Genomic DNA, 144,179 nt, shown 5'->3' with positions numbered 1-144,179 from the left:
ACACAACGTAAGGGTTGTGGGTTTTGGTTTCGTTCAGGAACCTTACTGAGGACTATAGCCTGGGAAACAATCTCTGAGTAGCTCTGAGGAGACTGCCCCAAGAGGTAAGGGGAAGAAACCAGTATATATATGCTTTTTAGCTTGGGAGTATATGCAGGCAAGCACACATCTGGGTAAACGATTACTGTTAGGGGGCTTCCCTGGTGGCGCAGCGGTTGAGAATCTGTCTGCCAATGCAGGGGACACGGGTTCGAGCCCTGGTCTGGGAAGATCCCACATGCCGCGGAGCAACTGAGCCTGTGAGCCACAACTACTGAGCTTGCGCGTCTGGAGCTTGTGCTCCGCAACAAAGAGAGGCCGCGACAGTGAGAGGCCCGCGCACCGCGATGAAGAGTGGCCCCCGCTTGCCGCAACTAGAGAAAGCCCTCGCACAGAAACGAAGACCCAACACAGCCAAAAATAAATATAAATAAAATAAAAATTAAGAGCTTTGAGATATAATTTTTAAAAAAAAGATTACTGCTAGTCACAAAGATGTCTCAGTTAATGACTTTAGAGTGTTTGTATGTGTGGGAAGATGTAAGAATCTGAGTTCATTAAAATTCTTCACGAGATATACATCTATCCATCTAAGGGGCCTATTCTTACAAATCACAGAGTGCCTCACCCTGTTTTTTGTCCTGAATTCCTTTCAGGGTGTATTGTCGTTCTGGAACTGCAGTGGCTAATGACTTAATCTTTGTAGAACAGGATGATGGGCAACATTCTTTATTTTACAGTCCTCCCTTTTGGTCATAAATTCGACCAAGGTGTGGGAAGCATTTCATGACCAATTTGTCTCACAGTGCTGTGAAGGCTAATTCCTAAATCAGGTGAGGATTTCTTTGACAGGCCACTCAGTGTGCTATGACTGGACTGGACCTTGTTAATGGCAGCCATAAGAGTCTCTGGACCACCGGCCTTACCAGTCTGTTATGGTCCAGGAAATGATTCTCCCTTGTTGCTTCTTCCCACATCTAGAGTTACACTATTACCATAATTTTAATCTTATATGGAACTATATATTTGACCAACCATTTTGAGTCTCTTAGTCATCATTATTTTTGTCAGAGACTCAGTTATGCATTAGGTAATACAAGAAACAACAATCTTATAAAATAGGCAGAATACAGTATATAACATAGCTAGTAGCATAAATTAGGTCATAAGTAAGAATTTACGCCAAGAATTTCCATTAGATGCAGCCAAGTATATCCTCAGTTGTCTGATCCAGTCTGTTCCATACGCATTGCTATTTTTAAGGGTAATGATATACTGGAATTGTTCATAAGGGATCTAGCCCAATTTCCTAGTGTTATCAGGCTGATTATCCTTAGTATGATCTAATTGCCCTAACATAAGGGGGCCTTTAAACTTAAATGACTGTAGCCTGTATGTATCCATCCCATAACTGAGGGAGAGTCCCTCATAATAAATGGGTGGTTATGATTTTTGACTGAAACTTAGCTTATCGCTCTGATTTAGCTTGAGTAACTTTTAAAGAAAATTCATATTTATGGCCAGAGTCATAGCAAGTATGATTGACTGGCCAAATGAGGGGATCTCATCTGATAATATCAGTAGTGTCCTGAATAGAACTATAACTTCTTTCTTCGAAACTAATTTTCTAAGGACCATCTAATCAGAGCCTTGGAGAGGAGAAATCCACCAAGGTAAACCAGAAGTACTAGATGTAGGTAATTGACCATAATCCCAACAACTGGATTAATTTTTATGCTCTGCATAGTGTCGTGCCCATGATAGAAAAGCATTTGATTCATAGGCAAAATGTCCGAGAAATCAAGAAAGTACTATAAATAATCATATGGGTCAGGTCCAGCACCTTGGGATAGCTGTCTACTTCTGGTGTCATCTTCTGGTCCTGGCATGGGTGTCATTTCTCCTCTGTGTGAGCATTATTTTAAGGTGAATTTGAGGTCAGCTGTCCTCTCTATAGACCAGTCCAGTGCTGGGTCCCCTTTAATGTGGGAAATATGAATCCAAGAGCCAATTTCCTTCTTTTTTTTTTTTTTTTTTTTCCACTGCACATGAGCTAGTTAAGAGTACATGATAAGGGCCCTTCCATCTAGGTCGATAGGAGTCCTTTAAATGATGTCTTTTCCAATACACATAATCTCCTGGTTGCAGGTCATAGGGCATCTAATCTTCATCCAAAGATAAATTACCTTAAATAAAAGATAGATAAGCTTCAAACACAAGCTGAGAATGTGTTTTTCCTGATTCAATTCAGCTTTACAGTAATGCAACGTAGTTACAAGGAGCCACCTAGGAAGTGAGTTTAGGCAGTAAACACCAAAATGCAAAGACAATTACCGACACTAGAACTTAATATCCGCTGAAACATTTTTTTTCTCTAAAATTAACCCTCATTTTTATCAAATAGAGCTGAATTAAGACAAATTTTTCTGCAAAATAAGCCTGGTTTCAATAAACTTGGTTTGACTATTTACATAAGTGTAATTGATCATAGGCTCTTTTAAATTGTCTTTACTGGAACTTTTCATAAGGAATCTCAGATTGAACTTTAAAAGGCCTCTCAAGGCAAAGAAAGCCACGCCAAATACTTGACATCAGATTTTGCCTGCAGTACCTACAGATTTGGGTGAATTCCCCTCTTCTTGAGGTCCCCAACATATTTTGAGGTTCTTGCATTTGCCAGGAAGTAACTTCCTTTATTCACCTTGTAAGGATGCTGGGAACCCTGTGAGCAAGGTACCAGGTCATTTTTCCAAGGGGCTTTATGGCTCCATAAAGTCCACCTTAGTTCTTGAAAGCTGTCTGGTCATATTTGACTTTGTGTATATTCTCAAATATATCATTCCAATCAAAGCCACGGTGACATAACCAATGTTCCCAATTATGTCTAAGAAGAACAGATTCTTATTGAACTTAAGCAAATAACTATATTACCATGAAAATAAGAATGCTCACTAAGAGTTTCCAATTCTGGAGGGATCAGGTAGGGAGAAAAAGATAAAGGTTTCAATTCTGTTTACAAAAGTATAATTTACCAAATTGTTGTAAGCTATAATTAGTTTAAGGGGAAATGTTTCCTTATGTCTGGAAAACAAAGATTAAAAGCCAGTAATATTTTAGACAAAAAGTCATAAAATTATCGTTCAGCCTTACATAACTAATTCTTGTTGACCTTCTGATAACAGTTTTATGAAGCCATCAGAGTTTTCATTATAACTCTGTAATTTCTTATCCAGTTCAGTGGTATGATCTGAAAGTTATCAGAAATCTGTACTTGTCAAAAAGTCCTTTTTGTGAATCTTCTAGAAGAGAGGTATTTTTATTAAAATAATAACTGCCTATAAATGACCAAAGACTTTCTCAGTGTCCTTCAAATACGTCAAGTACCTCTTTATCCACCACAGAATAAAACTCAGGATCGTCAACCAAAATGGGAGATCTGAGAACAAGAGAGACTTACTGAGTCGTCTGGACTTGCTGAGGAGGCAGATGGGCATAAGGGGCCCTTAGCGGTAGTATGGCTTCGGATCCTCATAGAGTTCAGGAGAAGGAGAGAAGTCTGCTCTGGTCCCTTTGTGGTCATCAAAAGCTGTCCACTGAAAAGAAAACGCACAATGTAAGAGCTGTGGGTTTGGGTTTTATTTAGGGATCTTACTGAGGACTACAGCCTGAAAAACAGCCTCTCAATAGCTCTGAGGGAACTGCCCCCAACAGGTAGGGGAGAAGCCAGTATATATATGATTTTTGACTAAGAAATACATGTAGTCAAGCATGAATCTCGGTAAAATATTACTGCTAGTCACAAGGAACAGATATCTCAGTTAATGATTTTAGAGTGTTTCTATGTTTCTATGGAAGATGCAAGAATCTGGGTTCATTAAAATTCTTCCTGAGATATACATCAACTCTCTAAGGGGCCTGTTTTTCCAAAGCACAGAGTACCTCATCCTGTTTTTTGTCCTGAGTTCCTTTCAGGGTGAACTGTTGGTCCACGACTGCAGTGGCTAATGATTTGTTACTTGTATAACTGGATGGTGAGCAACATGTTTTGTTTTACAGATGTTTTAACTTTTGTCCTAAAATGGCCTGTGTTGGTCAGAGGTGCCACTCTTATTCCAGCTCTAATTCTCCAACATTATTTAGAATCTCAGTCTTAGTTTTGGATTCCCATGAAGAGGTGAGCATTTCCTCATTTTCCCAGAAAATTCCACACTCTGTTTAGCTTCTGTGCTGAAGCCTGTGGCTTTCTAGTTTCACCTCTCTACTTTGTATTTTTCTTCCCAAGAAAATTCAATTCTGACTGGTATTTGATATACTTTAAATACATACTTTAGTCTTGGTTTAGTGACATTAGCTTTGAGAATAGAGATTAACATGACAGGATCTTTCCCATCAAATCAGAATTCAACTGAATGTTAACCATTCAGTTACATAATGGGCCCGTGGATTTATATTTAGGTTAAATTTTAAAGAGGGATGGCGTTTGTCATCACATTATGGAAGCATTTTTCACAACATGTTCTGTTAAAACACCAGTCCTCTCTGTTGACCAGCAGGAAGAAAAGAGTTCCAAAGCCAAATAAATGTAGGAAACAGTGACTATTAAATTCTTCCTCTTGGAGTCTCACATTGCAAACATTATAGTGTAATGGTCAAATATGCAAGTTCTGTAGCTAGATGGCCTGTGTTTGAAACTCAGCTACCACTTAGGAGCTCTGTCCCTCTGTTTCTTCATTTGTAAAATGGAGAATTGTATTAGTGCCTGCTCATAGGACGACTGCTAGGACTAAATATATCAATGTAAGTAAAGCACTTCGCACAGTGCCAGGCACAACGTGAACATGCCCTGGTGTTGACTTTGTACCACGAAAGTATCTTAAAGTTTCTGAGAGGTCTTGCAGGGAAGACACCTTTTAACTTTACTTAAGCAGAGTTACCTAAACTTATTTGACTATGGAACCCTTTCTTAAAGGATAATTCTTCAGACTGAATATTTATTGGGTCAGTCATTTGGGAAACACTTCTTGAAAGGCTTGTGTTTGAAAGCCTGGAGCTCAGAAAGCCAGTCGTTTCCTTCAAGGTGCTTTTCTATGTAAGGATATGCTGCCCCCAGGTGGACAGAAAGGTCTTGGTCAGAAACTTGGGAGTTGAAAGAGCCAAGCTCTCCACCGGTGCAGTTAAGAGAAAGTGAAACACACAAACAAATTTTTTTTTATAAGACATATCTTAAAATAATTTGAAAAAGAGCTCTTTATTAAAATACTGAGAGTAAAATAGATAATACCAGGCAGAGGGAACACTAAGGGCTAAGGCTCTAAGTCACCTCCCATGAAAAGATATTGTTTTCATTTTTATATGCCCTGATTGGACCACTCCAGGCAGGCACAACATAGGTGATCAACAAATGTCTGCAGAATAAATGATTGCCTGGTTGATTTCTCTCAACGAGGGGCAGAAAATCCAACTGAGTTGTGTCTCTCCAATCTGCTCTTTAGGGATCTTAAGCAACTGCTGCAGATCTATATAAAATGTCAGATAATATGGCTTGGAATCTTTTTCTCTGGGATGATTCACTACACACTAATGAAGGGAAGTAAGCTAATAGCATTTAAACAAAGGTATCAACTAGAATTAAAATTCAAAGGTGCTGAACAGTTAACTAGCAAATTCAACTAACCAGAAGAGCCAGCTCTAAAAAATTACAACCCTGTAATTAAGTTTTTCCTGAAAGAGCTATATGAGAAAGTGGATGATGGGACCAGTGGTTCTCAACAGGATCACATCGAAGAAGTTCCTACTTTCCAAGTTCTTAAAATCATTCTTGTTCTCTTTCTCCTCCTCTTCCCACCCTTCCTCCTCCTTCCCTTCTCCTCCTTTTCCCTCTCCTCCTTTTCCCTCCCCCCCCTCCTTCCCCCTCTCCTTCCTCCTCCTCCTCTTCTTCCTCTTCTTCTACATAAGTTATTTTCTTGAGCACAGTTGGGAATATAGACATAAATGCAGTGATCTAAATGCCAACACTAGAGAGGGCTAGGATGACTGAGAGAAAACTTGGGCATTGTTTCATTAGGGACCTTTTGTTACAAGCCACGCTAAATGACTGTGATTGGGTTAAGCAGAAATAAGAGACTTGTCAGAAACATCCTGGATTGCTGAGCAACCAGTGTGTAGAAGGAATGGAAGCAGCAAAGCTCAAGATTCTCCAGCAGCAGAAATTCACGGACATTCTGTCATGAACCATTAACAGTATTCACTTTTTTTTTTTTTTTTAATATGAATATGGGTATAAGAATCTGTCTCTTTAATCTTTTTTTTTTTTTTTAATTTTATAGCTGCTTTATTTATTTATTTATTTTTGGCTGTGTTGGGTCTTCGGTTCGTGCGAGGGCTTTCTCTGGTTACGGCAAGTGGGGGCCACTCTTCATCGCGGTGCGGGGACCGCTCTTCATCGCGATGCGCGGGCCTTTCACTGTCGCGGCCCCTCCCGTTGCGGGGCACAGGCTCCAGACGCGCAGGCTCAGTAGTTGTGGCTCACGGGCCCAGCCGCTCCGCGGCATGTGGGATCTTCCCAGACCAGGGCTCGAACCCGTGTCCCCTGCATTAGCAGGCAGATTCTCAACCACTGCGCCACCAGGGAAGCCCAACAGTATTCACTTTTAAGGACAGTTTCTGTGTCTGTTTCCAATCTCAAATTCTAGAAAGAGAAGAGCTAATTATCCAAACTGAGATCACATGTGCACTGAATATTTTCTGTTTTCTCCTCCAGATCCATTCTCTAATCTTCTCCATCCTGTCTTGTGCCCCAGGGAAGTCAACCTGTATGGACTGAATCAAGGATCTCTTGTCTTCTGACTTCCATTTGGGTTCAGCTGATGGAAAGCACTGCAGGAGACTGGAGGGAGGTAGGCGGGAGGAGAGTAATTGGGGGTATTTGTTCTCCCAGCTCCCTCCATGCTGGGCCATGAGGCCTGGCTACTTCTCCCCACTCAAAGTCATAGCTCCTGGCAGATGTCTTTCCTTTTATGCCTAGGGCCAAGGTACTGCCTATCCTTTTTCAATTTCCTTATACCTTGCCCACACTATCTAGTGTATCTAGTCCCAATATTAAACTCTTCCCCATTTACCCAATTTGAGTATCTCTTCTGTTTCCTGCTGGGACCTGATAGATACCAGAGACCTACCACAGAATCCACCAGGCAATTACTTAACCTCTCTGGGCTTCAGTCTCATCAGCTGAAAGACTGGATCAGTACCTCACAGGGCGTTGGGTTAATTAATCCGTTAATTATTAACCCTTCAATGGGTTAATAATACATGTAAAGCTTGGCACATAAAAACTCTCAATAAAACTAGGCTATTATTATTATTTTGTCTTTGCAGTGTGGTTATTTAAAAAATATATACATATGTAAATGTGATTAAAAATGTTACCTTTTTTGAGAGGCCCGCGCACCGCGATGAAGAGTGGCCCCTGCTTGCCACAACTAGAGAAAGCCCTCGCACAGAAACGAAGACCCAACACAGCCAAAAATGAATAAATAAAAATTTAAAAAAAAAAAAAAAAATGTTACCTTTTTGAGAACTTTCACACAAGCACTTTTCAAAATTAGGAAAAACGTATGTGTTGCCAAGTGTCTATACTTGGGGCAGGGGAAAGTGGGATCACAATGGCTTGGAGCCCTGCCCAGTGGTAGGTAAGTAGCAGGTTCTCAGCGGTTATGCATTGATTCATATTCATATCTTAGAGATGGGCTGCAAGCAGCTAACCCACCCACTAATCATCCTCCACTGCTGAATGCCATGAGAGTGGGTCTTCAGAAGATCACCACCAGCAGACACTGCCCCCTCTTCTCCATGGAGCAGACTACGTGCTGGCCTATCCTACAAGATAAAAAATATTCCCGTGAGGAAAATAATTCTCTTTCCAGGAAAAGCTCTGGACCCAGGAACACTGCCTGGGTGGTTTGCTTACTCTCTGTAGCCCAAAGCCTTAATGTATGCTCTTAGCTTCTGTACTCCAGATCTGTGTTATCCTAGAAAGGAAGAGACTAGCTGAGAAAGCTCCATCCTTGGGACATGGTTCCATTCGTTCTAGAAGAAGAAGTTACAGCAGTCCTAGTGTTGAGGAGTGTCATTCAAGAGAGGCAGCATGGCCCAGTTGACAAAGGATGAGCTACAAAGCCAGAAAGACCTGAGTTCAAATCCTAATTCAGTCGATTCGTAGCTGTATAATCTTGGGAAAGTTATTCACCCTCTCTGGGCCAAAGGATCCTCACCAGCAAAGTGGGGGATACTTTCTATTTTTGTAGGATTCTTGTGAGGATTAAGTGAGAAAAGATGTAAAGTGCCTAACATGGTTCCTGGCACGTTAAATAAATAGTGACTACCATTGGCTGGAATAATAGTCGTTTTCTACTTGTTAATTGTTAATGTCCTTGCCTTTCATGCAAAGTGACCCCCCAAAGCAACTCATAGACCCTTAGACTTTGAGTTGGAAGGGTCAACTACTTTAACATCCCCACCTTCCCAAGCCCATTCCATAGAGAACTCCAGAAAGCCAATTGGGCAGAATGTGGGGATACTTCTGAGACATCCAGTTGGTTTAAATCTAGGCACATTAATAATAGTTTGCATTTACTGAGAGTCACTCTGTGCCAGGCACTGCACTAAAACTTTCATAAACATGAAGTTATTTCTAAGTTAATCCTCAAAACAGTCTATGTTGTAATTCCTACCATTGTCCCTCCCCTATTTTACAGATTATGAAACTAAGGTTCAAAAGGGTTAAATGACTTTCCCAAAGTCACATAAGCCCATGAGTGGACTCAGAATTTGACCCAGGCAGCCTGATCTCAGAGCCCCTGCTCCTAACCCTTATATTCTAAGGCCTTAATACCTGGCTGCAAGACACAGCAAAGCACAACCACATTCCAGGATAGCTATTTGGATTGAACTGATGAATTAACCAGCAAAGCAAGTGATCTGATTGATTTGGGTATGCTGCATCTACCAGATATATAAGTATAATCACTCAGAGAGCTTTTCAAAAAGTACCAATTCGTGGACCTCACTGAAAGTTCTTATTTAATTGCTCTAGGGAAGAGTCTGGGTGTAGAAAACAATCAAAGCTCCCCAAGTAGTTTTAATGTGTAGCTAGTGTTGAGAACCACTGGTGTAGACTCTCCTTGCCCTTGATGGGCACTTGATGTTGTCACTTAGTCTTGGAGTCCCTTAGGGATGGTCTGTTTATCTTGACATTTAGTTCTGAATTAATCCTCATACATTAGGCAATAATACATTGTGTAAATTCTGACTTATGATACCGCTTTGCCTAGAAACATGAGAATTTCCAAGGAGAATATTTTTCTCTATTACTAAGTGTAGTCAAGTTTTCTTTGGAAAATGGCAACATCCAAATCTTTTCCTACTAATCATGTATTACAAAAAAATTGCTTTGAAACATTGCAAGGCAGCCAACACCATTCAGTAAATTACAGCATGTAACTGGCTTAGGCCTCATTAGGCTTGCCCTCTTTGGCTTTATCAAGGGAACAGCCACTTCTCTTTGCAATCCCTTATGGGAATGGATTTCTTCACTTTTCTTTGAAAGGTCAGTACATCCCCCTTTCCTGTATCCCTCATCAAGTAGTGGCAGCTCAGTCTTTTGTTATCTTCTTGTGCAGCTCCCTTGGGGATGCATTTTACTTACAAATAAGAGATGTTTGCAATTTTAGATAATCTATATTTGAAAAAGAAAGAGAACAATGTTATTTTTTTAAGATTTTTTTTGATATTGACCATTTTTAACATCTTTATTGAACTTGTTACAATATTGCTTCTGTTTTACAGAAACAATAAACCAAAACATAAAACAGAAGCAATATTGTAACAAATTGTTACAATATTTTTGTTTTTGTAACAAATTGTTACAATATTTTTGTTTTTTACAAAACAAAAAACCAAAACAGAAGCAATATTGTAACAAATTGTTACAATATTGCTTCTGTTTTATGTTTTGGTTTTTTGGCCATGAGGTATGTGGAATCTTAGCTCCCCTACCAGGGATTGAACCTGCACCCCCGGCATTGAAAGACACAGTCTTAACCACTGGACCACCAGGGAAGTCCCCAGAACAATGTTATTTTGAACAAGGTACTTCTAGTGAATCCTGTTAGTTATCTATTCAGCATTTCCTTTCTTCTTTCCTACCAGGACATGGTTTTGTTTAGGTATCATTCCCCTCCCTCGAGCAGTGTGAGTGTGCTCAGTATTCCTTTGTGCTCACTATTCCAATTGCTCCTCCAACTGCATTTTATCCTTCTCCACTCTGACCTAGGGCCTGGGTGCCTGACCTGGTGATGGGCATGCACTGATGGCATTAATGGCTCCTGGCACTGTGGCTTTCAGCAACTGGAAGACGAGTAAGGTTGGGGTATTTACTCTGTTGGCTTCATCCGTGGCTAAGTAGTTGCAGGTAGACAGCATTCCTTTATAAACAGACAAAGATCCTCTTGGATAGCCCTCTCCATCCACTTCTCTGTGTGTATGCTCTAATAAGAGCTCCCTACTCCTCAGGCTGAGGGGCAGTAGTGGCTCTCTGTAGTTGCTAGCCCCTGGGCACTGCAGCATCCCTTGCTGAGTTCCTTCAACTTTGCCCACAACTTCATAAACAGTCACTTTATTAAATTTTCCTCATTTACCTAGTTTTAATATGTCATCTGCTTCCTGCTGGGACCCTGACTAAGACATCACGTGACTCACATCTCCAGTTTCAGGGGCTGGATCCTGATTAGTCTAATCTAGTCACAGTATCCCATTTGCCAGCAATCAGTTCAGACAACCAGGATTAAGGCAGTCAGTGCATGGTACTCCCTTAACAAATGTTTTTGAGCCAGAGATGGGCACCTATCTTACGTAGGCCAATTAGACGGAAGGTGTTTCTTATACTGTCCAGGCTGCTGTAAGGAAACACCACAGACTGGGTAGCTTATAAACAACAGAAGTGTATTTCTCACAGTTCTGGAGGCTGGGAAGTCCAAGGTCAAGGCACCAGAGTTCTGGTGAGAGGGTTCTGTGCAAACCCTCTTTCTGGTTCATAGCTGTCATTTTCTAGCTGTTTCCTCACATAGTGGAAGGGGAGATGGATCTCTGTGAGGTCTCTTTTATAGGAACACTAGTCCCATTCACGAGGGCTCCACCCTTATGACCCAAGCACCTCCCAAGGGCCCCATCTCCTCATACTGTCATCTCTGGGGGTGAGGGTTTCAACATACGAGTTTTGGGGGGACACAAACATTCAGACCATTGCGGAAGGGAAGAACAAGTCTTCAGCTTCTTTCAGTAACCATCCTGTGAGCATGAAGGATGTCATTGTAAAGACAAAGCACACTCACAGGGCAAAGCCAAAGTAATGTCACTGGAGCCCCAATTGTCACATCTGTGGACTTACTGTTATGGGAAATTATAAATCCTCTTATAGGTTAAGCCAGTTTTAGTCAGTTTTGCTTTGTAATTTGCTGCTGAAAGCACCACAACCAATATAGTTTTATCAGTATTTATTTTATTTGTGTAGCAGCCATAGGGCCCATTTGATTTTACATGTCAATAAACATGTGAATGATTATAATAATAGTAATAACTAAGGTAATATGTACTAATAATAGCTATGTGCCACGGTTATTCAAAGCACTCTATCTATAAATATTAATTTGGTTAATCATCACAGCAACTCTATTTGGTAGGTACTATTGTTGATCCTATTATGCTTTTTATTAGATGACAGACAGAAGGCATAGATGTATAAAATACATACTTCAAGTCACCCAGCTGGTAAGCGGCAAAGCTGGATTTGAACTCAGGCAGTCAGATCCTAGGGTCTGTGTTCTTTATCACTATATTCCAGCACACTGTGGATTAGGGACAGTAGGTTTTATGCCCATATTTCAAATGGGGAAATTATGGTTCAGAGAGCCAAAGAGCTAGTTACAAAAAGACTCAAGACTCACATTAGATCTAGTGCTATTTCCACTATGTGGCCTTTCCCTCCCAGTGAATTTTCCATCCAGGGTCTTTCTAATAACTGATGGAACAATCAAGGCAAGTAAGAGTTCTCTACCCTTCTAAACTGTCCTCAAGTGGAACTGGGAAGGGACTCCCTCTAGGGGCCACTAAATATAAGGCAGCCTATGGATAACACACACAGTCTTTATTCAAACTTTTATCTCACACACTCCCTAAAAGAATTCTTTAAAACCATATACCCCTTATATATTTTGAAGTTATTATTTTATCATATGTTGCAAAGAATATAATTCCTGGTGTATTAAAATATTGACCTTTAAAATAAAACTGTAGACCATACTTCTATAGGTATCCAATGAAATCTGAATTCCACTGCAATTTGGTACTCATCATAATCCATTCAAAATATGTGAATAAACACTTTGCTCATAGTTAGAAAATTTATATCTTTCTTTTTTTTTAAAAAAAAGTCATATTTCCATTCTATATTGCATGCAGAATTTTATCCCAATGCAGTATACTTCATTTCTTAAAGCATTTCATTGATCTTTGCAATAAAAATATGAATATAAATTAAAAGTAAGTATGTTTTTAAAAAAATTTCCTGCAACTATAAGATCCTAAGGGTTAAAATATTTCTTTTGGATTGAGTAAAATGTACAAATATTATTAATACACAATTTATAAATAGTTAAAATCTACAAAAGTTCACTTTAATTGGAAATGCATTTATTAATTAGATAAATGAGGGTTTTTTTCCTACCTCCATTAGTTCATATAGAGCTAGTTTACTTATTGCTAGAATGAGTCAGGAACCAGTATTGATTCTATTTGTGTGTTTTAAAAAATTTTATAGTTGTAGGTACTGAGAAACCTTATTGATGTAAGTAGGCAAATGAGAATATAAGGTTTATTATAGTAATGTCCCTCAATTATCTGAACACCTTCAGATTATTTACCAAAAGTATAGAGTGATCTATCATCAGAAATGATTTTAACGAACAATCAGATGTTGATTTTCTTCATAGCCCTTATCACACAAAATATTGGGTTGGCCAAAAGGTTCATTCAGGTTTTTTCCATAAGATGGTACGGAAAAACTTGAACGAATTTTTTGGCCAACCCAATAATTACATTCTTTGTTTTATGTCTCCCCTCCTGCCTCCTTACCCATATATCAGGATGCAGACGCCACAAAAGCAGGAAACTTGTTTGCATTCTTTGGAATCATGTCTGGCACATAATAGGTAATTAACAAATAGTTTTTGAACAAATGACTGAGGCAACCTGATCCCTAAGGGGAGGCAATCCTAGTGATTCTGTTAGGACAGGGGATGAGGGAAGACTGGATGTATAGGTGACTGGGTTCTCCATGAGCTCAGCTGCTGAAGCTTCCTTCTTCTCCACAAGTAACCTCTTTGAAGTACACTGTTGTTTCAGTACAACAGAGATCCTCTTCCCATCCTCAAATGGGAAGCAGGGGCAGCTCTCCGATTCTCCTATACCTCTGGCCTCAGGTACCTTGGCAGCCCTCCCCTGTCCGCTCCTCAGTAGGTCTTCTTGATAGATCTCCCAGTAGACTGAATGGCCATCTATGGTGTCCTTGGGTAATTTTAGGGTGTCTGGTATGTCCACCAAACTTTGTTCATTTCCCTACTGTGTGCCACAGCTTCTAGAAGGCTCCAATGGTACCTTAACTTACATTCCCTTGCCGTTTGAAGGGCTACAAGTTGCATTGTCATATTTGAGTTTTATTCTTACCCTGGCTTTGTGAGGTGGACAGGACTGGTTTTATCATCCTTAATTTAAAGATGAGGAAACTGAAGCCCAGGGAGGTAGAGAAACATACTCAATCTCACATCATTAAAAGATGGCTGAGTATGGGTTTGAATGCCTAGTCTAGAAGTAGTATAGATTTAAATTTAAATCCAGCCTGCTTTAGCAATATACTAATGTGACTACAGTACTAGGAAAGTAACTTAGCTTCTCTGGACTTCAGTTGAGGAAATTAATGTATTTACAGCTTTACCACTCACAAGTACATTGCCTTTCCTACCATGAGGAGGTATTATATTTATCCCCATTTTAAAGATGAAAAACTGAGGCATAGCATAGAAGAGTAGTATAGCCTCAAATAGTATGGGCTTTGGAGTCAAGCCACCTGAGCTCAAGTCCTGTGTTTGTCACTAACTAGCTAAGTCACCTTGGGCAAGTTACTTAAAACCTGCCTGGCACAAGGTAAAAGTCAATATATGTCAAATAATATTATTAGGCAACTTGTCCAAGGCCACAAACAAACAATGGCAGTGCTAGGGTTCAAAGCTAGTCAGTCTGATTCCAGAGATTATGCTTTGAACCATGATACTATGTTATCTTTAGAGCCAGAAATTTGGAAGGAGATAGTAAGGTAAATACAAGAGAGAGAAAGAAAAGTTTCACGAGGTGTGTGTTTGAGAGATATTAAGTACAGGAGAGAGAAAGGAGAGAAATTTGTAGAGTATCAGGGTATTTTGCTGTAAGGAGAGAAATAGTTTCCTTTAGATGCCCTTTCCAAAGATTCCAGTAAGGAATTAAATTGCTCAACAGTGCTTCTTTACCACCAGTATGATGTTTCTTTAGAAAGCAATACTGTGATAAGATAGGCCATAAGGCAGTGCAGCTTTATTTGGGTTAAAATTGCTGAAAGAATTCCAGCAGTTCACTCTGAATAGGGCCTCCAGTGTGGGGCTTTGGAGATAAGGGGCAGAAATTACTAGGGCAGAGTCCAGGGTGTGTTCCACCAGCAGCAATGGGACCTGCATATTACGGATACTCATTCTATCCTGGGAAATGATCAACCAGCCAATCAAGATTTGTACCCGGTAAGTGTGTCGAGGCAGAAGCCATTCTCCTTCTCTGTTCCTGTGTACTTCTATCTCAGTGCCACACTAATGAAACCCACTCTTCCCTCTGGCAAACTGCACCCAGGGAGCCCTGCCTCCCCTTCCAAGGTAGCTAGGTCCCTGCCCACATTCTTAGCCTGGAGAAGAGAGATGGTCTCCTTTTTTCAGCTGGTGTTAGGTGTTACCTATGGCCACTTGCTGGGTGAAAATGAATAAGCTCTGCACTGGCCTGTAGCCTTAATACCTTCCATCAACTAGCTCTACCTTTCGCCTGTAGTTCCAACAACACCAGCACCAGCACCAACAATCATATCTAACACGTGCTGAACAAATGACTACATTTGCTTGCTGAAGCCAAATATGTGTGCTGTAGAGTGTTACCTCCCTTTATCTCAGAGGAATGCTGTGCTGCAGGATGTCTATGGTCTCCTTCCAGTGTCCAGATTCTGTAAATTCATTGTATACTATATGGTCCTTTATGGTTCTTACAAGATGTTGTTGTTATTATTATTAATAGTTAAAACGAGGGCTAACATTTCTTAGACACTATATGTCGTTAAGTACTTAATATGTATTAGCATATTTAATTGCTAAAAAAACCCTGTGAGGTATGTATGTATGTATGATTATCCTCAATTTGCAAATGAGGAAAACCAAAGTTTAGCAAGATTAAATACATTTCTCAAGGTTACACAGCTAGTTGTGAAAGAGCCAGGATGAAATCTCAGCCTGTCTGACTTCAGGCTACCAACTCTACTGTGTGGAATTTTTCCTTCCCAGGTACTCATGAACAAGAGAGTTCAATTTCCCTTTATCTGTATGTCTGGGGTTAGAGTTTGTGCAGTACATATACATTGGCCTAAATCCATGTTCCCATCTCCAGCCTTATTATTAGGAAAGATAGGGGTCTGCCTACATGACAGATTCCTGCATGACAGGGACAATGATTGTATTTATTCTCAGTGCAGATGAGAAGCCTGCCTGGAGCCCCATTTTAGAACTTTGGACAGTGTAAATTGTAAGCTCTGGAATGAATTTCAGACAAACAGGGTGATAGTGGTCCAAACTGTGTCCATGCTTGGTTGCCAGATGGTGGCGGTTGTCGAGAGCTTATATTTTCCTTGGAATCCAAGCAAATTTAAGAAAGAGAAATGAAGACATCTGAGTAAAGCGAGAGCAATTATGTCATAGAATAAGGTTTAAGGATGGTGATTGTGGACGAAAATATAGAAGCTCGTGTTACAGTGGAGGATTACTGGACTGAATGTCAATATTATGACATAGTATGAGTGTGTTTCATGTTTGGTAATTGCAATCATTGTTGCTTTTGTTGTGGTCATCCATGTACAATGCTTGGTGTCAGTCTATTTATCTCTTGTAAAAATAAAATACAGTGTGTGTGTGTGTGGGAAAAAAAAAAGAATCCTATGGAGTTTACAAATTAAAAAAGAAAAAAAAGAAAAAGAAAATACAGAAGCTCGTATGAGCAACACATGGTACCGCCATAGTCATCACTGAGACACTATGTTCCTCTCTTACTTTGGGTTCTCCCAGAAGAAGAACCCGAGAAAAGGATTCTAGTGCAAATAGTTTATTTAGGAACTGAAGACAGAAAATTAGGAAAGAGAGATGGGGAAGGAAAGGCAATAATTAAAGGGAGTGTTATCAAGCAGCTCGTACTGTGGGCAACTGAGCTTAACCTCACTGAAGAAACTCTGAGAGCCAGTGTTTATATACATTTTAAAAAATCCTCTACCAACTCTTATTGGTCATTGGTAGAAGACTGATGGAGGGTTATTAATTTCTAGGCATTTTTGTTCTACCATAGGGCAGGCAAAGTGCCTTAGAATCCAGTTAAAACTTTCAGGAAAAGAAATGCAGGAGCTGGCAGCTGGGAGTCAGCCTTCCTGCACTGAAGTGGATAGGGCACAGGGATATGGGTGGGTCACCAACAGAGTCTAAGCAATTTTGCTTTTAGAGGGCAAGAGAAACATAGTAGCTAACACTTCTTAATGATTAGCCTCAATTATCACAGGCACTGTATAAAGTGGGCACTATTATTGTTTTCATTTTGTAATTAACGAAAGGTACAGAGAGGTAACATAATTGCTCGTATGCAAATAGCTGATAAATGGTAAAGCCAGGAGTTGAATCCAGGGGGTCTGACTCTAAAACCCATTATCTTATTGCATCTAAGTAGGCAGACTGTAGCTTCAGGCTCCTTAATCAATTCCCATTTCTCTAGCTCCATCCCTCTTGGTTATGCTGGGTATTTTTATCCAGAAAAAAAAAATCTAAGTTGCTGCTAACAGTTTTCTATTGCCCCTTGATTAGCATTTTTCTAGGCAGGGTTATTGATAATTAATGCTGCCACTTAGCACTCTCCTAAACTCTTTAAAGGTTTACCCATGAGGCATTTCCTATTGTATTCCCATCTTACTGATGAGGAAACAGAAGCACAAGGTGGTAATAATTTGCTTGAGGCCATATATTCAGTGAATGGGAAAACCCAAGTTTCAATCTAACTTGACTCCCTTGCTTAATCACTATGTTCTGCTGTCTTCTTAGTCAGAAAGATTTACAAGAACAAAGTTTTGAGTAGAATGTGGCACTTGGCAATTCCAGGAACTACCTTTAAAAAGAGACAAAGTTAGTGAGTGTAGCCAATCCAAGGAAATGGTATCTCTACTCAGTTTTGATTCAGAAAGTATGAACAAGGAAATACAATGATATGCCTCTGGGCGAACGTGTGTATTTCTGAGCTCTTGTTTTAAAGCATCAATAGATAGGCTGATACTGAACTTAGAAATGTCATATTCATGTAAATTTCCAGCTGGGACAAAGCACCCTTAGCCTTGGGAGCAGGTTTGGATTCTAGACAGCGGATCTCTGTTTCCAAGGACTAAAAGGGAGAGATGTATCAGTAATTGACATCTTCATGTACTTGTTTTTTCTCATTTCAGTGGTATTTGTTTTTACAGAAAATATTGAAATAAAGAAAATAAAATCAACCGAAAAAGTTGAAATTTTGTCTTTAATTGCACCATTTTTTTTTTCTTTTCTTAAAACCACTATATAAGGTAAAGAATGAGAGCAGTCTCTGACCCCCTAACCCAGCCTCAGAAGTAACCACTGTCAACATTCTGGGGCTCACGAGTCTTTTTTTTTTTCCTCTGTGATCACAAAAATATACCTGTAAACTAAGTACATACATGTACACCATTGACAGCTTTTTTTTAAAAAAAAAGAAAATGTGATCATGCTTTTTTTTTTTCACTTAACCATACCTCCTAGACTTCCCTGATAGTCAGTATTTACAGATTTACCTCACTTTATTTTGAGCCCCTGCACAATGCTCCAGTATATAGATTATAACTTATCTAAACAATCTGTTATTGATGGACATTTGGCTTGTTTCAAAATATTTATTAATACAAAAAGTGCTACAGAAATCATCTTGGTGTATTTTTTTACATTGCCCAATTCATGTTTTTTTAGAGCATTTAGCACTTGCCTGAAGGTGTCAGATGGTTGGGATTTCCACCCACCTTGAACCAACCCAGATAAAGCTTAACTGAATATTTTCTTTTCAGAGTCCTAGACTCCCTTCCACAAATACTTCCTGCTTCTGATTCTAGTTTAGATGCCCACAACCAGTAGCAATAATTTAAATTATAAACCCCTAAAGGCAAGAGTGTGTCTGCATTCCCATTCTGACACCCAACCGGGAAGAAAACCCAGTGGGCATCTTCCCTCCTCCCTCCTCCCTTGTCTCTCCCCGCCCTCCTCAACCTCATCATAGGTCCAGCCTTCCACCCTGACCACTGTCTCCTGGGCCAGCCCTGAGTACTTTTGGGGTTCGCAGAGATCAAAACCTTAGAAGATGCTGCTCAGTTGAATTGAAATATGCCTCCCATACTTCCTGCCACCCACCAACCCACCCCACACAAAGAAAGCTCCAGCTCCTTGAACAAAGGTTATATCTGTGGAAAGCATCTTCAGTCTTGGATGAACAGGAAGCCTTTTTCTCCTTGAGCTCTGCCTCTACACTTAGAATGGAAGCCAGCAGAGAAGGCCAGTCTGAAGCAGAAGGGTCTCACGTTCTCTTCCCACCTTCCAACAAAAGGCAAGAACCCCCAGACCTCAAGCCCCAGCTGGGCCCTGGTAACCACACCTCCCTCTCAGTTCTTTCTACAGGACCTGGGAATCCTGGGATCTGGAAAGAGAGGAGGTGGGCGTGAGGCAATCACCCAGTGGTTGGGGAAATGGGGACACTGGGACGAAAGACTAATACGGGTGAGGGAATTCCACACCTGGCCACCCCTCCCCACAAAGAGCCGTGTTAAGAGGGATGGGGTGTGGAGGGGAAAACGGAGGCACTGAGCTTACTGTCCTGGGAGATCTCAGCTCCACTGCACAGAGAGGCTTCCAGCACATCTCTCTCCCTTCCCTCACTTTGAAGGGAAGGGGTACCTTGATGACTGGGGCAGCCTTTGACAAGCCAGCCCCCCTGGGGGAGAAAAGCAAGGTCACCTCCGCCCTGTCGTCTCCTGGGTCCTGCGGCCGCCTTTTCCCCTCTGTCATCTCCCTGGGAGCTGCCTCTTGGGTGCGGAAGCTGAGCTCCCAGCGCTGCAGACCTCGGTACTCATGGGGCGCCCCCTTCTTGGCTCTCTGGCTCTGACCCTTCATAGGGCGCTTAGCTCAAGGCGGGACTCCAGGCTCCCAGAAGTCACCCGGCGGTGGTGGGGAGAGCAGAGCAAGAGAGGGCCGGTTCCGGCAGCCACAGTGCTGGTCCCGCCGGCTGGAACCGGAGACTCCCCCGGGCTGGGAGGACAGAAGGACCTGGAGGCGGCAGCTCTCCGTGGTCCTGCCCGACGTCAACGCGCGGATACTGAAGGCCAACAGCAGCCCGCCCATCTTCCGCTAAATCGGATGAAGGAGTCCGGGGCTGTGGTACCGGAAATGGTTTTAATTAACCCGCTTGCAGGCGGGCTAATTGAAGTCTGCGTGCCGCGTTTCCGCACCCTCCCAACCGCGTGTCAGTTGCCAGGGCGAATCTGCAAGTTTCTTTTCACTTCCCCCTCAGTGCCATCTCCCCTTGTGAACCAAAACAATGTGGGTGCTTCCCACCCTCTCAGCCTGCTTCCTCCTCGAAGCAATTCCGCCTCCCGGCACCCTTACCTGCCCTGCCTCTCGGTCCAGGCGGAAAAGCGGAAGGTGAGGGCTGCGTAGCCACGTGGTCGTTTCCTGCTTTACCCGCGATCCCCAAGCCGCCAGCCTGGTCCTGGAAGCTGCAGGGTGGAATGAGTCTGGGATTGGCTTAAAACCCACTGCCCTGGCCACTGCCCTGGTCCGTGTGTCGGGGGATGCAACTTTAATTTCACCAAATAGAAACTGGATCTTTGGATCGGTGAGGTTTGAACCCCTTAAAAATGGAGCGTGTGTTTCGGTTCCGTCCGAGCTGAATCCGAGCCAGGACTAAAACATGGGAAGTGCCGCCTTTTAGTTCGGCGAGCTCCTGGGAGGGAAGAGGAAAGGAGGTGTGGAAATGGGGTGGTGCAGAGGTGGAAACATACCAGCTAAACCAACTTCCGCGTTGCCCTCGCAGTGATCGTTTTAAGGCGCCTGGTCCCGGGCTGAGCAGGAAGTAGACAGGCAAATAAATACTTGTTGAATAAAACCCGAAAAGTGTAATAAACTGCGTTTTAAAGCTTTGTATATTGGTTGATTCTTTCTTCCCTCTGTCAAAGTATACAGCCGATGGCAGATTTTGGAGACATTTATTCTACGATCCTTTTATGAGGATACTTTCTTACCACGTCCGCATCTTTGAGGGACTAATTCATTCTATTCTATTTTGCAAGAATTGTTATTTCCATTTGGCCCTCTACATTGGCTATTTCTTGGGTCGGCTTTGGAGCAAAATGTTCAGAGTGGGAGATGGCTTGACCATAGTACCAACTACTTTTATTTTAAAAATTGATCTCTACTTCCTGCCCCTGGAAAGACAAAAAGCCTGCCAACTCTCATGTCCCAAGGCGACCTTAAAATTGGGCAGCAAAGTGAAGGTAGGTTTTCTTGTGTTGGTTCCTCAGTAAAACAATATATCTAGAGAATGATGATTTTCAAGACAATTTCGTTTATGTTAAACATTTCACAGAATGAGCACAACATGATATTCCCAGCAGAAAAGAGTGGCATTAGCAGCAGAGTGAATGCTGGCTTTTTGGAGGTTATGGTTTAAAAGAGTGCTGGTAATGCCATAGGTCCAGAAGGAAAAAGAGAACACACAATGGTGTGGGAATGTCAGAAATGGGATTAAAGGAGTGAAGGTCTATTGTGAGCTTTAAACAGGAAATTTCCATCTCAATCTCCAAAGTTATCTTTTTCAAGATATAGTTTTAGCTTCAAGTTGATGCACATTTCATTATTTTATTGCTCACAGCTTTAATGCATATAGTATATACAGCTGGACTGTGTTGAAAGGTTTAAATTCTGCTTTAGTTAAACTCCTTTCTCAAGTGTAAGCCAAAGAGTCTTTATGTAGGGCACCTCCACAATCATCCATCTCTTTGGAATGATGGGTCAATTGGGATCATGTTGCTGGACCCAAACAACCATAATAATAATAACCAGTTCTTATGGGAGTTCATTTGTGCTTTATGCCAGCATAATAAACATTTAAAATTGTTAGAATGTTACTGAAAGTGGTGGAGAGGCATCTATAAACAAAATATGTTATTTGATTTTTGTGACCATCTTATAAGGTAGGCATTTCTCTTCCCCATTTTACAGAGGAGGAAATTGAGACTCAGGGAGATTAAGAGTCTGTCCAAGTAGGTTCAGCTTGATGGAAAAACTGGCACTTGAATTGGGGTCGCCAGAGCAGTACTACTGAAAGATGCTACATCTTCCCATCTCAAACAGTATCATGTGGGAGTGCACCACTAACGAAAACAAGATACCCAACTTTCATTTGTATAAAGTGCAAAACACTGGACGTTGTCACTAAGGGGACCACGTCACACTTGTCCACTTTGCCTTTCCAATAGTCAGACAAAATTTCTTCAGAGTCTGTAGTGAGAAAGACTGTCATCAGAGTCATGCCTCTTGACCTTTGTCCTTACTCCTTCTAGACTCTTTACCCCTCCTCACTTTTGCTCAGTAAAAGGATAGACTTCGGGCTTTCCCATCCTCTTCCAGGCCAGTAATTTCCATGCTGGGTGTGGGTACTGTCGCGGTGCTGAGAAACGCGGCTTAGGGAGGCGCGGATAGTATGTTCCTCTCCCTCCGCTCCAGCCTCAGGCACCTTCTAGCTCTCTTACCTGGCAGTTCGCTGTCATAAAACCGCTCTTTTATAATCCCAGCCTGCCCTTTGCGCTGGGAGGTGATTTTTTCTCCCTTTCCCCAGGACATTCTGGGAATGGAAAGTTTGGGAAAGGTTCTGTTTCCTCCTTCCTCACTCGGAAATTTGATTTTTTTTTTTTGTGCCAATTTTAGATAGTTAATTTTTATTCTGTTTAAGGGGCAAAATTCTTGTCCATAATTATAGTTCCACAAAGATCACCTATTTCTTTTTTTAAAAACATCTTTATTGGAGTATAATTGCTTTACAATGGTGTGTTAGTTTCTGCTGGAAATTTGATTTTTTGTTAGGCCAAAGAAACAGAGCTCATTGGGCTCCACAGCTTTAGGGCTGGCGGCGTGAGGAGTATTTGGACACTGGAGGAGATTGAAAGCCTTCCTAGGCCAACAGTTACCCTTTGCAAGTAATGCTGTTCTTCCAGGCTGATTCTCTACTTCTGGGTGGTACCAATGGCTGGAGGCTCTCTAAGAAACAGATTTAAAACATGTTCTCCTCCAAATATGTTCTCTGTGCCTTCGTTGGCAGAGACCTTAACTCAGCCCCAACTCATCTTTTATAAAATCTCTTAGAGGTCAAAGGAATGGTGTATGTGTGTGTGTGTGTGTGTGTGTGTGTGTGACAGGATGAGTGACTTTTCAAAGAAACCCAAGGGCCACAATTTTGAAAACAGAGACATAAGGGAGAAACTCAAAAACACAAAGGAATATACATTCCTGATCACTTCTTTCGAAGTCCAAACTCCACTCACCCCTGACAGCTCACAAGGAATAGTGGAAATCAGCCTTTTGCCAGCACTCTCTCCATTTGAAATGTGATTGCAGAAAAGGACAGGATGCAGCTGACATTTCTTTGGGAACCTTTAGGAATAAAGAGGCCTCGGAGAAGACTAAGTTTATTTCTTCTTTAATAGATATTCCTTAATTTGCTTCTGGGAAGAATAAACCATAGGCATCCAAAGTATGCACTAATTTTAATAACCTCCATGAAAGAGACTGATCCACTTACTCTCGTTGGGCATCACCCACCTCCTAAGAATGATCTGGGAAAAATACAGACTGCAGTTCAAGCGAATCACCATTCACCTTTCATCCATTTCGACAAACCTGAAAGTGAGCAGGTATTATGCTTCCTGCAGTATCATCTGCTTCTTCTGGAGGACTTAAGTCCATCTCTCAGAGAACCACATCTTCTTGTCTCTTTATTTTTCATAAATGTTCTATTATTTAGAGATTGTTGTCATAGAAAAAACAATGTGCAAGAAATATACAAAACAAATATTGTTAAAGAGTACCCTGAACAATTATGAATAATGTTATAGAGGAGAGTTGTATATACCCTGGAGGGCTAGAATCCATCTTCTCTGCAATTGCTTATCACTCTGAGCTTATTGTTTAAAGCAGCGGTCCCCAACCTTTTTGGCACCGGGACCGGTTTCGTGGAAGACAATTTTTCCATGGATGGGGGCGGGGAGCGGGCGGGGGAGGATTCAGGCGGTAATGCAAGTGATGGGGAGCAATGGGGAGCGACAGATGAAGCTTCGCTGGCTCGCCCACCGCTCACCTCCTGCTGTGAGGCCTGGTTCCTAACAGGCTGAGCACTGGTATCGGTCGACAGCCCGGGGTTGGGGACCCCTGCTTTAAAGGAATTGTGCTTACTACAGGTGAGAAGGTAAATTGTGCCTTGAGCTAGCAAAGTTGCAAGATTATAAATGAGGAGAAAATTCAAGGCACAGAAACTACTAGGTTCATTTATAGCATGTATCAAACCTACTACTGTTTATAGTTTTTGAAACTGAACGGGAAAGCTATTAAAAAGCAGTGATTGTGTGTGTAGGTGCAGACTCCAGTGAGAAGAGAAAGGTTTGATCACACTTCTTTTTCTTTTGAAAAGTCCATTTTTTACTAAGCTTTCTTCTTTTGTCTCCTCTGTGCTTTTTTGCAATTATTAGGCAAGTCACTCATTGCTTTCTGACCATTTCAGCCCCACTGTGGATAACTAAGAAGTTTCACTGATGCAATTTTGTCCCCTTTATTAATTGACATTTATTAAGCACTACCATGTGTCAGTTGGTGGAGCAGTATAAATACAAACTATCTAGCCATAACCTAGCCTATACAAGGGATAATATCTTTCTTTTAAAAAAAAATCATAGCTTAGACTAAGATGCAAAACTTTCAATAGATTCAAAAGGGAAAATTGCAAGTTTAGTTGTTTCTCAATTTTTTCTTGCAAAATAGTTTATTTGTGAGAGACAATCTTCACTACACTCCTGTGATTCAACTTAGAAAAATTTTTTAAAGATTTTGAGCACCTACCATGTGCTACATGCTAAGGCTTTCAGAGGTGAAGAAGATAATCAACGTTGTTGTTTTTATGAAGCTGATATTTTAGTGGTAGATTCTTTGAAGCACAACTAAATGATATAACTTAGAAATCTAGAATTAAAATTTAGTTTCCTCCTTTCAAAAACTCATTGAACACTAATGCTATGCAGTTTTAATATTCCTCCATATACTTCTTTTGTTTGGACACACCAAGATTAGCTGTCAGTAAAACATTGTTTCTTTTAAAACTGCTCGTTTACTATATATTAAATAGATAGTAATACTAACACATGGAAATATATTGAATTCCATCACTATAGCTTTTATACCCAGATAAAAAGTACTGAGTAACACATGAAAATTTCGGAGACTATATCTTCCATTCAGTGTGTAATTTCTTCCTGCCAAAATTGCAACCTAAACCTAAGCTTTGACTTAGAACACACTAAATTATCTTCAGTAGGACTAAAAATCACTATAAAATAAAATATCCAGTCTAAAATACTATATAATATTTCAGTTCCAGAGTCAAGAAATTTTCTAATTTGCATTTAATGTAAAGAAACATTTATCAAAATAGTCCCTTTGCAGAGTATTTGGGCACTAAAGGAACACCAGAGAAAAAGTCCGCTTCCACTTTTAGAATCAGTGCTTGTCAATGGGTTCTTCAAAGACATGAGGAAATACATACAGACAAGAAAATCCCAGCTTCAAAGCAATGAAACCTCAGACACATTCAGACCAAATTGCTCTTTCCACCCTGCTGGCATACTTAGGCAGGTATTATTACACCCTATTAATACATTAGGGACAGCTGTTTAAAGACACATGTTAGCATGTGAAATGTATTTCAAGGCTGGAAGGGATCTTGAGTCATCCAGTTTAATGCCTCATTGTTAGAGTTAAACTGAGGTCCAAAGAGGGGAAGTGACTTATGCAAGGTGACATAATTGGCAAGTGGCAGAACTGACCACCAGAAGTCAGGTTTTCTCAAACTTGATGTACCCAGTAGATTTGACTGAGCATAAAAGAATCGCTTGGGGTACTTAAAAACACAGGTCTCTGTGTCCCATCCCCAGATATTCTATTTGGGTAAGCTGGGATGGCACCTAAGGTTTACTGTTGATGATGATACAACTGGTCTGAGAATCGCACTTGAAGAAGTACTACAAAAATCCTTTAACTATTTCCAAAATAATACGGTAGAGTGGTGTGAAAATTTAAAGCAAAGCTTTTAAGGCATTGCTACTCTCCCCACTGTTTCTCATATTTGTGTGTTCATGTAAAATGCACAACCAATAAAAGTAAAAATCTGTTGACTTGACTTGGATTATCACAATGAGCCCCTGAGATGGGTCGGAAATCTGAGAATCTGATCATTCTTTCAACACAAGTTTATCCAGATAATATATTTCTAAGGGCAATGAGAGGACTATTTCGTTCCAAGAAATATTTGAAACTACAAAATTGTGTAACCCCTAAAGTTTTTAAAAACATAATTAAAATTCTCACATTTGTTGAAGATTTGATGTTTAATAATGCATTCCTCTATTCATTCAATGAATAGTTACTGAATATCTACCAGCCAGGCTTTTAATTAACATCTATTGCATCTTAAGAGTCTTCAAAATGTCTCCAAAAACAGACTTGACAATCAACTGGAGAATGACACTGCACGTTGCAGGAGTTAGATGGGGAGTTCTACTGTTCTCCACAGCAGCATTTATGATTACAATAAAGCATACAGAAATATTTTGATTTTACACTTTAAACTTTAATATTTATAACTATTTTAATAGGCTCCTGAATTAAAGAAGATCTCCACAGGCAAAATAACAAAGCAGTAATTAGAATCATAGTTCCCTGAAATAGAAAATGACTTTTGCAACAGGAATAAAGACGCAGACATAGAGAATGGACCTGAGGACATGGGGAAGGGGAAGGGGAAGCTGGGATGAAGTGAGAGAGTGGCATGGACATATATACACTACCAAATGTAAAATAGATAGCTAGTGGGAAGCAGCCGCATAGCACAGGGAGGTCAGCTCAGTGCTTTGTGACCACCTAGAGGGGTGAGATAGGGAGGGTGGGAGGGAGGCTCAAGAGGGAGGGGATATGGGGATATATGTATACGTATAGCTGATTCACTTTGTTACACAGCAGCAACTAACACAACATTGTAAAGCAATTATACTCCAATAAAGGTGTTAATTCAATTCTGACAGACTTGTGTTTCACAACGAGTGATATATACTCCTTTAGGAATTCTCTAGAGCAAATAACAAAAGTATTTAGGAAGGTTGAATGAAGCAGGTCCCGAATTTTCATTAACTCTGATGAAATGTGACAGGTTATTGATTTTTAACTCAACTGAGAGTATGGGATTATCATCTCTAAATCAAAGATGACTCCAAAAGATCTACCATTATGCTTTTGGGTATGTATTAACATGCTGTCATTTCAGATTATTTTGATTTATTTGTTGATGCTCTATCTTGTTCTAGAAAGGATTCAAGGCTGTTATTTTGAATTAAGGTTTGCTTTTCAGACTTTTTCAGATGAAAGAAGTAGTTGGATTTCCATCAACAGATTCTCAAGTTGACGGATCAGGTTCAGTGCATGGCATCACTTTAATTTCTGGAGGGCACTGCAAAGGATTCCAACTTCACCTACAAAGAAAAACAAAGGAGCCACTCATACCATGAACAAACACGCTTCAAGTGTCCACTGTGTGTAAAACACTAGGGGATCAGTGGGGTGTGTGGATATACTAGGTACCACCGCAACCTTCAAGGAGCTGGCAGCTTAGTTAGGGTGATAGGATTTGGGCTGTTATAGGCGATTCCAAGTTGTAGGAAGCACTAGAGCTATTAATGTAATTAGTTTCCCTTTTCCATAGGCTGTTTCTCAGGGAAGGAGTTAATCGTTTTCTCCCCAGGAAATCACTAGCTGTTCTGTTTCTCTTTTACATGACCAACCATAGATGCTTGCAAGGAGCTAAGCCACAGAACCTAAGCCACACAAACCCGCTGTGTCAGAATCACCTGGGGCCTTATTACAAACACAAACTCCTGAGTCATGTCACACATTCAGTGAATTTAGTCTGGGGATATGACTCAGGACTATTAATTTCTAACTAGCTCTCCAAGTGATTCTAAGAGACACTAGGTTTGAGAAGGCGTGGTCTAAGCAGGTAAGTCAGCCTAGATTCCCAGACCACTGGACTAAGGAAGGTACAATGGAGTTGCTTCCATTCATGACATGTTCTCACATGCCAAGGGGCCACAGGGACATAGACTCTTCATAGAAGTGGAAGGGACCTTGGAGACAGACCAGTCTCACTCCTTCCTAGATCCTGAGGAAAGTATAGAGCAGTGATGAGGCCTTATATTAGGTCACATAGCTCTAAGAATCCTTCAGTTCCTAAATTTGTTATTCTGTGATTTAAAAAATTTCCTTATAAACAATAGCCTATGGAGTTATTTTTGCTTCTTCAGGGGAAATGAGAAAGAGAGAGAAAACAGCTATGGCCTGACCCTCGTATCTCACACCCCAGCCTCCAGAGCCCTTGGCTGGCCTCTTTGGTGAGCAGACCTATTCCAGCTGAGTGTCCAAACGGTGTCTATGGGGGAGAATCAGACTTGGGCTTTTTCAAGATGGCTGATTGCAGGGGGCCATACCTAAGGAGGAATGACTATAATGGGCTAGCTCTACGTATTAGAAGTAGCCTCAGGCAACTTAAGAGGGGTACGAGAGGGATACTTCAAGCCCACCTGCCCTTTTGGTCTTTGTTAGCATTGTTTGAGATAGAAACCTCCACTTGGCCTAGAGCTCCTCCCTTTAGGCTTGATCCTTTGGTGGTTTTAGCCATTTATTCAATAGCTCTTGAGTACCTAATATGATTTTTAGGAATAGGGCTAACTGCTAGGGGTTTGACAGCAAACCTGACATGGCCCTCTGCTCAGGTCTAGCTGGGGAGACAAGTAAACAATTACCAAATTATAAAAAATATAATGATAAATGCTCTGAGAGAGGGATCTGTGGGAATGCCAAGATGTAGGAGGGACACCCAAACCAGTCTTCCTATCAGAAGAGATATCTATGAACGATTAAAAGATGAACTGGGGTTGGGACAGCTAAATGAGAGTGGTAAGGAGACTATTTTAAACAAGAACTGTACGGGCGAAGGCCAGGGCCCAGGGGAAAGCATGGTGGATGTTGCTGGAGGGGAGTTTGAAGGCGAGAAAAAAATCGGGCGGTGAACAAATAACATTGTGATTTTTTAAGAGCAACTATGATAACATCCTCATTGTCCAGGAAGAATAAAAGGTCAGTAGATGCGCTACTTTATGGTTGATAAAGTAGATAGAACCTATTCCTTAGGGGTTGGTATTCCAGGCAGAGCAAAATCCAGTGGGCACTTAGAGGGAAAGGGGTCAAGATGCAAAGGAGAAAGAGGAACGTGGCAGCGACAAGCCAGAGTGGAAAGGTGGTGTGATGCTAGGAGGTGGGGTGGAATCTAGGAAGGTCAAAGGAGAGAGGACACGCAAGGCAATTCTGGCCTTTTGGCCAAGTTTTTCTCTTTCAGTAAATCAGTGGCTTCCCTGGAGATGCTTTTCTTCTTAATTAAATATTTAATACATCTCTTATTGTTCCTATGGTGAAGGTAAGAAGACACAATCCTCTATTTATGGGAGAATGGCCTCAAAGGGTGTAAATTACTTACTATTGATGGAGTCAGCCAAAATCTTAAGTTGTTGGGTATTGTCCAAGACCTCAATCCTCTGGGCGTATGGGTCATAACAAACTGAGAAGGGCCGTGGGATTATAGCAGCAAAGTTCCTGAAACCAAACCCATAGATCTAAGTGAAGGGTACCGTTTGGGGAAAAATAATTTTAAAAGATTTTTCCGTTGCATTTCATTTGGCTCTTGGTAGCACTGAAACCTCACTAGAACAGGGGCTTTAGAACCAGGCTGAGAAGTGAAATGGAACTTTAGTGAGGTCCTCTTGGGAAGCCTTTGTGTGCAGTAGGTGTGTCTTATGTGTATATACGAACACACTTTCACACCTACCTCCAAAAAGTCAGAAGTAGCCTACCATAAAAGCACACAATATAATAAGGTCAAAATTCTTACATGAAATAAAATAAGAAGAATAAGTAAAATCCAACCAAAAAATGTTATAGAAAAAAAATGGATCAAGAGCCTCCTATGTCCCAAGAACTATAGCAAGTCCTAACTGTGCTATACTCTTCACAACTAATATCACTAACTTAGTCTTCATAAAAACCTTAGGAGGTGGGCTTCCCTGGTGGCGCAGTGGTTGAGAATCTGCCTGCCAATGCAGGGGACATGGGTTCGAGCCCTGGCCTGGGAAGATCCCACATGCCGCGGAGCAACTAGGCCCGTGAGCCACAATTACTGAGCTTGCGCGTCTGGAGCCTGTGCTCCGCAACAAGGGAGGCCGTGATAGTGAGAGGCCCGCGCACCACGATGAAGAGTGGCCCCCGCTTGCCACAACTAGAGAAAGCCCTCGCACAGAAACGAAGACCCAACACAGCCATAAATAAAAATAAATTAATTAATTAAAAAAAAAAAACAAAAAACCTTAGGAGGAAGGTACCATTACTATTCCCATTTTACAGATGAGGAAACTGAGGCTTGGGGAAGCTAAGTGACTACCAAGGTCATGCAGGCAATACATTAGAAGCTGGGAAAGGACACAGGTAGTCTGACTCTGGCCTGGGCCCTTCACGTCCATGCCTCCCCGATGCATCATTCCTGGGTCTAGGAGGAATGCACCATGAGGGCTTTATGAAACATAGGAAGCAACATCATTAAGAAGATATTCCCAGATGGCTTATAAAATGCAAAAAAACCATCACAAATGATATTTCTAATTGGCTTCCGGTGAGAATAGAAGCTGCCGTACTGAGAAGACAGTTATAAGGGAGACTAGTAGGGTTCTCCAAGTTTGGCAAGAGCGGTGCGGCATAGTGGCCGGAAACCCAAGTTCCAGAGCCAGACTGCTGGGCTCCAATCCTGCCTTTGCCAATCGCAGCCCTTGTGGCACAGGCAAGGGGATCCTCTGCACCTCGGTTTCTTTATTCTTCCATAAAATTGGAACCAGAGCACTATGTGAGTGTTAGCTATTATCTTTTAATAGTGACTGGGGATGCATAAAGAATAAATGGGTAAGTACCCCTCTCCCTCTCTTCTTTGAAAAGAGCTTTCTCAGCCCAGACGGTGACGCGAACCAGGTAGTACATACCTGTGAATTTCCTGCTCTTCACCTCTCCCCTCTTATTCCCATAGCGCACCTCGTTTTTGCTTTGGAGAATCTACCTCTCCTCCACTGGAGCTACATCAACTGGGCTGCCAGTCTCAGGCCCAGTCCTCGCCTGGCCAAGGAGTGTGTGTGTGACCAAACTCAGCCTCATCTCTGCTAGAACTAAATCTTGAAACTGAAAATGGTTGGCATTGGTTTCTTTTAGCTGGGATGATCTGAGGGTATCCCGGAGATGCTCAGATCCCTTCCTTTTTTGAACCTTGTTCTTTAGAACTCTCGTTGGCTCTTCGAGCCACCTCTCAGCAGATGGGAGCTTTTGTGGGTGTCTCCTCTGGGTCCTGGACACTAGCAGGTGGGATTTCAAAGACCTGAGAGGCCCATGTGCTGGCAAGGCCTTCCCTGCTGGCCTGGGGCTGATCACTTCCTGGGTTATGGAGTCGTCTCCAGAAGGGCCTGTACACGTGGGATCCCGGTGTGACACAGCGGTTAAGAGTACTGGCTCTAAGCCCCACTGCCTGGGTCCAAACCCTGGGCCAGCCACTTACTAGCTGTATGACCTTGGGTGAGTTGCTTACCTTTTCTATGTTTCTGCACCCTCATCTGCAAACTTTGTAGTCTTATTTTATGATTAAAGGAATTAATACCTGAAAAGCACTTAGAACAGCGTTTGGTACAAAATAGGTGCCAGGCATCTTACCTCTTACTATAATTACCTAGATGGAATCATTCATGAATCCACTAAAATCCATAACCCTAAAGGGGTCCCAGGAATGGCAGAGTGGAGCCTTTAGGGATAGAGGAAGACTAGCCTCCCAGTAAGGGTAGAAGTTTAGGACAAAACTGGAAAAGAATGGCAGGAAGGACTTGAGGGCCCTGGAGAAAGTGGGTAGAGGGAGTCATCTGGGGCCAAACAAAGCACATTTGTGGGCTAGCATTTTGCCTTTGCTTACCTAAGCCCAGTGCATTGAAAGCTGACGTGCCCAGCTTCATAGGATCCCAGAGGCCTATATGCCTTAAGTTTATTATCCATCACTGATAAGGTATAAAAAAAGTGGTAAAAAATGGTATCATGGTTGCCCTGTGCTGGTAGACCCTCTGCCTGGCCTACCTCCTGCTGGGAGCAGAGTGGCTCAAGCAGGTTGACGGCAGGGCCATCATCGCGGAGGGCTGAGAGTCTTAGAGTCCTGGTACCACTCCATCAGCCTCTTGCTAAACTGCCTCTGAGACTGGCACATTCGCTAATTCCTTACTGAGGGCCTACTATGTGTCAGGCACTGTGCTAGGGTCAGGGAAAGAGCAGGAAACAGAGAGGACAAACATCCCTATCCTGGTGGACCTTAAATCATACAAGAGTTTAGACATTAGTAAGTGCTAAGGAGAAAAATAAATCACAGAAGGGGATAAGGAGTGCTGGCGGGAAAGGGCTGGGTCGTGACTGTAAATAAGCTGGTTAGAGAAAGACACACAGAGAAGGTTAAATGCCGGTGAAGATTGGAAGGAGGGGAGGGAGCGCGTTATGCAAGTATCTGGGAGAATAAAGTGACAGGGACTTCCCCAGGTTAGAAGACTTCTAGCGCTGCTCAGTGGGGGGACCTCTGTGGCCGCCCTGTACACAGGAGACTTCAAGTGTGGATGGGTGGCCGCAGTGAGCAAGGATCGGGTGGCAGGCTTGTCTGCAGGGGTCGGCACAGCTCAGCCAGTAAGCTATGAAACAGAGTCCCGCAAAGGAAAGAACTTCTCTCAACAGACAGCGGAAAGAGACGAAGGTGGGGAGGCTGGGGAGATAACGCGGTCTGATGCACGCCCTTGCTGTAGGCATTGGAGTCCCCTCTCCAGGCCACCCACACATCAGTGGCACTAGGGCAAATCAGGAGGTCCCAAGAGCTGTTGACCCACCTTGGTCGCCACCTCACCTCACTTTCTCCTTGGCATCGTTAAAACTCTCAGCCACGTAATACAGGGGCTGGAACTCTGTGATTGTGTACTGCTGGAGAGCGGTCTTCTCCAGTTCCAGAGGAAGGAGCTTCGGCTTGCCTGACAAGCAATACTGCAGGTCCCAGATGGAAAGTTTTCATGGTTAAATCAGGGCTGGTGGTCCCTGCCGCATCCCAGAGGCCATTTGTGCATCCCCTCCCATCTCATCCTGATTCCTTCCACACCCCAGCCCAAATGCAGTAAACTAAATTATTTTGCATATACTAGATAACCTTTATAACTCATTGAAAGCCAGCAGTCAAGATAGAAAGGAGTATTTTACCCCACCCATTTTCAAGTAAGGTGATCAATAGACAGTGTGGGAGCCAACCACATTTTCTGGCATGTGTTTGCATATATCCCAATGTACAGTTCAACCTTGGGCTCAGGAGGCCCCTCTGCACTGGAGACCTGTGTACTACCTCTAACACCCACAGTCATGACCAAATCATAGCCGCTAAGAGATCAATCACTTGAGGAGAAGCCCCCAGGTTGAATTTCAAAGTGAATACAAATGGGTTTCAACAGCAAGAGAAAAAGAATGGTCTGCTGTACCCACCACTTTCAGATCCATCCTTGGTTTCTGTTAGGGTCATACCTGTAATTCACCAAAGGATGACAGGAGCCCAGCACCATATGCCTTTATGGAATCTCCTTGCTTGCAGAGCCCAAACTCCACAGTAAACCAGTAAATCTGAAATGGAACGTCAAGTTGAGAGCATACCCCAAGGAAGGGGAAGGCAGCAGATGACCCAGGGCCAAGGACAGGACTGCCCAGGTGGGAGTTTGTGCAGGTCTGTTCTCTGAATCAGCATGACCTGGGGTCATGGTTTTGTGTCCTATGTCTTACCCTATCCAGTCACCTGTTGAATCAAGAGTTGGCTGAATGCAAGATGTGATGGGAAGCAGTGGAGGAGTACTGAGGAAGCCCCCAGAGGATACTCCCAACAAGCACCTCTCTCTATGACAGGAACTCCTCCACCCCTTTTGCCTTCTTCTCCATGGCATCAGCTAGAGTGAGATGCTCCCCTAAGTTGGTTGGAGTTACCAGACAATCCCATCAGGCTCCACAGGGGGAGGTAAGGGATTGGGTCATGATAAAATCAGTGAGGGGGCATCTTATCATCTGTGTGGCTGAACCACACTGACTCCATTTTGTCAGCTCCATCTAAGCCTGCAGTCCTAACCCCTCCCCTTTCTGCAAGACTGAGCTTTAGCCTATTCACAAGGAATGCGCCAGACAAGTTCCTCATCTACTTTTACCCTTGCCTTCATCTGATATAAAAACTTCACCTGATATAAAAAATTTTGCTGATGCAGATGGTTAATGGCTCACGGGGAATAATGGTCATGAGACCCCCCTGGGGGGATGAAAAAACCCTGGCTCCTGACGGAGCAGACATGCTTCTCCCTTAGTAGTCAGAGTCTATCTTTAGCTTTGGCCCCTTTAAATCCCCCTGCACCCTTCTCGTGGAGCAAAGAGCGGCTGCAAATGCCTTTGGATCGTTGTCCGCCTGGCCCTGCCTGTGTGTAAGTTACCCACAATAAACTTCATTGTTGCATTTTATGGAGTTTCCTGCTTCCTTTTTTTGGCCTCAAAGTTCCTTCTCAGTTCGGAGGTTATTATTTAATACCCCCACCATCCAACAATCTGTGTTAAAACCCTGTCAGTCACTGCACTTACCCTCCCAAATAACCAAATCCTTTTCTTTCAGTAGCTCCCAGTGCAACGTGCCCTAGATAAATGGCCTGGGCAATAAGGTCCTGGAATTCTGGCACAACCCTACTGAATAGGACCAAGAGAAAGCCAAGGCCCAGCTAGTGCTAGAGATCGCCACAGTCTTGGAGAATTAGGCGTGGGTTTCTAGTTAAGTCTGTTTATTGCACTAGAGAATGCTAAACCTGGGAAGGCTATCAGAATTTAGTCTGACCTCTGCACATACAGATGAGAAGTCTTTAGCCCAGAGAGGTCAAGCTACATGCATACAGTGGCACAGCACCTCAAGGGCAGAGCAAGGACCCCAAGACTGCTTCCAGCTCAGTATATCAATAACAAGATTTTTTTTTGAGAAGCTGTGTTGGTAATGAGTACTTTTATCATTGTTACAGCAAGTAACATGATGCTCTGCATTTGAGTTTCTTTTTTTCTTATAAGTGAGAGATTCTATCAAGCTCTGCAGTTTTCTTTGAAAGTTGCTTTTTGTATCACTACAGCATCTGGCATTTAAAAACTCACATTCACACAAATTTAACTCTTCAGACCCTCAAGATTCTCATGATATACTTTTGAGATGGGCAGAATATAAACGATTGTATCTATTTTTAGAGATGAGGAAGCAAAAGCCACTTGCCCAGGGTCTCAGAGCAGCTGGTCAGTGAGAAAGAATCTGGGAGTTTTTGGCCTTCTGATAAACTGAATTCATAAACTTCTAAACTGATACATCTTCATGATATATTTGCATTCATTTGCGGTCCCTAATTCCATTATAAAGTTTTATTTCTCATCTTCCCAGCTGAGCACATTATAAGAAATGTGGCTTAGAGGCTGGGGAGGGATGCACGCAAGTTGGAAAGGGGTCTGTAGGAAGGAAAGCCCTGCTGTGCTGAGTCACTGCCTCCATGGCTTCAATGGATGAGTCATCACATCCACTGGGGAAGGAAGTGTTCAGTTAGAAGGGGAAAGCCCACCCCCTTTTCTACCTTGTGTCTGAGAAAGGAAAGATCCTAATGCTGGCTCCAGTGTAAAGGTAGGGTAAATATTCCCTCTTCAAAGCTGTGAATCCAGACTACTTCCCACCCACTTAAGGGGGTTCTCAAGGACTATCATTATAGCCTGTTGGTGTTTTCAAGACACTGTTTAAAATTAAATGTCTGCATGCAGTTGATTTCACAATCGAACCATTAAGAAGTCAAAATGTGAAATGTCACTTGTGAAAATGTAACCCAGGGCATTCTGATTTTTTTTCCGCAAATGACCTGGCTTTCAGGGAAGGAGCAAAGCTTCAAAGACCTGAGGCACTGCCACCATCCACCAGGAAGAGAGAGAACTTACTGTTGCGAGTTTCTCAATGTACTCGTCAGGGGCACCCAGAGAGGCGAGGCCGATTTCCTGTAATTGTGGAGAAACAAAGTCACTCGCATGGCTGGGATCTGCCAATCTTCAACCTTTACCCTCGGGTCCAACCTCGTACTTGACCACAGGAAAGGGATGGGTGGCTAGATGCCTTCAGAAGGGCCCAGATAGACTCTCATTGTTCTGTCAAATCTTCCTTGACCTCATTTCATAAAATCACAGATCTCTAGAATGGGGGAAGCCTTTATCCATCACTTGGTCCTTTGTATTCACTTTGCAAAAGAGAAAACAGAGGCACAGAGAAGGGAGATGACCTGCTCAAGGTCACACGGTAGGTGGCATCTAAAGTTTCATGTCCTGATTATTCTTCCATAGTACAAGTGGAACATTCCTGGAGCACTAGATGAGACTTAATCATGTACCCTGAAGACACCACAGGAGACTTGCAGAGAAGTGCTTGACATCTGTCCAGGTATATACATAGCTGGAGAGTCTGAGATGTCATGGACCACCTGTCATCACAGCTCCAAATCCAGGATCCCCTAGTGGTCTCTGTCTCTTTTACAGCATTTGCTCCAGCCTACCTTGTATCAGACATAGCATATATATACAAATATATATGTTTCTTTCCTACTATATGCATTTATTCATTCCAAAAATATTTATCAAATGCCTTCTATGTGGCAGGCAGTATACCAAATGATAAAGATCCTTGACCTTGTAAATAGTGTCTAAGTGGATAGCAAAAGACAGTAATAATGAGCATATACATAGGTATGTTACAAGGTGGTAAGTTCTTTGGAAAGAAAAAACAAAAGGAGGAAGGAACAAGGGGGATCCGGAGTACCAGGAAAGCAGGGGTGGGATGGGGAGGCTGGGATTTTAAATAAGCTTCCCGGGTAAGCATCATTGGGAAGGTGATATCTGAGCAAAGGCTTGATGGAAGAGAGGTTGTTGGCATGGCTGATATTTGAGGGAAGAGCATTGTGCAGGCCAAGTGTACAGCCCGTGAAAAAGCTCGTTAAGGAGGGGCAGTGTCGGTTGGTTCAAATAACGGGGAAGGACCACTGTGGCTAGAGCAGAGTAAGGGGCAGGGGTGGCAGGTGATAGCAAAGAGGGATCTGCAGCTCAATCACGTAGGAATTTCTTGGCTATTTTAGGGCTTAGGATTCTCCTCTCAACAAAATGGGGAGGCAAGGCAGGGTTTTGAACAGAAGGGTGGCAAGATCTGATTTGTGCCATCAAAGATTCACTCTGACTGCTGTGTGAGAATTGACTGTAGGGGGTCAAGTGTAGAGGCATAAAGACCAGTTAGGAGGCTACTGCAGTCACCAGCATGAGAAGTGATAGGGCTGAGATGAAATTGGCAGCAGTGGATGTGATGGGCAATGGTCAGATTCTACATATTTTGGAGGTAAAACACAATTTTATGCAAGATTGATTGTGGGGTATATCCGAGAGGAGTCAATAATGCTTTAGGTTTGAGCAACTGGAAGGATGGAGTTGCCATGAACTAATATAGGGAGAGCTGTGGGTGGAGAAGGTTTGAGTGGGAAAATCAGGAATTCCATTTTGGACAGGATGAATAGAGGTGTCCATCGGACATCCAAGCAGAGATATTGAGTAGATGGTTGGATATGTAAGTCTCAGTTTGGGGACTGAATTCTGGGCTAGATATATAAATGTGTTCATCATCAGAGTGGAGATGGTACTTAAAGCCATGAGATTGGATGGTACTTAAAGCAGACAGAGAGAAGGACCAAGGACCGGGCCCACTTGGAAGCAAGAGGCTACATGGTCTTCGTCTCTGTATCCCTCCCTGGCCAAGCCCATTACATGCAAAGAAAATGCTGTCTGATTTAGAGTGAATCAAATTCAGACACTGACTTAGCCTGGCTCCGCTCTCCTGCCCCTTCCCCATCTGTGTTCCATCCACCCAGCCCAGACATGCCGCAGTCCTGAATCAAACAGAAGTCATAGACAAATGCAAGGTTGAAAGAGTGCCCTGTTCTCATAGTCACCATTCTTGGTGAGCCCAGATCTTGCCTAAAACAAGGGGCCCAAAGTGTTTCATCCCCACCCCATCCTGCACTCCAGTGTCCTGCTTTTAGATCAAAAAGGAATATGCTCAGGGAACTCAAAATGACTCCCTACCTTGGAACTGTCCGGGTCAAAGTTGGAACCATGAACACTGATGACCCAGTAGCTTCTGTCTGCTGACTCAGGTAATTGTCCTGTCTTCTGTGGGAAGTCCCCAAAATGGAAACAGGTTGGGGAGAACGGCCACTTGGCCTCTGATTGGGCAGAATAACCTCTGGTGATGAGAATTAAAAGTTCCTATTCCCCGAGGAAAAAAACTGATCTTCTTTTGGCCATATTAACAAATCCTGGTTTGAAAGCTATCCCAAGCAATCAATGACATCTCAGCAGCAGGAACCGCACTTCTGAAAGTCAGCTGGTCGGCAAATAGCCTCAGTCCCATGGTGACACTTCCACAGTTAAAGTTCACCTGATTTCTAAACACTCCCACTTCTAAAAGTCCAACAATCTCTGAACTTCACAATCCCCCAAAACCCACATAAAAGCAATCATTGTCTTTGTTTAGAGAGGCAGTGTCTAACAAGTGCAGTTTTCCCTAGGTTAGCAAGCAGTTAATTCTGCTTTCTGTTCGTTAGTTTGTTTCAGCCACTCAGTGGTAGCCTCTTCATTCAAGAGTGCAAATAGTTATTTCTTTCTGCTGAGGGGAAATGCTTGTGAAATTCACACACACGTGGCCCAGCCTTTGCCCATGGGTCATTCCATTTGATCCTTATTCTTCCTTGTGAGGAAGAAGACTGTCAGGAAGGGCTTTTATTGACCCATATCTCTGTGACCCAGGCACAGGGTTGCCTGGCAACATGCCCCCCAGCAGCACCATTCAACTCTCCCATGATCGCAGCTACCCAGTCATGGTTTAGGGCCGCCTCTCAGTGCCAGGGGAGAATTACTAGGATCCTTTCACTCGTCCAAAAAGCATTTTCGAGACTGCTCACCACTGTACTAGAGGAATCAAAGCCTAGCCTGCTGCTTTGACGATGGTGACGAGGCAACTGGCTCTTTATTCTTTATCAGCTATGAGTCAGTCTATTGGCATTGGATTCTTGTCAAATGCCATCTTACTTAATTAAAGCATATACAAAACCGACTGCCTGACAGGGTAGAAAGTGGCAAAGGTCCTAAAGAGGACGGGAAAAAATGCCCGGAGAACTTGGAAGATGGTAAGGTTACTTCTGCATGGGGATCAGGGAGGATTTCACAGATGAAAAGTCTCTTAAACTTCACCTGGTAGGACAAGTGAGATTAGCTAAGTCAATAACACACAATTCAGAGGATGACTGAGTCACCAATTCCATGCTGTGGTCCCTGGGATTGGCAATTGGCCAGCTCCGTGGGACCACATACCCATCTGTGATGGGATCACAGAACTGTACCTGGTTTCTACCCTTGCAGAGGACATGAAGGCCCCTCCATGGATTCAATTTATCTTGAGCAGTCCAGCTCTCACCCCTGTAAGTAGAAGGCTAGAGAGATCAGTTCCTCACCTGCGAAAACTGGGCAAAGCTGCGATCGGAAAACAAGGGTACATGTCCCAACAGCTCATGGCAGATGTCACTGAAAAACAGAAAGCACAGAGCTTGGAGGGGAGGAGGGATATAAGCCATGACAGACTCAGTCTTTCTACGTGAGGAATGGGTGGGAAGAAAGGAAGCAACTCATTCAGTCTTACAAACTCATTCCTAAGAATAAGTGGTGTGTAAAGCTTGGGATCAGTTGAGACAAGGTACAAGAGAAAAGGGAGAAGGGGAAAGAAAAGTAAGGGACAGGGCAGGGCACGGCAGCCAGGGGGTCTTAGGTGTACACCCAGTGGGATGCAGAACAAAAGAGGCAATATTCCTATGAGCACCTCCCATACACCTGAGCGAGCTGTGGATCACAAACACTTCCCATCCCAAGTCTTCTTGTCGGTATTGACATCCCTGGGCAGATACAATATGCTCAGTTAGTTATTCCTCACGGGAACTAAATAATAATAGTAATAATAATAATAATAACAGTCCTCTCTTATTCTGGAGAGGGCAGCCGTTGGTCAGAGAAGAAAACTTAACATTTATTTAACACTTTCGGCACCAGGTTTATTAGGAACAGGTCTTTTCTGATTTATAGTAATGAACTTGGCGGGCTGGGAAAGATCATTTGGGGCATCCTGCTGACTTTTCCTATCAATTGCTTAAGTTCTATCTGACTAAGAAGATGGCTAAAAGCACGGTGGCCAGTCATTCACTACCTCTAGCCAAGACACAATCCAGGCAAAGGGAGACTAGAATCATCTAGGTGTGATTCAGGAATGAGGAGGTATTGAGACAGCCTGGCCATCACTTGTTCCCGTTCCCCTTGGGCACGTCACAGCTCTGACTTCTACCGTCCCTTTGGAATTTGAATGTGAGCTCTCATTCTCTCATTTAGAGGAGGTCTGAACCTTTGAGTCACAAGATACCTAAATCTCCAATCAGTACAATCTATTCAGACAGAGAAAATCCCCAGAAGAGATGAGTTTCCCTTGTCGTCCTGTCGTCATCCAGGCAACTGGTCCCGTGGACCAGCCCACAGTGTACCTAGAGCAGGGAGAGATGGCGCTCGCCGTGGCTGGCAGCTGGTAGCGGAAGCACGATACTCACGGTTCAGGTGTGTACATGGGCTTGGACCCATGTCTGATGTACTGAGTGCAGTGGAAGACTCGAAAGGCCAGGCCACCCAAGAAATCCCGAGAGGAAAGCAGGCCAGCCACAGGTCGGAGGCGGAAACCAGTACAAGCTGGGAAGCAAAGGAGAAAGAAAACTGAAAGCCCATCACAGGGAGCCAAAAGGGCCTGAAGACCTTTAGGCAGGGAACCAGTCCACTCAACTGTCCAGGAGCATGGGTGTTGATGCCAAGCGGACATGGCTTCAAATCTATGCCCCAGGACTTTCTAGCTGGGTGATCTGAGTCAAGTAGTTTCACTGCTCTGAGCCTCAGTTTTCTCATCTGCAAAATGGGGGTAGATACTTCTTAGGGTTGTTCTGAGAATCAGAAGAGCTAATAAGTATAAAATACTTAGAGCCTAGCACATTGGAAACATCCAATAAATTTAGCTTTCATTATTGTTTGTTAGGGTGGAATGCTTATTCTCTACTTCTCATGTTTCCAGAGTGGGGAGGGAATTTTCACTGTACTTCCCAAGACGGAAGAGTATGAAAGGAGCACTTCTAGCTTTTCTGTATGTGCTTCACACAGGACACCCCATGAGGAACAGTGACTTCTCTGATTGAAGGATTTGAGAAGAGGAAATGAATATTCTCCATTTAACCCTCTCTGCCCTTTCTCTCTTCACTCTCCACACAGGAGCTCATTCTGGTCTGCTCTTGGCCAGGCAATGGACTACACACTGCACCAATGAATTGGCAAGTAAGTTTACCTAATCCAGGGGTGAAATATTAGGAAATCCATTTTGGCTGCACATCTATACCACATTCTCTAAGTAGCTTCTATCAGTACTACAGCTGACATTTTGATCACCCATCTCTCTGGTGCCTATATCTGTCCCTCAATTTGTTCCAAACCTGGAAGGAGAATAGTAATGGCAGTGATCATGCTAATAATAGTTAACACTATGTAATACCTACCACATGTCAGACACAGTTCTAAGCACTTTATATATACTAATTAATCCTCATCCTAACTCTAGGAGGTAGATGCTCTTATTATCTCCACTTTATAGATGGGGAAGCTGAGGCATACAGAGGTTAAGGCTCCTGCCCAAGGTCATAGCTACCAGCAGTCTGGCTTCAGAGTCTGTTTCCTTAATTGCTACTCTATACCTCCCCAACTGCTAGTATTACTGCTGTATTCTTCGTGTTATTGGTCATAGCAACGTGGGTAATTAGTCAAAGAATGTCTTTAAGACCCCTTTGTCCCTCCGCTTATGTGCCTTAGACCCTCAGGCTGAAGTTCATTCTGCTTGGGCCCCCGCTCCTCTCTTTATCTGAGAAGTAAAGACTCTAAACAGAAGGGATTCAAAAGGTCATCTAGCTGCCCTCTCTCTCAATCTATCCTAGCTACCACTTCCCTCCCTGCCACGTAGCTTCCCTGGCTTTTTGCCCCAGAGCTGGCCATAGCATCTCTGCATAGTTCAGAGGCAAGGAAAACTCTTTCTATAACCCTGTGGTCTGTATCCCCACTTTCCCTCATTTTACCTGGCACATAATAGGCGTTTAATATGTTTTGTCTGTTTATTTTGATTTTGCTGAGTCAACACCACCTGGCAGAAAGGAAAACACTTATCTCTCCTGGAAAAGATGGGCAGGTCAATTTACCCACTGAGTTACTCAGATTCCAATGAAGCCCAAATTCAATGAGCACCTACTGTAACACTAGGTAACGCTATGCTTTCACACTCAATATCTTATTTCATTCTCACAACTTCCCTAGGAGAAAGGCTAAAAGGCTGACAGTCTCCATTTGACAGATGACTAAACTGAGGAAGTTTCTCCCAACTAGAGAGGATCAAAGCAAGATTCCAGATACCAGACGCATAGACTTAGAGCTCAGGTATCTGTGCACAAATCTCATTTTCTTACACAAACGCATGCTGCAGCCAGCTCGTAACGTAGCAGGAGCTGCAGGAAGAACCTTGACGAGGCACCTTGGGCTTTGAGTATTAAAAAAATCCTTTCAGGAATATGGATATGGCAAAATCCACACCTTTTCTTGGATGACAGTGGACTGACAGTGGGGGCTGGAGGGGAGGCAGAGGCCAGCAGTGAAATCCCAGTTTTCCGGGGAGAATCAACCTGCCTGAATCAGCACACTCACCTCAATTTACTTTCCTTCCCCTCCCCATCCTCCCCACACCAACCTTTTGACCCTGATGTGGACTTACTCTGCAGAAATTGAGAAACCTCTTCGAGCTGGGGAATGTTATCTTCGCGGAAGCCACAGTACTTTTCCAGAAGTGGGAAAATGTGGTTGTGCTCGTAGCAAGCGTGGGTTTTGTACAAGGACTTCAGGGTCCTGAACACTATCCCCCATGTTTTCTTTTCTTCCTCCGTGTATTCCACTCGAGGGATGGGCTGCCCACTAGGATACAGACATGAAATATTTGTCTGCAGCAGGGCAGGTGCAAGAGTAGAGGATGAAGGAGCCTTAGCAGAGGGAGACGGGTTCAGAGTGGGTGAGCTGCCGCCCCCGACGACAGCGGATTTCATATTTCATAAGTTATTTGAAAGAGGAAAATTCCATTTCTTGATATAGCAAACATTCATGTGACTTGGTTAAGCAAGGATACAAGCTCTCACCTCGTCCACTGCACCAAGGATTTCCTCTCACTTTGGGAAACCACTTGGCTTTTCTGCTCTCCTATCTCCTATTCTTTACCCAGTGTGGAAATTCACTTACCTGCAGGAGCCTGTAATATAAATGCGTGAAATAGCAGGTATAGATAATAGGAGGGTGAAGGCTGAGTCAAGTGAAGAATACATCCTCTTTCTAAACAAAGGCATCCAAGTTCAAGCAAACTAAAGCAATTCTACCTGTTGGCTAAAGTGGATTTAATATGTGTACCATGAGTTTGAGATCCCTTGTTTAATGGGCATGTACTTGCTGGATTTGATATTTCTGCACCTAGGCCAGAACCTGTGGGGCATCTGGATTCCAATAAGCTCCCAGGTGACACACTATAATTTGAGAGTCATTAGTTCGATAGGTCCTTTTGAAAACCATCTAAGAGTGAGCTGTGTTCTGAACAGTGAAAACAAATAAAAACCAAACAAAGCCTGACTTCAAAGACCCGTGACTGTTCTCTGGGCTACAGGCCTGTTTCCTAACAGGGTACACGGTGTCTGGGACAAGGCGAGACTGTTTACCTTAGATTTACGGATCGTCTTCAGGCTTCAGACTAGGTCCCTCCCGCCCTTTCAGAGTTGTCGCTCTTCCAAGGACATTAAAGCAAAGTCATTGTTATGTTCCACGGAAAGATGGGCAGGGATTAGGGAAAAAAGACCGACTGTTGCTTAAGAATTGAAAGCAAGACAAGCCCAGAGGGTTCTATGATGGTGTAGGGACTGTGAAAAGAACATCAGGAAAGCCCCTGCCTATGGATGCACCATTGTTTCAGGGCTAAGTGCTGATGCAGGGAAAGAACAGGCTTTGGAAACTGACAGAGATGGGTTCATTGCTTCGCTCCGCTCCGCCATTGCCTAGCTGAATGACCTCAAGCAATTTAGTAAACCTCTCTGAGCCTAGTCTGCACAGCCGTTAGGCGGGCTAATACCAGCTAACTCTTTGGAGGGTATGGAGGAGAGTTAACTGAAATGCTATGTATACAATACAGATGTTAAAAAATTTAAAAAAAAAAGAAATGCTATGTATAAAGTACGTAACACTGGTGCTGACAATAATACCATTGGATAGTTGGTAATTATCATAATAATGGATTCTCATTTAGAAAAAAAGGTATCTGCTATTTCTGCAACAAATTTTCAAGAGTTAGTAACATCCTAGGCACCGAGCTGTCCCCCTGGTTGACATTTACCGTGCCAGGGGTTCAATATCCATTCCCATTCTTCCAGTAAAGCACCCTTCTCCCATCTCAGTCTGCAGGTTCAGGTAAGAGGAGACTCCACCGCTCCTACCTTCAGAGGTGGGCATGTGACCAGGCCCGGTCAATTAGGGTGTCTCATTTCCCTGGCCACAGTGACTGGCTGAGAGATGGGCCCATGTCCTGATGAGAGCCAATGAGACTCAATGAGAGAACTTTTGTTGATTCTGTTGAAAAGAGACAGAATCTCTGGTTGGGCTGTGATGTCAGCCTGGCGGTGCTGGGGTCCACCTCCAAGAGACATGAGGCCAGTGCCTCCGAGCAAGGCCACTACAGAGGACACCAGAGTCAGGGGGAGGGAGAGAGAATGAGACGCTGAGTCCCAGACCCATCTGTGCCTCCACTACTTTCCTTAAACTTTTCACTTATAGGAGCCAAGAAAAGCCTCCTTTTTGTTTGAGTTGACTTGCAGCTGAAAGATATAAATCCCTAAGTCCATTTACTGTATTCTTATGTAAAATTTGAAAGCCTAACCCCCACCCCAGTAACATAATCCAAACCTGCTGCAGCTGCCTTCTAGGTGGTTCTAGACACAATTCCCAGCTCCATCTCTGACTTACCGCTTTGAATCTTTACTATCATATGGTCTCTTAGGTTCATGCATTCATTTATTCATTCAACAAATATTTATTGAACACTCATGATGCTCTGGGAATACAGCAGTGAACAAAACAATCAAAAATCCCTACCACTTACAATGGAATGTTACTCAGCATTAAAAATAAGGAAATCTTGCCGCATGCAAGCACATGGATGAACTTTGAGGATATTATGCTAAGTGAAATAAGCCAGTCACTAAAGGACAGATACTGCGTGATTCCACTTACACGAGGTACATAAAAGAGTCAAACACACAGAAGCAGAGAGTTGAATGGAGGTTGCCAGAGGCTGTGGGGAGGGAAAAACAGAAGGTTGTGGTTCAATGGGTATTAAATTTCAGTTATGTAAGACGATTAATTTCTAGAGATTTGCTGTACAATATTGTCTATAGTTAATATTATTGTATTGTAAGCTTAAATTTTTGTTAAGAAACTAGATCTCATGTTAAATATTTTTACCACAACAAAAAAGAAACATCCCTGCCTTGTGGAGCCCACATTTCTAGTGGGAGGGGAGACAGAAAATCCACACAATTCTGTTAGATGGTGAAAAGTGTAAGGGAGAAAAAGAAGAGCAAAGGTCCCTATGGGGAGTGTTAGGGAGGGGTTTCAGTCTTACCTGGGACATTGGAGAAGACCTGGCTGAGAAGGTGTCATTTGAATAAAGACCCAAGGAGGTGAGGGTTCACTCTGGAGCCCTCTTTTCATCTGCACTTGCCTGTTTGAGGTTCTGACTCAGCCTTCCTGCAGATTCAGCCTGACAGCACCCATCCTTACAGTCTGGGGCAGTGACAGCTCTGTGCTCTTTACTTGCCTCCTGGGGCAGCTCATCCCAACCTAGACGTGAGTGGCCCAGGAGCCCCTGCTTTCCTGGGAAGAGGCAGGAGAATCTGAGCTGTAACTCTGCAGCTTCCCAGCTGTGTCAGACCTTGGGCAAGTTATTGCCGCTCTCATATCTATATCTATATCTATATCTATATCTATATCTATATCTATATCTGTATCTATATTTTTTTTTTCAAAATAAGGATAATCAAACCTACCTAGTAACATTGTAGTGATAATCAAGTAAGCAATGTGTGAAATGCTGCCTGGATATAGTAAATACTTCAGAATTTAGTTTTATACACATACACACACACACACACACACACACACACACACACACCCCAGCTTCCATGGTCTACTTAGGAATTGAACTCAGCACCTTTTTTCCATCTTCTCCTTCTACCAAGAGACCTGAGGTTCTACAAGATCCTCAGTCTTTGAATATATCGTCAATTATTTTTATAAAACCATGATCTCATTAAGTAAAATAAACTAAGATATTTTGGGAAGAGTATCAATTTGGCTTGAAATAAAAGGATTTCTAGTTCAGCCAATTAGGATCCCTCTTCCAAAAAAAAAAAAAATGTTTTAAGGAGAAGACATTGCTTTTGAATTATTCCACCAACCAAAGATGGCATTCATGGTACTCCAGCACCTGGCATAGCCTTCCTCACTCAGTCTTATTTTACACCAAGTCCCCACAAATGGAATTATTACCAGGACAAATAATTTGGTGCCCCCAAAACACAACAGTAATCAGTGCCTCTTCAAAGTGATGTTTTAAGACTTTTGTTAAATATTCTTCTGGAGGAGAGTCAAAGCATCACATGGATGGGCCTAGAAGAGGGTGGCAAACAGGAGCAGGGTTTAGCTGCTTCCTTACTGTCTCCAGTAATTCAGCTCTGGACCCAAATATATACTGATACATCTACTAATAAAACAAAAGCCCTGTTTCTAACCAGACCGGCCCTCTCATTCACTACCCTCATTTTCTTCAACTGATAAACTCCTACTCAGTCTTCAATTCTCAGTCTAAATATCACTTCCTCTAACCAATTCCCCTGGTCTACATTAAAGTTCCTAATTATGTGACCTCATGACACTTGTGTTTTGGCTTTAGTCATACCTATTGCATTTATTGTTCTTTTTGTTATTGTCTGTCTTTCTCAATGATCCCCCAGAAGACACAAGAGTCTGTTGGTCTTGCTCTTGGCATGGGTCCTGGAACACAGTAAACACATTGTATCAACTGATCCTGTGATTCTAGGACTCAAGGGGCAGGAGTTTGAGCCCCATGTGGGAGGATGACGGGGAAGGTGCTAGAGACCAGAATGCGGGGCTGTTGGCATGGAGGGTGGCAGAGCCCAAGGAAGACGGTCAAAGCTGAGTCCTGAAAGGCATGACAATTTCTGGGGTGGGAGGAGGAGGCCAGAGGAGACTGAGAAGAAGCCTCAAAGAGGAAGGAGGGAGACCAGCAGAGAGCAGAGTAGAGCTGATTCTCCTTATTGGCAGCAGTTCTGTTCCATAAAGTCACCATGAACTCTGAGTGAGTACCGAACCATAGCTCCTGCGGGAAATGCAGGACACAACTGATAATCCCTTCCTTGTCTTGTGTGTGCTTCTGCTTAAAGACACCTTGGTTAATGTATATGTTGATAGATTCACACTGAACTCACAGCCAACAGCACTACAACAACTCAGGCCTGAAGGAAGCGTATCTAACACATTCTCCTCATTAAGCACGTCAGAGTCGTCCTGTACTTAGGAACACTAGCCAGCACTTCAGCACTACGCTGGAGGCCCATTTTAAACAGCAAAATTACTGACAAAAAGAACAAAAATTCAACAAATGTGGCTCTAAAGAGACCTCAAAAAAGAACACTTGTTTACAATAGAAGAGCTGAAACAAGAGGCAATGTTGCCTTATTTGACCTCAGCTGGGAACTTGTGCATCAGGGGACTCGCATTTTTCCCTGCTCTGCACATGTCTGGGAATGAGTGTGAAAGTGCCCCAAGTTTGGGGGTCTCAAATAAATTTAAGCGAGTAATCTTGAAAGAATGAGAATCAGTTGTACCAGATACAGAGATAAAAGACAATTGCAAAGAAGGAAGGGGTAGTAAATAGCATCAAAAGTTCAAAAGAGATGAGCTGAGATGAGGCTGGAAATAGGCTTTGAATTGGAGGACAAGTTCAGTCCCTAATGAGATATATGACCTTGAGTACATCACTTAACCACTTGGGATTCATCTATACAAGGTGGAAAATTGACTGGAAGATCTCTGGTATTCCTCTGAGTACCAGCCATCTATGAATAGTTTTCAAAAACCAGTTTAACTTATCTGATGACCACCCAGAATCATGAGGCATTCAACCAATTCCATACTTCTTCATCAGGTGTAACATTTTTATGGAAAGGAGGTGGATTTGAGTTTTTCCCTTCAAATCCCAACAGCCAAGAAGGAGTGAATGTATCTCATAAGCAGCTCCTGGATTATGTGGAGAAGTGTGGTCTCCTGACTCAGAGATCCCCAGACAGGGAAGTGGTTGAGAACAGCTTTGCAGTTAAACAAGCCTGCGTTCAAAACCAGACTATGCCGCCTACTAGTTCTATAACTTTGGCAAGTTACTTAATCTTTTTTAAGCTTTAGTTTTTCCGCCTGAAAAATGGGGAGTTATTATTAAAACTAAATGAAATAATGTAAACTAAGCATTTAGCAAAGCCCCAGACATAGCAAGGAGATGATAAATATGACCTATTATTACTGACTATCTCAAGAAGGACTCTTGTCTGTACATGATTTGATGGTGTCTACCTGTCCGTGCTGGGGCCATGGTGGGGACAGGGGAGAGAGGTCACCATGTTCTGTGATTCCTGCTTGCCACAAGGCAAGGTCCAGCTGGGTCTAGATGTGACCAAGGTCTGCACTATTCTGGATCTTTCTACTACCAGGACTCATTCAGAGAAAGAAAATTTCTCATTTTCTCTGGAAGTCTTTCCCTTTGGAAGGTAGGCTTTTACTCAGTATACAGAGCCCTAGCATCTCCTTTATCTCCCTCATGTTCTAGCAAAGCTGTTAAAATACCATCACGTCAGTGTTCTGAACAACCTGTTCCTTTCTTCTTGGGCATGTCTTTTCTCACACTCTTAACTCAGGAATGGAGCTCAGGTCCCAAAACACTGAGTTTCTCATGGGAGCATTTCTGTAGTTTCTGAGGACTCAAAATAGCAAAGTGGTTCTCTTCCCAAATAACATATTTGATATTTGCATTTTCCTTTGACTGAAATCTGGTAGAGGAGGAGCACAGAACCCCAGATAGAAAAAAATAAACTCATCCTAAAATTGCCCTTCACATCTGGGTCAGATCAGATAAAAGTAGAACCCTGAGGCTTGGCTCTCCTGAAACCTCCAATGATTCACTATTTCAGTAAAGCAGCCAACTCCTTCTTGAATGTAAATGATTGTCTTTTGCCAGCTTCTGGTTCAATGTGGAGAATACCAGAGGCTGTTTTATTCAGGACTGAGGCCTTTTATAATTACTTCAGACATCCCTGAGTAATTACACAACAAAGCCTGGGAGAGAGCTGGGCCCTGGCACAGAGGGTAATTTTGTTTTGTCTTGCGGTCAATTTTTTAAAATGTGTGTTATTCAAGGGAGGGTTTAAACATACACACACACACACACACACACACACACACACACACAGAGGGGAGGATTCTCTACACCGATAGTTTCCCTTTGGGTGAGGGAGAGGCAGGCTAGGAGTTGTTCTTCTCACGCCCCCCACCCACTGCTCCACCTCCCACCATGAAGAGCAGACTTACTGTCGATAGTTGTAGGCAATGTCAGCAAATTGCTTCCGTCTTGCTCGGTACACAGGATCTTTAAAGCCCTAGGAAGAAAGGAGATACTTGATTTCTCCAGGCTTTCGTGGGAGAGACCTGGCATATCTATGCATGTTTTGAATGGGGGTCCTTGAGCTCTGACAGTGCATCTCTCCTTCCCCTGATTATACTCTGAAAATAAAGTCTCAGTTAAACTGAGGGTAAGCTCTCCCACTAAATATCGTGAGTGACGCATTACTAGCAATGCTTTCAACTCAGTGTGAGCCTCTGCCTTGGGATTCCAAAGTGCAAACAGTGTCCAGGTTTTAAAGATATCTCATTAACAGCATTCTAACTTGTAAACTTGCTAAACTCGGCAGTTATTAGGATGAATGTCTATGAAGAAGATATACAATAGCCGTTAAATTCCTGACCAGTGGTATGTGTCTAGCACTGCCTCCTAACTTCTTGAGAGACAAACAGGTACATTCTTACTGCTATTGCAATTTAGAAAAAAATGCCATTTATTGAGTGTCTATTATGTGCTAGTCTATGCCTGCTACAAACTTAGTTTATTTATAACTCTCACAACAAATGTGTAAGGTAGACCAGTATGATTATCCCTTTCTTTCCAGAATAAACACTGGCTCAGAGAAGTGCAGTCCGGTGAAGTTGAAGCCAGGATTTGAATCACCCAGTTCTTGCTCTTTTCACTTCACTTCAGTAAATGTCAACCTTTACAACTTGGCAGGGGCTCAGCTCACTGAGATTCTGCCTCAGTACATAGAAAGGATGATAATAATTTCTCCTCTGAGGCTGACCTGCAGGCAGCCTTTCCTCAGCAATTTGCAAGCAGCACACTTGTGAGTGAAAAGAGGCCAAGTGTGTCTTTCAGTGTTGGGGGTGTGGGGGGAGGTCACATCCCTGAGATGGACATGATCCCAATTGGTTAAAAGGACATTTTCCTTATATTTTCTTCTTGGAGTTTTATTGCTTCAGGTCTTACATTTAAGTCTTTAATGCATTTCAAATTCATTTTTGTGAGTGGTATAAGATAGAGGTCTAATTTCATTCTTTTGCATGTTAATATCCAGTTTTCCCAACATCATTTACTGAAGAGACTATTCTTTTCCCCATTGAGTATTCTTGGCTCCCTTGTCAAATATTAGTTGACTGTATGTGCATGAGTTCATATCTAGGCTCTTGATCCTGTTCCATTAGTCTGTCTGCTTTTATGCCAGTACCATGCTGTTTTGATTACTATAGCTTTGTAATATAGTTTGAAATCAGGACATGTGATTCCTCCAGCTTTGTTCTTCTTTCTCTAGATTGCTCCTTGACATTGGTCTAGGGAATGAATTTTTGGATATGACACCAAAAGCACAAGCAACAAAAGCAAAAGTAAATAAGTGGGACTACATCAAACAAAAAAGCTTCTGCACAACAAAAGAAACAACTAACAAAATGAAAAGGCAACTTATAAAATGGGAGAAAATATTTGCAAACCATACATCAGATAAGGAGTTAATATCCAAAGTATATAAGGAACTCATACAACTCAATAGAAAAAAAAATCAAATAATCTGATTTAGAAATAGGCAGAGGAGACATACAAATGGCCAACAGGTACATGAAAAGATGCTCAACATCACTAATCATCAGTAAAATGCAAATCAAAATCACAATGAGCTATCATCTCATACTTGTTAGAATACCTATTATCGAAAAGACGAGAGATAAGTGTTGGCAAGAATGTGGAGAAAAGGAAACCTTTGTGCACTATTGGTGGGTATGTAAACTGGTACAGCTACTTTGGAAAACAATATGAAGGTTCCTCAAAAAATTAAAAATAGAACTCCCATATGATCTGGCAATATCACTTCTAGGTATATATCCAAAGGAAATAAAATCACTTCCTTGGAGAGATATCTGCACCTCCATGTTCACTGCAGCTTCATTCAAATAGTCAAGACATAATAAACAACCTAAGTGTTCACTGACAGATAAATGGATAAAGAAAATGTGCTATATACAAACAATGGGATATTATTCATCCATAAAAAAGAAGGGAAACCTTCTGACAACACAGATGGAACTTGAGGACATTTTACTAAGTGAAATAAGTCAGACAGAGAAAGACAAATACTGTATGATCTCACTTATATGTGGAATCCAAAAAAGCCAAATTCATAGACAGAGAGTAGATTGGTGGTTGCCAGAGGATGGAGAGAGGGATAAACAGCGAGATGTTGGTTAAGGGGTCAAACCTCCAGTTATGAAGAATAAGTGCTGGATCTGATGTACAGCACGACAATTATAGTTAACAATAGTGTTTTATATACTTGAAAATTGCTAAGAGAGTAAATCTTAAATGTTTTCACCACAGGAAAAAAATGGTAATTATGAGAAGTGATAGAGTTGTTAACTGACCTTATTATGGTAATCATTTCACAATATATACATGTATTAAATCAGCATCAAGCTTACACTATGTTGTGTCAATTATATTTCAATAAAGCTAGAAAAAAGGTCATTTTCCCCCCAAAATTGATTGTGATCTGAGTTTTTGTAAGACAAGACACTGGTGTCACCACTGTAGAACTTTGCTTTGTTCCCTCCAAGCATTTACCAATAAACCATGCCGCCCATCACTTTAGCTTGAAATTTCTCTGTCCCGCCATCCCTCCAAACCAAGACATTAGTGAATCAAAAACAAAGGCTAATGTCGCGGAGAGTAATATGTAAAGACTTTTGTTAAAGGATAAGTACTCCCTGACTTTCAGATATTGTTTTTTGTTTTGTTTGATTGGTTGGTTAGTTATTTTTTTGTTTTTTTAAAATCCAGCTCTACCAGTAATTCCAAAAAACCAGGGGTTCATGTATATAATGTAGTTTCACCTGAGAATCCATGGCATAGAGTCTGGCATACAGAAAGAACTACAAACACTTGCTGAAAGAGGAAAGGAAGAAAATCATAAGGGGGAGGGAGGGATAAACAAAGGGAAGGAGGGAGGGAAGAAAGGAGTTCCCTATTTTGTTTCCCAGGATATATTTGGAGAAACAGAGAAATCTAAATGTTTCACACTGGAAAAGTAAAGTAAAATTACCACACTGTTTAGTTTTTTGTTCTAAAACTAAATCCCAGATAAATTAAGTGATTATTCAATTTAGAAAAGATTCCAACACATGGTCATTACAAAGTATAACTATAGTGTTTTCTCTTAAGCACTGAATGGTTTTGAATAAACAGGAAAGCTTAGGAATCTGAAAACTTAAAACTATGTTGGGCCCAGTTCTACTGGGTGAAGGTAAGTTGCTGTGGGATGATATAGTAAGAAGACTGGACACTATCATTTGATTTCCAAGCAGCTCTAACACACCCTTTTAGGAACCTGTCTACTGGGCTAAATGAAGAACACATCTCCATACTTAGGACTCAAAATATAACGTTAATGTTTGTCAATCATTAATGCTTGACCTTTACAGTCATCCTCGCCTACAAGTCTTATTTAACAGTCATGGCCTTCTCTAGTCCCTAAGTACAAAGCATAGACTTTTGCGCTTGTGAGGTGCCTTGGAGAATATCTATATTTGCATTCTGATCTAGATATGAAGAAAGTGAAGCCCGTAGAGCCAATTGCCCAGGGGCCCTAAACTGCAGAACCTGTACCTCCCTCCACTTGGGTTTTCTGGTCCTAGCCAGGCGGTAAGTTGAGGTTTGAGGGTTGAGACAGGTAATCAGGGAGACAAGCGAAGAATTCCCTTAACCAGTGGATTTCCACTTCATTGTACTGTCTCCAGAACGGGATGCCCATGACAATTTCTCTTCCCATTTATCTTTAATCTTCAATGTACTTTGTCTAGGCAGTTTAAAGACTTTTCCATCAGTGAAAAAAAAAAGCTTAATATAAAATTATATATACAGTAGGTATCAACTATGTCAGAGGGATTATATAAATAGTATAAAAATGAAATGATGGAATAAATACAACCAAATCCAACAAAAGGTATGAAAATGGGAACTGTTTTGTTCTTCTTTAGGCTTTTGAATTTTTCTACTGTGAGTGTGGATTTCTTTTTCTTTTTTACAGTTTGACTTTATTTTATTGTTTCACTTTTATTTATTTATTTGAAGTATAATTGATTTGTAATATCATGTTAGTTTCAGGTATACAGCACAGTGATTGTTATACATACATATACATATATATATTTTTCAGTCTTTTCCCTTATAGGTTACTACAAAATGTTGATTATAGTTCCCTGTGCTATACAGTAGGTCCTTGTTGGTTATCTATTCTATATATAGTAGTGTGTAGATGTTAATCCCAACCTCCTAATTTATCCCTACTCCTTTTATAATTAGAAAAAAAGTAAAATAATATTAAAAATCCATCTCAAATTATTATGGGAGGTGACAGCAGATTCATACGTTGAGCTACATCAACACATCCAAATATAATACAAGGATTTTCCATATGGGAAGGTTTCTAACCATGGTCCTTTGCCAGCTCAAGTTTCTAAGAAGTTCATTATCAGCCTGAGAAAGGACCCTGCCAATTAGGCGGCACAGACTTTTGCTCTCTCAGTTACCAGCAAAAGTCTGGAGTCCATCTCTCAGGGACTTGGTCTTGCATCCTCTGGGTTGCCAGGTGACCACAGGGCTCCGCAGACATGTGGAATACACTCTGAATTAAGCTACAGTTGGTGATGACTAATCATCCTGTCTCAAATTAGACTAATAGCAGCAATTTCAGTAGCACTGCATGTAATTTATTTATAATCACCCTGTCTCAATTAAGCTAATAGCAGCAATTTTGGTTGCACTGCATGTAACCAAGTGTGTTTTGACAGGAAAATATATTGTTGGTGAAGGAGTGGTGAGGGGGAGGGGGAAGAGAGGAGGAGTGGATCGGAGAAAGGGGAGAGAATTCTACAGGGTGCGAAGTTGTAACATCACCTGTGGTCCACATGCAATCACTTTCCTTAATCTCAGCATTTTTGTTACTTGTGGTGTTGAAGTCTGTGATTTTGCTTCAGCGGGGATTTTGGGGAGACGGTAACCATATGGAAAAGTCTTCTGAGTGAGTACTCTTCTAGACTGAGATCCTTATCATTTCTTGATATCATGGCGGAGATTAAACCTCAGAAATGCCATCTTTAGACTACTGAAGTTGAACACGCTGGGTTGGATTACTCACTCATTCAATCCCTAGGAGCACGGCCTGACGTTGGTTAGTTCACCTCTCAGAGCCCTAGTTTCTTCATCAGTAAAATAAAACTAGTAATGGTAGTTACCTCACAGTGTCGGGTGGATTAGATTAGGTAATGTAAACAGGGTATCAAGTAAAATTCCTAGTACAAAGGAGACAGTGAAAAAATGATGCATTTGTGCAAAATGGTGGGAAATCCAAAAGCTGAGAAGTCTGGCTCAGAATATGAAAAGGATGTACTCTGGAATGTTTCACTCAGTCCCGTCACCCATCCCTGGGCTTTTAAAAGAGCATCTGCCGAATTCTTACCTTGCTATTTATATTTCATCTAGGGCAATAGTGAGAGGTTTTCTGCATTCTATCAGTCCCACACCAACTGGAGGAAGGATGGTACACAGGAGATAAGAAGCTCAAAGTCGTATTTTTTAAGTACCTGCCATCGCCATGCTGTAGACACTCACCAAAGACTTGCAAGTCAATAGACAAGGACAGTACTGACCACAGCCCCTCCTCTTGCCCACTCTGCATTGCTGGCCATGGTCACCACCCATAAGGCCAAGAAGACTGTTCTGGAAAAGATTCGGATACCTGATTTCCCAAGTCAGTAATCTGGGAATTGTTTTACCTCTCTCCTCTTTACATTTGATAATTTTTGTCCATTTTTCCTTCCAAATATCTTGAGTTTATCCTTTTTACTTTAATCTCACTGCTACACTTTGATTCAGGCCCCCATCATTTCTCTCCCGGACCACTACAGCTACTCTCCAAGTGGCCTTTCTTTGTCTGTTCCTCATAACCCCCTCCCTCACTTCAGCCCAAGGAGGCTTACAACATACAAACCTGGCAGGGTCTCTCCCCTCTCTACAAACTTTCAATGGCTTCTTACCACTTTTAGGATAAAGTCCAAAATCCTTAACATTGTCCACAAGGTTGTACGTGATCTGGCCCTGCCTATGTTTCCAACTACAATTGCCTGTATACTATGTCTCCAAATTTATCCAAATCAGTCTTACTTGAATTCTTTGAACACACTATGCTTTTTCCCATGTTAAGGCCTTCACACATGCTGTTCCCTCTGATTGGAACACTCTTCCACCCTCTCTCAGACCAACAAGCTACTACTTGGTCTTTCCAACTTGGTTTCAGCTTTTAGGAACCTACCTTGATTTTCCTGAAGTTTATTGGTTTCCCTCTACAGTAGGTTCCCTCGGCAAACTGAGTGTTTCTCCTTTCAATCATTATATTTGTTAATAATTACTAAACTCAGGAATCTGTTTATCTTACTTATCACTGGATTTTCAGGGCAAAGCGTACTTAGCATACTCCTGAGTAGGAGCTGTTAAGAAAAATTATGCAAAACTTAGGCAAAAAAAATTACTGTGTGCCTTTCCAAAGTCCTGTTAGATCACTGTCTAACAAGCTCACTGCATGCTCTAGGGGCAGGTATATTTGTCTGATGTGCAATTGATTACTTAGTAAGGCCCAAACTCTTCAAAGTTAGATGTTGACTTATAGAAGATTGGTAAGTTGCAAAACATTTATTTTATGATCAAGTTGCAAATGACTTTTGTCCAACAGAAAACACCCATGGTGATGGCTTATTGTTTTACAGGGCATTAATCATGTGTATTCACCTTTTCAGTCTCATTCCGGCGTCTTACTTTTCAATGACCATATATATGCTTTGGTCTCTTGTATCTTCCTTTGCACCATCTTTGTCATCTTGTTGTTTCCCTTACTAACCGAGTCAATGGATTTTTGACAGATGTTCACTATCTATCTGTATCTCTTTAAAAATTATGCTTTGACAGAGCAGCTTAGTAGAAGTGCAAGAAGTCTTTGATGAGGGACTTCCCCGCTGGTCCAGCGGTTAAGACTCCATGCTCCCAATGCAGGGGGCCTGGGTTCGATCCCTGGTCAGGGAACTAGATCCTGCATGCATGCCTCAACTAAGAGCCCTTGTGCCACAGCTAAGACTCAGCGCAGCCAAATAAATAAATTTTTTTTTTTAAAAGGAAGTCTTTGATGACTCAACTAGCTGACTAATCCTTAGAACAGACTTTGACAGGGCCCTCGGGTGGAGAAGGATGGATGGGCAAAGGAAGAGGGAAGGAGTGAAGTACTGGAAAGACTTCCCTGCTCTTGGGGATGAGCGAGGCTCTTTTTGGAGAGCAGGGAAAATCAGTATCCACACCTTGAAAGATTGAAAAGCAGTTTGAGAGATTTAGATCAAGAAGTAGAAAGAGACAAAGAAAAGCAGTTGTATTAGCTAATATTTTCTCCACCAGAAAGCCTCCCCTTGTGCAGATCTTCAGCTCAGACACAGGTGCAGGTGCCAGGGAGACTGGAGGAGGGAGCTCTGGGGTCAGGGTCTGTGTGGCAGAGGCTCCTCGTGCCCCCCAAGATCTGAGTCCTCTTACTTTCAGAGAACGTTGCTAAACCACTGTTCCCAGCCTCCTTTGCAGGAAGTAGCAGCCCTGTGACTGAGCTGCAGTCGGTGGAATTCGAGTGAAGGTATGTGAGTCACCTGGAATCCTGGATCATAAAAACCTCCCAGGCGTAATTTTTACTCTTTCTTCTCCCATGCCTGGGAGAATGGAGACAGCTTCCAGGACCCGGATGAGGGTGCTGCCATTAGATGGAAGGAGACTTGGTCTCTGCAAGACTGCATGAAGCAATTTCCCTATTGACCAACACTGGAAATGAACTTTTATTGGGTTAATCCATAGAGATTTGGGGGTTGTTTGATAAGCAGTTGGCCCTACTGACCTTGTTACTAGAGGGCTCACCTCAGATCTCCCTCTTTCCCAAAGTCCTCCCAAACCATCCCAGTCCCAAAACTGGACTGAACCTTAGAACTGATAGCGTATGCTATCTGACTCATTAAACCTGGTGTTTAATCATGTACTTTGTGTGTTATGATTTAACCAAATATTACCCAAGCTGTGTTTCATGGAACACTTACCATTTAAGATAATATTGCATGGTATTCCATGAAAAAGGGGTTCCATGGGTAAATAAATTTAAGGGGCATTAGGTTGAATGGGTTTCACTTCTACAGGATTTTCCAAAGCCTCTAATGAGATAATGGGACTTGTATATGCTTCAAGTGAGGTTCTAGAATACAGCCTTCCTCCCTTTGATCATGAATTTCTTTTCAAAGACTACAATGTGAGAATCGTGCTCATGACCCTTGTGGAAGTCCTACGAGGTAGTGAATTTATTTTGATCGATACTCTGTGTTCAAAGTATAAAACACAGTGCCCACAGTCGTGCAGCATCTGTGTGAAAAGCCTGGCCTGGGGAAGGAAGTAGGGGGAAGGCTTTACGGAAACCTAGATATATGAGTTGGGCCTTAAAAGATGAAGAGAGGTTTGCCAGCAGGGAGAGAAGTGAGAGGATAAGGAAAAGTGTCCCGGGGAAAGCAAATGACATGAACAGGAGCACAGAGGCTGGGAGATGGTCAGAGAAAGGAGACTCCGTTTTAGAAATGGGAATCCCGCAGACCCACTTGAATTCCGCCTGCCAAGCTGTATCCCAATCCCCTCCGGCAACCCTTGGGAAGAGTGGGCACCCCTCCCTGCTCTACCCCGAGACTGAAGGCCCCTGGAGGGCGGGAACCATGTCTTATTCATCATTTCAACCCCCTTTCCTCTACACGGCCTGGGACACGGTTCACATACACGTGGCCCTCTTCGTCTGAGATTTCTCCTCTGAAAATGAGAAAATACAATCCTCCCAGGATGGTTATAACGTTTACATTTTGAATATGTGGATAAAACATTTACCACACTGCCTGACATACACTCCACGCTTAAGAAATGCTAGCTGTGAATGTCATTTGCTTAATAAATGTTTGTGGAAGGAAGAAGGGAAGGAGGGAAGGCGGGAGACCGCCAGCAGAAGAAAGAAGGTCAGCTACCCCATTTCACGGTCCCGCTTCACTAGCGAGCTGAAAGGCAAATGCCCGTTACCCTGCATTTCAGGAACAATCTGCCTTGGCCTCATTTCTCAAAGTGGCTGTTTTGGAGGCCCTGAAGTGAGATGCTGGGTCAGATGTCAGCGCACGCTGCCAGGGCAGGGGGTCAGGGGAAGATCATCCTGAACGCCAGGGGACCAGGGGGAACAGAGGGTTCTTTCGGGGAGAACACCCAAGCCACTCCTCACGGCGAGGCCAGGCCCTGTGAGGCCCAGAGGCTGCAGGGAAGCACCCTGGAGGGTTTACTCTTGACATTGGCCCGTGAGTTCCTGGGATCTGATGAGAAGCCACGGGAAGGAACAGAGAGAGCCTGGCCTCCTCGTCAGGAGGACTGTGTACCTGATAAATTATAGTTTTATGATGAAATGCATGACACGGAGAGACCAGGGAGCCAAAGACATGGGCTGGATCGGTAAAGACATTGAATTCCAGGCGAGTGTTAAGCCCAGCCCCGACTGCCTCTGAGGAGACACGAGGCTAAAGAGAGGGAACAGGCCATATCTGAGGACCGGCCTCTTCCCCCACTGCTCCACGTGAGCCAGGCATGTGGCCAACAGAAGGGACATGAGACGGGGAAGGAGGAGGGAGCTGGGGAAGAGGAGAAAACACCCCGACGGGGCCCATACCAGGTACGGGGTCAAGGGTGGCCAGCTTTTCTTAGAAACAGTATTTTTGGAGATGCTTTGCTCCCAGGGCAGAGCGGCCCGACACCGACTTGTCAAAGGGGATGTAAAGCTTCTCCTTGTACGACATTTGCCATCCCCAGGGCTCCATGGGACCGGGTTGCATCCTACCCAGGAAGATAGGACCGGTGTCCAAACGCTCCGACTTCACCTCTAGTTTTTGCAGGGACAGGGTATTTAAATAATAAAGATGAGGAGCCTGAAATCCAACTTCTATCCTTAGATTAAGTAACTTCACAAGTAAGAATCAAAGAAGCTCTGGGAGTTCACACACACAGGCAGGAAGAGTCACTGCCAAATGATCGTAACAGTGAAAGACTGAAAACCTCCTACAAGCTTGCTGTTGGGGGCTTGTTAGTAAGTTATGGCACTGCATTTAAAAAATATAGGGCTTCCCTGGTGGCGCAGTGGTTGAGAATCTGCCTGCCAATGCAGGGGACACGGGTTCGAGCCCTGGTCTGGGAGGATCCCACGTGCTGCGGAGCAGCTGGGCCCGTGAGCCACAATTACTGAGCCTGCGCGTTTGGAGCCTGTGCTCCGCAACAAGAGAGGCCGCGATAGTGAGAGGCCCGCGCACCGCAATGATGAAGAGTGGTCCCTGCTTGCCACAACTAGAGAAAGCCCTCGCACAGAAACGAAGACCCAACGCAGCCATAAATAAATAAACAAATCTTAAAAAAAAAATTATTAAAAAAAAACACGTATATTCATGTCTGTCTGTCTAAATATATAAATAAATAAAATATTGATTATTTTTGGACAGTGTAATAGGTGATTTTTGGTTTTTTCTGTTCTGAAGCCTAGGAGCAGCGGGGGAATTCACCTTTGCTTCTGTTTATAAAACACTTTCTCAGAGTAAAAAAATGCAGAATAGTACCAAGAGAAAAAAGAGAAATAAAAAATAAGATAAAAAAAGAGATTATGGATGATCTTCATTTTCTTCCTCATGCTCTTCTGTATTTTCGAGTCCACTCTAAGGGGTTTACGATTTGAATTGGAACAACAACTGTTCATATTTGAAAAGGCCAGCCTACCCCCGAAATAGCTTGCTCTTTGTCTCTGTGAAGGGGCCTGAATTTCTGCCACTGGCTAGACTTTTGTCCTCAGGCACTGTGAGCACTGAGGTAAGAGTCAAAGGATCCAGAGTTCAGCATGGGACCTTAGAAAAGTTATTTACTCATGTTGGGCCTTAATGAATCTGTCTGTAAAATGGGAACATCTGCTCTGCTTACTGAAAAGAGCCCTTGTGAAGAGCAAGTTCACAACCTTCTCAACTGTAAAGACCACATAAATGGAAGAAGAAAACAGAGAGTCCTGATGAAATGCAGAGGCTCCCGGTAAGTTACAGTAACCATCGCTTTTGTGAAGGAAAACAGCTTCCACGTCATTTAAAGACTGAGGAACCATTTGCCTGGGCAGAGAATAAAAGACCGTCAACATGATGGCGGCATTTCTCACATACGGGCTGCTCCTCCCTGGAAGCCTCCACCCTAGAAAAGGGGAATGATTAAGATCCCTGACCCCGGTCCTTCACTTAGAAATATTAAAGGACACGGGACACAGTCCGAGTTCTCTGTCAGATACATCAGATCTTTTAAATTCTGACCACAACCCACCGCCCAGTCTCATCTTCTGACACTCTCACGCTCACACCTAACACGCCAGCCAGCCATTCCCCAAATATTCCGGGTCCTTTCAGAACGCTGAGCCTTTGCATATGCTGTACCCTCAGGTCAGAAAGCCTCTCAGTTCCTTATTGGACTAGCATCTTGTTCTCAGGCTTTGAAATCCAGTTCCGGTGTCACCACTCCCTACAGCTCCACTGTACCTGGCAGAGTTGTTAGTAGTTTAGTGTTTCCCAAACGCTTGATTTAAACCTCTGGAGTTGGACCAAGTCAGACATAAAGATGATTTACATATATGTGTGTGTGTGTGTGTGTGTGTGTGTGTATACACATCACTTACATACATATATGATACATAAACAACAGTTTCTGGATGTGGATAATGATCTTCAACAATAGTAACCATGATACCGATGACGCTGAAGATGTCTAAGTAGGCACTCAGTAAATGTTTGTTGTACAAGCAAACAAAGACACATTGCTCCAAAGGAAGGGAGGGGAGTCCGGTGCGGGAGGGCAGGTACTAATAGAATCTCATCAGAGGGGCCATGCACTCACAGGGTGGTCTGCATCCAGTTCCGCTCCATAGCTGAGAATCTGATTGGCAAATTTGTCGAGCTCTTGAATGGTTCTTGGGAACCAGGGCACTGCAACACAAAAAGGGCAAAGTCCTGAGCAGCAGATTGGCAGGACACGGCCAAAGGCCTCACCGAGATCAGAAGCTTGGGACCAGCTCCAATTAAAGTCCATGGTGGTGGCAAGTGGGGTCCCAGATAACCCCCGAAAGTCAAATCTTATTTTCCTTGGAGACTAATTTTATTTACTTATTTGCTTATTCAACTTTACTGAAGTATAATCAACAAAAATGTAAGGTATTTTAAGCATATACCATGGGGATTTGATAGACATATACATGCTGAAAGGATTCTCCCCATTCACATGCATCACCTCACATATTTATCTTTTGTGGGGAGAGGATTCTACTCTCTTTGCAAATTTCATTGATGCAATACAGTGTTATCGACTATAGTCATTATGTTTTACATTAGATCCTCAGACCTTAGTCATCTTATAGCTGAAAGTTTGTACCCTTTTACCAACCTCTCCCTATTTCCCAACCCTTAAGCCCCTGGCAACCAGTTATCTACTCTCTGTTTCTATGAGTTTACCTTTTTTCTTTTTGAAGGTTCCACCTAGATGTGATACCATGTGGTATTTAACTTTTTTTTTTTTTTTCTGTCTGCCTTATTTCACTTAGCACCTTGGAAACTAATTTGAAAACACATTCCTAAACATACTCTCTTTCCTGGAAATTTTCTCTGAATTATCTCAAAATTCCTCTCCTTTCCACTTATCGTGGCCTAGTGGAGTGGTTTTTGATGGTTTACTGTAGCAGCAGAATATTTCATGTAATATGTGTTTCAGGTATATTCCGGAATATAAATTAGGTAAAACAGAGCTGTTCTACTGTAAGCACAGGTGAGCCCATGAGCTCTCTTCTCATGACCCCATCTTCCTATCATGAGTCTCCCTCCCAAGGGCTCCCAGGGACCCCGGCAAAACCGTTTGATGCCAGAGCCAATTTGAAAGCCACTGGTGACATAGCATGAACGCAGTCCGGCAGTCTGACGATGACTTGCAGCACCTAACAATCTGTGGGCTTGTTCTGAAGCAGCAGCATAGTGGGAGAGAAGATGGGGTCTGCGTTGTGTGACCCACAGTGACTGGGTCCTGCAGAGGGACCCCAGGGCAAAGAGCAGGTGGTAGCTCCTAAGCGTATGTGGCCTTCAAGAAAGAAGACACACTGGGAGTGGAACCATCCTAAGAATGAACAGAGATGAGGACATTTTGCACTGTAAATTCCAAGAAGTCAGGAACCAGGAGTGCACTGTAGTTCTAGGTGCATGGAGGGGAAGGAGGGAGGAAAGTTTAGGGGAAAAGATGCTGAACTTACAGCCAATTAGGTCTGGCTTAGAATCTAGGTCCCAGCTGCCTATTCATCTTCTCTGTGTCTCAGTCCCAACTCCGTAAAAATGAGAACAGCAGCAACAACAGTAGAAAGCATCCCAAACATTTTTTGAGACCTTACCATGTGCCAGGCACTGTGTTTAGCATTTCTGGTGAAATATCTCCTTTAATCTGGGGATTGTTGCGGGTGTAAATGAGAATGCAGGCAAAGGGTGCAGCCGAGTGTCTGGCCCACAAAAGGTAGCTTTCCATCTCTTGCACGTTATTTCTGATTCTAGCCCTGCTCCGGTGGGGCAGGAAAGAACATGCGTGCCATCTAGTGGCCAGAGTGGGGAACTGTCTTCCACGGTCTACAATAACGGCATCAGACAGGAATCAGCTGCATTCCACCAAAAGAAGATGCTTATCTGAATAGCAGTAATCACGGTCCATTTAGAGCCTCGTTTCCATGGATCTGAGATGCTAAGCTTTCCTATGTTAATAATAAAAACTAACACTGAGTATCATTCTAAATACTTTACTTAGTATTTGTACTATTGGTGGGTACTGTTGGTCTCCCCATATTATAAATGAGAAAGCTGAGACACAGAGAGGTTAAGTGACAAACCCAAATACACACACTGCTAGGAAACAGTGGATTCAGGATTGAAACTCGGGCTTGGATGACTCTGTGGTCTCAGGTCTGGACCGCAAAATCTGTCCTGCTAGGTATGGGGGTGGGGAGCACAGTGGTTGTGAGGGCTGGAGCCTGACGGCCTGATTGTCTTTACAGTTTCCCACCTGAAGGCTTCCATGCCCCTAAAACCAGCCCACTTCTCGAGGTGGGCTCCCTATGATGGTAATAATGGGAACAGACGTAGTAATTCCAGCTAATGCTTACATAGCTCTTGCTGCGTGCCAGGCACTGTCCTAAACACTTTACATACCGTACCTCACCCAATTCTCCTGACAGGCCCATGAGGTAGGTGTTATTATTATCCCCATTTCACAGAAGAGGAAACTGAGGAACAGGGAGGGTAAGTCTCTTCACGGACCTCTGCGGTCCCAAAGGCTAGACTTTGGAGTCTGGGATGACTCAGCACCATGTTCTGCTCACCTAGCGTGGGACCTGACTTCCCACTTTGTCACCTGAATTCTCCTCAAGCTTTTCTTTCTCCTTGAATCCAGTGCCTTCCCTTGCACAATGGACCTCTGTTGTCAGCACTGAAAATGGGGTCTATTCCCTACCCGAGTTTGGAAGGGCTTGAGGAAGGACATCCTATTGCAGTCAGCCAGGACTCGGGATCTCCTCCAAGACCCTTCCTGGTTCTCTAGCATGTTGCCGCCCTGTCACCGCACTTCCAAGGCTGCCCGTCCCCACTCATTCATAGTCTCTCTTTTGCCTAAAAATTATCCATAATTCTGGCAATAACAGCTGCCCCCAGAAATAGGGCAAGCCAGCCCTTTCCTGCTGCACCCCTTTCTGACTTGGGGGGAGGGGCGGGGCGGCCGTTGGCGCTGCCAAAGGCGTTTCCATGATTACGTACTGAGCACCCACTACTACCAGGCACTGGACGTTGAGAGGTGAATACAGTGGAGTCTTCATGCCTGTGGCGCTTATATTCTAGTGAGGGTGACAAGGAATAAACAATAAGTAAATTTAAATATATAACAATGGCGGGAAGTTCCTGAAGAAGAACAAAGCAGTGCAAGGAGATGGGGATACTATTTCATATAACATCCTGTAGCTCCAGACCCCAGGGTGAGGGTCCTAGAGACATGACACAACCTTGCCATGGCTCAAGGGGACTGTAATAGCCAGAGCCTGTTCCCAGATCTGTCCCAGATCGGGTTCCCTATTTGCCTCAGGGAGACACAGACTGGTCATGGTTAAGGGCCTGGATAACAGAGCCACACAGCCTAGGCTTGAATGCTGTCTCTATATTTACCCTCTGGGGCACCCAGGACAAATTATTCCTCTCTGTGCCTCAGTCTTCCCATAAGTAAAGTGGGGATAATAAAGTATACTTTATAGAAACAACATAAGTTTAAAAGAGTTAATATGCGTGATTTGTTGAGAACAGTGTCTGGTACCTAGTAAATACAGACTCATGTTGGAAATATTGTGGGTTCGGCTCCAGACCACCGCAGTAAAGAGAATAATAGCACAATAAAGTGAGTCACGTGAATTTTGTGGTTTCCCAGTACATAGAAGAGTTATGTTTACATTATACTGTAGTCTACTAAGTACGCAATAGCATTATGTATGGAAAAACAATGTACATACCTTAAATAAAAAATACTTTATTGCTAAAAAAACCATCATCTGAGCCTTCAGTGAGTCATAGCAGTGATAGCAAAGGTCACTGATCTCAGAGCACCATAACAAATACAATCATGAAAAAGTTTGCAATATTGTGGGAATCACCAAATTGGGACGCAGAGACAGGAAGTGAGCCAATGCCGTTGGGAAAATGGCACCGATAGACTTGCTTGACACAGGGAGCCACAAACCTTCCGTTTGTAAGAGACACAGACTCTGTGAAGCACAGTAAAGCAAAGCACAATAGAAGAGGTACGTCTGTACTAGTATTATTCACCTGCAAGCTCCAGGGATTTTTTTTTTTTTTTTTCCTTTTACGCTGCCGTTCATATAGTGCAGGGAGCAGAGTAGAAAGTCTTTCAGCAAGGCTAGGAAGTCAACCACTTATTCTGTTGTGTAACTGAGTGAGTATTTTATCTCTCAGAGCCTTAGTTTCTTTAGCCTCAAAATGGATTAAAACTGTCATTCCCTATTATTGCCATCATTGCATACATTAAATGCTATAGGAAATGGGACACATCTTAGCAGGGTGACCGGCCCACATAGTAAGTGCTCAATCGGTGTTAACAATTAGGATGGGAAAAAGTTTAATGATGATGATGATGAAGAAGAAAAAGGAGGAGGAGGAAGAGGAGAAGAGGAAAGAGGGGGAGAAGGGAGAGGGGGCGGAGGGGGAAGAGGAGGAAAGAAGGGAGACTGGAGTTAGAAGCTCCTCCTCAATCTGGCTCTGATGTTAACAGGATTCCTGATCTTGGGCCTCAGTTTCCCCTCGTATAAAATTCGAGCTGGGGGATTCACTAGCTGCTGCAGTCCCTTTTGGGTTTCATATTCCAACTATGGAGGGCTGAGGCTGGCCAGAGGACACATGAAAATATATTGATACTTCCAGTCAATTAATGTGTCAGCCTCGCTTGTTTCTGGAAGTAGAGCCACTGCATGTCTTCAGCATCCAAAATGCATGGCCCCCACCATTTCCCTTTCTCTCACCGAAGAAACAAGGTTCTACTCCAGAGAGAAGCTTTGCTCTCCCCGCCTTGGTTCAGAGCTGGGTGTGCTGGCCGGCTCCCAACTGAACGCCAGAGGGCAGCAGAACCAGCATATTTTCAGCTCTGGCTGACCTTTTTTTTTTTTTTTCTTCTCTCCTCCAAAGGGAAAACACTTTGTAGTTGGGCCACATGTCTTGCTTGGTTCAGACCTCTTGGTGGAAAAAAATATCAGAGAACTTGAGAGGGCTGCAAAAACTCCGAGGATTCAAGTCTTGGCAAAGAGAAGGCAAAGGTCGAAGCAGCTTAGCAAGCCCCAGGACCTAGTCAGGGAGACTGTCAGGGGGCCCCAGGGGGCACTGCGAGGCCACAGGGCGCTCACCCAAGTCAAGGGGCCTTCAGTGGCTTCTGGGCCCCATCATCATCCAGAAAAGGCCCAGAACAGAACAGGCTAGAGAAGTGGCAAAGCTTCGCGGCGAGTCACACAGACTCTGGAGCCAGACTGTCTGGGGCCAAATCTCACCTCTGCTACTTTGAGACGTTGAGACTTTGTGCAAATTACTTAACCCCTTTGTTCCCCAGGTTCCTATCTGTAAAATGGCTATAATAAGAGGATGTACTTCAGAGTGTGTGAGGATTAAATGAGCTAAGGCACGACTAGCACAGTGCTTGGCACAGAGCGGGACCATTATGAGTATTTGGCATTATTATCACTATCGTGATCATGATTATCATTAGAGAAAGCCAGGTAATAAGGGCGGATGGGCCTGGTACACACTTTCTCCGGGCAGCAGTCCAGCCCTAACTTCGAATCGGTTCCCCCATCCCCTCCCCAGACCTCACGTGAGGTTAAGGTGTCGTCTCCCGGAGGCCCTTGGGTACAGCCTCTGCGGTAGAAAAGAGGACCCAGGCTGGGCTTGACCATTAAGAGACGTAGTTCACCAGCTGTCAGCCTGGGGAGCAGGGACGAGCAGGGCTTAAGGAAATGAGACCCAGGAGAGGCAAGTTCTGGGTGTTGGGGGGTCAGGGAGGGACCAAGGTCCTGCCATGGCTCACTGCCTGGGGAAGAGGCCCAGCTGAGCAGGGCTGTGAAGCAAAACAGGGTGGGGACCGCAAGTGCTAAAGGCAGGAGACCGCAGAGAACCGACTGGAAGCCGGTAGGTCTGCGTTCAAGTTTCAGCTTTCCTACCCATCCCTCCCACAGAGAAAGTTCCTCGATTCCTGAGTCTCTGGCTTCTCATCTGTGAAACAGGCGCGGCAGCCAAGTGCTCACCTACTCTTCGGTTAGGATGAGAAGCCACTGACCCCCAGTAGGTAGACCTGTGTCATCATTACACTTGAACCTCTCCAAAAAAAGTCCCAGGGACACTTGTCTGGTTAAGTAAGGTTCCGCAGGCCACTGGTGGCAGGGGCAGGGCTCATACTTGTGTCTCCATCCTCGACACCTGGGCTCTTCCAATTTCCCCAGCCCCAAAGTTACAGTTACCTTTTTTTCCTTTAAAGTTACATTTTTTGTGCGCTTCCCCTACATCAGATGCTGCACTAAGCACTTTACTTCCATTGTCTGTTTTAATTCTCAGAGTAACCCTAGGCGGGTAGACACGATTATTTCCGCTTTACTGATAAGCAAACTGAGGCTCAGACAGATGAAGCGACTTGTTCAAGATCACAGCAACGGCTGGGCGGGAATCCGAACTCTGTAGCTTGTGCACTGAACTTGTGCGCTGAATGTGCTAGGCTGGTTTAGAATAAGGTGCAGGTGAGGGGCCCTTGACTTTAGATTTCTGTTCTCCTGCCTGGAGAGGGGAAGGAGATGACAAACTAACACAGGAATTGAGAGGGGCTTGAAGAAACTCCCTAGGACAGCCCCAGGTCCTCACCACCTTCCATCCCGAGCCCCCCTGGCTTTAGGGGAGGTAACTATTTAACACCTAAGTCCTCGGTTCCTCAAAGACACCTTCACATTTCCTTTCTCTTCTTCAGTGACACTCACAGGCCCTTCCCCTCCCACCCAGTCTCACTCACAAAGCCGGGAATCGAGACTGACCCCAGCGACCCAGGCCTCTGTTTTGAAAAGTTAAATCAGATTAGCTCATTAATGACCTTTGCAAATACATCCGCGGTGGGCTGGCCCCTGTGAGCCCCCCCCCCCCACGGCCTCTCGGGCTGCGGGGCTCCGCAGTTAATGAATGGCTTGGGCAGGCTGGTGCGACAGAGGCCCTCTGTGAAGAGAGAAACATCCGGGGTGGGGGCGGGGTGCGGATCATTAATAAATATTGATTTGGCTCCAAGGGAAGCAGCCCGAGGGAGAGCTGGCCCTGGACACCCACGTCGTGGTCTCATTAAGTCGGGGTCAACTGCTCAGCCTGGGCGCCGAGGGGCGGCTGGCTCACGGGTGCTTCTGAGCAAAAGCCTTCCGCAGCCCCCAGGCCTGGCTGGAGCCTGCTGCCCAGCCAGCGGGTCAGAACTGGCCCATTAAATTTATAGCAGTTCAAGGTGCAGCCTGGGTCCTATCTAACCCCCTCCCTCCGTCCACCAGCCCCAGGGTGTCGCCAACAAGGCACCCAGGCTTGCCCCAGACTTCTGTCTCCAGGCTGTCTCAGGGAGAGCCATAAATCCTCGGCTTCCTAGGCCCAAAATAGAAGGGTGTTTTGCACCCCTTCTTCCCAGGCTCCTGGATGTCCCCTCTGAAGCCTCCGATGGCCTCCAGCTGGGCAGAGAAGCCTTTGTTGTGCTGATCACAACAGATGAAGACTTCTGAGGGGGGTAGTTTTCTCTTTTAAGGAGCTTCCATTTTCTTTTTGAAGAAGGAACGCCCTTCAGGAAGGTCTTGGCAAGAACGGGTGAGCCAAACGCTGGCCAACGGAACCAAGCTGGTCCCTGCCTCCTGGATGGAGCGGAGGTGTGGTAGGCCAGGGCCCACTTTTATCACTGACAGCCCCGGCAAAGCATTTGATCTCTCCGTCCACATGTCAAAATGAGAATGAGAACCAGATGAATAAAAGGAACCTAGCAGGAAGTAAAGAGTGAAATGGTGTGGAAATGAATAAATGGATGGAATGAGTGAAAGATACAAGGGAAATAATGAGTAAAGAAAAGGGCATTTATTCCGATCACCAATCTAACCTAGAGATCCTCCTAATAGCCTTTTTAAGATGTCACTTATCTTATAAACTTACCTATTGGCAGGTTGTCCACCATATTCCCAAATACTGAATTCTGTTTTCTGAGCACTCACATTGCCCTGAGATCTGATTACTGGCTACTTACAGCCGGAGTTACAGTCAACCTCCATCGGATCAAACAGAATGCATCTGAAGCCTTTTCCATATGTCTGTCCCCCTCCAGGAGCCCCTCCTTGGCCCTGCTCCCCCTCTCCCCACCATGCCCAAGAATGACTTCAGTGTATCTCCTAGGTGCTCCTGACACACGCACACTTCCCTATCCCTGCATAGACATGGCCAAACAGCAACTACCTCCTAGACCATGAGACATGTGAGTCAAGGCACCACGTGTGTTGTTTTCCCTGCTGCATCCCTCCACGTGGCTGCCACTGAATGGTTGCTCAATAAATACGAGTTGCATGAATGAATGATCAACCGAATCAGGGCATAAATGTGAATGAAAGAGAAGAAGGTGGTAAAGCAGACTCTGGTTTTTGAGAAGGAGTAGTAAGAGAAAAAGGAAGAAAACCCCAATCGTCAGGATTTTAATAAGTAAGAGCCACGTAATTCATAAAATACTAAGGAAGAAGAGAATTCTAGGGGGGAAATGGTGTCAAATGCTACAAATATTTCAAAGAGGATGAAAACAAGAAAGAGGTTACTGCTTTTGACAATGGATGTTGTCAGAGTGGTAAGGAAGAAGGAAGAAGAGAAGGAAAAAAAGGGAGGGGGAAAAGGGAAGGAGGGAGGGAAAAAGCAGGAAATCTGAATGTGAAGCTGTTTCCTAGACCAGTGCTATTTCCAATATAACACATGGCCAAGTGGGTAATGTCAAGCATCCAAACCATGTTCACAGGAAGTCATCTTTGGGAATGAGATACCATTCCCAGGGCCCCTCACATCATCCCACAGAGGAAGTTATCTCCCTGGCGGCTAGGTGAGGCTGGCCCTAGTGAGGGGGTGACTGCCACCAACTCCCTATATTTTATTAGCCTGGCCAGCGCCCACCCCATGGAGCTGGTGGTGGCAAATAGTCTGACATTAAGCTGAGGTTATAGATCATAAAGCTCCCCCCTTACCGAGGCTTAGGGAGGAATAAGATCAAGGGCCTATTCAACTCAAGCAAGTTCAACTCAATCCATCAAACACCCTAACACACAGAGTGTCTTGCACGAAGACCCCATGAGCCCTAGAAAGTGGCCAAGTGGGTCTTAGGTCTATTTCACAGATGAGGAAGGAAAGGTAAAGAGGTCTCCCAGCTGGTAGGGAGTCAGATGGGATTCAAACCTAGCTGGCAGTGTACAGAATAGGAATCCAAATCCTGGCTCTCGACTCTTAAATTAATTGCTCTTTTTGACTTGCTAGGATACTCCCTCAATCCAGCATGAATGGCAACTTGACATTCAGTTAAAATCATTTCATATTCCTTTATTACCCCTTTAATTGAGGGAACACACCTGTCACAGACAGAAAAGGTGTTCTCAGTCTAATTATTTGTAATTTTCACCATCCAAAAAGCACATCATGGTGGCCTTTCTTTACCAAAGATCAGGAGTTTGGGGATTCTGGCTTTGCCTCAACCGTTAAGATTCACTGGGTATCCTTAGAAAAGACTCAGGGACAAGATTACTGACCATTTTGCATGGATCCTTTATGCCAGGCACATTGTGCAAAGTATATCACAGAATCCACACAACCACACTGGCACACAGATATCTTCATTTTACAGACGAGAAAAGCTAGGCCTACAGAGGGCGAGCAACTTGGCCAAAACAACTACAGTCCTGGAACTGAACTGGAAAAGTGAAGACTACAAAATCCACACCACGGTTCAAGTGTACCACTGTCTCACTTCCTAATGTTGAGAATGAGAATCATGTTATCTGTTGCCCTAGCTATCTGAGTTGACTGTTGTAAAGCTTAAATGAGACAACCTAAGGGGAAAATCATTTGGATTTGGCATGCAAATAAGGAATTCCTGTTAGAATGAAAGCCTGCTTATAATCTTATGATCTTCCTCAGCTTGAAGCCCTGCAACCTGGTAAACAGACTGGCTACAAAAACAGCATTTACTCGGGATCTTCCCTTGCCCGGGAATAGAGCTGCCTCTGACCGATCGTGAAGGAGCAAGCCCTGGACCAGATTCCAGCTGCAGGGTTGATGCCACCTTCCCCTCAGTGGGCTTATCCTCTCAGCTGCGGGTCTGCTTGTCTCGATGAGGCAGAGTGGAAACAAAAGTCCCATCCTCAGCTGCCAGAGGACTCCCGGCAACATCAACACAGGCAGCAAGCATCCCGGTAGACTGGAAAAGGCTGTCACGGTAGACTGGAAAAGGCTGTCAATCAATCCTGTGTGTCTTTACAAACGTAGACCCTGGGTCTCCTGCAGGCCCAGGGCCACGAACATCTACAGCCCTGAAGCACACTTGGGGCTGAGTGAAACACATGGGAGGAGGTTTGGAAGTGAGGAGGGGGACAAAGGAAAGATGATGGAAACAGAACAGAGGAGCAGAGGGAGAGAGAGAGGAAAAGCAGGCACAGGTGACGTAAATGGGGAAAACCCCCCGACCATCTGGACCCCCTACTGCCCTAAGCAGCTTCTCTCTACAGGGTCTCAATTCTTTGGGAACAATGACCCTTTTGAAAATCTTCTCTCCTAAAACATATGCATGCAGGTGCACATGTACCATTTTGCCCAAAATCCCAGGGGCTTTTCAGTCTCCTCCGAGGAACCCTATCCTTCCTCCTCCCACGATGGATCTGAAACTTCAGGCTTATCATGGCACTGCCTTTCACGACAGCAATGTTGAAGCAGAAAAGGGAAAAACTCAAGAGGGCTGGGAGGGGAGGGGGCATATATGAGGGAAGGAATAAATATAATGATGTTACTTTGTCTTCTCACAATTAAATCTTTGTCTTCTCCACTTAAATCATTGCTTCAGGAATTAATCCAAATAAGACGACAAATAAAATCATAAGAGCCCCTAGGCTAGATATAGGTAGTAGATAGAGAGATGAATAAATAAATAAATAGCCTTTCTACTCCCCACAGAAAATTACAGTTGTCTTGGCAGTCTGGACTCCCTTTGTTTCCACAGCAAGACCCTTACAATCACCAGAGCATGAACGAAATCTACTCAATGGCCAACTGCTCTTGGAAAATAACGGCCAAACAGATAAATTTCTCAAAAGGTGATGATCCTACACCTCTGTCTAGCCAAGTCATTTTGTCCATCTGCTTCTCCTGGCTGCAATCTGGCTCCATGTAGGAATTTTCCATCCCCCCCCCGCACCCCCCCCCGCCCCCGCTCAATGTAATGTCATGCAGAAGACTCAAAGGGGAAGGTAAAAGGATTAGTAGATTGATCGATGGAAGATATTAATGCTCTTTCATGTTGGGTTGAAGAAGGATTTGAGGTCATCAGGAGAGAGGGTAGCAGGAGAATAGACCTCAAGTATTCAAAAGACTCTCTGGATTAAAATCCTATTAAACTCCCATCAGCTTCTCTAGGAGGCATTTTAGAAGGTTGGGGTTTCTTTAACATGTCACCATAATTAGCCTTCCCTTAAGCTGTTTTGGGTGGGGAACTTTAGCAATTAAGAAACTGAAAACTTTCATTTTCTAGCGCCCACACGGCCTTTTGAACGTTTGAAAACTAGAATGGAAAGTGGTTTAGCCTAATTGATTTGAGGGGTTCAGATCTCTCCCCTTCAACCTGCTGTCAGACTCGCCCCTGAGATCTGAGCCCCTCAATAGAAAGGGCATTTTGTCAAGTGAAAGAATCAAAGGTTCAGACCTACGATGATGCTTTTCTTCTTCTAATCATCCTGCCGTGGAGTTCGACGGAAAGAACAACTCTGCAAAGGGATGGCTGTTTCCCCTAAAAAGATCTGTTTCTGGGCCCAGATTCCAGTTCACAAAAAACTACCCCCAGAAACCCAAAGGGCCCGCGTCTCTCGGCAGGTGCAAAGCTGGGCTGTTCCAGAGCAGCCGGTCCATTACGTGGACATGAAGCTCAGGAAACCGTGTCAGGGGAGTGGCAGCCAATATGCGACAGGGTGACCAACCATCCAAAGAAATAAGGGTCGAGAAACACGTGTTGCTTTAAAGGGTTAGTCCGAGCAGTTGTTTCCTCACTAGGTAAAATATCGATCCAACGTTAAACGTCAACGCCCTGCCATTTTGAGCCCCGCCAGGGAACCAACCCTGTGCCACGTTCCGCCTCCGATGAGCCCCACACTGACGACGGGGTGCCTCTGTGTCAGAACGTTGGCTTTTTCACTTTCACACTTGCTGGGTCCTCTGAGTTCAAAGTGGAGAAGAGGCCCAATTCCACCAGCCGCGTCTCCCATCACAGCACCCGCCCCTCTTCTGTATTCACCTGGCCGTCCCGTCATCCTCGCCAGCCCATGAGCTCACGAAGGACAGGCCGTGCCGACTCTCTCTCCTTCCAGCTCCAAGCGCGGTGCCAGGCACAGAGCAGCGTTAGACACCCGCTTGCCCACAACCGCACAGAATTCACTCTGCGCCTTAAGGCAAGTCACGGCCTCCATGTTTTATGATGAAGAATTAAGGAGTCTGTTGGGCTGCCTGACCTGCGAGGTCATTTTCTAGTTCCCAGAATCTGAAAACGTAGTTGTGCACAGGCTGGCTTTTCATGGCTCCCGTGCTCAGGTCATAGTTTATAATAACAAGGATGCTAATGCTAAGAATAGAGAACTTCCGTTAAGCCCTTAAACATGCTCGGTGCTGTTCTCAACGCTCCACTGGTGTTATTTCATTAATCCCGTGAGGCAGAGACTCGTACTCCCATCTGATACAGTGACAGACTGCGGTGATCAGTAATTTGCCCAAAGTCACACCAAGTGTGTATCCTGGTTCCGGAGTCTGGGCTCCTCACTGGTCTTCCACATCCTATTTCGGAGCCTCCCGTTCAGGCTGCCAGGCCTTCAGCTGATCTCTGTGCATCTTCCCTGCCTCCCCAGGGCGCTGCCTGCCTGCCTGTCAGTTGCTTTGATTTCCTACCCCAGGGCCCCAGCTGGCCCGGCCTCTACCTGCTCTGAGCAGAGGCAGAGCTTCACCCACGATTCGGCAGGTCCTTTGCCCTGAGGGCCTGTGGTTCCTGTGGGGAGCAGGTGGCCGGAAAAGCAAGAGAAGGCCGTCATCAGGGCAGCAGCTCACTTGGGAGGTGGAAGAGGAAGGAAGGCAGATAGGTTTAATCCGAGGAGGAGTTCCAAGTACCCGCCCCCAGCGACCAGAGACCGTGTGCATTGCTGTCTACCCTTGGCAAAGGCAGAAGCCCAGGATGGACTTCCTTGTCTTGGTTACAGCCACAGGAGGACACGAGCAGGAAGAGAAGAGGTCCTCCTAGGATGGCCTCGGAGGTGTCTTTTAGAAAATGTTTCAATGGCCTGTGCAAAGAGGTGGGTCTTGTCTCATGTCAAAGCATCTCTGCCTATTAACATACTATTTTCAGGTACAGAGCCTGAAATCCTCTTGAGCTAGTCTTCAATGTTTGGGCGAGAAAAAAACTTTTGATTTTACAGTAGAAAACAATTTTTGATTATATAGGAAAAAAGTAGTTCATCTCAGCAATCACACTTCTAAGTATTTACTTAAATGAGTCGAAAACTTATGTCCACAGAAAAACCTGCACGTGAATGTTTAACAGCCTTACCCATGGATAAACAAGATGTGGTACATCTATACAATAGAACGTTATTCAGTAATTACAAAAACTGAGCTATCGAGTCACAAAAAGGCATGGAGGAACCTTGCTAAATGTAAAAATAAAACAGCCCAAAAAGGATATATTCTCTGTGATTCCATATTCATAATGCATGACATTCTGGAAAAGTCAAAATCATGGAGACAATAAAAAGATGAGTGGTTGCCAGGGGGAGGGGATAAGGAGGGAGGGATGAACAGGTGGAACACAGGACATTTTTAGGGCATTGCAACCATTCTGCATAAGATGTAATGGTGGATACATGACATTGTGCATTTATCAAAACCAACAGAACTATACAATACAAAGCATGACCCCTAATGTATAGCCTTTAGTTAATAATAATGTATTAGCACGGCTCATCAATTTAACAACCATCACATACTCTCATTTATCCAGCTGGGCACTGTTCTAAGCACCGACTGTGGAAGATCTCATTTAATCCTCACAAAAGCCCTATGAAAAATTGAGGTCAGAGCAGTTAAACAGACTTGTCAAGGGTCGCAAAGCCAATAAGTGGAAAAAGTAGGACTTGAACTGCAGCCTGTCCAACCCCAAGCCCATACTCTTAATTCCTACACTCTACTGCCCTACTCCCCTCAGGGCACATCCATTACATTTTGTAATAGGGAAGAACAAATCTGACTCCATATTAGAGCTGTTTCTTTTACTTTAACCTTTGTACTCTGTTGCTCCTGCTTAGTCATGATGACTTTGCACATTTTGTAAAAGAATGTTGCCTATAGCCTGAAATATACAGGATAGCCTATTCTCAGGGCTCTGACCTTTAAGAGTTCATACACACAGGGATAACTAGTTGCAGAACAGAGAATAGTATTTGTTTTGTTGGAGGTTTATAGGACTATCATGACCTGACCTATGCGGACACCTGCAAGAACAAAGGATTCCTGCACCAAGAAGTTTGCAACAAACAAACCCTTTCACCTTTTTAGTATCAAAGAAGGACTGAATTCTTTGATAAGGTAAGATGGTTCTTTGAGACACTAGTCTGCTCTCTTCTCCGTCTGCCGGCTTTCTGAAAAAGAGTCGTTATTCCTTGCCGTAACAACTCATCTCCTGATTTATTGACCTGATATGACCCGAGCAGAACAAGTTTGGACTCAGTAGCAATTTCAGTAAGTAAATAAGGGGGCAGAGCAGGTCTTGACAACTGCTCTGTTTAGCCATTCACTCACAAGCATTTGCTGAGAGCTGTGTATTAAGCACTGTACTAAACTCTGAGGATATTAACATAGGTAAGAGACTCTCCCTGCCCACGAGGAGCTTGTAATCTAGTGGAAGAGACAGAGAGACAGTGAAAGACCTAAGCACAAGGAGCCAAGGAGCTCCAGCTCCAGAATTGACATGTCATGAGAAGGACTTGGGGAGAGGCTATGAGATGAAATGGAGATAACTAAAGAATTTGTCTTGAAATTATATTTATATAGAAAGCACCCTGGATACCCTAATCATGCTACCTCTAGAAATTAGGAAATTGAGAGCAAAATAATCCACGAATGAAAAATATATGAAAATTGCAGCAGAAGACAACTAATATAAGAAACAACTATCTTGAGGAAGGGGGAAAAGAACATTTATTAAATGTCTAAATATGCCAGGTACTCGTCTGTGTCCCTAACCTATATCCTCTCACTTAATCCTGGTCTTCCAGGGTAGAGGTTATTTTTGCCATTATTTTATGATGAGAATGTAGGGTCATCTGTGTTGCAAAATTCCTGTCTCTTACCTGTGTCTTTCTTCTTATCCCGGGAAAGCTCATGCACAGTGGCACCAATGTCATGCCTCAAGATTCTGATGATGTTTGCCAGAGCGGGCATGCTGCGTTTATCCAGATACGTGAAAAATTCATACTCATCTTTCTTTAAACGTGAAGGTCTTGATTCAATGTGGGTCAGGTTTATATCATTCTCCTAGAAAATAGGTGTAAGGAAGTATATGAAGGGGGCAGTCACTGGAATTGACACAGACCAAACACGCAAAACCAGAGCAAAACACAACGAAAGGAGAAGAGATGAGGAAGAGGAGTTCTTTTTTTTTTTTTTTTTTGTCTTTTGTTTTTTAAATATTAGAATAGAAGAAAGTCTTTAACACTGCAAAAGTTGTTTACCTTTTCTTCTGCAAAACCAAATAACTAATCACAAGAGGTGGGGGAGATAGTTCAAATGCCACAGAATTTAATCACGTGGAAATCTGCTCAAGGCTTAGAGTTGCAAACATAAGATTTCATTGGGTCAGTGGTTGCCAAAAATATTTACACAGGAAAACCTCCTTTCCTGAATGACATCTCACAGAATCTCAGTAATAGTACCTCAATAAATAAATCAATAAATACAAGCAACATTGTTCTGCTTGCATAGAGTCCACAGGAGTCAGGCTTCTTGGGTTTAAATCAAAGTTCTTAATTATATTGGCTATGAGACCTTATAAAATGTACTTTCACATTTCTAACCATCAGTTTCTCCAGCTGTAATTTGGTGGTACTATGGTACCTGCTTCATAAATTTGTTGGAAACATTGGATGAGATGATACAAACACATTGCCAGGTACGTAGTAAATGCTCAGTTAAAATAATCCAGTATAATACCATTCATATTTTTATATAATTACTTTTCATTCAAGTTATGCCACAAATGTATATGTAGCACCTACTAGGTACTGATCACTCTGCAAGGTGGTTGGGATATATCAGTGAACAAAACAGACGAAGATATTTTCCGTTATAAAGCTTCCATTCAAGTTGTGAAGAGACAAACAACAAACATAAAAGATAACCGATTTGTGTATTACTTTATAATGATTATAATGATAAAGGCTAAGGGAAAAATACAAAGCAGAGCAGGATGAAGGGAACGGGCAGTCCTGGGATGGAATGAGGGAGATTGCAGTATTTAATAGAGTGGACACATGAGGCCTCTTTGAGAAGGGAAGGCTCATGTACAGGCATTCATTAAACGCTACAAAAATAATACTCACTTAATAAAATTTCTCAACTTCAATGTCTTTAGCCGGTGATACTTTAGTTATTATGGGGTTTGTCATTTAAGAAGAACTATTTACTTAAATTGGTCCTCAAATTTGAATGTGTGGTACTCATCTGCTACTTATTCAAAAGTCTGATTTCATTGACAGTACTGTTCTTTGTGAAGAAAACCAAGCCTTTTTATTTATTAAAATAAAAAGAAAAAACAAAAAGGGCATTGCCCCAAACATTGAAATGGACAAAATGTACCCAGAAAAAATGTTTAACTTGAATAACTCTATAATTTCAAAGAAATGAAATTCATCAACCTTGTAGTTCAAGAAGTGTATCTTTTTTCTTGATGGTTAGTGGCATATGGTTGAAGAGCACAGGGATAATTACAATAACGATACCTTTTTGCATTTGAATATCACTTTACAGTTTAGAATTATTTTCTGTGACCCTCCCAACAAACCTCTGAAGAGGTTAAGGAAGATGTAAAAAATGAAATCAGAGATAAAGATGCTTTGTTAAAAGTGGCTGGAGAGGGAGGCCGTTTTCCTCTAATCTCAGACATTGGTCTTCTAACCACACAGCCTTTCCTGCCAGAGATATCGGTGAGCATCCCTCAAATATCAGCTTTTATCATTGTTACTGCTATTGTGCCAACCCTCCCCAAATGAAACCTCTGGGTATAGTAAACACAGTAATAAGCATTCCTACGCAGGCACCCTTCCTGCTCTTTCTTCCTCATAATTTTCAGGGGTACATGATGGAGCTATTATTTATGGGCACCAGCTGCAGAGAACACACCCCCTGACCAGGTAACCCAATGTGGGAGTCCCGACTAGAGAGAGAGTATGTGGAGGAGAGAAGGCCAGAGAGATAGCGGTTGCTCTAAAGCTTTTTATGCAAACAGAGGTGACCTCCTAAACGCAGCCAAGAGCAACGTCATCCTTCTTGGCTCAGGATGATAGAGAATGGTTAAGCTCCGCCTGCTATTTACCTAAGTTGAAACTTCAAATGAAGAGATAACCAATTTCTGCCTTGTGTAGAGCAGAGAAAACAGCAAAGCCAAGAACCAGGAGTGCACACACCTTCGGCATGGCTATTTGCGAGACAGTATGGGAGGGCGGGTGGCGTAGGAGGTGAGAAAGGGTGAAGAGTGAAAAAAAGGCTGGCAGGCAGACTACAGGCTGATAATGTTCCCCACCCATACCCCACCACTTGCTCGCAATGTGACAGCACTTCCAGAGAGAAACCTCTCACTTTGGGAATAGCCATAAGACAATGTCTGCCCCATGACTCAGTTTTTATAATTCTGGAGACCTAACTTATGGGAAAAAATTTTTACCTAAATTTGTAAGCTGACTAAATTCCCATAATAGGGGAATGGTTAGCTGGACTGCAGTGTAATCATTCAGTGGAGATTATGCAACTATTAGAAAGAAACCAACAACAACATGCATAAAATACAGCGCCAGTAAGCACTCCAAGATATGAGTGATAGTCTCTAGATGATGGGCCTAGGAGTGATTTTTGTCTCCTTTCTATTTTCTTTTTTATCACAGTTCAACTTTTCTAAAAATGACATTTATTACTTTTACAATGAAAATTTAACTTTCTCTCTTAAATGGTTATAATGACAGCCACTTGGGAAAATACGATGATATAGATATGTGATCATTAAAATATGTTTCAAAAAATTTTGCCCAGGCCAAGGAAAAAAAGGCTAGAATGAAATGCATCATGATGAGTTTTGACGAGATTATGTGTATCTTCTATTTATTTGCCAAATGTCTTATAATATTACGCATATAATGAAAATTAAATTATATCTTTTAAATGTGAGTGAAATTTCTGGCTAAGAATATCCAGCCAAAATTTTTAAACGATTTCTTTCCCATTTGAATCAATTTGTTAACAATTAACTCTCTAGCTTGGCATGCAGTTTCCTTAGTGGAGTTTTTCCCGTTTAATAGTGTGGATCCTTAGGTAGATACCAATAGTTTTGTTTGCTAAGAGAGGCTTTAGAAATGAACCTCCAAACCTGATTATGATCTCACTTACCTTTTAGTAAATGAATTTTTATTTTTAAACAAGGGCTCTATGCAGGTTAAAAATTGACCCCTACACACTCACCACATCTTGGGGGAGGGATAAAGAAAGAATTCTTTGTGGTAATCCACGTGGACATCTTAGCAGAGGCAAGAAAGGTTTAGAGTTAAACATTCCAAAGACAATTTCACAATTTGTCCAGTAGTTAATTTCTGCGTACAAGATGGCTGAGCAACAACTTGATTACTCAGGACTCTTGAACAGACAGTGTGGGGACCAGAGAAAAGCAAAGTGGAATGAACAGTCTATTTGAACAAGGATTGACCAGAAACCCCCTTCCGCTCCCATCCATGAGGAAATCTTTCTAAAAGGGGATTCGTCACAAGTGGATAAAGCTATAGATACACAGAATGAATATGATGAATTGTGAAAAACAGATTCATGCTTCTGGACCTTTTCTTGACCTCCAGCTTAGGGCCCCTTCCTCTCCTCCTCCATTTCATTCCTCGAGGAAAGAATGGTACAGCGAAAAGCATGTGAGCTTTGGAACTAATCTGAGTTCAAATTCTGTTCTGCTACTCACTACCTTTGGATACTTTAGTTGTCCATTCTCAACTTTTGTTTGTCTGCGTTTAAAATAAAAATCATAATATTACCTGGCAGCTTAATGAGAATTAAAAAGAGGGAAAGTACCTAGCACAATTGTGGCTTCATTCACAGATACTCAGTAAGAACTCATTATACACTACCTTTCTCAACCTGGTATAGAGACACATTTCCCTGGGAATTGAAACACATTAAGCTGATGAGTCATTTTACCCTTTCATATTTGCTTTACCTTAAACTTTTCTCAGCTTTTTCCCTGAGAGCATGTTTTAGAAAGGAGAAGGAAATGCTGAGCATATAGTCAGATGAGACTAGACTGGAAAGAGGGAGCTTCTTGGACCCCCTGCATGCTGTTGCCTTGGCATAAGTGCAAATGAAGTTATGTCCTAGCCTGTTTCAGAGCTTTTTGGGGGCAACATCAAAGACAGTCACAAAAGACGTCCCATGTCATTGGTCTCAAGTAAACGGACAGGAGGCTTTCATAACTCAGCCGATCCAACACCTTCCTTGTGCCAAACACTGTCCTAGGTGCTGGGCTACAACAGCAAACAAAGCTGGAAAAATCTGGGGACTTCCCTGGTGGTCCAGTGGTTAAGACTCCATGCTCCCAATGCAGGGGGTGAGAGTTCGATCCCTGGTCGAGGAACTAAGATCCCACATGATGCATGCGTGGCAAAAAAAAAGAAAAACAAAAATAAAAACAAACAAAACAAAAACAAAAAAGCAGGAAAAATCCCTGCCCTCCTGAAGCTTACATTCTTTTTTTTTTTAATGTTTTTATTTTTGGCTGTGTTGGGTCTTCGTTTCTGTGCGAGGGCTTTCTCTAGTTGTGGCAAGCGGGGGCCACTCTTCATCGCGGTGCATGGGCCTCTCACTATCGCGGCCTCTCTTGTTGCAAAGCACAGGCTCCAGACGCGCAGGCTCAGTAGTTGTGGCTCACGGGCTTAGTTGCTCTGCGGCATGTGGGATCTTCCCAGACCAGGGCTCGAACCCGTGTCCCCTGCATTAGCAGGCAGATTCTCAACCACTGCGCCACCAGGGAAGCCCCTGGAGCTTACATTCTTGAAGGAAGAGACAAACAATGACTATGATAAATAAGTAAAATATACTGCCTTCAGATGGAACAGACAAAAATAAGCAGGAAAGAGGGACAGAATATTCCAGGGGTTCAATGGAAGTGCCATTTAAACAATGGGGTCAGGAAGTCCTCAAAAAATAAACAGGTGACATGTAAGCATAGACCTGAAGTCAATGAGGGAGTAGGTCATGAGGGAACAGCAAGTGCAACGGTCCTGGGGTCAGATATTGTGTAATATGACTGAGGGCCATCAACGAGGCCAGTGTGACAGGGGCAGAGTGAGCACGGGGCAGAAGGCAATGGGACGTGAGGCAGAGAAGTAACCAAGAATGACCTATCGGCCGTTATCTTAACTTTAATTTTCACTTGGAGTGATATTAAGAAGCTATGAGAGGTAATAGGGCAGAGAGAGAGACATCCTTTGACTCATGTTTTCAAAGGAGCAGTCTGGCAGCTATTTTAAGAATAGACTGGGGACTTCCCTGGCGGTCCAGTGGTTAGGACTCTGTGCTTCCACTGCAGGGGTCATGGGTTCGATCCCTGGTCGGAGAACTAAGATCTCAGAAGCCGCACGGCGCAGTCAAAAAAAAAAAAAAAAAGAAGAAGAAGAAGAACAAGAACGGACTGTTGTGGGACAAAGGCAGAAACAGTGTGGGGACTATGTCAACATTTGGGGTGAGAAATGGTAACTACAAAGATAAGTCTCACGGAAGTACAGGCAGGGCTTCCTGTATATTTTACTGATCTCCTCTCACGAGAGGGCCAGCAACAGCCCTAGTTGACCAGGAGTCTGAAAATTAAACCCACTGGGCTGAACAGGAAAGCAGGAGAAGCACAATTAAATTCTAGAGGGAGCTCAAGATCATTCCCCAGTCTACTGTGGAGGAGAGTTCTTGGGCAGGTTCAAGCTGAACTTTCAGAAAGATTCACGCCCTGGAGACCATCTTTTGGGATCCCACTCTTGCTTCTCCTGGAAGGGTCTCTGTTGTAATCTCTTGGTCTTTTCTTCTCTCAGTCTTGTCCCTCTTTGTTAGGTTATTTCTTCCCCACCCTCCCTTCCATGTGGTCGGGATTGTGTCCAACTCGGAGGGAAACCCTTCCTGGGGAAGAGCCAGGCTAGCAGCTTAATCCAGGCTCTTTTCAAGGCTTTAGAGAAAAGAGTTTTCTTGTACCAAGTTCCCCTTTCTCCCTTTTCTTGCCACTGGAGAGAGAAAATCAAAATGGCCCAGTGGCCTGTTTCAGTCCAGGCTACTGATGTGCAATCACAAGTCATGTGCCATCAATGGACCACAGCACTCTGTCTACATTTTCACAATGTGGGATCCAACTTCATGATGAAAGTTTAGAAAGTCAGCTCCGTGTTGCTGTTTCTCAAATATGCCCAGCTTTGAACAGGTTAGCAGCTGAAAACAGTGCCAGTTTTCCATTTGAGGTTCTTCTATTCAATAGCTAGATCATTAAACCTACACAAAATGTTTAGGGTAGCACCATTTGCATGGACAAATAATGGAAGCAAACTAAATATCCACCAACAGGAAGTATGGTCACACGATGGAAGATATGGGAAAATGAGCAAGAATATATGTGCAAATATCAAAATAATGTTCCCCACCTTCTCCCCAAAAAGAAAACTGCAGACGGATGGTTACAATATGATTCCAACTTTATGAACATTAAAAGCTTGCAGGATAAACAACAAGGTCCTACTGTATAGCACAGGGAACTATATACAATATCCTGTGATAAACCATAATGGAAAAGAATAAGAAATATATATATATTTAGTCATTTGTATATTCTTTTATATATATAAATGAATCACTTTGCTGTATACCAGAAATTAACACATTGTAAATCAACTATACCTCAAAAAAATAAAACAAAACTTGCCAAACCATGCCATATATCTTAATGGACATCTCTGTATAACAAAGTCTGAAAAGATGCATAGGAATAGTATGTATCAAATTCAGATTAATAGCTACCTCTGAGGAGGGACGTGCATGGGGAAGAGGTACCCAGGGACTGTAGCCATTTCTGTAATGATGTATTTCTTAAGCAGGGAGTGAGTTACGTGGGTGTTCTTTATATCATTATCTATATTTGGGGGTTTAAATAGGATGAAAAAGTCATCTGGGTTGTAAGAACTTTCTTCCCCCCAGTGGAACTCAAGGCTCTTCTTATTTTGATTAAAGATGGAATGCTCCCTGTAAACATTTTACTGCCATAACTGCTCTGGACCTAAGGCCAAAGGGGCAAAAGCAACCCTTGTGATTCACTCTTGATCCTGTCCTGCTCACCAGACCCAGGGGTCACAGGCAGGACCTTAAAGTCCAAACTTTAGAGTAATAAACATCTTGTATCTGACCGAATGTCCCCTCTGTGATCCCACCTCTGTCTCCAGGAACACTGAGGTTGGTAGATGGTAAGGGGATTTGAGAATTCTGTGACCTGGACACTTGTTTATTCTCTCAACTCAAGTCATCTGTTTCTTCATTCTGGAATGTACGTCCCCCCTTCCTCTCCTGTGGCCAACCCTCTAGGTTTCAGCTTAAACATGATATCTGCAAGAAACCTCCCCTGGCCAATTTTGCCCTAAGCCTGGGTTAAGAAAGCTCATGGAAGCTTGAGCTCCTCCACGTTCTAAAGGGGAAGAGACTGACTGCCTGGGTCTTCGCAGTCTCCTCAGCACCTATAAACGGTCTGACAACAGCCGATACCTAGAGACTGTCATACAGAGGGAAGCAAGTCAGAAAGAGGAAGACAAATACCGTATATTAACACATATATGTGGAATCTAGAAAAATGGTGTGGATGACCTTATTTGCAAAGCAGAGATAGAGACACAGACGTAGAGAACAAATGTATGGCCACCAAGGGGGGAAAGGGGAGGTGGGATGAATTGGGAGATTGGGATTGACATATATACACTATTGATACTATGTATAAAAGAGATAACCTACTATGTATAATGAGAACCTACTGTATAGCACAGGGAATTCTACTCGATGCTCTGTGGTGACTTAAATGGGAAGGAAATCCAAAAAAGAGGGGATTATATGTATATGCATAGCTGATTCACTTTGCTGTACAGTGGAAACACAACACTGTAAAGCAGCTATACTCCAATAAAAACAAACAAATGAACAAACAAACAAAACCCAGCCAATACTCAAAGAACATTAACTGAATGCATAAATGAGAAAATAAGAGCTCATTGACTATCTGATGAGGGGAAGGCGTGGGTCATCTGGGCAGAGGTCACACATAGAAAGTGAATGTGACAAATATAGACTGTATATGTCACATTTAGACTATAAACAAGTATAGATTTGTTTTCAAAAGACCAATCTACCATGGAAATGGAAGGTGAACTTGGAAGCACTTTTTAACTCTAAGTGTCTAGCCTTGGGCAGCTTGCTTAGTCTGAACCTGTGTCTCCATCAATTAAATGATGACAACTGAACACACCCATGTATTGATACTTTAGAGCTCTGTATATCTGCCTGTTTGCTTGTTCCCTCCCCTGGCGAATTCACGGTAAAACGATTAGCGGAGTTCTGGCAGAGGAAGGGAGACCTCTTCTTTGCAACTTCCCCCAGGAGCCTTCTTCTAATTTTATAGCCCATCACTAAGCCACTAGCAGTAAAGACTCTCAGGAGACTACTTTTCTAAGAAGGCGCGGGATGTGAGCGCGTAGAGGCTAAAAATATAGAGAGGTATGGAAAATGCAGAATTGAGAGATCAATCTGCTGAGGACAGTGGGATGTTTGTGGGTTGGCAGATAGAGGGTTGGGTATGTTTCTCATCGTTTGGCCCCAATTCACTAAACCATCTGCTTCACTGTCCCTACCACCCACCCAATACATGTAGACACTATACATCTGTATCCTCATTATAATAATCAAGCCTATTGTGTTGCATTCTGATGTTGTTACTAGCTGAAGTCTAATAGACCACAAGCCCATTGGCAGGCAACATCATCCCTTAATGGGATGATGACTTTGGTGTTAATCATCTAAGGAAAAGATGGCAGTGCTCATTAAGCATGGAGGTGACTGCAGGAGTACTTAGCAAGGGACTCACAGGGAGCAGGTGATTCTCCCATATGGAATGTTTCTCCTCCATTGCCAGTCTTGGAGGAGCTGGAATGTATTTTTTTTTTTTATCTTGGCCATGCTGCGTAGCTTGCAGGATCTCAGTTCCCCCACCAGGGATCGAACCTGGGCCACGGCAGTGAAAGCCCAAATCCTAATCACTAGACAACCAGGGAATCCTTGGAATGGATTTTTATCTTCTGTCTTTATTAAGGAAAGGTAAGTTTATTTATACCATAATTTTTGCTTTGATTCTGCCCTGCCTTTTATTAGCTGTTTTGATAGTAATAATGCTTGAAATCAATGGCTTCCAGCACCCTTCTACCGTAGAGATGTTTCCTTTAAGTGATTTGAAATATGCTTCCTATAATTTCTGTGCTTTGCCCTTTTGCCTCTGAAGTAATAAAAAATAACTAATATTCTTCTTCCACAATGGCCCTTCAAATATTTGAATGAACCTATTGTTTCCTCATCCCATCTTCCCTCTTCAAGCCAATTAACCTTAATCCTTTTTTTAAAAAAAAAAAAAATTTTTATTTATTTATTTTGGCTGCACCGGGTCTTACTTGAGGTACGCGGGCTTCTGAGTTGTGGCATGCATGCAGGATCTCATTCCCCAACCAGGGATCAAACCTGGGCCCCCTGCGTTGGGAGTGCGGCGTCTTACCCACTGGACAACCAGGGAAGTCCCGTTAATCCTTTAACTATTTCTCATAGAGCTAAGAATTTAAGAGTCTCTGATGCTCCACGACTCTCCAAAATTATGGTGCATAGAAATAATGAGAGCAAACATTTATTGAGCTCTTACTATGTGCCAGATACTATAAGTACTTTGCATGTATTAATTCATTTAATTTTCACAACAGCCCTATAAAGCAAGCTTATTATTACCTTCATTTTAAAAATGAGGAAACTAAGCCACCAAGAGGATAAATAACTTTCCTAAGGTGACCCAGCTCATAGATGGCACAACTGGTTTTTCAACCCAAACAGTTTGGTTCCAGACAATATAGTCTTAATCCCAATGCTGTTCTACTCCTCAGGGTCCCAAACCTAGGTTATAACTGATAGTCTGGAGCTCCTAACTCTAAAATAGCATAAGTTCAGTGGAACACTAGTGCCTGCAAAATGGTAATAGGTCTTTCTTGAACAAGGTTCCATGACCAAAAATGTTTGAGAAATTCTGAGTAAGATAGTATTGAATAGGTTTCCACTCTGCAAGGCTTTCCATAGTCTTTAATATTTTCCCAGGCATGATGGCTCTCCAAAATCTAGACGCAGAATTTTCCAGCCATATTTACCCTTGTAACTCTTTAGTAAAACATCTACTAACTTGTGGCGTTCAACAGAATATTGCTTAGGAAACACGGCCCAAAAGTGTAGTTTAGATTTTTCCTGTTTCTTTTTCTTTCTTTTTTTGCCATTTATTACCTTTGATTTCATTTTATATGGTCTAGAAGTTTAGTGTCAACTACACAATTTAAAGGGTTTGTCTGTAATTTTATCTAACACTTACTTCTCCATCTCGTTCAGGATACCATGAAGGACATGAAGTACACAAATGCACCGTGGCCACCATAATCCCTTGGTTCTACTAAGCTACTCTGCTTTTCTTTTTTTTTTTTTTTTTTTTTTTTTTTTTTGAGGTTTTTTTTTTTTTCAAACATCTTTATTGAAGTATAATTGCCTTACAATAGTGTGTTAGCATCTGCTTTATAACAAAGTGAATCTGTTATACATATACAATATGTTCCCATTTCTCTTCCCTCTTGCATCTCTCTCCCTCCCACCCTCCCCAACTCTGCTTTTCTTTAATGGCGCTGCCCTGACTCTTGGTCATTGCCATTTGCTATAAATGTTCACAAAATATACTAAGTATTTCATTCTAAGTTTTGGGGTGTTTTGGGGAAAAAAATTTTTAAATCAAGGCTTTTGACTGTCTCTAGTCATTTTCTCCTCTTCACATGTTCTCAAAGATTTCTGATAGGTTTCATAGAACACATGTGGAAAGAGTAAAGGAATAGATATCGTATGAGCATCATCTTTGGGCTCAGTCATACCATGCATTTCACGTAGCACATAAAATCTCATGGCCCCAGGGAGGTATGGATCATTAGCCCTACTTTATAGATGAGTAAACAAAGGCACACATGTTAAACAACCCGTCAAGGTCAATGAACTCTGGGATTCAACCATCCCACATGCAGTCCATGCTCCTTGGGTGCACTTCATCCTAGTAATTTAGTTACTTGTGGCTTATTTATTAGGTTGAAAACATCCTGTTAATTTACTATTATTTAATTTATTAACCCTGACTAAGGCCTGACCTCTTAAGAGGAAAATGCTGATGAACCGTATAACACAAAGACGAAAATGTGACATTCCTATATTTTACAGATATATTCTTTCTTACGACCAGCTTGTCATTCAGACAGCACTCTGTCTCTCTTTTCTACACTCATTTCTTGCTCTCATTCAGGCAGACATTTTCTTCCTCCTTTTGGATAGCCAAGTTTAATTTCTTTAAAATAGACTATTTTTTTAGATCAATTTTAGATTTACAGAAAAAATTGAGAGGATAGTACAGAGAATTCCCATATACTCTATATCTAGTTTCCCCTAATATTAATGTCTTCTATTAGTATGGAACAAGTGTTACAATTAATGAACCAATGTTGATACCTTATCACAAACTAAAGACCATACTTTATTTGAATTTCTTTAGTTTATATCTCATGTCCTTTTTCTGCTCTACAATCCCACTCAGGACGCTACATTATATTTAGTTGTCATATCCCTTTAGGTTCCTTTTCACTGTGACAACTTCTCAGACACTTCTTGTTTTTGATGACCTTGACAGTTTTGAAGAGTACTAGTCAAGTACTTTGTATTCTGTCCCTTAACTGGAGTTTGCCTGATGTTTTCCTCATGGTTAGACTGGGGTTATGGGTTTGGGGGAGGAAGGCCACAGAGGTAAAGGGCCATTTCATCAAGTCACTCTTCATGGCCCAGACCGAAGGAGTGGGGAGTTATGTTCTCCGTCTTTGACTCCAGAGGATCTACTTAAATTATTTGGCATTCCTCTGTCTGGGAGATTTGTCTCTTCTCCATCTATTTATGTATGCAATCACCAGGTAGAATTTAATTAAAGTACGAGGGGTAAAAAATTACTTGCTTCAAAAATATTCCTCCTTAAAATCCAGGGCAAAAGTGTTGTTTTTTGTTTGTTTGTTTTTAAAGACCTTCTTCTGAAAATTAATTAATTTAATGTATTTATTTTTGGCTGCATTGGGTCTTTGTTGCTGCACACAGGCTTTCTCTAGTTGCGGCGAGCGGGGGCTACTCTTCGTTGCGGTGCACGGGCTTCTCATTGCGGTGGCTTCTCTTGCTGCGGAGCACAGGCTCTAGGTGTGCGGGCTTCAGTAGTTGTGGCTCGTGGGCTCTAGAGCGCAGGCTCAGCAGTCGTGGTACATGGGTTTAGTTGCTCCGCGGCATGCGGGATCTTCCCAGACCAGGGCTCAAACCCATGTCCCCTGCATTAGGGGGCGGACTCTTAACTACTGCGCCACCATGGAAGCCTCCAAAAATGATTTTGAAAAGTCTAATTTCCTTTGCTCATATTTAAATTAAATTTCATTCTTAATTGAACATTTAATATATATATTGAAACTGAGTTTGCCAGCAATCCCACTACTGGGCATATACCCTGAGAAAACCGTAATTCAAAAAGAGTCATGTACCACAATGTTCATTTCAGCACTATTTACAATAGTCAGGGCGTGGAAGCAACCTAAGTGTCCATCGACAGATGAATGGATAAAGAAGATGTGGCACATATATACAATGGAATATTACTCAGCCGTAAAAAGAAACGAAACTGAGTTATTTGTAGTGAGGTGGATGGACCTAGAGTCTGTCATACAGAGTGAAGTAAGTCAGAAAGAGAAAAACAAATACCATATGCTAACAGATATATATGGAATCTAAGAAAAAAAAAAAAAGGTTCTGATGAACCTAGGGGCAGGACAGGAATAAAGACACAGACATAGAGAATGGACTTGAGGACACGGGGAAAGGGAAGGGTAAACTGGGATGAAGTAAGAGAGTAGCATTGACATATATGCACTACCAAATGTAAAATAGTTAGCTAGTGGGAAGCAGATGCATGGCAGAGGGAGACCAGCTCAGTGCTTTGCGACACCTGGTGGGGGGGATAAGGAGGGTGGGAGGGAGACGCAAGAGGGAGGGGATATGGGAATATACGTATGCATATATCTGACTCACTTTGTTATACAGCAGAAACTAACACAACACTGTAAAGCAATCATACTCTAATAAAGATGTTTTTAAAAAAACAACAACAAAAAACTGAGTCTGACACAAGATGACTCACACAAGGTTCCTTGCCTGAAGAAACTATCCTCGGGGTCAAACAGAAATGTATACATTTCACAAGGCAAATAAGTGCTGCAGTTAAAAGCTAAAGAGTGCTTCGGGAACACTGAGAGGATAGTACAGGTGTCCTTCTGTACCCATGCAGAAACAGTTCCAGGACCCCATGGGTACCAAAATCCTCGGATGCTCAAGACCCTTATAGAAAATGGTAATAGTGGTACAATGAATACAGTCTGCCCTCCCTACCAATGGGTTGCATACCTGCGGATTCAACCAAACCCAGCTCGAAATTTTTTGGTTGAATCCGAGGGATGTAGGACTCGCAAACATGAAGGCTTGACTGTCATTAATTCAAGGAAAGTTTGATGAAAGAAGAGTGAGTCCAACACTGGCTTCCTGGTGTGCAACCAGTGATTCTGAATGATCCTCATTAGGAAATGGAGAAGCATTAGCTCAAAGAGAATGAAAGACTTAACTAAGTTCACACAGTTGGGTCATGTATGAGCCTAAGCTGAAAATCAAGTCTTCCAATTCCAGATCCTATGTTCTTGTCACTGCATCACGCTAAAAGATAACACAGAAGTCTGCTATGCCATTAGTCAAGGCAGACATGAATAGAGCACTTACCTCAAATAAACGTAAGACTTTGGCCAGCGCACCAACTTCTTCTTTGAGTGAGAAGATCAGTGATATGGCACCGTTTTGATTGGAGTTGTCCTCAATATAGCTTGTTTCCTACAGGATGAAATGCATTTGGGTAAAATGTTATTCACAGCTCAGCAATTCATTCCTGTGGAACCTCTTAAGGAAGAGGCGAGCATGAACTTTCTCTTCTAGTCAAGTCTTGGAATACAATGAGCTACATATATTCTATACAGAAGTATACGTGTGGTGGAAAATAAGTAAATCAAGGGAAGTAAAATGTTCAGTGGTGCTCTTAGATCAGATTTCAATTTTAGAAAGCTCTAATTATTCACAAATGTCACCAGTTACACTACAGACTCACTGCCTTTTTAATGAGCACCTACCAAGTGCTAGGTACAGTTAGGGCTCTGAGAGAAACAAAGATGAATAAGAGGAGGCCCCATTCATCAGAAGTTCAAATTCTGACGTAGTAGACACATACACAACAAACGAGATAAATTTAAAAAGATCTTAGAGGTGGTATAATATGGTGCAGTAATTGTCCCAGGAAAACATTGAGAAATACAGGGTGGAAAATACTAAAAATAGAACACACACAGGCTTTTGAGTCCAAAGACATGGGTTGGAATCCTCTTTCTTCCATTTACCAACCAGAACACTTTGGGACAGCTTAGGCTTCTTAACTTCCTCATGTGTGAAAGCAGGCTAATCTGTAATCATAACAAGCCCTGTCAAAACGGCATTCAGATGACGAAAAAGATAAAGATAAAATAGTTTAAATATAATATTAAGAGAAGTATGTAAAAATGATGGAAATATGAAGAATACCCACAAATGACTTCTTGGCCTTTGGAAAAGATGTCATGGGAACATTAAACTTGTTCCCAGATGCTGGGATCAGAGACACCAATTGTTGAAAAAGAGTCACTAAGTACATAAGAGCACATATATAACTTATTGGAAGATGGATGCCTTAAAACAGCAAAGAATGTCAAGGATCTAGCAACTTTCTACATGCATGTGACAGTAAATTAAGGTGGGACTAGGGTTGCCATTCCAGAAAGGGTTTGCCAAAATCTTTTAAAATTTTAAAGTTAAGTGTTAAATTAAGTTTTACAATAATACATAGAGTTCCATGTGTGCTTTCAAATAAACAACATATACCTAAAACTGGGGGGAAAAAAAACCCACGCAGAACAATTACTCTCTTGTAAGCAAGTTAATGAAATTAGAAGAATGGCTGTTACATCATCTCCATGAGAAGGCTGTGCTGGGCAGGCTCTCAGTGACTTGGCATCATAAGCCCTGTATGAACACGGATGACCCTCAGGATGAAATTCTTTTAATTCAGAGAATTCAGATTTTCCCAGACCCTCACCTGAAACAGAGGTGCGGGGGAAGAACCAGAATTATCAGCAAGTGTGATTAGAGGAAGCCCTAAATGAATTGCAAAACTGAACTGTTATATATCCTTATATGGACGATGATATTATCTTTGTAAAATTTTTTTTAATCTACCATACATTAAAAACCCCTATAATGTCCCAGATATTATGATAGGTACTTGATTTGGATTATCTCATTTAATTTTGATAACAATCTAGAAAGTAGGTTTTATTTTTTCCAAGTGCCCCTTTTATTGATGACAAAATGAAGGTTTAGAGAAGTTAAGTAACTTGTCCAGAGTTGCACGGTTAGCAGTGGAACCCATGCCACTGGATCCCAGCATGCTGTCCATGAATCACAGCTTCCTGCAGGCTCTGCTCTACCTTCCGTCTCTAGTAAACCCTGCCAGAGACACGCAGAGCAGTCTCTGATGTCAGTCTTCTTCCTAGGAGAGGACACTGAGCCCTCAGTTCGTTCCAGTTTCCTTGAATGACAAAAGATTTCCATTTCCAGTTCACTTGGCAGCATTCTCCTCTCCTGTTGGCCTCCAAGAAAGGGAGCATACTTCTGACACACCTCAACGGATGTCACCTATGACTGGGGCAATTCAGACGTGAATGCACTGTGCTCGAAACTCTGTCATCCACCACTTTCCCACTCCTGTGTGTGTCCAGCCAATCACCAAGTCCAGTCTGACCTTCTCCAGAAATGATTCTCGGGGTCAGGTCTTTCTTTAGTTCCCACTGCCACCACAATAATCCAGCTCTTAGTGATCTGCAGTGATTGAGCCCTCCTAGCAGAATTTTGCTCGTGTCCTTATTCTACTCAGAATTCTTTAGGGGCTCCCCATGGCCAACAGGATACAAGACCTCTTTCTGATATTCAAAAGTCCCCTTAGTACCCCACCTCCTGAGGTTCACCCACAGGAACCTCGCCTCCAGAAAACTGTTTCCTCCTTGCCCTTTCAACTCCTCATTAGAGTAAATGCGCTGCATCCCTCCCTCTTCCCCTTTCAAATACATCACCTTTCCTCAAAAGCCCTCTTGGGTCTCACTTCTCTCAGAAAACCTATGTACTCCTCAGCCAAGGTAAACAATCCCTCCTTGATCTGTGCATTTCATTTGGCCTCTGATACCCACATGGGACTTGATAATTGACTCAAAGAGGTGGACTTGTCTTGAGAGTTCATCTAGTTCCACACTCTAATTTTTCAGATGGGGAAACTATGGGCCACCTGAGATCACACAGGCAGTGGGTGGCAGGTTAAGAACTCAGGCTCCTGCTATGGAAAACAGTATGGAGTTTCCTCAAAAAACTAAAAATAGAATTGCCATATGATCCAGCAATCCCACTCCTGGGCATATATCCAGACAAAACTCTAATTCAAAAAGATACATGCACGCCAATGTTCATAGCAGCACTATTCACAATAGCCAAGACATGGAAACAACCTAAATGTGCATCAACAGATGAATGGATAAAGAAGATGTGGTACATATATACAATGGAATATTACTCAGCCATTAAAAAGAATGAAATAATGCCATTTGCAGCAACATGGATGGGAGCTAGAGAGTGTCATATTGAGTGAAGAAATTCAGACAGAGAAAGAGAAATATCATATGATATCGCTTATATGTGGAATCTAAAAAAAAAAATGACACAAATGAACTTATTTCAGACTCACAGACTTAGAGAATGAACTTATGGTTGCCAGTGGGGGAAGGGTGAGGGGAAGGGATAGTTAGGGAGTTTGGTATTGACATGTACACACTGCTGTATTTAAAATGGATAACCAACAAGGACCTACAGTACAGCACAGGGAACTCTGCTCAATACTCTGTAACAACCTAATTAGGAAAAGAATTTGAAAAAGAATAGATACTTGTATATGTATAACTGAATCACTTTGTTGTACACCTGAAACTAACACAACATTGTTAATCAACTATACTCCCATATAAAATAAAAAGTGAAATGAAAAAGAAGTGTTATGACAGAAAAAAAAAAAGAAGATGTGGTATATATATACAATGGAATACTACTCAGCCATGAAAATAATGCCATTTGCAGCAACATGGATGGATCTAGAGATTATCATACTAAGTGAAGTAAGTCAGACAGAAAAAGACAAATACTATATGATATCACTTATATGTGGAATCTAAAATATGACATAAATGAACTTCCAAGAAATAGAAATAGACTCACAGACATAGAGAACAGACTTGTGGTTGCCAAGGGGGAGAGGTGGGTGGGGGAGAGACGGATTGAGAGTTTGGGATTGGCAGATGCAAACTATTATATATAGAATGGATAAACAATGTCTTACTGAGTAGCACAGGGAACTATATTCAGTATCCTGTAATAAACCATAATGGAAAAGAATATATATGTATATGTATGGCTGAATCACTTTGCTGTGCAGCAGGAACTAGCACAGCATTGTGAATCAACTATACTTCAATAAAATTAATTAATTAAAAAAAAAAAGAACTCAGGCTCCTAAATGTCATTCATTCTATACAATTCCCTCTGCTATGGACACAATGTCCACATTAAAGGCTCTGTTTCTTGCATAGTAAGGGCTGTACTCTGGTCCAATCACCAGAAGGTTACTCAATACCACTCCTAACAGTCTATACCTTACCCATGTCTGTCCCCTTTCACTTTCGTCATTCTCCCCATATACTTTCTAGATCAGGGTTTCTAAGTGGGTGTTCCTTGTGTCTCTACTCCAAAATTACCTCGTGATTCCTTGTTTGAATGCAGATTCCTGGGCCCCACCCAAACCTACCAAATCAGAATATTTGGTGTAGGATCTTAGAATCTGCATTTTCAAAAGCATCGCAGAGGACTCTTAACCATGGAAGATTTTGAAACCACTGATAAATATATAGCCTATTTTTTTAAATTATGACTTTTCTCATATGTGTCTGCAAATTCACATTTACCATAAGGCACTACTCTTTATTGTTATTAATATTGAAAGTAGAGCCGGCCATGACTGAGTACCCACCATGTGCCCGGAGCCATATCTGGTACTTTTTACAGTTAATAAACATCACCATTGGCAGAAACTAGCACTGGCAGAAAAAAAGAATTTACATATAATAGCTTATTCAGTCCTCACAATCGCCCCATGAGATGGGTGCTGTTATTTTGAAAATGAAGGAATAGACTCAGCAAGATTAAGTGACTTGTCCAAGGACACTCAGCTTATGAGTGGCAGAATCTGTATGTGAACCCAGGTCCAACAACTCCAAAATCCTTAATCCACCTCCCAGCGACCCACCTGGGACAATAGCTCCCCTTTTCAAAGCTTGAGGGACTTGAAATGAGAGCAAGCTCATGGAATTTTGTGAGATGGTGTGGCCTTGAGTGGATTCTGATTCCAACATTGTTATGTGGATCAGCATGAGATCTTGGACAAACCTCTTGCAGAACATGTTTATATTGGCTCATGATCTATACTTATTTGTTTCCAATAGACATGTGAGTTGACTTAGAAACACATGTACACTCAGGATGCATAAAGGTAGAGAAAAGTAGCTCCGAAACTAGAACAGAAGAAAGAGGGCAGGGAGAAAAGGCTTTACTAGCAACCAAGAAGGAAAGGATTTTGATCACTGAGCAATACCCTTAACAATAGAAATACATTCTCTTTGGTCGTGTCTAATAAATACATTCTGTTATCTTTGGAAAAGAGCAGTTTTCACAATTACCAGCAATTAATCTGCAGCAAGGATATTCCAGCGACACTGACTTTCAATCTTAGTGCTTTTTGGGGTCATGGGAGGAGGTGTGGATTCACATGTGTGATTATACATACACACATCTACAGTGTAAGATACCCAAAAACAAGATGCAGACATCCTGCCTTGGACATACTCTGCCTCTGTATTCCAGAATTTATCTACAGGAGGAAGCAGTGTGGTGGGGGAGTGCACAGGGTGTTGGAATCGCATCTGGGTCTGAACCCTGGCTTTGTACCATTCAGAGCTGTGATTTCTGAGTTCCCTTAATCTTTTAAAACATCGCCCTGTTCTATGTTCTTTACAGCACTTATCTCTACATGAAAGTATATGTTCATTTGGTTAATTTTTTTTACTGTCTGTCTCCTCCACAAGAATGTAATTTTCATCAGGGCAGAGGTTCTACTGTGCCTGGCTCAGAGTAGGTGCTCAGTAAGTCTTTGTTGAGTGGATGAATGAGCTGAACATCTTTCCCAGGATTGTTGTGCTTGCAGGTGGAGACAGCCTTATGTCAGGATTACATCTAGTGTGTTCTGTTCATGTGGGTTGGAGCTTCAAGAAGGCATAAATGTGTCTTTTTTGCAGATTGTCAGAGCTGGAAGGAGTCCTGAAGACTATTCTAGTTCAAAATCCGCACCCCCCCCCCCCCCGCAATTTTACAGATACCAGACTGAGCGTCTCCATCCTGATTAGGTGACTTCCCAGTACATAGCTTCAGTAAACCAAACACGAGAGCCCACAACTCCTAATTCCAGGTCGGGCATCTTTCCACTGCAAAGCTCCACCAGCCACTGTGCTTGACTCAGTGTGTGTTCCTCCTGCCAATGTTCTGCTGCATTTGGTTGAACAAACATATCATTTCTGGCTAGACACCCCTGGCACTTTCCTATGCTCCAGGAAGTGTGCTAAGACCTTTATAGACATTATTTCACTTGATTCTCATATTAACTCTAGGATGTGGGTATTTTTATTCCAATTTTTCATATGAATAGACCTGAGGATCTGCAAAGTTAAATCCCTTGCTTTCAACACACGGGTGTTACAGAGCACTCTCTAAACCGTCCTCTTTACCCCCCGTGATCGACAGTGACAATCTGTGGTTCTCCATCTTCTAAGTGCTCTACAAATAAAACTTTAGTCTCCAGAGCTCCCTAACCAGATCGCTGCCCCTAACCTCCCGCCATAGTCATGGGGGCCCCACGGCCAGCAGCACAGAAACTAAATGATAGCACAGCTGGCATCTGTTCTGGGATCTGTCTGACGCCCATGCTGTCCCTCTCCAACATGAAGTTCTGTCTCCCAAGCCCTACGTACCATTTTCAAAGGAAGCCTTTCTTTCAAGACTCAAAAAAAGTTAGTCCAAAGTTCTGCAGTCTCTAGTTATACTAAAACATCAATCATCCTCTGCTGTCCAGGCTCCCTGTTCTCTAGATTGTTCTCACTAATCCTACAGTTGACAGATGCCTTAGACCCACGTTATCTCCCAGGGCTGGGCTTTAAGTCTGAACCCCAGAATCTGGGAGAGTGATCCATTGATTAAAGAGTGTATTCTGCAGTTGCTCACCTCAAGGGAAAGGCAAACATTCTAGCGAACGGAATACACCCTGGACATTATCCCTGCCACATTTAGGGCTCTCTTACTTTCCAAGTCCAAGGCTAACTCTTGTGCATTTTCCTCTCTTTTTAATTTTCTTCTTCCTCAGGTCTGAGTAAGTCTGAGACGTCTTCATGCCCCATTTTCTCCCAAAGGTGAAAAAAGGCTACAATTTCTCATAATTTTGCCATTTTGATACCTGGCTGAGAACACTTATAAACATCAAAGAACAGCAGCTCTGGATGGACCCCAACTCCCACTCCAGATTGTCAAGGACCAGTTTACAGAAGAAAAAGGAGGCCACAAAGGCAGTGATTTGTCCAAAGACAGGCAGCTAGTTGGTGGCAGCTCTGGAAGCAGGATCCCTGACTCCCTGAAAGCCACACAGGACAGATGTCCTCTCACTAGGAAACATTTGTTGAGCACATGTGTTATCTGTCAACTTCCTAGACATTTTCATCATCTTCAAATGAATTCAGCCTTCCTGGTGAGCTTATGGGAGTAAGAAAACCCAACACTCCTCAGACCTCTTTCCACCGGGGGCCAAACTCCCCTCCCTGCGCAGCTAAGGCCCGCCCTGGCTCACCTGCCCAAAGTCGCTGAGTTTCCTGACCGAGCCTCCGTTCTCCAGGACCACGGCTGACATGCTAGCTCCCAGCGCGTGTGGTCTCCCGAGCTCTGGGGCGTCAGTCGCAGGCGGGTTTGCAAACAGTGCAACAGCACATGGTGCTGAGGTTTTTAACCTGGCGCTAGGGAGGAGAGATTCCAAGGTGTCTCCGGCCAAGCTTACCCGCCACAGTCACGCCCTCGGTGGGCGTTGTCCTGACGCAGCGAGCTCCGGGTCGCCCCGGGCTGGACCGCTCGGAGGGGAGGGGCAGGGGAAGCGGGCCGGGGAGTACGGACTTGGCTTGCCCGCCTTGGATGGAGGAAGGCCAACAAGAGAACGCAGGGCCACCTGTGCCCTGGCGATTAGACAGGTTTGGCACTTCTGGGACTCTCAGAAGCCTGGGCACGGGTTCTCTGCGACTGGGGTAAACCTGTGACAGCCTAATGACAACCATTATAAGAAACAGAGCCAAGATCTTAACTGAGATGGGGGAGGGGGGATTCCTTTCTATTAACCACTAAGGAAACCGCCTTTTTGTGCTCTGACTTCAGGAAACTACATATAGGTGATGTTGTGAACGCAGGGCACAGTTGCTAAGGAGCAAAGGTGAGAGCACGACCTGGGTTGAAATGCAGCCATGTGTCCCGGAGCTGTTTACATCACTGCTGGAAGCACCCAGGAGAGGATGGAAGCTCAGTCTTGCCAGGAGGTTTTAAGAATGTGGCTAAGAGAAAGAATGAGGTGATGCATTTAACACTTAGTACGGTTCATGCCATGTAGTTAAACACTCCATAACTAGAAGTTATTGCTTAAAAGTATGCAACAACAGATGCTTACTGCGGACCTCTGTTGCATGCCAGGTGGTACTGGGGATACAGCAGTGAATGAAGTGGAGGATCCTGCCTCCTGCCCCCACCCATGCTGCCATTCTGGGAGGGAGACAGAAAACAAACAAATAAATAAGTTTAGGCAGAGCTAAGCCTTCTGAAGAAAATAAAATAGGGAGATGGGTTAGTAGGCAGGAAAATGTCATTCACCTCCATTTTTTCAGACCCAGAAACTGAGACGAGGCATTCATTGCCAGCAGGCAAAACAAAATATAAAAGAGCACCGCAAAGTCAGAAGTTCAGAAAGGATGTGAAAAAATCAGGGGCATCAAGACCTTGAGTGCCTGCCTAATATTTAGCCAGGAGAGGGCAATGGGCTAAGAGAAAACAAGCCAATAATCGAGGTTGCTAGAAATCCGCCCCCTCCCCTCCCATAATTCTTTGACGGAATGACCAAGCACCTGCCAAAAGAGAAAAAAAATCTCAGATTCAGGATTTAAAACAAACAGATGAACTCCTGATTCCACCACGGATTAACTTTGGTCAAGTCCGTGCCTCAGTTTCTTTGTCTTTAAAATGGGGCTTTAAGGGTTGTTGTTTAGGGTTCTTTGAGCCTGTATGGTGTGCCAGGCTTTCCACTGGCTGCTAAGAAGACAGACATACGTTAAGTGTAACTTCTGTCCAGAAGGAGTCCTTGGGTGTGTGATTAATATTCTCTATGGTAAGTTGGAAGATCAGTGTTGTTGAACATGGAAAGGCAAGACCTTGACTTCCACCCTCAGGAGAATCGGTATCCTTTATCTGACTCCAGTGGTTTTCTAGTGTGGTAAACATGAAATGAAGAGTTTCACTCCACCCTAGGATTGCCTTGCAAACATCACGTCATCCCTTGATGTTGCTGGCATACTAAGGAGAACAATGAATGTGACAGCACCTGTTGTATTGCCATATAACAGGCATGCAATGAATGAAAACAGCAGTAACCGCTGCTTACTTACATGTACATTGTATGTTAGACACTGCCAAGCTCTCCCCATGCATGATTTCATTTCTTCCCTCATAAACTTAAACCATGCATCCCCACTTTATAAATAAGGCAACTGAGACACAGAAAGTTTAGATAAGTAGTTCAAAGTCAAACTACATTTCACCCAATTCCAAGACACTGGCTCATAAATACTCTTCCTTCCCTTTTTAAAATAAGAACAACAGTGACTTTTAGGACAACAGAATAATAGCACTTCTCTTTTCTTTTCACACCTACTAAAAATGGAATTCTTAATTTTCTCTCACATAAAAATGCCCCGGATCTGTGTTGGGAGGAGAGCGCAACTAGTTGTCTGCTACTTCAGAGAAAATCACTTAATAGCTTCTTTTAAAAATTATTCTGGCAAAAAGGGAAAATTTATCCATGAAATAAGATAAAAACTCACTTAAGATGAGATTGATGGTGACGTGAATTTTGTAGATGATTTTCAAACTATCATTTTAATTGGGATGGAATATAATGTGTTGCTGTTATGAGCAAGGGCAGTGCTGAGTCCTAAGAAAATTGATGTAGAAGGAACATCCAAGAATTCAGCCTATAGACCACTGAGATATTGTGAATGGCCAGAAAGAGGTGGGCACCATGTCGCAAGACGTGCAGTTGTGTACCTGGTAAACTTAGGGCTGACCTTCACTGATTTGGAAGTTGAAGATTTCCCAATCACTGCAGGTTATCAATCGCTTTTCACTTAACCTCACAGGTAGAGAGGTAAGTTAATCATAATCTCTGAGTTCATGGCAAATAATCAAAACCTCCAAGGCCCCTCTCTTGTTTTATTTATTCATTCTCTTTTATCTTCATTCCCCACTCCCATTCCCTTCCCCCAGAGGCAACATCCTTAACATGTTTTAATATTTAGCCATGGATTTATTAAATGCAGGGAAATATTGGAGTATGTATGTATTTTTCATGGATATGAGTGATGTTGTAGTATAGATTTACTACAGTATATACATGTACTATAGATTTCATGGTTTCTAACTTTCCATTTCTCCCTCTTCCCAGATCCTGGCAACCACTGCTCTACTCTCTTCTATGAGTTTGACTATTTCAGATATCTCATATAAGTGGAATCATGAAGTATTTTCTTTCTGTGACTGGCTTATTTCATTTAGTATAATGTCCTCCAGGTTCATCCATGCTGTTGCATATGGCAGGATTTCCTTTTTTCAAGGCTGAATAATATTTCATTGTATATATATATACCACATTTTCTTTTTTTTTTCTTTTTTTTTTAACATCTTTATTGGAGTATAATTGCTTTACAATGGTGTGTTAGTTTCTGCTTTATAACAAAGTGAATCAGGTATACATATACATGTGTTCCCATATCTCTTCACTCTTGCGTCTCCCTCCCTCCCACCCTCCCTATCCCACCCCTCTAGTTGGTCACAAACCACCAAGCTGATCTCCCTGTGCTATGCGGCTGCTTCCCACTAGCTATTTATTTTACGTTATGTGTGTGTATATATGTCCATGCCACTCTCTCACTTTGTCACAGCTTACCCTTCCCCCTCCCCATCCATTTACATTTATTATAACAACTTTTATGTTAGAACCTACTTTTGCTATTTTATTTCATATTTTCTATTTCCTGCACTTTTTATTTCATTTTCTCCTTTTTAACCTTTCTATAGAAGAATAGATCAAGTTTTCTTCTTATGATTAAGAAGTTATCCTTTCTATTTGTTTTTCTTTGCTGATTGTTATGACCTGAAACATTTATGTCCCCCCAAAATTTATATGTTGAAGCTTAATCCTCAATGTGATGGTATTTGGAACTGAAGACTTTGGGAAATGATTAGGTCATGAGTGAGATTAGTGCCCTTATAAGAAAAGACATAAGAGAGTTTGCTGCTTCTCTCTCTGTTCTTCACTATGTGTAATACAATGAGAAGATGGCTATCTGAAAACCACGAAAGGGGCTCTCACCAAACAGTAGATCTGCCGGCAGCTTGATCTTGGACTTCCCAGCCACAAAAACTGTAAGGAAAAAAAAAAAGTTTGCTGTTTTATCCACCCAGTCTATGTATGGCATATTTATTATAGCAGACCAAACTGACTAAGATACTGGTTATCTCTGTTATTTATTTTTTCCATTTAGATATGATTTTAAATTTCATTATTTGTGTTTGAAGAGTTAAACACTCATGTGGATCAAAAATCCAAAAGTAAAAGCATAAATAGTGAAAATTCTGTCACACTCCCATATCCTTCAGGCACCTGATTCTCTTCCCCAAAGACAGCCAATGTTATTATTTTTTTCCAGAGACTTTTAAGCAAATATGTGTTTGTATTTGTGTGTGTACATGTATTCGTTCTCCTCCTTTCAAACAGTAGCACAATATACATGATACCTTGCCATTTTGAACTTTTAACTCAATAATATGTCTTGAAATCACCCTGTTTACTACGTATACCTTCCTCATTCTTTTTTAATAGCTCCATTGTACTTCTTTGTATGAATTATCATAATTTAATTGGTACTCTGTTAATTAACATTATTGTTGTTTCCAATCTTTTGCCATTACAAATGATGCTGTGATGAATAACTTTGTATATGCATCATTTTACACATATGTTAGAATATGTCTGTATGAAAAAAAGACTCTAAGTAGAATTTCTGGGTCAAAGGAGTTGGACATTTATCATTTCAATAGATATTAAAAATTATTAATTATCCTCCAGAGGGTAACCATATAATTTATCATCCAAACTGGAATTTTTTGATAGTGAAAGGAGTGCTAGTGATAATTAACACTGACACAACAGGTATAAATTGGAACTATCCCAGGCAAATCATTATGTGTAGTTTCCCAATCCATATGGGTTCTACCAATTTATACACTACCAGAAAAATATGAGAGTGTCTATTTCCTATAAATTTTCCAACCTAATATGAGGTTGCTTACCTCAGTATTGACAAATCTTGACAAGTAGGTTCAGATACACAGAAAGACCAGACATCACTTGAGTAAATCAAACAAATCAGCTGAGTCAGGATTCACAGCAAAAAGGTTACCAACATTATCAAGGGAGAAGCAGGGCTATAGCCCTCACAAGTGAGTACACACACGTGGATGGTAATATCTGAGTGAATGAGAGACATATCAGACCTCATGGAAGCTTGGCACTCACCTTCACACCAACCTGATGACCATGAGACTAAAACACGTCTGGACAGAGCCTTGCCTGGATCAAACGGAACTCATTGAATGACAAAATATTGATAATTACTGAAGCTAGGTGATAGGTAATTATTTTATTATCTCATTTTTACTGTATTTTTTGTCAATTTCCATAATAAAAACTTTTAAAAAGAGAAAAAAAAACCCAAAACAGAACTCATTAACCTCACCCATACATTGCATAAGCCTATGAAGATGCTACAGCACAAAACCTAGAACCAACTTCCCACTTATCAATCTCTTCACGCTAATATAAATTGCTTAAGCCAAGAACATTTATGAATTTATTGCTGTGGGAGCAGAACAAATGTTAGATACCCAGACATGTGGCCTTTAGGCCAGCCATGAGGCCTCTTCCGCACTTAACAAATTTTAAAATCCTTGACAGTCTGGAGGAAAAAGAAACTCATTATGGTTTTAATTAGAATATCTTTTATTTTGAGCAAGGTTTCTATTTACTTTTCTGTGAACTATTTATACCTTGAGTTATACCCCTGTCCTTTACATTTTAAATCATCAGGCAGCACAGAGGCTTGGGCTTTATCCCAAAACTCTGCCCCCAGCCCCAGTTACACTGCACTGTGGATGATACCTGTTCTTCATGGAAGCATCTACAGTTATAATCTGGTATTGTTGTTTTCTGGCACACACACACAAAAAAGATGTCCAAATTCTGATTATTTCTTTAATGGGGAGTTTTGTATTTAGCATGAAGATTTCCCATTGGGGGATTTTAAACATGGTTCTGTGGTCTGGGTGATAGCTTCTGATTTAGAGAGGTTCAGCCCACAATAAATTGTCTCTTTGGGGTCATCTCACCATGCAGCCTAGTTCAAGAAAAACATACCTTTGTCCTGCCAATGGTGGAGTCTAGCTTGCTCTCACTGTGGCCATCCATCCATGTTCAATATTCAAATAAGCTAGAGAGTTTCTTGCCTTTATACGTGAGTTAGGCATAGTCCCTACATCTCCCAAATTCCAGAGAACAAAGGCCAAACTCTCTGTTAGGTTCTTTTTAACCTCCCTAACTTGATATAAGGTGAAGAAGAAAGATGTCTGGAAAGAAAGGAGAAATGTGATAGCACACTAATCAATGGAAAGAAGAAATTTCACAGCACACTAACAAATCTCTCTCTAATAAAATTCTCTATTCTGATCGTTTGTGTTAGTCTCCTAGACTCCTCTTATAAATCCTTAGAGTGAATAATGAGTTGAAGGTTGCAAAATGGGCTTCACCATCTCTTAGAATGTCCTGTAAGAGTCTCAGACTCCAAAACAACAACCACAAAACAATGACATTTAACATACCATTAGAGTAGTAGCAGAACCTATGGGTCTCAAACAAATTCAGATATTCCATTAAGTGTGTAACTAGGGCCATGCATTTATGTAGAATTTAGAAAAGGGGAATGTTGGGAGGTAATTTCCCCGGCATTTCTACATGTCTTGGTCTACCTTTTCAAGGGTATTTGCACAGCAAACAGCCTTGGAAGTGGGAGATAGTATCTCCCTCTGGGTCAAAGGGCAGATTTGTTTCCTGATCAGCATAATAGATAGAGAACCTCTCCATCCCTGAAGACATTCTATCATAATAAAATCTTTCTCCTCTCCCCAGAGAAGATTTTTGTTGTTCCAGGGTAAGATAATGCCTCTCTTTGGAGAGGAGGATGGGAAAGTTGCCATCAACCCTTAAATAAGACCAGAGTTTCCTAAGCTCAGTATTCCTCAGCTATGACACAAATCTAGTGTGTGTTCACCACCCACCCAGATTCACTCTGCTTTGATGTCCGTGGACTTGAGGAACAAGGGGAGCCAATGTAAACCTGAAACATGTTGTCTATTTTCCTCCGAGCAATTTACTGCCTAAATTCATTTGGGCTTGTTGTTTCCTTACTGGCCAATTTCTGGAAGTTTGGCATGGCCTAGTAGTTACACTGATATTTGGGAACTGCTTAACCCACTTGATGGAGAAGAAACAAAGATGTGGCATATGTGGCTAGCTGCCCCATTTTCTTTCCTTCTCTCTCAGGAAATAGAAGCTCTGAATGTTAGCTAGCCAGCCCCAAGGCCTCCCAAAATAAAAGCATTCCCCAGCCTTCCTTGCAGCTAGATGTAATTACAGGTCTAATATTTGACCAAGGAAATGCAAAGAGAAGTGGTCTGTGCAACATGTAAGAATTGTTCCTGAAGGAAGCTGCCCTTCTCCTTGTATTTACTCCTTTTTGCGGGTCAGAATGTAGAAATGCTGACTGGAGTTCAAGGAGCCATATTGGATTATGAGGTAAACGTAGGAATGGGAGCTATGTTTTTCAGAGCAAAAATAGAGAAGGATCAAGATAGAAGGAGCCTGGTTCTTGACACCATGGACCATCACTCCAGCAGCCTTGGACTGCTGTCTTAGACATTGACATAAGAGAAAAATTAACTTCTATTTTGTTTAAACCCATGTTATTTTGAAATTTCTGCCACTCACAACCAAATCTACTTCTAGCAATAGAAGAGATGTGGGGATGTTCTTTCAGATGGATTTATCTGTCCAAGCACTACTCTTTCCTTATCAGAATTTAAAGAACAATGCAATGTCTCATTGGAAAAATTTAGGAATCCCACCCTTCCACCCCGCACCCTGCACAGGCAGCTGGCTGTGAGCTTCTTCAGAACCTCACTTCTATGGTCTGCTTCTTTTTAGTCTAACTTTTCCCACACAGACCACCCAGAAATCTGAAGATTGCTATCAATCAATGCCCACACAAACTAACAATTAATGTATGAAGAGGTTTTCATCAAAATAAAAATTAAGGCAGGTTATTCCAGGAATTCTTAGCAGAACTTAGACATTTCCTTGAGGTATAATAAAATCAGTTGGTAAACCAAATGCACTTGATCAAATTTACTAAATTTACATATATAAAATCTTCAGACTCTGGAGCCATTACTTTAGCATCCTTCTTGGCAATCAGATTGAAGTCACTGTGTTGTCATTCACACACTCATTCGTTAAACAAATATTTGTTGAGTATATTCTATGTGTCAGGCACTGTTCTAGACACTGATGAGCAGGACATTCCATGCTCTCATTGATTTCACATTCTATTAGGGGACATGACCAGTAAACAGGAAAAGAACAGCAACAACAAAAAAACAAGATACACTCACTACTGATATGGCCAAGAAGAAATCAAATCTTAAAAAGAGGCATTATAAAAGAAATAAACTGTTTTGAAGAGGCTGATTTAAGTTGGATGCACAAGGAAGACCTATTCAACAAGGTAATATTTGAAGTGAGAACTGAATTATGAGACGGCTCCACTCCAAATGCAAAGATCTGAGGGGAGAAGAGTCCCACTGGAGGAAACATCTGCACAAAATCTCTAATGCAATGAACAGGGGAATTTTTTGAGGAACAGACAGAGGCCAGTTGTGGCTGAAGTAGAGAGGGAAGGGGAGAGAGGGAAGAGCTGAGTCTGGAGAGGTGGGCAGGACCAGTTCATGTATTTATACCCAGTGGTGAACTAAAGCCAGCTCATATAGTTGTGAGAGAGCTGATTCTTCAGTTTTGTGAGCCTGTTGCTAAACACATCCCTGATTATAAACTAAATTATATAAACTTAAAATTAAATAAATTACATTTAAGACAAAGGTTATAAATCCTCAAGATTTAATTATTTCATAATTATTTTACTAAATTTTATTATCTATGCTCTTGAGGTTATTTACATCCATTTTATCTGGGCGGTAGAAATACTACATAATAATATGCTACCACACCTCTCTTCTCAACTTCATACTTACACTGATAGCTTGAAATCTGCCAAAGTGGGAATATTTACTCCATGGAAATCAGCAAACACTACAAATCAGGGGTGAAGTCAGTGGGTTGTTAAACATTTACCACCATCCCACCAACAATAGTGACAGTAGCAAAGCCACAAGTAGGACTGGATCGAAGTCAGATGCCTCAGAGGCAGGACAACAATGTCAGTCAGGGATTGAAGACACATTGGGGCAGAGTGGGCTCAGCTACTGGTCAGTAGAGCTATGGCATCAAATCCAGGCAGATCAGGGTAAGATTCGGTTTAAGAAAAATCCAAGGTCAAAGCCAGGGGAAGCTGCCGCAATAGTGAGGCTTGGCAAGGGCTGGTACTCAGCTGGTCAATGCAAGTACCGCCTCTTCCAAAAAGCACTTCCTCCAGGTGGGAGCCATCACCCTCCTTGACTCAGATAGCATCTTGACTTTTCTTCTGTAACTAAACACATAAATTCTCTCGTTGTCTTGTTTTCACTATTCTGTCTCCTCCTTCTAGATTAAGAACTCTCAGACTAGAGACCAAATCTTAGTCTTTCTAAATTCCAGGACTAAGCACGGTGCCTGGTGCATAATACTAAGTACTCAATTCATATTAGTTTAATCAGAAATATAGAAAAATATGTACAAAAATGTTCAGGTCAGAAAACTTTGGGGGGGAATGAAAACTTCATCAACAGGGGAAATAACTAAATTACATTTCATTCACATAGTAGCCATAAAAATTATTTTTTAAATCATAAACATTTATCATACTTGAAATGCACGCAATTCAACCCATGACAGATAAAAGTAAAATATAAAGTTTTGTATTCCCCATTGTGTAAATATGCCAGGAAGAATACAAAAACAACAAAAAAGAATGAGAAAGAGGTGTTTTCTTTAGATTGTGGGATTGGGAGAGAGGTTTTTTTTTGTTGTCTTTGTTGTTATCTCTTCCATTTAAATGTCTATGAGGAAGGAAATTTGCAAAGAAAAAAAGTTGCTTGCCTAGAAAACTTGCCCAAAGCCATGTTGGATTTCTAATTAGACATAAATGAGCTATCCTTCAGCATTATTCTTTCCATCTCATCCTCTCTGGAAAGAGAAAGGGACAAATATTTATTCTGCATTTAACTATTTATTCAGTACCAGGCATATTGCAAAGGTTTCTTATTTAATCCATTCTATTACATAACCCAGTGAGAGAGATTTTGAATATTCCCATTGTATGGATGAGGAATCTGAGATATTGTGGTCTTGTAGGATAGGAGGCAAAAGACCTGGGGTGGTGATGTTAGTCTTGAGAAAAATACTCATCATCCTTTCCTGTTTACTCTTGAGTGACAGAAGAGCTCTCTGTGGAAGGTGAGGGTGGTACAAACACCCCTCTCCACTCAGAGACCCCTCTTCCCTGTAGAGCCTTGGTAGGTTTGACCATCTGAAAGCTAGGGTCTTGGTGGCTGCAGTCATTACTCATTGAGTGATAAATTTGGGAAACACATCTACTGAGGCCCACAGCCTACCAGACCAATGGGATGCTCAGTTTCTTGGTAAAACACATGCATGATCTTAGACATAGATTCTTTTTCTAATTCTTCTGCATCTGTCTCACCAGGGGGAAGCTGGCTGAACTCTAAGGTTGAGGAGACACTTGGGGGACTAGAAGTGAGTGAGATTCATCCATACAACCTAAAAATATATGTTAAGCTTTTGCTGCAATACTGGCACTGTTCTAGATTCAAGGATGTAACTGCCTCCCTGAGTTTATGTTCTTTTTAGGATGTGGACCTTAATAAAATTACAGGAATAAATTCAAATTTACAGCTGTAACAGAGGACATGAAGGAGATGTACATGATACTGAAAGAGCCTTTCTCTAGGAGGTTTTCTTGATCTCAGAATATGAAGTAGAAAATACCTAGATGAAAGAGGAAGGGAGGAACCTGGAACTGTCTGGAAACTTCCAGGCAGAAGGAGCAGCATATGCAAAAGTATGTGGTGGAAACAGTGGGGCACGTGGCTGAAGATGCAGCTGGAGAGCTAGAGAAAGCCAGACCATGCAGAGCCTCGTAGACCATTTTAAGATTTTTTTTTTTTTAAATCTTTAGGCCGAAAGAGTTGCAAAGCCATTGAAGTATGTAATGAGAGGGCGTTTCTCTGAGATTTGCATTATCACAAGATCACTCTGGCTGAAGTGTGGAGAGTGGAGGTGGGGTTGGGGGCAGGGCAAGAGCAGTTAAGACGTGATTACATTTGTCCAGGTGAGAAATGGCCATGGTTCCTTGGACTAGAATGGTACTGATGGTAGAGACGAAGAAAGTAGGACGCATTTGAGAAAGACCTAAGAGGTATCCATTTAGATATGGTGGGTGAGGGTGAGAAACAAGTCAAAGATGATTCCTAGGCTGCTGAGTCGATGGAGAGAGTGCCATTCTCAGAGATGGTTCCATGTTTACTCTTGCCAGACCAGAGATCATTGAGTTGGGCTCTCCAGGCTAACCATTGAGAAGATGCCTGTGGAACTGAAACTCATGGGGATATTAAGTTAAAGGTGGAGAACCTAGACCTTCCTTTATGTGTGGTGCTTCTAAAAACAATTTTTCTATTTTGTATTTTACTTTTTGATTTAGAGAGTATTTTCACATACATTATCTGTAAGATGCAAATTATTCTTTCCATTTTGAAAATGAGGAAAGAATTAAGTGACTGGTCCAAAGTCACACAGGCTATCTTGAGTCCAAATTCTATGCTCTTGTTCCTTAACTTCAGCCATTCAATCATTCATTCATTCATTCATTCAATATATGTCTCCCATTTACTCACAGGCACTGGAGGCAGATTTATTATGGAGCTTATGAAGCTAAAGCATTAGGGCCCTGCACGTACATAGACTCCTTCACGGCTCCTGGAGGGACTCTAGCGATGGTTCATATACAGACATATATTTCTGTAAAATTTTCCAAAGAGAGTTAAATCACAATCAGGTAAGACTGCCATCTCTTTCCACTCTGATGTCCTCTTCATCACACTTTTCATGCCCAGTGGCCCAGACATCATTGAGATCAAGCTAAGGAGAAGTTAAGATGAAGTTACATTTATTGAATAGTTTGCATTTAGTGGATGCATTTATGTCATCTGCAGTCATTTTCATGGATAGCTCTCGCTGGTTGTCTAGCTGTAAGAAGGGTTTCAGGAACACTCCTACTCTTCACTGCCCTGGGTCACTGAGTCTTAAGGTTCGAGGTCAGAAGCCTTGAGAGTGTGGTCTAAGTGTCCAGTTTTCTTCAGCCCCTGGTCAAAACAGTTTCCTTTCCAGAGATCTAATGCACAACAAAGTGACTATAGTTAACAACACTGTATCGTATACGTGGAATTTACTAAGCGGGTGGATCTCATGTGGGCTCACCACATGCGCGTGCGCGTGCACACACACACACACAGAAAAGAAGAAAAAGAAAATGGTAATTATGTGAGGTGATAAGTATGTTAATTAACTTGATTGTGGCGATATGAACAGCAAAGCATCAAGTTGTACACCTTAAATATATGCAATTTTAATTTTTCAATTAGTTATACCTCAGTAAAGCTGGGGGAAATATCATATGCTTGGGCAACTCCCCCCAACCCCCCAATTTAAAAAAAAAACAGAATTTCTTTCCTTGTTAGGAATATACTTGGTAATAAAGCATGAGGATGAGAAGGAATCGATGGAAAGTTAAGATTTCCAAGGTGGAGCTGTTCTGAGCGCAGACAACACCCAAGATACAGCCTAGAAAGAGGGTAGCCAAAGAGGATTGGAGGTTAAGTTTGTTGGAGTCTCAAAAGTCGAGGAACGAGAGGCTCTGTGCTCGGTAGGTTGTTCCAATGGCCCTTTTCTTCCCACTGCAAATTTTTGCCAATTCTTCAGGGCCAGCATCAAAGACCATCCCTTAATAACTTACCAATCCTCTCCACCCCCTTCAGAAGTCAGCAGGACACCCCTTAACCCATATAAAGTATTTTCATGGGACTAGTGTAACTTCTTTATCAGAAGAGATTAATTCTTCATAGCTCTGAATAATGGAGACTGTGTCTTATCACCTGAAATACCTTTAGAGTACTAGTTCTCCATCTTCAGTGTACAAAAGGACTACTCTATAGCTTGTTAAAAAGGCCAACTGGCCAGATTATGACTTGGTGGATCTGGGCTGAAGCTTCATAATCTGAACATTAACCGCACGTCATATATTTCTAATGTAGGTATTGTGTGGACATGATACAGACAGCACGGTGCTCTGTGCTTGTACTGAGTTGTATGGGATAGAACTAGTAAAATCAACTTGTAATGAATGGAATTGCAAGATTTTCACGCAGTCCTCACTGCAGTTCAAGAAATAACCGGCAGGTGGCAAGAGACTCACACAACCCACCAAGGAGGACTTCGAGCTTCCACGGCCGCCAAATCCCAAACCAAAAACTGCTCAGGCAGTCAAAGGGAATCCTGTGTCCCAAGCAAAGCCGCCTTTAGCCAGAGTGGTGAGTTTCTTCTCTTTGCATGTGAATCCTGATGAGCCAATGGCCCATCTCTTACTCTGGCCCCCAGGGCTAAAGTTATGCTGACCCCATAATGCAGCCTCTGGCCCCTAGGAGCCATAATCCTGGCGCTAGCAAGGACTGGTCTCCATCATGAAGCTGTATGAGGTCATGTGCCTTCTGAAGGTCCTTGCAGTAAAGATCAGCAAAAGATGTTTGTCTGCTCAAAGAGGGAAGCCGTTGCCAATAGAGGGTCATGTGGTCGTGCCTGTATCATTTGTGTAGTCAGAGCTGAAGGGGAGGCATTTTACTCAGCCCCCTCACTTTGTAGATGGAGAATAGTCTAGGAGAGAGTAAGCAATTTGCCCAAGGGCACAGAGATAGAAAGTTCCAGAACCTGGAGTCTGACTTCAAGTGGCTTGCCTTTTCACTGCACTTGATACTACAGGTGTTAAAGGTGTGTGTGTGTGTGTGTTTACTTCATTAGTGTCTGCTCATGAATTATTGTCATACACGAGAAGCTGGGGGTGACCATCTGGTTGGGGAAGAGGGGTTGGATGTGTTTGCATCAACAAGTCCACTTTTTACCTAGATCGTGTATTTATTTGGGGGTAACCTGGAGGATGAGGGAGGGTGGGAGTACACACTAACAGAGCGTGAGGGAAGAGGGCAGAGGGCTTTCCATTGTTTTTAAACTGTGATTTAATGGACCTTCTTGTCTTATACTCCTCCTTTTCTGTCTACTAAACTAGAAGCTTACTGAAGGCAGAGTGTCTTATTTATCTCTGATTATATTCAATAGTTATTTGACGAATCAGTGAGCATGTCAACCTTGATCATTTTTGGATCAAAGCAATATTTTCCAACATCTGAGATGAATAGCGCATACCTCCTGTGATGTATTTCAGTATGCTTATATTTACTTAAGAAATGCATATACAGTGTTCACTCGGTGCCCAGCACTGTTCTCAGCATTTTACAAATATTAGCTCATTTAATTTTGTTTTTGTTGCTGTTTATTTAAGTTTCCATGACAACGAGTAACAATGTATCAGAAATTACCCTCATCCCCTCCCTCCACCTCCTACCCCAAAAGACTCTGCAAATGCTAGGTCTAGGGAAGGGGGGGCAGGGAGGAAAGAGTTTAACTGTCCCACCTTGGGGGCTCACAGTTGCTCAAGTAGCCCCTGGGCCCTGGCAGCGGCCTCTTTCTTGCTAACCTGGTGCGAGCAAACTTTCCCCTTGGCCGGCGGGGGCCAGCGTCCAGGTCTGCACCGAGGTGCAGACAGCTCGCAGCCGCTGGCTGATTTATAGGCCAGAGCATTCCCCGGCCGCGCCGCAAGGAGTCGGGCTGAGCTCGGACTTTGGGGAGGTGATGATGGACACAGGACACGTGGCCACACAATGGGGACACACGACTGACCTCAGTCACTTCGGCAAACTGCCCCTGTTTTCAGGAGGCGGCAGGAGCGTTTCAGGAGCTCCAGCTCCAGGGCCCCGGCGGCGCCTGCGTTCCTCTCCCCAGCAGGCAGCGCCCCTCGCCTGCCCTGGTGAGCGCAGAGGGCGCCCAAGGGCCTGCTGGGCCCCCGGAGCTCTCAGAGGCCTCTGACCCTCAGCCCCAAAGCCCTTCCCTCAGCATGCGAGCCTTGGTGCGCTCCATATTTTATAAAGAAAGCGAACCATCTCCGCTTGGGGGCTGAGACTGGCCAGGGCGCGCTGGGAGTGAACTTTCCCGGCTGGTCAGATAGAGACACATGGGGATTTTGCGATGTCACCAGGCGGCCGGGCAGGGCCTGGGTGACAGAGGAAGGGTCAAAGGGGGGTGGAGTGTGCGTGTTGTGTGTGTGGCAGGAGGTGGGGGGCTGTGAGAAGAGGGAATCAGGGGAATGAATAGGGGGTTGGGGACGCCTGCATTTGAGAAGAAGCAATCAAGATAGGGAAAAAATAAACGTATTTTTTTTTCTTCCCTGCTATACGCAAACTGTCACTTCGGGTTAGACTGAGCCTTTATCTGGCTCATTAGCATGAGCTGTGGCTAACGCGCTTAAACCCTCTAATTATTTATCATGCCGTCACGGAGCGGGTCGCCAGCCCGGGGCGCATCGCCACCCCGGGGCGCACTTGCGGGGACCCGGGGCGCAGCGCGCAGTCTGGCTGTGCGCTACCGGGAAAGACCCTCCCCGCCAGGGCCCCGCGGGGCGCTGTTCCACGAGACAGCTTTGCAGAGTTGTTGGGGTGCATCAGACGTGCCCTCTCCCCAAAACTCACCCGCGGGGAGCTGATGCAGCACTGAACTCTCGTCTACACTCGCGCCCGATCTTCTCTATTGCCTACCGAAGCTGGAGCGACGGGGAACAGGATTTTTGCAAAACTGGAAGGCAAACTAGGAGCTGGGTGGGGTGTTGGGTGCACTCTTTAGAACGACCTCGGGGAGAGCCTAAAGGCTGCAGGAGTCCTCCTTCCAACCCTCCTCCCCACCGAGTTCCAAGAGAGTTCAGAAAGTCGGGGGAGGGGGAAACGCGCTGGGCTGACAGCCGGCCCACTCACGTCCAGGGTCCTATTCAGAAAACAGTTTCAAAATAAGTTAATCTCCATCGGGTGTTTTTTTTCCCCCTCCCTTTCTAATTTGTCCCCCCTTCCCCCTCCGTCTCTCCGTTCTCATCTGTTTTATGTTCCTCTGCGTTCTGCCAACTATTTTATCTTTATTCCTTCTCTTTCTCTCTGGCCATTCATTCCTTTTTTGTGTGTGTGGCTTCCCCGGCTGATGTGAGGGCTCGTTACCACCCACTGCACGCTCGCTCCTGTAGCTGAGGTGTTTCTATACAAACTGGAGCGTCCAGTTGTCATATTAATTATTACACTGAGTAATGACTGAAATGGTCAAAATAAGGGGAGAGTCGAGAGCGCTTTTTCTTGCTGCTCAAAGATTCAGCAAAGAAGCCGTGCAACAAAGCACTAATTGGTCCCCAGAAACACTCCGACAAGGCATGGAAGATAGGTTTCATAGAACCCGGCGATTGTGAAGGGGGGAAAGCGCTGAATGGACCCCACGCTCCTTTTCTAAACTCTCTTGCTGAGCAAAAAATGGACCTCTGTTTGAATACTGCCCTGATCCTTGAATACTATACCCAGCAGAGAAAAAATGCACCATTTATTGTAAGTTTTTTTTTTTTCTTCTCCAGCTATTCATGGGTTCTCTGTGAAGAATCAGCTGGTTTTGTTTACCGTGAAAGACCTTTACTTTATTTCCTTTCTTGGAGGAGGTGGGGAAGCAGGGGGGAGGGAAGGAGAGCCATGTGCCTAGACAGAGAGGAGCTGGTCTACTGTAAGAAAATAGGGTGTAACAAATCCTACAAAAGTTTCGAATGTATTGATTCTTTGGAGAGCTATATAGATTAACGACTTTCTTTATGCTTATCCGAGGAAGGTATTTAATCATAATGTAAATGGGGCTTTAGAAAAAATAAAGACTTAGCAGCGTTATTTCTCCTTATTTGAAGAACTTCAAAAGGATTTGTGAGGTTCGCTGCAAATTACCCCCTCCCCCTCCCGGACCTCCCCTCCTTCACCAAAAAGCCATGAGAAAATAATAGTTTGTGCTTTTTTTGTTTTGTTTTTCCAGTTTTGTCTTTGTTTTTTTCCTTGTAAGGCGTATGGAAAAAGCAAATAGATTGGTTTGGAGCTTGGATTCCTTAATGCAGGTGCAGGCCTGGCTGCTGTGACCAAGAAGCTCAGCCAGATCTCTGGTTTGTGTACTTCTGCCCCCGACCGCAACAGCCTATCCCAGGCTGGTCAGACTCAACCCAGGCTGGGCAGCGCCACTTCCAAAGTTACCTTGGGAAGGGTGTATTGGAGACAGCAGACTTCACAGTAATGAACTTCTCATTTCCCCTGGGTAAGACAGTGTCAAGCACAGGCTTTGAGCTGCATACATCCCAAGACAGAGGCCCTGTGTTACAGCTACTGGAGGTGGGTGTCTGCTCTGAATTCCTTGCATGCGCACTTTTCTCAAAGAACCCCGGGTTTATGGGGCTTAACATTCACCAACATTGAAGTTTGCACCAAAAATCTCCCGTTCAAATCAAGGCTCTAAGGCCTGTGTTCATCTTTGTACTCCCTTTGCCTTTTATACAGGATCCACTATAAATATAATTGTATTAAATGATTCATTCAATGGGAAACCTAGTTTCACTTTCAATATGAACTCCCCTCCCTCCGGAGAAAAAGCACCAAAGGCACTTTTAGAAAGAGATGAGGCCTATCTCCTTTCCGCAGAGAGAAGGTGCACAATTACGGAGCCTGAGGGTAGCCTGTGAGCAAAGGTGGCCTGGTCTTCAGCTGTGGGTGGAAAGACAGTGGCGGGAGATTTGGGCCCTCAGCACCTCAGGTCTCCCGGGAAGCTGATTGCTATGCATCACTAGGAAAGTCATCTCCCCATGCAGATCCTGGTGTTGAATGCAGTTTTAATCTAAGGTATGGTCCAGCTTCAGGATTCCCTAACGTAGAAGAGGGGTCTGAAGGTGCAGAAACTGAGGCCTTTATTGTACTGGAGGAGAAAGAGGAACCTCCCCATTTTTCTGGGATATCTATATTATGGGCAATACACACCAAAGGGGGTGAGTGTCCTGCCTCCCCATCACAAGAATGGTAACCCCTGATACGCGTGGAAGAATCTGCAAAGTGAATTCACAAAAAACAACAGATTTAAGTCTCCTGCAGACCTTGACAGATAAGCAAAGGGAGTGCCACTACTCCATTTATGAATGAAAGCATGGAACTCTCCTTTTGTGAGTTGTTTTCTTCTCCCTCCACTTCTAGATAAATGGGACCTTGAGTGTCCTGGTCAAGAAAAGCCTGGAAATTTACTCAGAGTCAGGGCCACTGGGTGTCAAAGGAGCCACAGATAGCTGGAGGGCAGGGCCACTGGCTCTGCTGAAGCCCTTTCCCTCTGCCAGCCATGAAGCTTGTCTGTATTCCATCTGACTTGTTACTGTTTGTGTTTAAAACGAACAAACAAACACTGGGTTTCTATCTCTATCACCCCGATTTGCCAGCAAGCATCACCACCATTCCTCAAAGAGGACAGGAATTACCCATTCCCAGGTTCTGGGACAGTGAGACAGGCGGCATTTGATCTCCAATGGCTGGAGCAATTAGCACGGTGCGGTTCCAGGCAGCTGACAGCCAGGCGTTCTCTTCCCACAAAACCCTTCCTGGGCGTGTTGTGTGAGCAGGGCCTTCCTCCTTGTTTTGGAAAAGGCCATTCCTGTTAATCCCTTTCCATTTGACCTAGTTCTGAGAGCTCCACGTACATCTCTTTGAAATCTCACAACTCCTGGAGGTAGGTGCTATAACCATGCGCATGTAAGGATGAGGAAACCGAAACTCAGAGTGTCGACTATTTGCTCAAACTCCCAGCTCTTAAGTAACAGAGCCTGGATACCAAATTAAGTGCCTCTGCTTTATCCATCCCCCAGTATAAGGTCTGGAGTCCCCTGGGCCTGGGAGAGTATGTGGCAGCTCTCTTAAGTGTGTGAGTGTGTGTGTTGGGGAGGTCAACTGTAGGTCACAGAATCAGAGGCAGGATTCTAATTGGCCCTTGAGCCTCAGTCCTTTGCTCCAAACTGATGAAGCAACCAGAACGCCAATTTCAGTGGAAGAACATGTTAAACTACCCTTGATAGTTAGTGCACAGTCCCCAAGGGCCGAGGCTAAGCCCCTAAGAAAAGATTCTAGACTGCTCTACCTTAGGGTTAGAGAAGGTGGAGAGGACAGCGTCGGGCTGGGAGCACTCTGTGTTGAGTAGGAGGAAGAGAAAGCCTGGGTTCCTGGAGGTTCTGCAAAGCATGTAAGGAAATAGGCTGAGGATGTGGGAGTGGGGAGGGTGAGGACGGGATTTTGGCTCGGGGCTGGGGCGGGAAGAATAGGGACAAATGTTCCGTGGCTTTGGCCGGAAGGATCCCAGCGCCCGCTGTCTTTTCTCCTGGGCGGAGGCCAAAGAGTAGGGCCGCTACAATGCGCGGCTTCACTAGTTGGCCCTTCTCTTTGAACGCCCATTACATGGTGTGTGTGTGTGTGTGTGTGTGTGTGTGTGTGTGTGTGTGGTTGGGAGTAGGCTCTGGCCTTGAAGTCCTTGATAATGAGCATCTCTGTGCACCCGTGGAGCCCGCACCCTAGAAGGAAACTGAGAACACGTTCTGGCCATCAGCAAATTTCCCCCGCTCGCAGATACGGTTCGAAATGAGCTGGCGGAAGCCCGCTCTGGCACAGATGGGGAAACCAAGGACCTTAGAGGTTGTTTAAGGTTACAACGCGAAATGGTGGTAGAGCCAGGATTATGGGCCTTTGTAAAGTGTGGAAGGATAGAGTCTGAATTGGAAGGGATACAGCCTAACGTGAAGGAAAGTGCCCTTTAGATGCGTTGATATTGACGACCCGCCCCGTACGCCACGCATGCCCCGCCCCCCCCCCAGCCCCTATTCTGCTCCGGAGGGTGAATGCCTCCTAGCGGCCCGCACCCGGGGCGCACAGCTGGGGCAAACGGGTGGCGGAACGTGCCTGAATGCCCGCTATCCTGCCAGGTGGTCTCAGGCTTCCTCCTGTTGGAAAGCGGGTAATGCGACTCTGCTTTAGGCTTCATGGCCTCCTGTACTTCCTGGAAGAGGAGACAGATGTAATCTGGAGCCCTCTCGGCTCCTTTCCTGGGGTGGGGGAGTGGCGGGGGGAGAGGCCAGAGGTGTAAATCCCACGGAGTTCACCCCGGCCCTCTGGGGTCAGCAGGCCATAGGCTACTGTAGGGGAGGGGGCCGTGTGGGTGGGAAGTTTACAGAACTGATCTCTGTTGGCCCCATTCAGTCCTATGCTTCCTAAAGGCATCTGTTTTAAAGGAAGAAACTGAGGCTGAGATGTGATTCACCTCGGGACCCCGACCCCACTGCCCTCACCACCACTATTGTTCCGACAGCACTCATAGCCACTCGCCCATACCAGAGGAGGTTCCCCGATCACCCACACGATCTTTTAGAGAGAGACCCATCTCCACAAAGGGAAGTTCAATGAGAAGCAATTATTGGGATAAGTCAACACGAGCATCCCTGTACCCAGGTCTCTAACCCAAACTGCCTATTTCTAGTGGACAAATCAACCGGATGGTGACACTCTGCTTCTTTCCGGCTGTGTAGACGCGACCTGAGACGCGACCCAGTCTCCTTCTCTCTCCGCCAGAGCGGTACAGAGATGGGACCCGTTTGCTCCGTCCGCTTTCTCCGCAGCGCGGCGTCCCAAGGAGCCCCGAAGCTGGACCAGGCTCTGGCCAGACAGGGCCAGGGCCGAGGGCCCAGGAAGGGCGCCTGGGTGGGCGCCGTCCAAGCGGCCGAGCGACGGCTGCAAGCGTCTCCTCCTCCCTCGCGGCGCCAGCACGCGGCCCGGCCGGGCTCGGCTCCCAGTCGCCTGCCACCGGCCCGCCGGGCACACGCCTGGGGCGGGATGGAGGCTGAGCCAAGGCCGCCGAGATGCCTGCAGCGGCGCCGAACAACCAGAGAAGCTGCTCCGCCCCCACCCCCAAGCTCCATCACCTCCCCCCGTCTCCTTTCTCAGATCCACCCTGGGAATACCCCAAAGCGCTCCCCTCTTTATGCATCCCCCTAGCCGGTCCGGAAATAATCTTTTTGGGGGGGGGGGCGGCGGCGATGCTACAGGCAGCTAGGTCATCCTGGAAGAGTATCCGGGCCATACACACCTGTCTCCCTACAGCTCTGGTTACCACCACCCCTCAAAGCGATCACCTCCCTTCTTCTTGGCCTCCTCCACACTTGCTCAGTTGTAGGGGGCATATCCTAGCTTTCACAACTGGATGGGACGTTAGAGACCACCTAATCCAACCTTCTGTTGTTACAGACGAGGAAACTGAGGCTCAGAGTGGATGTCACTTACTTAAGGGTCACGGAGCTAGTGAGAGGATGCATTGGGACCGGAACCTAAGTCTTAACAGTACTTTAACAGTCCCACGAAGTCCTCCCCATCTTTCTGAACTTCAGTAGCAAATTTCCTTCCGCTCCCAAGAGCATCGAAAACCCCCCAAGAGAGTGACAGTGGGGTAGGAGAAGAAAACAGGGAAAAAATAGAGCCTCACTGCCCCCAACTTCCACACCGCCCCGTGTCACATTTTCTGCCCAAACCCTTCCCTGTGATTTTCTCCAAGTTCTCCGGAGAATCCCGGGACGCTTCACCCCAAACCTTTCCACCCATACACCCCCAATTTCCAGAGCTATTGGCCCGTCGGCGACGCTGCCCTCCCCCTCCCCCCCCCCTTCTAGAACCACCCCCGGCTGCCGCCCGCCCTGAGCGCGCCGCCTGTTTATTCAGCCGGGAGTCCGGCACGCGCCAGGCGCACGCACTGCAACAACAAACCCGGCTGAATGGAGAGTTTGCAAGGAACGGGCTCGGGGGACGGGCGGGGGGAGGGGAGGGGAGGAGGGGAGTTTAGGGAGGGGGTGGGAGGAGGAGGTAAGAGGAGGGGGGCGGGGGGGCTGCAGCCGCTCGCTGCAGCAGCGGGGAGTGGGGGGCGAGGCGGGGCCAGGGCTGCGCGTGGGGCTGGGTGTCCCATTGAAAAGGCGGCCGCACTCCAGCCGCCCAGCACTCTCTCACTTCTGGCCAGGGAACGTGGAAGGCGCAGCGACGGGGAGCCGGCCAAGGAGGGCGAGTGAAAGAAGGAAATCAGAAAGAAAGGGGGTTAACAAAATAATACAAACAGCCCGAGCCGCGGCTGGAGAGACCGAGACCCGGCGCAAGAGAGCGCAGCCCTAAGGGGTGAGAAACAGAAGACTCAGCAGAGCGCGCTCACCACCGACTTTTGCTTCTTCTGCTGTTTTTTTTTTTTTTTTTAAACAAGAAGGCGCTAGCGGCAGCCTCACACGCGAGCGCCACGCGAGGCTCCCGAAGCCAACCTGCGAAGGGAGGAGGGGAGGGGGGAGGAGGAGTGGAGGGAGGAAGAGAAGCAGTTGCACCTTCCTTGCTCCCACCCTAAGAAGTCTCCCGGGGATTTTGTATTTTTGTAACTTCCCCCCGGGCTCCCTCTTCATCTCTCCCCTTCTCTCCCTCTCTGTTCGCGTCCCCCACCCCCACCCCGGTCCTGTCTGTGTCCCCCCAGCGCGCGCCCCGCACCTCGCGTCCCCGGACCGCTCCGATCCCGCGACTCCTCGGCGGCCGCTGCGCATGGAGAGCTCTGCCAAGATGGAGAGCGGCGGCGCAGGCCCGCAGCCCTTCCTGCCGCCCGCAGCCTGCTTCTTTGCCACGGCCGCGGCGGCGGCCGCGGCGGCGCAGAGCGCGCAGCAGCCGCCGCCGCCGCAGCCGCAGGCGCCGCAGCTGAGCCCTGCGGCCGACGGCCAGCCCTCAGGGGGCGGTCACAAGTCAGCGCCTAAGCAAGTGAAGCGACAGCGCTCGTCCTCGCCCGAACTGATGCGCTGCAAACGCCGGCTCAACTTCAGCGGCTTCGGCTACAGCCTGCCGCAGCAGCAGCCGGCCGCCGTGGCGCGCCGCAACGAGCGCGAGCGCAACCGCGTCAAGCTGGTCAACCTGGGCTTCGCCACCCTTCGGGAGCACGTCCCCAACGGCGCGGCCAACAAGAAGATGAGCAAGGTGGAGACGCTGCGCTCCGCCGTCGAGTACATCCGCGCGCTGCAGCAGCTGCTGGACGAGCACGACGCGGTGAGCGCCGCCTTCCAGGCGGGCGTCCTGTCGCCCACCATCTCCCCCAACTACTCCAACGACATGAACTCCATGGCCGGGTCGCCGGTCTCATCCTACTCGTCGGACGAGGGCTCCTACGACCCTCTCAGCCCAGAGGAGCAAGAACTGCTCGACTTCACCAACTGGTTCTGAGGGGCTCGGCCTGGTCAGGCCCTGGTGCGAATGGACTTCGGAAGCAGGTAGGTTGCATTATGGAGGGAACGGGGGGGGATTTTCTTGCCTTCGTCCTTTTTCTTCTGTAGGAGGGGGACTGTCTCCACGGAGATGAGGGAGGGGGGTTGATTTAAAGGTTTTGTTAAAGTCCGTCGATTTCAAATCCTGGTATGTTAGTTTCCGCCTTGGCTTCTGAGAGTGGCTTTGTCCAGGTCTCCAAAACTGGAGGGTAGAGCTGAGGCGGGGAACCGAGTACTAAGACCTGTCAAAAGAGGCGCTCTACCTGACAGATCTGTCTCCAGACCTCCTTTTCCTCCCACTACTGGCCTCCAAGTGCACACTAACCTCTCCCGTCATTCTTATGTTACAGGGCCACCGCGCAACCTGCATCTTTAGTGCTTTCTCGTCAGCGATGTTGAAAGGGAGAAAAAAGAAGAAAGAAGAAGAAGAAGAGAAGAAGAAAACAAACAAATCCAGGCAACCAACCCCTACGCCAACTAAGCGCCGCATGCCTGAGAAGCAAGGCTCTCGCAAAACAGGAATGCGCTCAGAACAGTATCTTTGCACTCCAATCATTCACGGAGATAGAAAGAGTGACTAGGGCCCGAGTCAATGCACAAAATGCAGCTTGTGTGCAAAAACAGCGGGCTTCTGGCGGAAGGGAGCAGCACACGCCCTGTAGAAACTCCCACCCACCACTAACAGGCAGAGCTGACCTCCCCGCCCCCTCTGAAAGCGCAGTTCTTAGCCCTCTAGAAATGGGTTGGTGTCTTTCGTCTCTGTATCCTCCATCCCGATAAGCTGTGGACATTTGTCTGCAGTGAAAGTATCCTCTTTGAAAGCCCAATCCTCTGCGGGAGGGGTGGGGGCTCCCTCCCCAAGCTCCACTCCCTCACACCATCTTTTCTACTTTTTTCATCATAGAATGCTTCCAATCTTTTGTGAATTTTTTTTATTATAAGAAAAATCTATTTGTATCTATCCTAACCAGTTTGGGGATATATTAAGATATTTTTGTACATAAGAGAGAGAGAAAAAATTTATAGAGTTTTGTACAAATGGTTTAAAATGTGTATATCTTGATACTTTAACATGTAATGCTATTACCTCTGCATATTTTAGATGTGTAGTTCACCTTACAACTGCCATTTTCCCTATGTGGTTTTGTAAAGAACTGTCCTCATAGGTGAGATCAAAAGGCCACCAGATGTACTTCAGCACCAATGTGTCTTACTTTATAGAAACTTTGTTAATGTATTAATGATGTTATTAAATACTGTTCAAGAAGAACAAAGTTTATGCAGCTACTGTCCAAACGCAAAGTGGCAGCCAGTTGGTTTTGATGGGTTGCCTTTTGGGAAATTTCTATCACTGCCTTTTTTTTTTCTTACTGTTTTATTACAAACTTACAAAAAAAACCCATGTATAACCCTGTTTTATACAAACTAGTTTCATAATAAAACTTTTTCTTTTTTTACAAATGAAAATAATCAGCCGCCTCCGAGTCTTCTTTGACGCTACTGCCCCTGCCCAAGTTATTATGAAAATGTCAAAGGGAAAGAGCAGGGGAGAAGAAGGTGGTAAGAAACATGCTAAGTGGCAGAAATGACAAAGATAAGTGCTGTGACCAGTCCTATCCAAGATGATTCTATGATGAATATACATATATATATATATATATATATATATGCACACACACGTATATGGTTTTTCTCGACGTTCATGTTGCAAATGTTCACAGACACCTAGAGAATAGGTGGTGATTAATGGCTACATCACCTTTTGATAACACGACTTTACATTGAAAAAATTCCTCCAAAAGTGAACTGGAAAGAGAGGGTCCTCACCCCAGTTTCTAACCCTTACCCCCATTCCGAGTTTCTCATTGTGAAACTGTGGAAGGGCTGGATGAGATAATGAACGCTAGGGGTGGGAGAAAGGATGCGGTGCCTGAGGCTGGGCTTAGGGGGAGGTAGCCCTGTCCACACTCTCAGTGGTAGGTGTGTTCTTCTTCCTTCACTGCCAGGCATGCATTTTCTACTCCTTTTCCCCACAGCACACACTTTCCATATTGGTTTTAAGTAAAGGGCACGTAGGATGTAAATTTCTTACAGGAGTTGGATTTAAATGAAAGCCTTAGAAATGTGTGGTCGCTTTGAGACACTGGCCTATCTAAGCTTGTGACTCTATCCGAATGGCGTGAGCTGCGTGTAAAAGTACCCAATTACCAAGATTCAAAAAGAAATTGGTGGGTTTTTGGCTGGCTTGCTTCTTGTCAGTTAGCACGGACGTGATCAGAATCCTACTCCGCCTCTTGCCGGCTCCTCGCTCGCCGCTTGCATTACTTGCAGATTCAGTTAGCGTGTCTCCAGCCAAGCGGAAAGCCGAGCGCAAAATGCATCTTACAAAACCCAACAAAGAGCAGGGAGCCAGCACGTCTTCCAGAGTTAAAAATCTAGTCTGTGTTGGTACATCTATACCATTTAGTGGCACAGAATAATCATTTTTTAAAGCCGCGATGCGCGGAGCACGCCACAGCGTCTGATGTCATTTTGCTAAATGACCCTCTATAGAATGCACATTGAGGCTTCAGTCCCTTTCAAAGAGATGAGCGTAATTAAGGCGGAAAAAAAAATCAGTAAATTCCTCATCGCCATAAATAATCGGACTTTCTGCCAGCAGTGGGCCAATTTAGAGCTTACTTGAGGGAAGTAATGCTTTTGTGATGCCTGCTTTATTTTTATCTTCTCATTTGGAGGACCAGAGCTGGGTCCCCCCCTCCCCCCCGCCATGCATTTCTTATCCTTTTAATTTAGCTCCTTTGCAAGTTTCCAGATAAGGTACGCAAAGAAAGTGTAGCAAGTCATTTATGGCTATGAATATAACATTAGGATAATGTTTCAGTCCCCACAAAGGGGATGTTTCCCCCCTTCTCCTTGTGAAGACAGGTGTTCTTTTACTCACTTCTGAATGGGAGATATCCAGTCTCGTTAAACTCGGGGCAAAGTTAGCCGTTGTTTGCCACAATGCGGAGGCAAACTCTAAAAATTCACAAACACACACACAATTTTGCCGAAGCTAGGAAAGGGCAAAGCGGGGATTGGGCAAAATCTCATTACATCTGCTCTAATCGCTTAGCAACACAAAGCCGGGGCTTGTGCGGCGAAGGGAAGCCATTCAGGGCGCTCTGACAGGCCGCATTCAGCCAGCATTAGTCAGCTCCATAAATCACCGCTGCCCATTGGCTGCGCGGCGGGCTTTGGAGCGGCCCTGGGCTGTCAGCGAAATACAAAACGTAGACCCCAGCGGCTAGCAGTCGCGGCCTCTCCCCGGCTTAGCCCCAACTCCCGCTTTCTTTTTTGGGGGGGAGGAGGGTGCTGGGGAAGAAAACTGCCTTGACTTTATTGACTGAGAAATCTTACCTATTCAAAAAAAATGGCCTGGAGACCACCGAATTCAGCCTGGAGCCTCCTGCAATTGACCAGGAGGAGCGGGGGAGTGCGAGAGAGAAAGAAAAAAATAGACCCGCCGCTGGCTGCAAAACTGTTGAATGCGAGTATTATCAGAGGCTGTGCTGGAGCTACTGGGACACACGTCTCACCTCCCTGACTCTGCCTTTCACATTGTTAAACTGGGAGTAGGGGGATGTGCATGGAGAAATATCTATGTCAAGTTCATATCAGACGGGCCCACCGAAGAAGGAAGACACCGGTCAAACCTCTGCCTAGAGCGTCAAAGGGCTAGGACTGAGGCTAGTAAGAAAGAGGGAGTAGAGTATGCATTTACACTTCGCTGTTCTTGCAGGGCTTGGGATGTTAGAGCAGGGAATCGACACCCCCTTCCTTCTGAGCTTCAGTATTCTTGTTTATAACATGGGGTTGAGGGTACCCACAGCAGCAACAGGAGGCTACGTAAAGGACTTAGCACAGGGCCTTGTAGGGGAGATTACAAGCTATATGTAAATATGAGCACTTGGTGGCGTTATTCTAGTCTCTCATTTTCATGGGGACTGGTTAGTTGATGCATCTAAATCAGCCTAGATTTGAGGCTTACACACATAAAAAGAAGTCTGGGAGTAAATGTGGAGTCAAGGTAGGCTTCCTGGGGAAGTCCAGGTCACCTTACCTCAAACACCACCTCCTCTGAGAAGCTTTCCTTGATCATCCTGTCTAAAGCAGCTTTCCCCCGGCCACAGTCACTCTTTATCCATTATGCTGTTTCTCCTTCCTGGCATCTAGTCCTACCAAAACAAAACAAAACAAAAAACCCAACAAACAAACAAAAAACACCTGTTTGTTTATACAATTGCTATCAATTGCCCCCTAGTAGAAGGTACACTTCATGAGGACTGGGACCTTACTTGTCTTGTTCACTGGAATCTCTCCAGCTCCTGCCCTGCTCTGCATCTCAGGAAGCTGATTTCGTGGACCTCTTCACTAGGTGTCTCTTGTCCTCTGGCTTCCTGCTGGGTTTGGCCACTAGGAGGCACCACTAGGAGTCTGTGAGGCAGGAGTGGGGGTAGGTCAGGACACTTTTATCCCTGCTCCTCCCTGCAAAGCTCCTCAGTTGCTTTGGCGGTGGCTCTTGGTCTCAGGACAGCTCTTGTCAGGAGGCTTCTCTCCCATAGCAACAGCTCTTGCTGAGATGTGGTAATAGCTTCCTCTTCTGTCCCCTGCAAGCCAGAGATGGTAAGGCTCCCCCTCGTTCCTAGTCTCTGGGTGCTGCAACCTTTTGATTCCTTTAGTTCCACCCACCTCCGTCTCTCCATTAAACTCTTTTCATTTGCCCTTTCAAGTGTGCTACCGGCTCCTGCTGACCCTGGCTGATAACCAGGTTATTCTCCCGCAGGACCTCAGGGAAATACTCATTTTGTGTAAGATTTTCAGGGACTCATAGAAACTTCGTAGGCCAGAGGTGAACCTAGTTCTATTCAAAACCAAACTCTGGAAGATCACTTTACGTTTCGCAGCTGGGAATGACTTACTTGAAAGTTTGTAAAAGAAGTCAGTTTCAGTTTTCTCTTCTGGAAAATGAGGAAAATGCCTTCCCTTGCATAGATCACCAGATGAATAGAAAATGAAAGGGCTTTAGAGCTGTCCCTGACTGTATCAGCACGAGGGATATCCTCTTCTCACGAGCTTCCTGAACCAGGTAGAGAGGTGGTGCTGGGGACTTTCCACCAAGCTAAAGACCGTGCTGCTGTGGGGCAGCCATTCATGCTTTCATTCACCCATTCATTCACTCATCCATTTACGCACTCATTTAAAAAGGGAGGGACACACGATTAAGTTTTGTCAACATTTCTAGGACTTGTCTTATTTTATATCTTCTAGAGCGAGCTCTCCGAACTTGTTTTACGGCAACCTGTTTTTAAAACACTATGAATGCTTCTCTGATGTACTAAATGCCCTCAACGCTGTTTCCCTTTTCCTATTGTTGAGAAGTCTCTGAACTTTTTTCTCCCTCTCTCCACTCCTGGACCAAGAAATGATTTGTTTTCGGATTTCCTTAGAAACTCCCGGTTATCCGGACTCAAAGGTAAGGAGGGAAGTGGATTCGCTGACACTAACGTTCTTTTTCCCACTGCGAATGCCAAGGGCTGGGCTCCAGCGCAGGTTGAAGTTATAGTCCTACTTCCTTTGTATGCAAGATTAGGTTGTTACAAAAGAGGGTGTGTAGGTTAATGGCAGGAAGCAAGTTGCAGCGCAGAGCGCGGGCCCGAGCGCGTGTCAGGCTTAATGATTTATTCAAGCAGCAGCGCATCCGGGCATTGATTGGCTGCAGGCATGCGTCCGCTGTCAGCTGCGCGCGTCTGGGCCTCGCCCGGCTACCTGACGGCAGGGATGGGGGAGGTGGGGGGGGGGGGAGGGGAGAGGAAGCTTGGTCGCCCGCTTGGAGGGGAGAGGTGGGAAAAAGGAAGAGGACGGAGGTGAGAGAGAGAAAGACAAAGGTGGAGGAAGGGAGAGAGGGAGAAGAGATGGAGAGAAAAAGGAGAGCGAGAGAAAGAGATTGGAAGAGAGGGAGAGGGAGAGAAGGGAGGGGGGAGAAGAGAGAGGAGGAGGGAAAAAACGAGGAAAGGTGGGGGAGGGGAGGAGAGAGGGAAGGATGGAGAGATAAAGACGAGGAGAAAAACAAGAGGAAGATAGAGACAAAGCAGGAGAGGAGAAAAGAATGAATGAAAGAAGAGAGAGAGGTTGGAGAGGGCAGTGGGACTCGCTCCCAGAACGTCCCACGTGCGCCCCCCTCCAGGCAGCCTGCAGGCGGCCGCTCACAAAGCCGCCTTTGATGCGCTGGCGACCAGGGCTATTTTGGGGATGAGATGGGGGAAAGGCGCCAACCCGCACTCCTTAAAGGGAGTCACTTTCTGCAAAGTACGTTGGAGAGGACTGGGCCCTGGGTCCGGGCTGTCCGGGCAGGAAGTGGATGCAGGGGACAAAAGCTTGGCACCTGCCAAAAGCGAGAGCACTTGGAGAGCACCTCGCGCCCAACCCACTCCCTGCTCCCCTGCAGGCAGGGAAGCTGCACCGCCGCTGGGGGCTGCCCAGCACCACCACTTCTGGGCTCCTAAATCCTTTCTGGGGCGCAACACTTCTGCCTGCCTTTCTTTGGGTCTCTAACTATCATCCGAGTCCCCTTCTCCCTCTCCTTTCTTCACTTATTTGCTCTTCGCCGTCGTTATTTACAATAATAATAATAACAATAAAAGGCAGCACCACCCAAACACTTGTAGACTGGAACCTTACTCCAGCCAGTGGGCCCTTTGGAAGGAGGGAGTGCAGTGGGGTAGACAGAGCAGAAGAAAGCTATTTGGAGGGGAAGGGAGTGTGGCATTTGAACAGCAAATGGGAGAACCAGCAGCTGTGTGCATTTTCATGGATGAAGTTGTAGAGCCTAGAAATTCAGCAGTCAGAGAGTGCCTGCCTGTGTTGGGGGGAGTTGGAAATTCTATCAGTAACCACCCCTCTGCCCAAGACCAGGACAGAAGTAAATCTGCCCCCCCCCCGCCCAGCCCTCCCTTCCCACCTCCAGGACACACAGCCCTAGGCCTCCCCCAGCTCTGCTCTTTTACCAGGAAAAACAGTCTGCATCCATTGTCCAGGTGCCAGCGGGGCCTTTGGCGAAAGGGAGGCCGGCCAGCCCTCTGATCAAACTCAAAGTTTAGTTAAAAGACAAAAACAGCTGAAAATCTTCATGAATAATGCTGGGCCAGCATCCCCCCCCCCGAGCCCCCTCCTCCCCCCAGCTCAGTGTAGTGCAAGCCCGGCTCAATGCCCTCCCATTTTGTTATGCTGCTCGCCTAAGTCAGAATTTCACAGAAAGCCCAAGAAGAAAAGCTCCCACAATTAGGGGTCGCCTGTCAGAAAACATTAACGCCTTCCTCTCCCAGCCTGTCAGCCCGGCTGCAGATACAAACCGCCATGGCGAATTGGCCCTCCACCCCTTGAAGCGCCCGCCAGCCAAAGGAGCAGGGATTTCAAAGCCAAAGAAGCTGGAGGCCGCCTGAGTGCGGTTTCAGCAGTGTCAGATGCGAGGAGATACTCCCAGCTTCTTCTTTGGAAGAATCAGCACAAGATGCCTGGGAGAGGTCATAGGAGATAGGTGTGAGGATGGACAGATGAACAGACCTCCCAGCCCAGAGCAGGAGAGCAAGACCTTTTCCTACAAAGGACATAGTTAAAGTAGCTACACCCTCAGCTCCTGTTACTGAGCTTTTTCCAAGTGCCGGGCATCTTATTTTGCTCATAATCAGGGCAATCCTATAAGATGGTGTATTATTATATATATTTGTCTTATGGATGAAAAAACTGAGGGGCTGAGGGAGGTTACGTGACTTGTCCATGATCACAAAGCCAGGTAGTGGCAGAGTCAGAATTTGAACTCAGGTTTGTCTGACTCCAAATTCCATGTTCTTTCCACCATAATCCAGCCCATAGTTTCTTCAATGAGATCCAAAGACCAACTCTATGCTTGTCTGCTTCTGAAAACCCCACCAGTATGAGAGCATGTTCTCTGCCATCTTTCTTGGATTGCCAAAAATATTCCCTGCTTTCAGAATATTCTGGCACATGCTTGACACTCGAAAACATGTGAAAGCAAGGTAAGAGGGAAGAAAGGGAGAAATGAAAGGAGGGAGGAAGGGAGGGATTCCTTAGATTCCTTTTGATTTTCTTTGAACATAATTTTGTTCTGGAAAATACTTGATTTGGGGATCAAGAGACTTTGCTGGGGTTCTCCATGCATCATCACAAATCTTTGTTTCCTCATCTGTGTAAGTGGAGATAATAACACCTATGTGTGAGGCTAATTATAAAGATAGAATGAAATAGACTATGCAGAAGTGCCTAGCATAGTATCTAGCACATAGTAGGTGCTCAAGAAAATTCTGTTGAAAATGAAATAGGATATGGTCTTTTTATTCTTGTGTATCAGGAAATTATATGTCACATATGCAATTACATTCATGAAACATATATAGCGAAAACATCAGGGAATTTTGTCTTCTGTTGTTCTGTGGTGGCCATGCCACAAGGATGGTGTGAGCTAAAGCTGAGTCCATGTTCATGGATGTTAGGGAGACTGCCTGGTGGCGTGGAAGTGTTTCAGTGCCTCTGAGAGGTGAGCAGTCATTCTCTGGTTTTGCTGTTGCTTACTACCCCTGGTGAGGCAGGGAGGAAATCTCAGCCCAGTTCCTGGAAGACAAAAATGAAGCTCCAAGGAGTGATGGCTTTGCTGGAAGAAAGTGAGCACTAGAGGCCAGAACTGGCCACCGGGCTCCCCTCCAGGAGCCTTGTTCTCTCAGCATTCTGAAGTGCTTCAGAACTCTGGCCTCTTCCCAGGTCTTAGAAGGAAAATCTTCAGAAAACCATTCATAGAAATTCAAGGAATGGCCACCACTTCCATTGCATCTGTCACTATTATTTAGATTATTTAGATTTGCATCAACTCCCAAACCTCCAGTCTTGCTGTTGCCACCCAGCAATTAGCTCTTCCAAGTTCCAAGACACCAATTAAAAAAAAAAAAAGAAAGCGAGCAAGAAAAGTTTATAATCCAGGGAATGTTTCCCAATTCTGCAACAGGTGGTCAGCTTCTCAGTGATTGCTTTTCCACTGATTCCTGTTGTGAATGGTTTGGTTTCCAGAGAGTAGGGATGATCTTCATGGCTTTCTTTGTGTCTCCCACATTTTCCTGTTTTCCTCCTTCTCTGAGTAACCTTCTTCATCTTCCCGAAGACAGATTCTGTCCTTGATATAAAATCATTACCTCACAGACTGCTGGCCATGAATAATGGAGGAGTGTAAACACAAGATCTACTTTTGAGGTATTTTATGAAAATATTCCATTGGCTAAAGATGTTTAGAATGCAGTCATGTTTGAAATGCAGACCAACTGTATGAACACGCCATTCCCCAAGCACCTAATATAAGACTGCTAAACTGAAAACTGTACAGTTTGTATAACCACGGTGATGTAGCCAAAGGTGGTTTGTATAAACTAACGATGGGATCTTTCCCATGAAAAGACAGAATGAGCGAACACCACAGCCCTAGGAGGGGGCCAGGCTGGACCAGTCCAGCACCAGCATTCAGACAGTTCATAATATCTCCACTTCCCAAGGGCACAGAAGCTAAACTTGGGAGAGAAGCAGCACCTGTACTAGGCAGGCTCCTTCCCCAGTCTTTTCCTGTTGGACCAACCAAGAAGAGGCCTACACCCATCTACACCCATCTCCCCATTCTCAAGAATATTACCCTGCTTCCCTGGGACACACAAATGAAGGGGATTTATTCCGTGACATCTGAAGAGGGTATATATTTCAGAGAACAGCTAATTTGTTGCTAGAGAGCCTTTACAGATGAAAACAGACATGCTAATTCTAATTCTAGGTACTTTTTCTAAGGAAAACCATCAGACGTGCTCAAAAGACACACAGCAAAGAGTGTTTGTTGTTGTAGTAGTAGTATTTTTTATAGTGTTGAAGAATATAACACAACCTGAAACTTCAGTGTGGAAGTATTTGTTCAAATATATATTGGCAGACTCATAGGAAGCTATATGGTACAGAATTTTAAATGGTGATGTAGATTTATGTTTAATAACATGGAAATATATCTGTGATATAATAAGTATCTTGTTATAAGTGAAAAGAAGAGACTAGCCATCACCTATAACTCTACCAACCAAAGGAAACCACTCAGTCTAATTATCTATATTTTTTTTGACAAAGTGGCATCATACAATTCACTTTTTAAAATATGAACATATTTTTAAAAAATAAAAACATTAATCAGTTTAGTCATTAATTCAGCAAATATTTTCCCAGGCCCTATTCTAGGCCCTCAGGATACAGTACTGGAAAAGACCAACACAATCCCAGCCCTTACAGTTTATGAGGTAAGAAAGACACTCCAAAATCTGGTAGTTACACATTTCTGAATCCTCAAATAGTCTTCTACAACATAATTTTAAATGTTGATAGAATAACATCTTAAACAATCTGTAGTTTTACACAGAGAGGTTTCTTTCTCTTTATTTCATTTTTATTTTTTTGCTATTTGTGAATAAATTCTGAAATGAAAAACCTTATAACCAAACAATTACACAAGATTATGTCCCCAAGACACATCTGAAAGAGAACTGTTTTGTTAAAGGAAATGTGCTTTCTGAAGGCTTTTGGATTCATATCACCTACAATTGCCTTCAGACAGGTGGAATCAGTTACAATTTCACCAGCAGTGAAGAGTACCCACTAGATATTATTGCATTTTAAACAAACAAACAACTTTACCAATTGTAAGTGATGTCACATTCTTTCATTCTGCTTGTTCCTCATCCCATGACATTCAAATACTTTTTTATATCTATTTACATCAGTGGTTCTCATACACTGGACTGAGATGACTGCTTTATAATGAACGCAGGAGGATGTCTGCTTGAAATACATGTTCCTGGAGATCCTGATTAACTACATGCTCTGGACAGCGATTTTAATTGTAGTCCTTCTGGAGATATGTCAGATAACTAACTTTAGAAGCAACAACAATGATAAAACCACCAGTTGGATGAAGGTGACTTCTGTTCCAAATTTAGTTTTCCCAGGTGCCAGGGGTCGAATGTCCCCAGTGGTAATCCGTACGTGGCGAATACAGAGGATTACTCTAGACTCTGACTCCTTTCCAGCCTCTTCCCATTCATGCTGACCTCCCAGCCCTGCCCCCCACCTGCTGCTGGCCTAGAGAAGAAAGCCATTTCCATTGGCCTTGGCTGCCTGGGGAGATCTATATTACTCTGGGGAAGAAGAGAGCTGTCCCCATCTTGGTAAAGTGTGAAATTCGGTTTTGATTGCAAAGGGAAGCCATTTCAACGGGATTACACCGTGACCATGTAGATTAAACTCAGCCATATGGCCTGGGGACGCTTCTTCCTACTGTCAGGTAACAGTGCATTGCTAATGACGTGGTGATGACATTTTCAAATGAAAAAATAACGCCACCTGGACTTAGAATAAAGGAGGTGAAAAATGACAAGATGCTGGTAAGCAGAAACGGAGCTTTCAGCCCTCTGTGGGCTTTGAAGAAGAGATGGGATTTGTTTAATTTATAAGTGAAACCAATGCGCATGTGCCTGATGTTATAAAAGGAGTTCTGCCTGTTTGGCACAGTAGAAAGGGATTCCAGTGTTGACTCAAAGAGATCGCTTAACCTCACTTAGCCTCAGCTTCCTCATCTGTAAGTGGGCATAAAACCACACTTCACAGGGTTGTCACAAGAACAAAACAGGTTGTGCGATGCTGATTTGTAATCTGCTAGTCGCTCTACGAACATTAAAAAAAGTAGATGTTTTTATCCATCAGAGCTCCCAGTTGCAAGCAACAGAAATAAACTCTGGCTGATTTAAACTGAAAAGAAATTTATCAAGAAGCTTTGAGTCATTCCTGGAATTACTGTAAAGGCTAATTCGAGGGTCAGAAAGTGGGCTAGAAAAGGTGAGGCTGAGCCAAAGCCAAAATCATGGATAAAACCATTCCCCACAATCGCTGGATGAGGCTGCCGCCACTCTGCTTCCAGCCTCTGGACACCACTGTCTATACTGACACCATCTCCAGGACTCGACACTGGATGTCCTGCTGGGACTGATGGGGCCACTGCTGCCTAGAAACTGGCTGGCTGTAGCCGTAGCCCCAGCTGCCATTGTGACAAAGATGGATTCTCTGCTGTCCTTGCTTCTTTATAACACTAGCTATCAAGTCTACAACTGGGGAGGGAGCTTCTGATTACTTGGGACATATTATAGATGCAAGGGAGGCCAGGAAGGTGGTGTCTGACCTTGCCCACTTTTATAGTAGGAGACGGACTCTGCTTTCTACCAAAATGCTTGAGAACCTCCAATGGAAAGGTGCTCAGATGCTGGGCAGCCGCAAACCAAACCAAACCAAACCAAACCAAATAACAAACAACAACAACAAAAAGACAAGCAGCTTTTAGAGCAGGGGTCAGCCAACTATTTCCATAAAGGGTAGCAAGTAAATATTTTCTGCTATTGTAGTACAAGAACGGCAGGAACAATATGTAAATTTAAAAGTATGGTTGTGTTCCAATAATTTTTTTTTTATACAAAAACAGGCTTTGGCTTTCAGGTCATAGATTTCATATCCTTGCTCTAGAGTGTTGATGGTGGTGACAACTTAGGGCAACTTGAGAAACTTGCCTTTGAGTTCTGGCTGGAGATGGATGCAGGTGGTGATAGCAGCAATTCTTTAAATTGCACTGTGGCAAGACATCTCCTCTCATCTGATCATCTTGCTCCTGGTAACTGCTGGCTTCACTATGAAAACTCTTTCCTAGGTAGGGGGTTAATATCTTGTAAATAGAATTGTAGTTCAGATCTGAAGTTCAGTTGAGCCCCCTCCCGGTGAGGAGTGTGGCAGAGGAGAAGGAGGAGAAGAGCCTCTTTCATCTTCTGCCCTCCTGCACGGTCACCCCAGGGCGCCCCTGGGTCTCCCAGGTACTCCTCTCCTCAGCTCTGCCGCACTGTCACACCTTTTAGGGCAGGTGTCATCATTGCTGGGTATGGATGGTATCAGAAGGGCATTTAGTTTACCCCAGGAGCCTGGCTATTAGTTTTTCCTTAAGGGCATGTCAGCCACACTGGCAAAATAATCAGTAGCTTCTTATGTGTTCTATGTGATGTCCCCATAGACTGGTTTTATGTGACCTGGGGAGGGAGGAGAGTCAGTCCAATGGACTTAATGGCAAATCCTCAGGTGTGAATGTTTGCTGCCATAGAGGTAAAATAACTCCTTGGTGGAAAAAGATTGTTTCCTCTTTTCATCATTAATTTAAGTCATAGAAATTGTGACCCTGAAGTATGCCATGTCTACACTGAGCAGTGGGGCTATAAAGATGAATAAAACATGGTCTCTGTCCTAGAGGACATTCAATTAGTTTTGTCTTTTTTTTTTTCTGGGAGCACTCATTTATTGTATCTGTTTCTCCCCAGCACATGTTGCAGGGAACTGGGCTTAAGCATCACTCTATGAGGGAGGTCAGTCATCACTTTTACCAGAAATAGGTTTGATGGTGTGTGCAGGAAATCCAACCTGTGATGGTAAAACGAAATATGAGGGATCTTCCTTCCTCCCTCCCGAGGAAGAAGCTGGATATAGTAATCGAGGTTAGTATGATGGCCCACAATGCTCTCAGGCCACAGTTGCTGACTAGCTTTCCATCCTTACTTAGGGTTGGCTTCGTGTCTTGTGGTCCCAGGATGATTGTTCTGGCTCCAGATCATGTCTGCTTTCTAGGCAAGAAGGGGAAAAATAAAGAGCAGAGAAGGGTTGTGCTGGCTAAAGCTGCTCTCCTCTAAAATGCTTTCCTGTAAGTCCCCTCAGTAAGTCCCAATTATACCTCTTAGGTCAGAACTATACCAAATGGCTAATGGAAGGGGCCAAAAAAGCCAGGAATAGGCTTTTAAAGCCAGGACTATTGCTGCTTCAAACACAAGTGGGATTCTGTCAATAAGGAAGAAAAGGAGGATGGATAATGGGTCTCAAGGAGATTCAAGGTCCCTTTACAGTAGATTTTACCCCAGGAGTTGCTTTGCTCCAGTTCGTGGACCCCAACAAGCTGGCATCTGCTCCCAATCCTTTCAGTCTTCTTTATTTGTCTGTACTTTGAAGTTGGAAAATAGGTCAGATTTCTCAACACAGTGTCATCAGTTTCACTTATGGAGCCATTGAATGTTTAAGGGTGGAAGTACTTAAGAGGGCGCCTCTCTCAATCTCTTGAGATACAGATGATGAAATGGAGTCCTGGAGTTATCAAATGACTTGCCCAACATCACACAGCTAGTAAGGGGTACATCCAAGATTAGAATGCATGGAGAGAATGCCAGGTATATCCTTTTGAAATTACGTTCTCAGTCAGATTTCAAGATTGCAAGGATTTCAAACCATCAAGACTGGGAGAATCTGGACTTTCCCTGGTGGCGCAGTGGTTAAGAATCCGCCTGCCAATGCAGGGGAAACGGGTTCGAGCTCTGGTCTGGGAAGATTCCACATGCCACAGAGCAACTAAGCCCGTGCACCACAACTACTGAAGCCCCCGCACCTAGAGCCCATACTCTGCAACAAGAGAATCCACTGCACCGCAACAAAGAGTAGCCCCTGCTCACTGTAACTAGAGAAGAGCCCTTGCACAGCAACAAAGACCCAAAGCAGCCAAAAATAAATTAAAAAAACAAAAAAAAGACTGGGAGAATCTTTTCTAACTAGTTGCTTTCATTACTAGAATCTGCATTTAAGCCCGTAGCACTGGCGTTGATGTTTGAACTATATTCTCAGTCTTTCCTATTTTTTCCCATTCCTAGCACTTCTAAGGGTCTCAATCCACCCCTCATTAGGCATTTAGTAGGCTCTGAATATGTTGGTTGAAAGAACATGCCAGCTTGCTTTCTAAATCTTGGTTTCTGATATTGTCACTCACCCAATATCTTCAACCAGAAACTCAAGAATCATTTCTAATCCTCTCTCTCATCCTCTCCAACTGGCACCTGGTGAGCAACCCTAAATCCAAAAGATTCTATATTATAATGTCTGAAAATCTATAAAAACAGGGAAAATATTGCAATTTTTTATTGGACTTTCCCCCCCCAGATTAATGATTACACCCATGAGGCTTTAAATTTAGAGATATTTTGCCTGTAAAGGTATCTGGAGGTTGAAGGAAACATATGAAGCATGTTATTTGAAAACGTAACAAATGTATTGATGAAATACATTTTTTCTCTGTTTCCAGACTTTTAAGATACCCTCTATGTATCTCTTAGATTCAGCTCCTGCTTTCTCAGCCCCATTGTTTCTGCCTTTGTTCAGGACCTTACCATTTCTCCCTGGACCTCTGACTCTTAAAGAATTTCCTTGTTCTTGTCACTCCAACCCATCCTCCACATTGTGGCCACGTGATCCCTTTAAAAACAATATATAGACACAAAAGTGATCTTTCCGACATGTGATCCTATGTATCTCTTGTTTAAAACGTTTCTATGGTTTCACCACTGCTCATGAAAGTAGTTAATTTACTGACTCTACAAATATTCATGGAGCTTCCAACTACGTGCCAGTATTAAGCTAGGCAGTTTCCATACAATGCTGAATAAAGCAAACATGGTGGATACTCCCATGGAACTTCTATTCTAATGAATGGTTGACAACCTAACTTCTGCTGCAGCCCCACCCAAATCTCCACCATCCCTGTTGACCTTTATATCCTAGCAATACCAAACAGCTTGTAGTCCTGCACACACCCTGCTTTTCCTCCTCACCACCTCTGCACACATCCTCTTTTGTTGGTCTGGTGTATTCATTTGCCCTTTAAGTTCCAGCTCAAACATCACTTCCCCCAGGAAGCCTTCCTTGACCTAACCGTACACAGATGAACCACTTTTTCTCTGGAACTTTTACATATTCTGTTGTTATTTAGTTGCCCTTATCACAATTTTCCCTAACTTATTTGATTACAGTCCTTCCTTTTTTCTTAGAGTGGAGAAATGAGAAAAATAAAAGGATTGTTATTGCATTTAAAATCCAGAAAAATTGCCAGAATCACTTTTTTTTTTTTTTTTGAAGTAGACTCTGCTGTATCAAGAAGAGAAATGATGACAATTTTTATATTGACCACCAGGAGTTTCACTGAGCATTTTGCAACTCTGAGAACAATAGCTCTTAAGAAAAGGAGCCAGGAAATTCCATGATGTCTCATCTCACTCAACTATAACAATTTGTGAATTCTCATTAATTGTCTAACAATGTTTCATGAGTCTTAAAAGTAACTGAAATAAAAGGGGTCATTAGCGTGTGCTTCATAATAGGGAGAAACCCTCAATTCTCAGAACACAAAAAGAGAACTATTCTTTTTTTCTCTTTAGGTGTCAGAAGGTCTAGGGAACAGAAAGAATAGTCTATAGCAAAATGCAAACTGACTTGGGACTTTTTCTTCTCAGCTTAAAAAAATCCTAGCAGGAAAATAAGCGTGTGGAGGCAAAATTTAGGGAAAACTGATTCATGTAAAGGAGAAACTCATATTTCTATTCTCGTATGTATGTGTGTGTGTGTGTGTGTATATATATATATATATATATATATATATATATAATTTTTTTTTCTATAAAAAGGGGCTTTTATATTTTGTTTTCACACTAGACTGTTAGGTATTTGGGAAAGAGACTGTGCTTTATATACTCAATGCTTAGTGCAGACACATAGTAGGTGCTCAGTAAATGCAGATTTTAATTAAATAACATTGTAATGCTGGTGACTGGTTTTGATGGAAAAAGATCTAAAATCTAAGAAGAATGATAGAAATGGCACGAAAAAACATTCGCTATGTAAAGCCACAGGTCACAGGGGATTTCCTAGTCTGTATTTGGGGCAGGCAGGACCTGGGCCCAGCAGTGTATGTGCACACAGATAGCACAAGGCAGATGGGCCATCAACATATATGTACGTATATACATAACTTAAGACCTGTTTATCTGGAAGTCTCAACAACCCCCTTCTCTTTTGCTGCCTTTGTCAGTGACATGGAAATATATTCTCGCATTTTATTTTCAACTTTTCAAACAGTCCAGGTGTGAAAGAAGTGGAGAAGTCCTCTGCTTCATTCTGGCCCATTGGGGCAGGGTTTCAGCTTCCATTCTTTCCATCCCTAATTCATAATTTTTCATTTTGTTCTTGGAGCCCTCTTCTTTCTAAATCAATTCAGCAATTTTTTTTTTAATTTATACAAATTCAGTGTGTGTGGGGGTTTTGGGTGGGCTGTGGAAATTGATTTACGAGTCAACCACTTTTTTCTTGCCATCTCCCGCTTGAGTGGTTTGTCGGCTCCGGGCCTTTCTTTCACTGGAGGAGAATAAGGTTGTCTGTGGAAGAGGTCAGCATTTCAAATTGGTCGAGTTCAACTGCACAAATGACATAGAACTGACAAGAAAAGACAGGGGGTTTGGAGGTCACAGACTGCATAGGTCTCGCTTAGGGTTTTTGCTTTGTGATGAACCCTGGCACCAAAATGAATTAAATAACAGGCTTAAGGACTATTGAGAGAGGACTGAATGCAAATCAAAGATAAGTAGAAGTTTTCTTTCCTAAAAGGGGAATGATTTTTTTCCCTCCCTTTCCCCCTTCCATATCTATGCCGGCAAGAGCTGCATGTTAAACGTGATTTCGCTGGCATTATGCTGGGCGCTTTCACCGCGCTTGTGGCTGCGATGGCCTATCTTGGCCTATGATTAATGACCTGCTAGGCAATTTGGAAGCCATAATAACTCCACGGTCCACACACAAACTATATAGTCGCATTCCTTTTGCAGATTTGCCAAGCTGTTACCAAGGGGCCCGCGTAGGAGCTGGATTGCTTGAGAGATAGTGAAGCATTTCTGCAAATGCCATTCGGGCCTTATCTTCCTGAAAAGTGCGATGAGCAGCGGACTCATTTACAAAATCCAAAGCGCAGATCTCAGGGCTTTTTTTTTCAGCCCAGATTAAGGAAAACAAAAAACCAAAAATTGCTCCAAAAAAAAAAGCCTGGTAAAAACTGATCTCTAGGTTCTGAGTGATTACATGGACAGCAGACAGCGGTGTTCCCAAATCTTGAATCGGATTCATCAAAGCCTAATGCTGATAATGTCCTCCAAAAGCAAAAAGTGGATTTTTGAAAACTCTAGGTGGAAACAAAGGCTCCTCTTCGGGTGTGCTGTTTCGAAGTGTTTGCACATGTCGAAACGGTAAACCTGCGTGTGGGAGTGAAAGTGTATAAGGCTGGTGGTGGGTTCAGCCACTGCCTTGCACTGTGACCCTGGATACATTTCTTCTCCTCTCTGGGCTGCAATTTTCTCATGAGTTCAATGAGAAGGTTGGGCTTAGCAAACAAGCCAGTAGGCTTTTTCTGGCTCTAATTTTTATTCATGTAGCAGATATTTACTGAGTGCCCACCATGTACTTGGCACTCTTCCAGGCTCTTGAGTTATTTAGGGGAGAAAGAAGACAAAGATCCCTATACCCAAGAAGCTTACATTCTAAAGGGGTGAGACAATCATTAACAATAAAGATAATAAGTAAATTGTATATGTAGAAGATAATGAATACTATGGAAAAGGAAAAATTAGGACAGAAAAAGGGGGAATAGGAGCATCATGGGGTGGGCATTGGAGGTAGACTGCATTATGAAATATGGTGGTCAGGGTAGGCCTTGGCAAGAAAGTGGAATTTGGCCGTGATCTTTAGGAGATGAGAGAGTCAGTCAAGCATATATCCAAGGGAGGAAGCATTCTGGCAGAAAGAATATTCTAGAACAAAGTCCTTAACAGTCTAAGAGACTACTGATGCTGCCATTTTCTTTAAGATTGACTGGCTTTCAGTTACTTAGCTAGCTGGTGACAGCTTTATCGCCAAGCTCCGTGTTTTTCAGCTTTGGCTGCATGTTGAAAGTACCTTGGGAACTAGAAAAATATAGAGGCCTGGGTCCCACTTCCAGACATTCTGAGTCAATTGGTCTGGGGTGTATCCTGGACATCAAGAGTTTATGAAACTCCCCAGGTGTCAAGGTCAAGAACCACAGATCTAGAGCAAGAAGGCCAACTCCACCATAACCTTTCCAGGACTGTCATTGAGGAAAGCCATCTTACAATTCACAGTGTCAGAACAATTGTCATTCAGTGCACAGGCAATATCTCATTAAAAATCTTCTATGCGCAGGAGAGCAAACCATCCAAAGGAGAGTGGGATGGTCCATGCCTTTGGGGAGTTCACAGAGTATGGAGAAGACAGATGTAAAAACGATTCTTCAGACGCTGAGGTTGGTACAGAATAATAAAGCCTGTTGTATAATGCTGAAAGTCAGTTTTTTTCAAACATAACTCATTCAATTATGACTTCATTACATTTGCCATAACCATGTAAAATTAACTCATGCCTTTAATTTAAAATTTCACTTTATCATAGTCCTAATTGATAACATCCGTGAAATCCCTTGTTTGATGTGCTAATTATATATATATTATAGGTCGGCGTAAATGAATCATCTCACCAAAAAAAAAATAGTTGCACAAAGTACGCATCTACATCCTAAAGACAGCTATTGTTTGTCAATGTTGCCTGAGTATCCATGCAAATACTCCCCTTAGCACATAACCTTGTCATACATTGATGAGTTTGTCTCTAGGATAGATACTGAAAAGTAAAATTGCTGTGTTATAGGGCATTAGCATTTTTAACTTTAATATATACTGCCAAACTGGCCTCCAAAATAACCTAACCAACTCACACCAGGCTGTAGGGTCATGTACCATTTCTCAGTTGTGTCCTTCATGCAGTGCCACTGTTTATAGGTGACACACTCATTGAAATCTTCTCACCTACTATAGTAGGGATTTATGTACCCAGATCTATCCATGTTCTCATTTGCAGCACAGAGGAGTTTGCGAGAGGTGGTTGGAAACAGTGTGGAATTATCTAGCCCAGGCAGGGATGGTACTCCTCATCTGAGCACTGTGCTTTGGCCAACTGAGCTAAGCAGTGGTCCAGCATCTTAAGAGTTAGGGACTGAAAATCACAGTAACCATGACACCTCCTTGGTACATACATGTTGCACTAATTAAGATATAAGATGTTAGGTTATAGAACAGAGACCCAAAATAATAGTGGCTAAAATAAGCTTAGAAAATGAATTCTCTCACATAACTGTCAAAGTATAATAAGTTCAGGGATGGTACTGAAGATTCACTTCTCTTAAGGTGTTGTCCTGATTCATCTGGCCCAAGATAGTGCATGGCCACATCCACATTCCGACCAAGGTGAAGAAGAGGATGCACCCAGAAGTCACATTCAATCTGCTGATACACAGAGTTTAGTCACATGGCCACATCTATCTACAAAGGGATCTTGGAAATTTTTTTTGATAACCATGCACTAGGCTGAAAAAATCAGTGGTTCTACTATTGTGAAAGACAAGGTGAGAGCAAAGATTGGTGGACAATAGCAATCTTGCTGCATATGTCAAAAGAGCCGTTATGTGGTATCTCAACAATGGGAACAATGGCACATTACATATTTAGAGTTATGTACATTTTTACAACGCATTTTCATATATGTGGTCTCATTTTACTCTCACATAATCCTGTGAATTAGAAAATCAAAGAGGGAAGAACTCAAGAACCAACAGAATGGACGGTTCAGAAAATCACACTATGAGCAGCCATTATCAACTGCTATACCTCACTCAAAAGCCTCATTTGGTCCTTAATGAAACACACTCCTATTAGCCAAATACTTGCTAATGCAGGAAAAGATAATATTTCTGAGAGTAGTGGAGAGCTTTCTTTTTAGGATGCAGAAATGAAAGCTAGTTGGAAATAACTATGTAAGGAGGAGAGGTGGAAGATTCAGGGATCAGGATTTGAGGCTCTCAGCAGACAGACAGGACCACAGGGATGGATGGCATTTTGAAGAGGTGCACTGATTTTGTTCTGAAATTTGTGGCGGGTAGAGGGGCTGAGCAGAATCTACTGGAGATCCCTCCTGGGCAGCGACAGTGGCTTTCTGTACCTCTTGAGGTGGATTCTCGGTAAAGGGGCCACCATTGTTCCCCTCCCTGTGTCCAAGCCCCTTTACCACATGACTTTGGCATCTTCCCATCAAAAGATGGATTTTATTTCCCCGGTTTGAATCTGGACTTGTCTTGTGACTTTTTTGGCTAATAGAATATGGCAAAAATGCCTCGCCAATTCCAACTCTAGATCTTAAAAGGCTTTGTGTGTTTCTGCCCTGTGTGCCTCTGGAACTCTGTCCTTTTGCCATCCGAAGTAAACCAGGCAAGGCTTCTGGAGGATAAGAGACCCAGTGATGCAGGGAGTCAGCTACTCCCTAGCTGACTCAGCAGCTGACTGCACATGCAGGAATGAGTCCGCCAGTACTAGAAGAACTGCTCAGCTGAGCCCAGCCCAGATTGCTGACCATATAATCATGAGCTAAATAAATAGCTGTTGTTTTAACCCACTAAACATTGTGCTGGTTTTATTTTTCAGGCAGCATATATATATATATGTTATATAATATATATATATTATGCTTAGCTCAGTATCTGGCCATAGTAAGCCCTCAATGATGACCTATAGTTAGGTATTTAAAAGCATTTTCTAAAGTGCAAAGTTCTAATTAATGCCAATTATTAAAATAGCATTGTATTTTGGGCTTGATGGGATCATGTGCCCTCTGAGGCCACAGGAATTTCTCTGGGTTTTTTCCTAACTGAACATCACCCAGGTTTGACCATCGGTTCTGAGTCAACCTTAAAGGCAGAGCTACTCTCTCGGTTGGAGATTGGCCGCATAGGAGGACAAAAGCTCCTGCCACAAAGTCCTGAATGTTCAACTGCTGGGGAGGGGGAGGGCCGTCAGCTCATCATAGGCTCTGCAAGGTCTCAGGGTCTCTGACAAGTCCCTCATTAGCTCCTCCTTGTCTGCACACTTCGTGACCTGCACGGCCTCCATCAGTCTGGGGTTGTTCCAAGTTACCACGTGGCTGGCTTCTCTAGACCTGTTTCAGCATGAGCAACTCAAGGCAAGACAAACAATCTATCAACGTGTTCTCCAGGGTGCTCTCTAATCAGCCTTGAAAGCATTTGCCTGGCTCGCTC

General features: G+C 43.6%; 2 protein-coding genes and 1 long non-coding RNA gene across 3 annotated transcripts; 1 reads left to right on the top strand and 2 right to left on the bottom strand.

The window, feature by feature from the left end:
* Window positions 1-26,378: 26,378 nt before the first annotated feature.
* On the bottom strand, window positions 26,379-98,890 carry PAH (phenylalanine hydroxylase). The gene is made up of 13 exons (XM_007165779.2): window positions 98,713-98,890; window positions 91,374-91,481; window positions 77,279-77,462; window positions 61,945-62,033; window positions 49,887-49,954; window positions 42,919-43,115; window positions 40,679-40,814; window positions 39,545-39,614; window positions 35,943-35,999; window positions 33,489-33,584; window positions 32,830-32,963; window positions 29,353-29,468; window positions 26,379-27,295 (listed from the first exon to the last, which is right to left on the bottom strand). The coding sequence occupies exons 1-13, from the start codon at window positions 98,770-98,772 to the stop codon at window positions 27,252-27,254; spliced, it is 1,359 nt and encodes a 452-aa protein (XP_007165841.1). The 5' UTR covers window positions 98,773-98,890; the 3' UTR covers window positions 26,379-27,251.
* Window positions 98,891-99,371: 481 nt separating this feature from the next.
* On the bottom strand, window positions 99,372-121,390 carry LOC130709222 (uncharacterized). The gene is made up of 4 exons (XR_009009720.1): window positions 121,257-121,390; window positions 102,541-102,591; window positions 99,571-99,662; window positions 99,372-99,457 (listed from the first exon to the last, which is right to left on the bottom strand). It is a non-coding gene; the product is annotated as an uncharacterized LOC130709222 (long non-coding RNA).
* ASCL1 (achaete-scute family bHLH transcription factor 1) lies at window positions 120,713-123,422 on the top strand. The gene is made up of 2 exons (XM_007166096.2): window positions 120,713-122,020; window positions 122,365-123,422. The coding sequence occupies exon 1, from the start codon at window positions 121,308-121,310 to the stop codon at window positions 121,971-121,973; it is 666 nt and encodes a 221-aa protein (XP_007166158.2). The 5' UTR covers window positions 120,713-121,307; the 3' UTR covers window positions 121,974-122,020; window positions 122,365-123,422.
* Window positions 123,423-144,179: the final 20,757 nt, after the last annotated feature.

The sequence above is a fragment of the Balaenoptera acutorostrata genome, chromosome 11 (genome assembly GCF_949987535.1).
Source record: "Balaenoptera acutorostrata chromosome 11, mBalAcu1.1, whole genome shotgun sequence".
Lineage (NCBI taxonomy): Eukaryota > Metazoa > Chordata > Mammalia > Artiodactyla > Balaenopteridae > Balaenoptera > Balaenoptera acutorostrata.
The sequence above is the reverse complement of the archived record's forward strand: the minus strand, read 5'-3'. Positions and strand labels throughout refer to the sequence as shown.

Excerpts from the sequence above, each read along its gene's own strand:
- PAH (XM_007165779.2), bottom strand. The coding sequence starts at position 98,772 with ATGTCAGCCGTGGTCCTGGAGAACGGAGGCTCGGTCAGGAAACTCAGC. Across the intron at positions 77,463-91,373 it reads AAGTCTTACGTTTATTTGAG|GAGAATGATATAAACCTGAC; the intron begins GTAAGTGCTCTA and ends CCTATTTTCTAG. Across the intron at positions 39,615-40,678 it reads CCCATGTACACACCTGAACC|TGACATCTGCCATGAGCTGT; the intron begins GTGAGTATCGTG and ends TCTGTTTTTCAG.
- ASCL1 (XM_007166096.2), top strand. The coding sequence starts at position 121,308 with ATGGAGAGCTCTGCCAAGATGGAGAGCGGCGGCGCAGGCCCGCAGCCC.